The sequence below is a fragment of the Metopolophium dirhodum genome, chromosome 4 (assembly GCF_019925205.1).
Source record: "Metopolophium dirhodum isolate CAU chromosome 4, ASM1992520v1, whole genome shotgun sequence".
NCBI classification, from domain to species: Eukaryota; Metazoa; Arthropoda; class Insecta; order Hemiptera; family Aphididae; genus Metopolophium; species Metopolophium dirhodum.
The window spans coordinates 11,696,906-11,809,041 of NC_083563.1; the positions used below are offsets into that span (position 1 = coordinate 11,696,906).

At 29.0% G+C, this 112,136-nt stretch overlaps 8 protein-coding genes across 19 annotated transcripts; 6 read left to right on the top strand and 2 right to left on the bottom strand.

Annotated features, from left to right (window-relative positions):
- The first annotated feature begins 3,759 nt into the window (after positions 1-3,759).
- On the top strand, positions 3,760-15,247 carry LOC132943263 (uncharacterized). Of its 2 annotated transcripts, none has more exons than XM_061012171.1 (3): positions 3,760-5,188; positions 7,094-7,255; positions 10,771-15,247. In XM_061012171.1, exons 1-3 carry the CDS (start codon positions 4,717-4,719, stop codon positions 12,816-12,818), a joined length of 2,682 nt encoding a protein of 893 aa, XP_060868154.1. In that variant the 5' UTR covers positions 3,760-4,716; the 3' UTR covers positions 12,819-15,247. The 2 variants fall into 2 exon arrangements, with proteins under 2 accessions (XP_060868154.1, XP_060868155.1); XM_061012172.1 differs by having other exon boundaries at positions 7,097-7,255.
- Positions 15,248-19,169: 3,922 nt separating this feature from the next.
- On the top strand, positions 19,170-33,296 carry LOC132943873 (uncharacterized). The gene is made up of 3 exons (XM_061013009.1): positions 19,170-19,708; positions 32,155-32,560; positions 33,166-33,296. Exons 1-3 carry the CDS (start codon positions 19,645-19,647, stop codon positions 33,248-33,250), a joined length of 555 nt encoding a protein of 184 aa, XP_060868992.1. The 5' UTR covers positions 19,170-19,644; the 3' UTR covers positions 33,251-33,296.
- Positions 32,825-35,464, bottom strand: LOC132943874 (CDGSH iron-sulfur domain-containing protein 2 homolog A). 4 transcript variants are annotated; one of them, XM_061013011.1, is made up of 5 exons: positions 35,309-35,464; positions 34,994-35,136; positions 33,653-33,738; positions 33,385-33,589; positions 32,825-33,212 (listed from the first exon to the last, which is right to left on the bottom strand). In XM_061013011.1, exons 2-4 carry the CDS (start codon positions 35,088-35,090, stop codon positions 33,398-33,400), a joined length of 375 nt encoding a protein of 124 aa, XP_060868994.1. In that variant the 5' UTR covers positions 35,091-35,136; positions 35,309-35,464; the 3' UTR covers positions 32,825-33,212; positions 33,385-33,397. The 4 variants fall into 4 exon arrangements, with proteins under 4 accessions (XP_060868994.1, XP_060868993.1, XP_060868995.1 ...); XM_061013010.1 differs by lacking the exon at positions 32,825-33,212 and having other exon boundaries at positions 33,281-33,589; XM_061013012.1 differs by lacking the exon at positions 32,825-33,212 and having other exon boundaries at positions 33,281-33,589; positions 35,238-35,369.
- Positions 35,465-35,694: 230 nt separating this feature from the next.
- Positions 35,695-59,206, top strand: LOC132943872 (protein dopey-1 homolog). Of its 7 annotated transcripts, XR_009664377.1 has the most exons (26): positions 35,695-36,172; positions 43,058-43,148; positions 45,270-45,456; positions 45,537-45,702; positions 45,765-46,130; positions 46,196-46,337; positions 46,402-47,913; positions 47,982-48,102; positions 48,174-48,303; positions 48,683-50,899; positions 50,981-51,164; positions 51,244-51,374; positions 51,446-51,599; positions 51,827-51,952; positions 52,014-52,268; positions 52,400-52,529; positions 54,016-54,187; positions 54,267-54,478; positions 54,549-54,701; positions 54,774-54,969; positions 55,099-55,110; positions 55,410-55,556; positions 58,107-58,274; positions 58,337-58,442; positions 58,535-58,783; positions 58,939-59,206. XR_009664377.1 is itself a non-coding variant. In XM_061013003.1 (25 exons), exons 1-25 carry the CDS (start codon positions 36,117-36,119, stop codon positions 58,724-58,726), a joined length of 7,323 nt encoding a protein of 2,440 aa, XP_060868986.1. In that variant the 5' UTR covers positions 35,695-36,116; the 3' UTR covers positions 58,727-59,206. The 7 variants fall into 7 exon arrangements, 6 of the variants coding, with proteins under 6 accessions (XP_060868986.1, XP_060868990.1, XP_060868989.1 ...); XM_061013003.1 differs by having other exon boundaries at positions 55,413-55,556; positions 58,535-59,206; XM_061013002.1 differs by having other exon boundaries at positions 35,696-36,172; positions 58,535-59,206.
- Positions 59,207-62,345: 3,139 nt separating this feature from the next.
- Positions 62,346-63,440, top strand: LOC132942822 (uncharacterized). Its single transcript, XM_061011473.1, has one exon. The coding sequence runs from the start codon at positions 62,346-62,348 to the stop codon at positions 63,438-63,440; it is 1,095 nt and encodes a 364-aa protein (XP_060867456.1).
- A 2,927-nt stretch (positions 63,441-66,367) lies between these two features.
- LOC132943456 (GTP-binding protein SAR1b-like) lies at positions 66,368-72,158 on the top strand. The gene is made up of 5 exons (XM_061012465.1): positions 66,368-66,676; positions 69,491-69,549; positions 69,980-70,099; positions 70,184-70,482; positions 71,769-72,158. The coding sequence occupies exons 2-5, from the start codon at positions 69,507-69,509 to the stop codon at positions 71,883-71,885; spliced, it is 579 nt and encodes a 192-aa protein (XP_060868448.1). The 5' UTR covers positions 66,368-66,676; positions 69,491-69,506; the 3' UTR covers positions 71,886-72,158.
- A 12,341-nt stretch (positions 72,159-84,499) lies between these two features.
- Positions 84,500-91,216, top strand: LOC132943736 (GTP-binding protein SAR1b-like). The gene is made up of 5 exons (XM_061012813.1): positions 84,500-84,706; positions 88,391-88,449; positions 88,890-89,009; positions 89,094-89,392; positions 90,881-91,216. The coding sequence occupies exons 2-5, from the start codon at positions 88,407-88,409 to the stop codon at positions 90,995-90,997; spliced, it is 579 nt and encodes a 192-aa protein (XP_060868796.1). The 5' UTR covers positions 84,500-84,706; positions 88,391-88,406; the 3' UTR covers positions 90,998-91,216.
- A 45-nt stretch (positions 91,217-91,261) lies between these two features.
- Positions 91,262-99,046, bottom strand: LOC132943735 (protein dimmed-like). 2 transcript variants are annotated; one of them, XM_061012812.1, is made up of 3 exons: positions 98,669-99,046; positions 94,422-94,886; positions 91,262-91,649 (listed from the first exon to the last, which is right to left on the bottom strand). In XM_061012812.1, exons 2-3 carry the CDS (start codon positions 94,847-94,849, stop codon positions 91,388-91,390), a joined length of 690 nt encoding a protein of 229 aa, XP_060868795.1. In that variant the 5' UTR covers positions 94,850-94,886; positions 98,669-99,046; the 3' UTR covers positions 91,262-91,387. The 2 variants fall into 2 exon arrangements, with proteins under 2 accessions (XP_060868795.1, XP_060868794.1); XM_061012811.1 differs by having other exon boundaries at positions 94,422-94,889.
- Positions 99,047-112,136: the final 13,090 nt, after the last annotated feature.

Here is a 112,136-nt window from a genome sequence, read left to right on the forward strand (position 1 = left end):
AAGATCTATAGTAAAATTATGTTAATAAGTAGTTTTAAAAAATAAAATTTATCTAATTTAACCTATTTTGAGATAAGATTAAGTAATTGTGATTAATACATATTAGCCTTTAGAATTCAAATATAAATTTAATTTCCTATTACAAATCGTAAACAGTTTAAAGAATACTTTGATAAAGATGTCTGAGATGATTCTGGTTAGTCATCATTATGGCTGGGAATATATTGACCTAAAATAACAATTTTTAATGCCCTGAAAAATTAAAATATGGCACTTCTAAGTACATTTTATTTTTTTAATTTTAATAAGTTTTATATAGTAAAAAATATTTTTTATTTAATTTAAAAATTAATTATTGTAGAAATGCATGGTTTCAAGTTTTCTATATAGACTTGAATAGAAACATAGAATCTGAAAAAAAAAATTATTCTCATTTAAATTCCGTCAGCATTTGTAAATTGTAATCTTGATTTTTACGCCGTATAACTACTATTTTTACGCCGTTTACTAATCCGCTTGAAAAATTACGATGACTAATATTCGATTAGGTATAAACCTTAAAAAATAATAGCACGTTACAAAGTTATTTTTAGCATCAAAATCTCAGCCTCAGACATCATATTTTAAAACTAGCTAGTAATTTTGTTAATTTTTAATAACATCTTATTATTAATAATAATTGTCTTGAAAACTGCACAACATGGCTCATACTTCAACGTCTTACTCTTATATAAATATATATTTATAACTTTAGATGTAGGTAAGATTTGTTTGTTGCATTTTTTCGAAATCGCTGTTATTATGCCATCAATTGCTTGTGCATTGCCAAGTCGACAGCATTGATCGAGTATTATCCGCGTATGCAGGGTGGTCCGCGTACAGGCTGTCGTCATCCACCCCTCGTATAATCAAATAATACAATCTACACACATTCAACTTTTAAAGTTTTATCGATCTACACAATCTGACCAAAGATGCAGACAAATGGCTTAAAGAACTTCCACTAATCCACTCCAATTATGACAATATAACGATTAGTTACCTACTGGAACAAAATTATATCCGACCTAATTATTATACTTAATATTCTATTTAAACCGTTAGTTTTTATCCAATATTTGTTTATTAAATGTTGAGACATCATACTAGTATAATATATAAGATGTATAGGCATAAAAGAACTAAGTGTTATAATTTATAAATGATAGTGATCGAAGTTCAAAGTTTGAATTCAATATTTCAATGTTTACAGGAATAAATTAACATACCTATGTAATATGTATAAATAGAAACAACAGAATAATAAATCAAGAACACTCAAATATAACACAATCACATTAACGCAATAATAATTTTATGTATTTATTGTATATAATAAAAATAAATTATAGATTCTGGTTAAAAAGTCTACGTTTCTATAGGTAAAGGTATACTATTTATACCGATATTCTAATACTTACCTACCAAAGATGTTACAGAGAAGCCAGAACTCATAAAGTCATAACACAGGTAACAAATATGTCAAGTTTCATTTAATTTCAGTACTTTAAATACGTAGACAGTGAGTTTAGTATAAAATATATTTTCACCAAAAATACATAAATCATAAATTATAAAAATATTTTTTAAAAATTGGCATGGTGTGGTGCAGACGCGCAGTGGTTGGTGTCATTCACTAACTTGTTTTGATGTTCGCTAGTTCCCAGATGGGTGACCATCCGGGTTTATATAGTGTTCCCCTAGAGTAAAAAAATACTGACTAAAAACAAATCTCAGCCTAATGACCTCAGATGTTGAAACTTATTAATTGAATAAAAAAAAATGTATTACTCAATAATACTCAATAGTTATTTATATATTTATATATTATAGTTTATTTAAAAGATTTGTGGTACAATTTTGTGGATTATAATTTCTTATAAATAATTGAATTTCACTTATAAAATTATAATAACCATTTTTTTTTGAGATATATTATCTAATCGCGAATTACAGAATATTTGAAGGAAATAAGTGTCTTAACCTTTAAGTCAAAAATATAATTTTCTAAATATAACTGCTTTTATTTAAAACATTGTAGCTCAACAATTAAAATTAATGAATAGAAAACAGGTGCAAAGTAGATAAAAAAAAAAAAAAAATAATAATTTAAATTAGGAAACCAGCTATGGTGATAAGATAAATTAAAAATAAGATTAGGGGGGGGGGGGGGTGTAAAAAAATTGAGTAAAAGACGATATGTGATTGAGTGAACTATACCCAGGCAGAGGAAGGAAAAAAGAAGAAGTCTAGACGTCTAGTGTTGGAGAGGGAAGGGCCGTCAACAAAGGATATGCTGGAGGTTACACGGTGCTTTTTAATATGGAGTCCCACAATGGAAATTAATTGAACGAGAGTAAATACGAATGCGGAAAATAATATACAATAAAAACTTGAAATGTCGTGTAGTAAATTTAAAATGACGAAAAAGATATTGAACATTTTTACTTGCCACATTCAGTTAATTTTTGTTGATATTTTCATTTTTAGATTAGTAGGTATGTAATACAGTTTATGACTACTTGTAAATTTTAATTAATTAAGTTTAGAGAGTATAACATTCACGAAAAAAGTAGGTACCTATAGGCTATAATACATAAATTATAATTGGAGGTGTCATATATAATAATATATGAGTGAATAAATGTCGAGAAATTCATCCCATTCTACAAACTGAAAACGATCATTAGGTATAATATAGTATCCTACAATTCACATTATAATTATATTATATTATACCTATTATATTATTTTTATTTCAAAAGTATGAAATAACGATGGTTGAATAGAACTGCATGGATGTTTGTGTAACTAACATAACTCATAAGCTTGTGACAAATTACCAACTCGTCTACAAGTATCTACGGAAATATATTCACCCACACATTGAGTAAAATACTTAATATACAATTACACGGCCGCGTGCTTATTAGTGGTAAGTAAATAGTACGTGGCATTACCACAGGCCTCTTGTACGTTGTGCAGGAGGCAATAATTACGTATATCATTATAGATCATAACTCAATAATTAGAATATCTGTTCCACAAGCGGATTCAGGAGGGAGGGCATGGGTGTTTGGGCACGCACCCCCTGTCGTCTAAGCCACCAATAAAATAAATTTGTTTAATAAATTACGTAATCTAAAACAGAAAGGTAAAACCAATTTTTCTTTATTTTTTAGCACTTCCTACTATATTTTTCTGGATCAGCGTCTGATCTGTTCTATTTTAATACTTCAGACAGACGACAGAATCCACGCTTAATCCTGAGATGACGATCTAGAGCAGAAATGCACTGCAATATCATATTATGATATACCCATATAGGTTTACGTATTATATTAGGTTTTAGGTAAGTATATAATAATTATGAAAGACCCATTTAAAGCCGGTCCACTCCTGCGGCCGGGGTTAGATAATAATATTATGTTTATAATATTATATTGTTATGTCAAACGTAAACTTAACTTTTCAATCAATGGATCTGGAGTACAGATAATTTGAACAAGACACGAACACTAATGTAATACTATAATATTATCATGTAGGTAGGTAGTTATATATATTATATATGTTTTGATTTCGTAGTCGTCTCTGCGTGTACCCGACACAATCAAGAGACTCACGGTACGTATGACAAACATAATATATATATTATTGTTATCTTCGAACCTCGAGACAGGTTATAATAATAATAAATATATGGTGATTTATATATTATAATGACGTCATATGTTGTTATTACATAAACAATAAACATATAAGTACGGCGATCAGGTCGCGCGTCGTCGCGGAGCAGCCACCGTCGTGTCGGTGTGTCGCACGCGGGTATAATATATAATGATGCTAATGCGCGTAGATGATCGGCAGGTGGCGCGGAGGGTTGCTGCTGCCTTGCGTACGGTCTTACACGCGCGCGCGATCCCGCTTATAAGGGTGGGTAGCAGCCGAGGCGGGGGCGGCGTCGCGGCGCCCGTAACGAGAGTGCTCGGCATTATCGACCTGTACGCCATCTGATTTGCCGCCGCGTCGTTTCCCGACGAAACGCAGTCCGCCGCTCATTCACGTTCGCTACGATCCCGTGCCCGAAAAAACACAAAAATACTCACTTACACACACACACTGACTCATTTGCACACACACAAACACTCACTCACACAAACACACAAGCACTCACTTACACACATACGCACAAACCCTTACTTACACACACACGTCGGACTTAATATTATATTATCATAAACATAATATTATAAAGTGACCGATCATCCTTACAATCACTTCGCCGCCGTCATAAATTATTGTTGTTGACGTTGCGAATCGATATACGAGTGTCGATTTTTCTGGTTGATTTCGCTGCCGTCGCGTCCCTCGGTCCGCCGCCGCGCGTTGCATGTGCGCGGACAGTCCAATGTGGCTTTCACTGTGACCGTAGTCGCAGACTCTTCGTGGTGTACCGTCGCCGACGTGACGTTCGGGGTGCTGGAAGGACGGTAGCGAAGCCGAGAACGACGGCGACGACGACGGCAAGTTCGGGGGTGGTGCGGGCGGTGGCGGTGGTGGTGGCGACGACGACGACGACAGAGGCTGCTGCGGCGACTGTTGATCGGTTTGACAAATTCACCGTCATGGACGACGTGACGTCAAAGGCCGATTGACGACCACCGCCAGTAAGTCATGAAACAGAAGAAGAAGAAAGACGAACCACAGCGGCCGCCGTCCAGTACAGACGAACAGCAACAGCAACAGCAGCAGCAGCTATGCAACGGTGCAGGCGAGCCGAGACCCAAGAAATCGGCGCTGAAACGCACGGCGACCGTCGGCGGCTCCAAGGCGGCCAAGTCCGGCAAGCACAAGCGGCACGTGCAGTTCAACGAAAGTCTGAACGTGTTCTTCGAGTCAGACTACGTGATCGTCATCCGGGACGACGACTGCGAGTTCGACGAGGAGGACTTTGACTTTTGGTCGCAGCATCCGTGCAGCTGTGGCGATGCCACGTGTTTCCAGCCATGGCTGGACGATGACGACGGCCGTGGTATGCCGCCACTCGATCCGTACGAAGAACAACCAGCCACGCTCAGTCCACCGGATGGTTACAAGGATGGCTGTCCCAGGCACGTTCCGCCGTCTCTGGATCATCTAAAATACGGTACCTGCACTTATCAATAACCATTTACAGAAGTTTTCGGCACTTTTATAATATAGATAAAATATATAAACATTAAACATAGTATACTATATAGTGATGTACACTGTACAGACTACAGACAATATAGTGTATGTAATTAATGACCATTTAAAATTGTATTGAAGTCATAAGCATTATGTATTTAAAAATATACTTAAATATCTTACAAGTATCTCTATCAGTAGCTATGCGTTTAGGAGATAATCATAATCTTAAACGCCTCGTTAGAGTAAAAAACAACCATACACCATCTAACACAATTAAACCTTACAGCGGCAGTGATTTACATGCGGAATGTTATATGAAAAAATAATCATTTTTAAATGTAGGTACCTACTAAAAGACTTATACACTCAACAAGATACGAATCGTTGTATAGTTATTAATATTCAAACTACCATTGTTTATTATGACCCTATTAGTAACAATAGTTATATTATCAAATAATTATTTTTTAGATATTTTGCCTTCAATTATTGGAATATAAACTGGAAGGCCTGAAGACAATAGTTTTAATTTCTTTTCTCTTTAAAAAATTTACAATTGAAATATTATTTATGAAATCAAATTTGTCAAATCAAAATTAATTCTATCCTGAATACATTTACAATAATACACATTTTATTAGAATATTTTGTGTCTCAATTGGTTTTTTTTTTATCATACCAAGTACCAACATTTTTTAAACATAAATTATATTTAAAAACTGTTAAGAAGAATTTATTTTCTTATTCTCATTGTTCTTTTTGATTTTAGTCTTTCTCGATCAACTTTCTATATTAGATTATTTTAAACAAAAACCTTTCATATTTTAAATCTTTACTATTGAATATATTTAAATGTTATTTTAAATTTTTAAGTGTTTTATTTTCTGAAATCAGCTAATTTAATGAAATCTAAAAAACTGTATTTGTTATGCAAATCAGTAAACATAACTCATGTAAATATCTGTACAAATATATGTTTTAAATAATCTAGTATTAACTTATAAAAACCTACTTAAAAAGTTATCGATTCAAAATAATTTGCATTAAAAAAAAAAACTATAATATTGTTATGTAAATATGCATCAAAGGGATATTCGTTTTCCAATTTCATTAAAAAAAATGTAGTGTCATGCGTAAGACATAATATTAATATTATGTATTTTTTATGTTTGTTATTTATTTAGATATCCACCGTAAAAACTACAAGAAATATAATACATTTATGCTTATATTTTACATCATATAATGCTTTAACATTAGACATTATCACAATATATTTAACTCACCAAGTAACATTAAATAAATGGCCCCATTATTAAATTAACTAATCACATCACAACGTTAATTGTATAAAACATTTGATAAAAAAAAATCCAATAAACACACTTTGCATTTACTATTACAAGTTACAATCGTATATAAGGAGAGAAAAATAAAATATTTATAAACCTACTTGAATTAAAAATACCTACAAATATATATGGACATTGCATAACCCTAATTAATACTTTGTAACCTTGAGCACCAATTGCAGTGATAAGATGATTATAAATTATAGTATATTATATATCTAAATACATGTATTTAGATAAATCTTTAAACTGCTCAAGTAAAATATAGAAAACGATACGTAAATAAAATTGCATTATTGGGTAATATCAGTACTTATTCTATACGATTATTTGCATGTATCTAATGTAAATTGTTTAATATTCATATTTTAAGTAGAAAAAAAAAATAAATTTTATAATATATTTATAAGCTGTTATTATCTTAGTCTTAAAACAGATATAATACGATACCTTATTGTTTACATGATTGAAAACATTTAAAATCACATCGTACAAAACAAAGAACTAATATCGAAATAATATTGTAGCAGATGATGATTTGGCTACAAGATATGGTTCGGATGTGATGGACAGCTGCAGCGATACGCATGTCGCTATGCCATATAATTCCAATGTCAACTCCACGTCCTATTTCGAGGATAACAATCAAAAAGCTCGTCATGAACTTTCGTCTCTACCCCGGCCAAGTAGTAAGTATAATTTATATATTATGCTGCGTATCACAAACGGTGAACACAAATACGAGATTGCGTGCAATATTATATTACATTTTTCATTATTAGGTACCTACCACCTACCTATATTGTTCAGAATTTATTGCAAATAGCAATATAACGATACTCACACAAAATCTATTGTACAAAGTCAAATGTAAAAATACTAAAAACTGTGTAAATGTGCAAATCCATAAGACTAGTTAAAATACCTACACTTATAATTTATTAAAAATCTATACCTACTTAGCTGTATTAACCACCTCCACCCGGGTTAAAATTAATCTATCTTTGTATCGTTTTTTGTTTTCTTACAGTGGAAATATAATATATATTATTATATAATATACCTAAACACCATTACAATTATACATGTTATGATTTTCCACTTCTCAATTCTGGACATATTTTTGTTGTAAACACAAAAAAATTGGAGGCAGATTCCATTAATGCTTAAAAGTTAAAAGCTGACATAAGTTTCATATCGTTAAGATTGGTATTCGTCGTTATGTATTTACATAAAGAAAATATGTCCAAAATAAAGAAGTAAATCACGATTGCACATCATAAAACTAATCATTGTAATAATTGTGTTCATAAGTAGGTATTCGATTTTAAGATTTGATTTTTTAAATATATTTGTAAGCAATTTTATATACCACATTTCCCCTAATTACTATAGTAATATAATCTTTAATCAATGGCAACCATTTAAAATATAAACAAAAAATTATTCGATTTTCGTTAGTCAAAACTGAATTCATACGTCAGCCACCTTATAGCAACCTATATATAGGGGTTGAAAAAATAAGCTATCCTATACACTCCGAATTTCAAGGGATCTATTCATATAACTTTTATTGAAAACAGCCCAGTTGCTTTTGAATTTAAAGAGAACAAACAAAGAAGCGTTTTTTTTTTATACATAAAGATTAAATAGATAAGATAAGAGTAAGGAAATGTATCTCTAATCTTACGCATACATTATAACTGGTAAGTGATAAGATATTAAGATAAAATGTTTAATATTTAATTATTAACCCTTCAGAAACGTTTAATAATATTTAATCAATAAGTAATAATAACATTTTACTGATTTTATATTTGCTGTTTACATAAAAGTAAAAATAAAAATATTTTATTTGTTAGGGTGAGTATAGGTTAATGATTTTAACGAGGATTGACATGAATATAAATTGGTTATAATTTTAAACCTTTCAAACATAGACTATTTCAACTTTATTGTTTGCAAACAATAAACTTTGCAGAAGTTCGATGACCTTTTTTTAGATCGTTTTCTAAATAACTATTTATATTTTCTACTAGATGTATACTTTCTACTAGTGTATCATATTTTAAGATTTTTCACATGGAACAGATGTATTGTATCATTTAAAATCTAAGGAAAATAGTTGAATTCAAATAAATAGGAAAATAAATAGGTGGAACGTATAAATGCTGGAATGTGTAGTTTCGGAATTTTGCAAAACTGCGTATTTTGCATTTTTGCTGTATAGTTTGTTCGTTTTATTCCGGGAAATATTTAAGAGGACCTAAGGACCATATAAGCTTGGAAGTGGAAATACATTTATCAAGAGAAAAATATAATTATAATTTATATTTTATTCCAATGTAGAAATCCTGCATACAGGCCATACAGCACATAATTCATAGTTATTAAAATATAGGTTTACGTATGGTAAATTAATTTTAAAAATACCATGTTATGTTACGTTTAAAATATTATTAATAGGTAATGATTGTTTTAATGAGTAATGACTAATGACTAATAGATGTAATAATGATACATTGATACACTTGTATGAGTTGTATAAATAACTAAGTACAATATTGATATTAATTATTCATAATAGTATTAAAAATTAAATAAACTGTAGGTACGTATTTATTTTAAATATTAAATACGATTCTGGTTGTACAAAGAAATCTCCTCAGTGGAGAATAATATGTGAAGAGAGCATTTATGGTAACCTATCTATAGATTTTTTTGCCAACGATAAAAATAATATATGTATAATGTACATTATATTGAGTTCATCTCCTACCCCTTGGAAATTGGTGTAGGGTTTCCACAGTGGTCAGACCTGGATTAAGGGTGGATAGAGCCCTTTTACCACGGGGACCCACTAATATTCGATCTCCGTGGTAGAACGTTTCATTTTTCGGGTAAAAATTGTATTATATATTTTTTTAGAACATTATACTATTATTATAGCAGTCAGTATTACCCCATACCATATCATATTTTAATATATAATATATGATAGTATATTCTACGAACTATAATATTTTGCTACGGGTAGTCAACCAACAACATCCATTATGGCTTTATATAGTTTATAATTAAATTGGCAATGCTTCCATTTTTATTTGCGGGTATTCATCAAATTATCTTCTATTGAAATATTGAATAGTATACTTCGTATAAGTGGTCTTTTTCACTCACATCGCACTGTTTTTGTAAAAAAAATTTTCAACCCGTGACAACATTGTTGGCCATGAAAGAAAAAAAGACTTTAGCTGCTATAGTTTTTGCTATAATTTACCGTTTATAAGTGTACCCAAAACATATCCAAAGAAGTTTAAATAAACATTTATTTAAGTTTAGGATCGCAAGGAAGCTCAATTAATTGATTTTCTATGTCAGTAGACATTTTAACTGTCATTATTTCTACTGTAAATGGTTGTATTCAATCCATTCATAACTTATTCAAATTTATACATTATAATTTTAAAAATCTTAATTATTTTTATTTTTCACTAAGAAGACTTTTCGTGACCAATTGGTCAAAGCATTTGTATACCTTACGGGGCCCAATTTTGGGTCGCACCCACCGATTAAAGACCACTGCGGCACTGCGCTTTAAAATAGTATATAATATAATAGGGATTTTATTTTCATCTATTTTTAGTAAGATGGTAATGGTAAGAAAGTTGAATGCAAGATATAAGTAACATAGTTTTAGTAAAATAATATAATTTTATAATTTATACTAAAATATAACTGTGTAATATACGTTATTTTTAATGTTAACATATACTAGTCAAAGTGTCACACGTATTTTATTTGCATTGTCTTTGTCTACATACAGCCATACAGGAAAAGAATAATACATGTATCTACTAGTCAAATACCTATACTTGGTACAAATTAATCTCATTAAAAAAATGTATTAGGTATTACAATACCGGTGCCTAGTTGAATAGTGGTTTTTATTTAACCCTTCAAAAGGACCAAAAATTAAATAATATTATATGACATGTCTGATTATTATATATCTTTAGATGAAATTTTTTTTTGTGATTTTATTTGGCAATGTATTACATTGTACTTATACTGAGAAAATAAGATTTAACGAATCATAAGCGAAAATCTACCAGCTTTGTTGGATCTTGAATATAACATTATGATTACATACCTATAATATACATTTTACAATTTTAAATTGATTTATTTATTTTATCTGCAGAAGACGAACAGAAGCAGCAGCAGCAGCAGCAGCAACAACAGTCACAGCCACCGACAAACGCATCTGCTCTTCAGTTGTCGAAAACAAACACTGTCTGTGATACAAATTCAAGTACGGGCCAGCAACCACGGTGTATCGTGGAAACGATAACCATGACCACAGTTACCGAAAGGCAGATCGTGCAGGAGACCAGGCCCGTGGACGTGCCCGGTCTTGACGCCGCCTCCAAGACCGAAGATACAAAAGACGTCACCGGTGCCACTGCCGTCGCCCCCGATGAGGGGTATGTAATGATTAAATGTGGTAATAATACTATGGTGTACAACAACCGGAACCCAAACTCGGCAGTGCGACAGTTATTTCCGACCACGAAGTTCGTATGCCCGCCAACCCGAATCAAAGAGACGGACGACGCGAGGCTGCTGAACAAATACTTAATCACGGAAGAGTCACTCCGGGCGTTCGACAGTCGATCGATGAACGGTGGCTTGGGCGGCGGAGGGTTCAAGAGCGAACCACACAGCGACGACGACGACGACGACACGTCGAACAGCCTTATCAGGCGAACCATCGAACGAAGTACTTTGAGGCGGAACACCGTGAAAAAAAAGAACGACTCCAAAGAGATATCGCTTATCGAGAAGATCCGGCGGCTGACGTGCGACAGCGACGACGATGCAGACGACCCAACCAAGAAGGCGTCAGGCGTCATGCAGGAACAGGCGACTGCTTACACTGTGTTGGTGCAGTGTGATTCGGGGACGCCGTCCACGACCGCCGCTACTCCGGCGTACAAAAAACTCACAGAATTGTTGGGCAGTGGTAGTGGTGGTGGCCGGTATGACCAACCACTGCCACCACCAGTTGTTCAATCGACGGCCGACGGTGACCCAATTGGCAAAGCCGACGGACTAGACCTATGCGACGGTCACTCGGCCGCCAGCAGCAGAGCGGCCGTCCGATCAGCGACCGGTGGCAAACCTTTCCTGTCCACGTTAGCGACGGCGTGCGTCACAGGCAACGTACATCCGGCCACCGGAGGATCGGTGGCGGTAAGCACACCGCAAACATCGCACTGTCCGCAACCAGACGTGGTAGCCGGCACTCAAGCTCCAAGCTCACACAGACAGGAAGAGCTTGCGGCGTTCGTGCAACAGGACTCGGGCCGCCTGGAGAAGATCCGCAAGCGGTATATGCCACCCACGGCCACTGCGTCCGCGTCCGCGGCCGAGGACGAGGACGACGAGAACGACGATTACGGCTTCAACCGGCGACCGGAAGTGCATGGCATCCGCTCCGGGTTCTCTGCACAGATCACCATCAAGAACAATCCACAGCCTCCTCAACGTCCCCGGTCGTATTATGGTGAACCAGCCCTTCAGACGACGCCACTCGATGTCCAGCCTGACTTTGTGCCCAGATATCAGGCGGCCGCGGTGGCGTCTGTCCGCGCTCGGATCCAGGGTGACGCGCGGGCCCCTCCACCGTACCCGGCCGCGTCCCAACGGTCCATCATCAGAGTGACGCACGGCCAACAGCAGCAGACCATTCGCGTGCCGTACCAGGCGGTCGGTCCCGTCCAGGTGCACCTGTTAACCACAGCTGCAGCGGCCGCGTCCACCGCCACCGGCAACGTCACCGGACACCCGCCACCGCCGCAGGTTCAAATCCGACACCCGCCTAACGAGTACATCGTTCAACACGGCCATGCCAGAATACACCATGGCCAACAGTTTGTTATCGCCCGTGGCACCCAGACGGCCGCGATATCGACCACTCGGTACTACCAGTTACCACCGCCCCCGCCACCCAACATTCAGCAGCAGCAGTTATCGCAACCGCAGTTACCGCCGCACGCTTTCCAACCGTCTGACGAACATCCGGCGACACAATTTAAACAGACATCTCCCACCAGAGGAGTTGCAGCTAACAGTAGACTGCACATGCAACAGCAGCAGCAGCAACAAGACTATGTCGACCATAACTTACCATCGTCGGTCTCGCAGACGCCCAAAAACCCTATGCTTTTTTACGGTATGAATGTCTGAATGGTGGTGGTGTATGGGCTCAGTATAGCGCGTACATGTAGTATAAGAACCTAATATACATCATTATGTACCTATATGTATGTCTGTATGTATTAATGCATGTATGTATGTATGTATGTATATATGTATGTATGACGTATGTATAACGTTTAACGGTTCTTAAAAAAGTTTTGTCATAACAACTAGCTGCCTACATTAATAAATTGTGAATTCGTTTTCGATGCTTTAATACTGCAGTTGTCGCTGAGAGCCAAAAGATTTAACCATACAACTACAAATTAAATTTCAGTATAGTTTATGAGTATTATGTTATTATAAATTATATAATATGTACCTACCCACCTATTGTAATATACATGTCTTCCTATAATATGCAGACGATAACGCAATTATAACATCAAATTATTAAAATATAGATTCAAATCCGTCGTCAAAACACTATATCGTTTCGGTGAAATAAAATACATTAACATAATAACATGTGCCCAATTGTTAAATTGTTATTGATAAAAACTGTATGATAAAGTCCCAATAAAAAAATATTTATTATATACGTACGCTTAATGTCAGCATTTATCGAATTAAGTATGATGGTTTCAAAAAAAAAAACTCAATACATATTTTATTTTTATTATATAAAATACGTAAAAACAATTTTCCTGCTTAATGAAAGAAAATAATATGAATAATAATATTTTAAAACAAAGGGCGATTTTCGTGCCTACAATTTAAACGATAAAAAATGAAATTTTATCTGTTCTAATTTGTGTTGAAAAATATTGCTACGAACAAAAATATAAATAATATAATATCAAAGGACTTAATTTGTAACAATAAGTATATTAATATAACTACATAATATATACAATCAGGCCACAGGTCTTTTACAATATTTATTTACCTACACATTTTTTTGTTTTTTTTTTTTTTTTGTTATAGTTAATAAGGTTCAAATTGTAATAATGTATAAAATATAATTAATATAAAGTAATTCAATAACAGACTGTGACGAAAATTAAGGGTTGTGAAATTGTATTTATAATACGACTATACCACTAGAAAACACGATAATATTAATCATATCGAAGACATGACTAATAGCCAAATCCGTATCTAAAATAGAAAAATAATTTTGGAATGTTTTAAAATAAAAATGCTAAACATTAGGGAATCGTTAAAACCCGTTTATTGTGCTATTTGGTTTGCTATGATTCAATATTGTACATAGTTATCAAAATATTTAACAAAATATTAAAGAGTATAAATATATTTATTATTTACGCCATTAATATGTTACATTTCAATTTTTTTTCACTGCTAATAAATATTTACAAATTATAATAAAATATATTTATAGAGGTATGTATATGCGGTACCTATTAAATATTAAAATTATGCTTGACAAAGACGGAGTATATAATACTACACTGTTATGTTATTATTAAGATTAAAACATAAAATATTTATAATTTCGTTTTAACCAGTAAGAATTGCTTGACCCCAAAACTAAAATGTATTAAAATCTATACAAATTTGTTTGCTTATAGTCCTTTTGTTATTTAAAAAATATTTATATAAAATCACAAAATATAGGTAAATGTGTATCAAAACTACATCGTAATTTCAAGCCAATTATAAAGCCATAATATATATTTTAATAATAATCGCGATCAAATACTTTAATACTTCCATATTTTAATTAATGATTTTATATATATATATATATATATATATATATATATATATATATATATATTTAGTATGCATATTTTTACCTATCATATTTAATAGGTATCAAGAGTTTGTGGAAATCATACATTTTTTTTTAATTCAATACTTTAGTAAAACGTACATTATTAAATTTATTTATAAAAAATTAAAAAATTGGTTTACAAGCCAACATAATTAGGAAACGTTTACAATTTTTAGATTTTTAATAAATTCGATTATCCACTCATACACCGAATTTCCATCTCATAATCTATAGAACATTTAAATTTCATTAAAACTATACACAAATTTAAACTAATATAATATAAATTTATTTATTTTTATTTAAATTTAATACATATATGTACCGATATATTATTATGTATGTACTATTATGATTGGTGCCAAAGCGATGATAAACTTATAAATACCATAAAATATATTGTATTAAAAACATATATAAAATAAAATATTTTGTTGTTTAAAATCATTTTAAATGGTAGGCTGTTTATTATAATTATGTTAAACTTTAGTAAGAAATACTAGACCGTCGTTAATACTGATAACTTAGGCCTAAAGTGGAATTAATTAAAAAATATATTGTCTGTGAATTTTATTATTATTATTTTTTATTTTAAGAAAATATAATGTTGTTGTTGAAATAAATGTGTATAAATGATTAGTTTGTGTTAACTCATTTTAAATAATATATAATAAAACATGGAAATACTTGAATTCATTGACCTTGTAACCTAACCCACTTTAGTTTTTCACAACAAGTTAATTAATAATTTTATTATTTTTATTGAGCTTATGGGTTGTTGTAAGGTAATATTGTTTGCGATTATGAGTTGCGCTTGGGTTATATTTTTACTTATGGGTTAGGGTTACTCTTGTGACTAGTTACACAGTATAAAACTACAGACGACATATCCATAATTTACAATATTTACATACCAGAGTACCGACATCACCTTTTTGCTTTTGTCCAAAACTATATATATGAATAATAATATATAATATTATTCTTTATTATCATATTATTTATGTTATGATAAACTGACCAAAAACCATATTATTCTGCATAAAAATTATTAAATTTCAATTCTGGAAGGCTTAGTCCCCTCCTATACGCTCATATTCTAGAAAATCGTAAAATTAAATTAACTAGAGACAACCACTACTATCTACACTTTACAATATATTATAAGTTGGTACCTATAGTGTAGCCATATATAATGAATAATCATATGATTATACTTGTGAAGACCATCTATTTATTATAATAATACCAATGGAATGTCTGATCATCGGTGCCCACTCTCAACACCAGTGATCAATTCAGATTTTGTAAACAACATTAAGTGTTTGTTCTTTAAAATAATATTGCAATATACCTTCTATAATAATAAAAAAACAACCAATCAAATGTTCACTACTTAAATTTTTACAGAGTAGGTATGTGTTCTTAATATTCTTAGTATTATATTGTGAATCGTGGTCATTTGACCCCTATAAAGTTTTTAACAATCAGACATTTGACCCCTCAAAATAAATTCATTAGATTGTCTTATATTTGAATAATTATATGATTACTAATATTACATTAGGAATTGTAATATTTGAAGATAAGAAAATATTAACCTTAAATATAACTATGAGTACACAACAAGTGAGTTTAAAAAAAAAAAAAAAATACCTAATTAAGAATGGATTTACTTTTTAGTAAAAGAAACTAGAAACTATACTAACAGATAATAATATTAATAATAATACAATTTACGAATATCTTTGCAAAGCATAAAGATAGGTATTATAATATATTAAATATTATTCATTTAATTTATGACACCATTAGGTGTGTACCTAAGGGCTAAGACCTAAGTAAGTATTAATAACTAATAAGTATATATTTATCATTTAGACATTAAGTTGACATATTTTTAATTTATATTTTGAAAGTCTAATATTTGTAAAAAACTTGTACCTACTTCGTAAGTAGTAGCTTTTATGTTCAGGGTGGTAACATTGTGAAGTTTTGCAGTACATTTTTAAAAAGGCCATGTCTAGTTTTCGTACATTTAAAAAAATGGCAAATGATATTGTAAAATTGCAATCTGTTTGAATATAAAATTATTAATTTATCATATTCAATAAAATATTTTTATAAGTTATATACTTGCAATCAAGCAATAAACAGTATTATGCCATGTTAAAAACTTAAAATACAGTAAATTATAATAAATACAAACAAAAACTGGGAAACTCACTTTGCTGTACAGCTACTCACTTCGAGTGTAGGTACCTTGTCATTGATCTAAAAAATGAAAGAGGTAAGTATTAATGTTAAACACTAGGTACTCACTCCTTTAACAATAGGGGGAAATAAAAAAAGGCGAGAGAATTGCCCCATGAAGGACACCTAGAGTGGAGGTGAAAATAGTAAATAAAGTACCACCATGTTATTTAGTTTATTGCTTTATAGTTTATATATGTTACATAAGAAAGAAACAGAAAGGATTGGTTCATCGAATTCAGCTGCTGGTAGTATCTTCATGTAAATAGCATGGTCAATTTTATCACTTAAATCTAATTTTTGTATATAACATCAACTTTTGGTTTTGAATGACTTACATAAAAGCTCCATTATAAAACTATAAAAAATTATGTTACAACCTTATAAGTGATACTAGAACGCATGTGTTGAAAACTATACTGTTCATCAGATAAAATGTTATTAATAAAAGGTAGAAAACAGATAACTAGGGAGTAGAGACTCATATTTAGCTATATGGGAAAGATTAACAAGGTGCCAATATGTTTAAACTTAAGATGGGTCACCAGAATTTAAAAGAAGCCTAAGGAACTAATTTTGAATAAGGAACGGGAAATACCAGCATTAATAGCATTTTCGAAAAATAAACTAGAGATAATGTTAAACAAAATAAACAGGAAGTCTCCCACAATTTAATCAAAACCAACAGAAAAAACACTGTGAAGAGTAGAAAATTCATTACGTAGGTACATAAAAAAAAGTGTTAGTCTCAATATTCGTACATAATATTATATTATTATATATTATAATAAATTATGTGTATAGCTGAATGAAATAATTAATTCTAAATCAGCATCGTAATGCGTAGAACCTGTGAATAATATAGATGACTGATATAGACATCCGACGAGTAATCTTCATTCTTCGGGAGACTTTTGGTGCATTTCGCCGGACCAGATCCCGGAGGTAGTATGGAAGGCTCGTTCAAAACTTCTTTTGCCAAAATGTTATCAGATGGTGATGCCAATACGGCATATCACTATATACTATAATATAGTATATTCGTACTCGCGGACGGTGCCCAGAAAATGGTTTGATACAAAATGTCGTGAATCGTCATGAATCGACGGTACACAGTGGCGAAACAGTTGCGTGTTCACGAAAGAATGATAAGCGATGAGTGAATGACCCAGTTAAACATTTTATACATTTTTAACTACAAAGTGATTTACAAATTGTTGTCATTTTGACGGATTTCTTTAAAATATAAACTTTAGATGCTTATAAAAAAAATTGTGATTAATTATTTTTAAGATTTATTAACTACAGTAAATTGTAATAGAATTACATTTGAAAAATTTGGTATTATATTACCAAGCTTTGAAAAAAATGTTATCGGCATATACCAACAAAAAAACCAAAAAATTCAAATATCTCAATCGTCTATAAATAGCTTTAAAAGAGCCAACATATTTTGAAATTATATTTTTATGTCTAAAAAAAGCTATAATATGAAATTTTCATAATTTATTTTTTGATTACATGTAATTAATTGCAATTAGTTTTACCATACCCCTTCTTGAAAGTACCAACTAGATCCAGACTGCTAAATACTACCCTTAAATTATTTAACATTGAAGTATTTTTACTCCAAAAAAGTCCAAAATGTAATAAAAGAAAGAAAAACTATAAAAAAAAAACATGCCATTGTAAACCCAATTTATTCATCACTTCACTCAGAATCTATAAAATTTGGGCAAAGTTTACACTTCAAATTTTAACTACTTACCTGAAAAATCGACTGTATTATAATAATAAAAATTAATAATTAGTAATAGTTACATGGTTTAGACCCACCTCCTACAGTCCTACATTTCATCTGTAGTTGCTCCATTTTATATTATATGGCACCGATTGAGCGATCGATAAAATTACATTTGATGTCGATCGCAATTCGCAGCTATACATTATTATGCACATATTACACTGTATGCATGATTACAGTTTATGTGCTAATAAATATGTATACGTTATACGTATAAGATGTAATAATATATAGGTACCTAGCCACCTAGGTACATGATATTTTATTATTATTTATTAATTATTATTACTTAACGGTTTGCACGTGAATAAAAACAGTGGCAAGCAGCAACCTGCCGCGGGCCTATAACATTATAGGTACGCAAAATATTAAAATAAAATACATCGAGGAGGTTACTCGGTGAGGTTACTATTATATGCAATCGAGGAGAGGCGGTCGTTGGTGCGCGCGAATGTCGCCGTGGACCGGCCGCAGAGCTGCTGCAGCTGAGCGCGTGCCGCGCGCGCGGCTGGTGGGAGAAATTTAGCTCTCTTCCCTTCGGCCCTACTGTATATTATATTACATTTTTTTCATCTTGGCGGCAGTTTTCAAGAATTTAGTAGTGTTCCGCCGCCACCTACAATAATTATATTTTTCTTTCGGTTTTGTCGATCCTGACGAACGGTCGTGCAAATACATTCGCTGTCTAGCAGGTCTTTTGCAGCCGCGCTGCATAATATTCTGAAACCAGTTCGTCAGTTACGTACTCGCATCACAATTCCATTAACAACAACAACAACAACATCAACATAATCAACAACAACACTACAAACACCAACGGCTAAAGCAATAATATAGCACGTTATATATACGTCATCTGCGCTTCTGAATGATATAATATCCACGGAGACGGAGGTGACTAGTACGGAGGCAAAATAGGCATATTTTGGCCGTCGAGATTTATTACTACTTGACGTGACTTTACAATATTATTATAAAGCCGGGCCGCGAAGACGCATCACGGACGAGACAGCAAAATGTTGTACGATCCGCCGAAGACGACCTTGTACGTTTGCACCGTACTCTTTCTGCACACCGTCGGTACGTAATAACAATAATAATATGATATATCATACATTATGTGCTATTATATTATTATATTATTATATTATACGACACAATAACAATATTTCGTACGACGCATTCCGTATTATTATTATTATCATATTATGTTCATATGCTGCTACATAATATGATATTTATGATATAAATTAAACACAATTATAAACTACAATGGACATAACATGATATAATCACACAAATATTACACGCAACAAAAAATTTTGGAAATATGATCTATGTATAATATATTTTTTCTTTGAGATACAGGTTATAAACATGTAAACGCATTAAGTTCCGAACCTTAAATTTTAAATATTCAAATATAGATACGTACCTATATAATATCTTTATAATATAAGTTTTAGACGTGACGCGTGTGACTCAGTGCCGTATTTACAATATTATTTTAGAGGGTGATGACCAAAACGAAATATCCACAATACAATATTATGTTTTAGATTGACCTAAAATTGACTTGTCCGATTACTGTCATCTACAAAACAATCAATGAAGTAAATATCGAATCAAATACTTTTGTAAAAACCTCAATACTTTATTCAAAAATCATTAAAAATAATAAATACAAATGTATTTGTTTTGTTTTTAATTTTTGATTTTTCACCATCGATAACCGTGGATTACGAAATTTGTATTTATTATTATTTAAATTACTTAAATATAAATATAACAAATGTCCGGGGGTGATACATCTTGTTGGCCAACCCTCTTAACACGCGTCACGCAAGTCTCACTATGTCACAGTTGGACGTTTTTCATTATTACCTCTATATAATGTATCGATTACCAGCTATATACACCTATATAATATACATATAAACATGCAGAATAATATTATTATTATAAAATCGTATTTGGGTGTTACTATACATTTTTTTAAATATAATTATTTCTTTCGAGAACCGGTTTTCATGCAGTTTAATTTTTTTCTATTATCCCGTAATAATTTAACTATTAATATTATAATAAGTATACCGTATTATTACCACCTTTATGCTATATAATACTTTTTATGTCATAATATTATGTGAATTATTAACGAGTAGGTATCAATAAATAATAATGTTCTGCTATAATATAATATGTGTCAGTTCGGTATTTTTCAATTTTAATTACTAATTTATTTTATAATATTATAATATGATGCAATGTGCCTATAAATTTGTATCATAAGTCAATTTAATAGTCATACATAATAATACAATAACAATATTATTATGTACCTAAGCGACGGCGACGACGATCGCGCGTGGACCTTATAATAATGCGGGTTGACGCTACGAGTGTCCCGCCGATGCACTATATAGTGTAGTGTAGTAGTGCACTAATGCCTCAAAAAAGTTTAAATAAATAATAATATATATTAGGGTCTAGGGGTACTATTATATTATATAATATATTATTATAGTATATACTGTGTAAACTATTCGACAACATGATGAGTGTGTCAAAATTTCCCATACGATTGTATAATTGATTTACATTGCCGAGATTACCATATTATTGTAGAAAAAAACAAACCAAAAAGAACGCGTTTGTGTTTCTATATAGGCACCTACTTGTACATTATTATTGTATTTTATACGTTATTCCTATAATATATGCTGCGTGAGTGGAGATGATGTATCAGAACGACAGTACATGACGTCCCCTTTCTTATTAGATACACACCAGTAATAGTTTAATATATTATAGTTACTAATATTACTATATCAATATAATAACATAATAATCGATAGTAAACGTACAGTTAAACGATTAACAACAACAGTGTAATAATATACTATAGGATGATTCTTTTATCGAAAAACACTTAATTTTAAGAATATTATTCTTATGTTTTTAAAAAAAAATGTTAGAACAACATTTTTGAAAAAAATATCGTTCTTTTTTCATTTTAATTAGGTACCGTTTTAAATGGGATTATACTTTCGTAATTGCATATCCCTAAGCAGAATATTTTCTGAAAACTTTGATACATACAAATTAAATTTGAAACTAGATTTTATTAGTTGTAAAATAATATTGTTAAAATGCAAATCTAAATATAATAAATATTAATTACATAAAAAAATAGGTAAAAATAAAAACAATAAAAAATAGTAAAAATATTATTTTTTTCTAAAAAGTATGTCATACTTCCTTCTAATTATAATAAAAATATTTCCAAAAATGTTACTACATTTCGGGATAATGAGTGTTCGCTGTCAAAATAATCACCCAGTATATTATGTAAAAGTATATCTTTGTTGGTCGGTCAAAAATTGACTGACCTTTTTTTGACCGTTAGTTTTTCAACCGTTCGTTTATCTTTCATTTTGTATTTATATACATGATATACAAATTAAATATTATTTAATCTTTTTTTTAGAACACAATTGTGTATTAAAGTACATTCAAAAAATTATTTTCGAAGTTCTAACAGCTTATGTTTATATTATGCAATTAAAATTGAAAATAATACATTATCAAAAGAAAACATAATCTAAATCAATATACTATTGTATACATTCAATAGGTACCTAACCTAACCTAACCTAACCTAAGCTACATAATTTTGATGTATCTATATAATATTATATGCAATTAAACAATTTATACCTATTTTATTTATACCTACCTATAAATAAATAATTTTAACCAATATAGATAACTTCTATTACATTTCAGATTCTGAGTAAAGCTCAGAAACCATAAATATGCCTATTAGTTAACAATATAATGGATTTTGTTTTTTTTTTATTTGTACCTATATACTTATGTGACAAACGCGTAATGCAAAAGCAACAAAAGTTTGAAAAATACTGGATTGATTCATCAATTTTTTTAGCACATATTTTTGAAACGAGATCTTACACTTTACCTAACTAACATACCTAGTAATTTATCAACTAATTTTAAAAGGGTGTTTTTATAACAAATATTGAGTATTATAATATAATATTTAATGTTAAGTTTTCAAATAAAAAAATATGTTATAATAATTAATACTTAGTAGTTATACACTTATAAACTAATCTGAACTAATACGTCTTAGGTGCACTTAATCATGAATAGACAAATTTAAAAAAAAGGTGGATAAGTGGATGTCGCTCTGCTATACTGTAAGTTACAAGTGGGTTACTGTAATGGATGGTGTTAAATTTGAATTCAATGATATAATATCATTGTATAAGAAAAACGATTCTGAGCGAAAACGGTCAGTCAGCCTATGATATTACCAAGTATATTTGATGATATTATTGTGAATAAAGTAATTTATATATAACCTATTTACGAGGAGCCTTGTTTTAAATTTTCAATCCTTAGCCATAAAAGTTAAACATTTTATACATTTTTAACTACAAAATAATTAATAAATTATAAATTTGATAAATGTTGTCAACATTTGAACTTTAAATGCTTATAAAAAAAAATTGTGCCTATGTATTTTTAAAATTTTCAACTGCTATTAGAACGATATATCAGGAGCCTTATATTAAATTTTCAAGCTTTTTTACTCAACAAATAAAATTTTATTGATATTTATAGAAAAAAAAACTAAAAAAATTAAAAACTGACAATGTCCGTAAACAGCTCAAAAAGAGTTAAAATATTTATGGTGTATAGAAAATGCTAATATAAACATTCAGTGAAATTTTCAAGTATCTACAGTCATTCGTTTTTTAATTACAATAAAATAAGAAAATTGTTACATGAGAAATCGAGTGAATATCAAATGTTGTAAAAATATAAATTTCAGACGCTCATAAAAATTTAATTTAAGTTTCTTGTAGTCATTTTTTTTTTTTATAAAGGTAGACAAACTTATGAGTAATCTTATATTACATTTTCAAATATTAGATTTAAAAAGAAAAATTCGTCGTTGTCATTCAATATTTTTCTGGTCTCCCTGTGGCAGGTATGATTGTAATATACTAAATTGTAAATAAGTATTCTTATTCAAAAATTAATCGTGGAATCTTTATGTACCTATAAAATTCCAAAATCCCAATAGCAGTAGATATATAATACAAAGTAGATATGATAGTACAGCTGCTAATATAGTATAGTCTGTAATAGTCTAATTAGTTAGTAAACAAATAAAGATATTAAAAAACATTGTTAATCACTCTCTTTTATTTTCATTTTCAACTGGTAAACTTTGATGTACGGAATAATCTAATAGCTAGTTAATGATTTAGAATTCGTAGTTTTTTTAAGGGTTAAAGAGTAAAATATTTATTAAATTAATTACCTATTCCTTAAACAATAATAATAATTGATATTATGTTATTGTAGTGTTATTTTTTTCACACTATAACTGCAATGTTTTATAGCATTCGTAATTTTATTCTAAATTGTATACTCCCTCTCATAAAGCAATATATATTATTTATCTTTTTGGTTTTAGTTTTAATTGGTAACACATACATTGCATGCAACAATCAACATAATTAAACTTATCTTACACAAATAAAATAATTTATATCAAATTAAATACCATGTATAATCACGATCTTATAAGTTCTTTAAGTTTAATTACTTTTATGTAGTATCAAAAAATTGTATAGTTAAAGATCGTTGTCCCAGGAATTATTACGACCTCCATATCCCCGACCTCGTAGATACGCCACTGTTCCGTTCTTGTATATGTTGTGATATAATATTAACATTTCTGATAATCTAACTTGCCAACTAAAAAGACGTTAAGTAAGTGATTTTCAAAATAAATTATATAGGCGCACCAATATAGGTACCAACTAATAGTAGGTACACCTATTATAGACAAATGTTTATAATACCCAGAGATTTGAGATAACGATAGTAATTATACAGGGCGATTCACCAAGCATACAGTCCCCTTTTTTTCTTAAATAATGCAGTTATTCAAAATCTAATTTTTGAAATTTTACTATACTTAAAGTAACCATAATTTCAAATTCTTGAATTTTTTTTGTACTACTTCGGGAGTGTTTCGTGAAGATAAAAACTTCTGTTTTTCAAATGAAAATCCCCCTTTTATACAGTAAATTAAATAGCGGATGATTAACATCAAAATTTCATCAAGTAGTTTTTCAATTATATTACTTTGTGTACTTAGCATAATAGGTCCATGATAATGGCTTTGGGGAGTATGGGAATTCTGTCTTTGGTTAGGTTACAAATTTATGTTTGTCTTTGTTACTGTACTATTTACCCATTTAGGGTGTTTAAACAATAAATAAAAATAAATTAGTATATACCTAATCCATATAGAATGATAGAAATTAATAATAAAAATGCTTTACCTTAACATTACTTATTTTTATTTTCAACTATAGCAATTTTGGATTTTAGAAACGTAGGTATACCATTACTATTTTCTTGAGGAAGAATTGAGTTAAGCATGTTATGATTTAATATGAAAAGTAGATGCGTGTGTGCGTGTCTTTCTGTCTGTCATTACCTACTTTTTGGGGCATTAAAATATAAAATACTTTTTTTTTTTTATTTTAGAACATTTACAATCTGTATTACATGACACAATAATTAAATAGATGACTGACATAACACTATATACATAATAAAAATAACACATGAAGCACAAGATGAGGGAAATCATCCAGCGATGGTACCCTCCAATAAAATACTTGAATCTTTAATTTTGAGGATTCTTTCTTTTAATAAACAATAGTCTATACTCTATACAATTAAGTATTTTAATCAATCAAATTATGTTGTTTACGATATCACAAATTCACCTACATATTATTTAATAATAAAGTGTTTTTTATACAATTAAGATAATTAATAAATAATAATAATTGACCAATTGATAAAAACAATTATATTATTTTTATGATGATTTTAATACACGTATTTTAAAGGTCATGTTCTTATCATTTTAGCAATACCTAGAAAATATTAGTATCAATATAAATTCTTTGTATATTTGTATACCACTATATACCTACAAAAAATATTGAACTTATACAGTATATTATAGTTATTTTAAGTTCAAGTTTGGTTACTACTTATTAATTATGAATCAACAATTTTAAACTAATTTATATAATATTAAATTTATGTTACTTATGTACTATTGTGGTACTAATGTACTATTGTGTATTGGTGTTTGTAAAGTACAAACATATCAGTTACTTACTTAAATCTAAAATAGTATTAAAAAATAACAATCGTTCAAAAATATTATATAAAATATAGGCATAATATTTTTATAGTACTTATTTTTCAAATGTTGACAAAACTCATAAAAATCACGAAAATATCAAATTATTTTGTACCTAGTGAAAAATTTATAAAATATAAAATTTTTATAGCTAAGGCTTAAAAATGTAAAACAAAGTTCCTCATAAGTAGTTCTTAGTTTCATCAAATTTTTTGTTTTTTTGTTTTAAATTACAAACATTTAAGCACAATTGTATTATTTGTGTAGACAATAGATATATGTTGGGGTCAGTTTTTTGAAATTAAATATTTAAACGAAGATTTACAATTTTAATTGTTTTATAGTAATTTGAGAAAAAAAATCACGAGGACTGATATTTTTACGTATAGGTACCTATTATTATATTTTATACCTATTCACAATGACATTAATATTAATTTTAATATAGACATTACCTTTTTATAATAAACCTTTATTTATCACACCATTCTACGAAAAATCAGTATTGACTCAAAAGTTAATAACAGTAATATAATACATATTATTACATATAATATATATATTTATTTACGAGGTATTAAAATATTATACCTAATAAAATAAATTCAATGTTTATAGAAAAAATAAATTTAACCTACTGTATAACGAATACCTAGCAGCATTGCCAGCATTGAGTATAATAATTATATTGTAATTTGTACTCAATGCTAGCAGTGACGTATTCAAGGGGTGACGCGGGGGAGGGGGGGTCAGATCCCCTCCCATTGGCTTTGGAGTGGATAATCACCCACCATTCCACATATTGAACTTTTTTTTTTATTATAAATTACTTGATATCAGTTATCACGTAGAACTAAGGTGTATTGATATCAATACACCTTGCGTAGAACTAAACATATTAATTGTAGACACAGACTAAGATATCTTAGTCCGTGATAGTAGACTACATATTACTATATGTAGACTACCAACTACCAACAAAAAGGTTAAATTTGTTTTTAACACATAAGTTGATCATGATAAGTACTTAAGGAGCATTATTATCAACATAGCACCCAACATAAAAAAATCATAGATCCGCCACTGCAGTGACCTACCTATACCTACTCAATGATGAGATACACTCGACATATACTATCCGACAGAGCACGACTTATCTGGTTTTTTTAGTCTTAACTCATCAATAACTCGATTTCATCTGGTTAATAATTTTGTCATTCTAATGACATGCCATTTAGATCAACTTATTTTGTCTATTTTTCCAAAGGTCTTACCAATCGGCAGTCTTAGTGATACGGGTAACTCAAGCGAGAAATTTGTTTTAGACACTTTCAAATTTCAATACGCAGCTGGCCTTTGGCCAAGTAAAAGGGTTCCAAACAACCATTCCACACTCCAATATAGATTATAGATCGAACAAAATGGACGCGGAAGCAGTTGTCAGAACAAAATATTTTTGTATTTCGCTTTATGAAACCCTAAACTATGAGTCTATGAGAGCCTATATGTTCATATTTGTAATGGTTGAAAATTAAGGTAGGAGTGAGGTAAATTCTTAGGTCTTTAAAGAGAAAAACACAAGAGAAATTAAGAGAAATTGTGACTTAATAAAACCTAATACCATTAAGTAAGTAATTGTGAAGTTTACCCTATTCTAAAAGAGAACGGTCACTTTTCACGCATACAATTAACGGCTGCGGCAGTGCAAAAAGGCCAAACTTCCCCCCACCTTCCTAGCCAAAGATCGTCAACATCTTCGAGAAACGTTGGCTAGCAAGGTGGGGGAAGTTTGGCCTTTGCACTGCCGCAGCGGTTGGTTGTATGCGCGAAAAGTGACCGTTCGGAACAGAGTATAATTGTGTATAGGAGTAGGAAAACCGGGAGTCACGTTATTTAGTACAGAAGGCAGAAGCATAGTGGACCTTAACAAACTGTTACTTGTTACTTAAGTAGGATTTATCCGGGAAATTAACGGGTCACAAATACTTACTGTATTTAGCTCGCGGAATAAGATACCATAGACCATAGTCAACACTCAACAGTATCGAATCTTTTCTAAAATACGTGAATATAACGTCGACCTGGCCACCAAGCTCAATTACTTCAGATATACTTACAAGTTACAGGTTGTAAACATGTTAATACAACGCAATTGTTAATACAACACTACTACTACTACTAGTTACTTGTAGACTGTAGCGGTTAATTTATACCAGCTCTTAACCCGTACTATTCGTCAATAATTACATGGTTTAAGCTTCATGATCATTGTTCGAGACACCGGTCACCGATAAGTAAGCGATCGAACTGCCAACGTTTATCGTTTCTATTATATTTACTATTTAGCATGGTTACATTTATTTATACAAAGGCGTTTGCCACATTAGGGTTGGAGAGGACATACCCCTACTTATCCCTTACAATTATATAATCTTGTTTTCGTCGGTGTACCTACTTGTTGGCTAGCCGACTGGAGTATACCAGTGGCGCAACTAGGGCTAAAATATGGTGGGGGGGGGGGGGTTGTATCCCCCACCTTATATTACAATGAAAAGTAACCTGTCACCTACTCTCACCACATATTATATGCACTTAAAAATATAAAATAATTATAAACTTTAAATAAAAATTAAATAATTTAATTATATGGGTTGTAAACTCGCCGTCAAAGTAGCATAAATATAATATAATCAAAGCTAATCTGTCGCTATACAACACATACAGTATAAGCTTCCAATGATGAATTCTTTGTTTAGATCTCAGATGGTCACATCTATGATTATCACATGTAAACACTATGTTTTGACTGATATGTTGTGTGTATTCACGTTGACAATTGATATTGATTAATGAAAAATTAATAATCGATAGACATAAATTTAAATAAATATATAATATGAAATAGGTTACAACTTGCAAGGAACTATTTAATTTTTTTTTATTAATAAATAAATTGTGAAAATTGTTTTACCAAGCCCTATAATAAGAGTAGATACAGTGCGCTGTTTTAATATTATTGTTTGTGATTTAACAATATATTGTTTAGTTGCCGGTCTTAATACTATCTTATTATAACACTAAAGTTTAAATTAACCAATTATTATTTTTAGATTCTGAGCGGAGCGATGAATGTATTGATTTTACAATGATGTGTTTTTTTAGATTATGAGCGAAGCGATGAATGTATTGATTTTACAATGATGTGCGTTTTTTTTATTTTTTTATTTTTGTGTTTGTCATCACCTTTTAGGACAGTAAAAGTGCTTGGATTTTCTTCAACAGTAACTTTTCTGATGGGAAAGTGAATCTATTTGGTACTTTGGGGGGTCAAAAGTAAAAATTTCCCAGTAGTTTTCAAAAGCGACGTGAAAAACAAAAGAAAAATTAAGGAAAAACGGGAATTTTTACGCAAAATCTGTTTTCGAGAAAATCGATTTTGGTTTTTGGTGTAACTCTAAAACAAATGACCGTAGGGACATGAAATTTTGACTGAATGTTTATATTAGCATTTTCTATACACCATACAATTTTGAAAATATTTTGACTCTTTTTGAGCTGTTTACGGACATTATCAGTTTTCAATTTTTTTAGTTTTTTTTTCTATAAATATCAATAAAATTATCTGTTGAGTAAAAAAGCTTGAAAATTTAATAGAAGGCTCCTAGGTTATTGTTTCAAAGGCAGATGAAAAAAATTAAAAATCCTTAGTCACAATTTTTATTTATAAGCGTTTAAAGTTCAAATTTTGACAAAATACTGAAAAATCACGAAAATTAGCAAATTATTTTGAGTTGAGAATTCATAAAAATTTTTCTTTTTAAATCTAAGGTTTTAAAATGTAATATATGATTACTCATAAGTTTGTCTACCTTAATTAAAAAAAAATGTCTACAAAAAACTTAAATTAAATTTTTATGAGCGTCTGAAATTTATATTTTTACAACATTTGATATTTACTTGATTTCTTATTTTATTGTAATTGAAAAACGAATGACTGTAGATATTTGAAAATTTCACTGAATGTTTATATTATCATTTTCTATACACCATAAAATTTTGAAAATAGTTTGACTCTTTTTGAGCGGTTTACGGACATTGTCAGTTTTCAATTTTTTTAGTTTTTTTTCTATAAATATCAACAAAAATTTTTTTGTTGGGTAAAAAAGCGTGAAAATTTAATATAAGGCTCCTGATATATCGTTCTAATAGCAGTTGAAAAATTTTAAAAATACATAGGCACAATTTTTTTTTATAAGCATTTAAAGTTCAAATGTTGACAACATTTGTCAAATTTATAATTTATTAATTATTTTGTAGTTAAAAATGTATAAAATGTTATGGCTAAGGATTGAAAATTTAAAACAAGGCTCCACGTAAATAGGTTATATATAAATTACTTAATTCACAATAATATCATCAAATATACTATGGTAATATCATAGGCTGACTGACAGTTTTCGCTCAGAATCGTTTTTCTTATACAATGATATTATATCATTGAATTCAAATTTAACACCATCCATTACAGTGACCCACTTGTAACCTACTGTACAGCAGAGCGACACCCACTTATCCACCTTTTTTTTTTTGTGTCTGTTATCACCTTTTAGGACAGTAAAAATGCTTAAATTTTCTTCAACGGTATTTTTTCTGATAGGAAAGTAAATCTAGTTGGAACTTTGGGGGGGTCAAAAATAAAAATTTTCCAGTAGTTTTCAAAAACGTCTTGAAAAACAAAAGAAAAATTAAGAAAAAACGGGAATTTTTATGTGCAACTTTTAAACAAATTACTGTAGGTACCTACATGAAATTTGTAACCTACTGTACAGCAGAGCGACACCCACTTGGCCCACCTTTTTACTAATGCAATTGTTATATGACCTTGAATAAGCGATAGCCAATGGATAAAAAGGTAACTACAGATAGGGGCGTCTTCAGGTAAATTCCACGGCGAAAACATGTTAGTCTTGAATACCGCTTGACAAAATTAACAAAATTTATAAAATGTATTTATATATTAGCAAAAACAGAACATCGCATGGCTTATGGAGGCGGCGATTGCCTCTTCACCCCCCTCGGGGACGCCTATGGGTACAGGCGTAAAATATGTTAACATTATATGATGGATTACAGATATAGTAATTTTGTTTTTGTATATAAATATAAAACACTTTATATTAAGTTCAAATGACCCAAAATGTTGACAAAATTAAAGGTAGTTTATGTTGTCCAATTTTAGTTCTGAAGAAAGATTTGATTTTCAGAAAAATGTCTATGTATCGTATAGGTTTACTCACACTAATCTTATTTCATTTTGAACTGTAATTAAAAACGTACAAATATGGATTTTTTTAAACAATAATCATAATTAAACTAAAATTTTTAATGTAGTGTTCCCGTATACTATTTGTATAGAGAGTTTTATAATTTTAAATAGTTATCAAGTTATTAAAACGTGCATGTGTGTATGAGAAAGTCATTTTTGGTATCTTTATTCAATGGCGTATCCAGTTGTTAAATAATAAACATCCCCCCTCCCCACTAAAAAATTCTAGATTCTCCACTGCACTCATTGAACCCCACTTGAAACTCACACATAAGCGGAAATCTATTAAAATTTCATGGGGAAAGTTCCATTAATGATTTATGAACAATAATTATTAACAACCAACAAATAGGGCGGCGATGACGAGATTAGATTGCTTAATTGTAGATCATTGAAAAAAAAAAAAACATGTGTCCGCCGTAAAATTATATCTGTTAAATAAGGAGTTTAGTATAGGCAATTGTAATGAAATTTTGAGAAGAATTTAACGATTCAAAGAATTTTAAAAGTACCAGTATGTCAGTACCAACAATGGTTGTTGCGTAATAATGAGATTAAATAGAAAAATGGTTTCTTGCGGAATAAACTTGCGAATAACATTATCTAGCAAATAAAAAATTATGTAAAACGTTCACACTTTAGAGAAGAGAAGTCCTTATTAAGTCCATAAAGATGTTGTATTTATCTTGGAGCAAATACTTATATTTATAAACTAATAAATAATAATATATTATACCTACTATAAAGTATAAAGTATCCCCACACACTGCAGCGGTGGCGTTAAATTCTATTGTCTTGGCTTTGCCAGTGAGCGGTGAAATGTGTCCTGCAGCAATTCACCGCCACCGCTGCAGTGTGTGGGGACCTTAAATTATAAAAGATTGCTTATAAGTTTCCAATACATAATATTTGAATATTTTTGTTTTTTAGGAGTAATCATTTGTACAACAATTTTACCAGATACTAACCCTACACCTCCACTAGAATTTCCATCAGATGGACATGTAAGGATTATACAAGCACCGGAACCTTATAATTTAACTCAGCCACCAATGTTTTATTTTGGAAACAATGAAACGATAACGAATGAACCACCTAACAATTTTCAAGAAACAATCGAAAAGCGATTTAATGATGGTGTATCAAAACCGTCTTCACAACCTATCAATGTCATTGCTAAGATATCCGAAAATTATACTGAAAATTATATCGAAAATAAATATTACAATAATCACATTGATAGCTGGACATCAATTACATTAAGTTTAATTGTACTTACAGTTATTGCGGTCATGGTGCTGGCATGTTCGGCATTATGTTTGAAAAAAGTTCAAAAGTGAGTATTTTAATGTATTAGAATTTAGATGTATTGACCATGTTCTTTGGGAAGCAAAATTATTTTTCTAAATAAACGAACGAGTATATGAACAATAATTAGATTATAGGTGTATATAGGATTATTGTACTTATTTATATTTGTATAGCTTTAATTAGCTTCTCTCTTTGACTACACATCTTGAGCATAAATTTATACTATAAATTAATACATGGTTAAATTAATAAATAATTAAAAATTTAATTCAGAATTACTTTTCTGTAACTATTACATTTTTTTATAGAGCTTTTATTAAAAAAAAAACAACAATAGATTTACAGCTGAAATATTGGCATCAAATGTATGAATAAATACAAACCCAAAAAATAGCAAATTATTGGATAAATAAATTTTAAATATATAATAAATTTGTTATATTAAGAAACCAGAGTTTAACTGATATCATTTTAACATCAAATAACTTGATATTTATGAGATTTAAAAGAGAAATTAGTATAGAAATGCTTTATTTTTACAATAATATTATGATTATATAGGTAGGTTTAATATTTTTTAAAAAATAAAAGGATAATATGGACTAATAAGCTTCAACCATTATTTTTTAGCTTGAAGATATCAAAACGAGAACTGCTGATAGAAGATTGTGATGATTCTGTAATGAAAGATTTAATACACATTCAGCGTGTATAAATTATTTACCATAAATAAAGAAATATAATATATCAATAAATGCAAATATGTATTCTATTTAACTGAATGAAAACAAAAGACTAAACTAGAACAATTAACAAACATTTATATAAATGTATTCAATGATTTCATACTAGTAATAATTATTTATTTTTTCTTAATTATCAATGGTCCAACATTGTCCTTCTGTTCAATGTTGTACTTATTATGAGCACCATCACACAAAGGAAATTTAGAGCTTCTCCAACAACGACAAAATGCTGTACTTTCACCTAGCTCTTCGATGTCATAACCGTCAACCACTTTTGGAGATTCTTTTTTAATACAAGGGTTAACAGGCTAGACATACAAAAAAAAAACAACATAAATATTTATTAAAAAATAATTTAATTTAGTACTTACATGTCTTGGTTTGACAACTCTGTATGAAAGGTAACATACACCACCAATTGTAGCATAAAACGGAATTAATTTCAGTATATCTTTACCTATAAAATACAATTGGTTTAGGTAAATATATTTTAACTGTTAAGTTAATTAAGATTACTGAATAGTTACATTAAATAATTTTAAAGGTTAGATTATTTTTTATTCATTTTTTAAATTGTTAGCAGTTAGTTGTATTTAAAATGTTAAGAACATAATATTATAGTAATATAATTATAAATTTATATTAAGGGGGACTCTATTTGATGAAAAAAAGTTACTTTTAAACAAAAAAGTCAGACAAAACTGGAGGAATTTGATTTGACGAATTTTAATTTTGAAAACGGATTATGATTGATTAACAAGTTTACTAGGTTTGACCAAAGGTGATTTTTAATATTCCAATTATTGTAATGAGTAATGAATAACATAAATACAAAAATATTATATTTTTCTTCCTGGATATCACAGCTGAAAAAATAGATATTCAAAATTGCCTCAACAGAAACCTAGTAAACTTGGTAATCAATGAAAATCAGTTTTAAAAATCGAAATCTGTCAAACCAAATTCCTTCAGTTTTGTTTGGCTTTATGGCTTAGAAACCATTTTTTTAAATTGAAAAAAGTTTATCTAATTTAATATCATTGCCAATGTCTGTGCATACGTAAGTTAATTGACGGCAAATATAAATAATGACCGACCTACTGGATTGGGCTGCTTACTATTATAACTCAGGACATTTCTAGGAAATATTGACCGAAAATGATTAAGGATTTAACTCACACATACTAATGTTTGTTTACTTTGCATAACTTACAATTCATTAATTTCATTATGTTGAATTGCCTATATTAATTTCCTTAAAACATGACCCACTGGAGCCCCCTTGAGCATTTAGTTGTAGGAATAAAAAGCTGGAAATTGGTGAACGTGTTGCATAGAAGTATCTAAGACTAGTAAAAAAATAGAATCTTGTCAAAAAACACATTAAATTAAGCAAAATGGCTTTATCACATGTCATAATAAGTTACATGTTCAAATATAATTATTAAATTGCAAAATGGTAGGTGCCCATTTGGGTATTATATTTCTATACATGAATGTATAATAGAGAATTTTATAACTAAACTAATTGGTTTCATTTTAATAGCTAATCTTAGGTCCAAATCATAAGGTAAAACTTTTGTATTGTTAACAATAACACCATTTATTATAAATACTACCTATAAAGTATCAAAGATTTTAAGAATATTTATTACCAATATCAACAAACACAAAACATACATAATTATTTAATTGATTTATAAATTACTTACCACCTAATTTGAAAATACCAAGAAATGAATTTGGCAATGGTAAATTGGCTAGATAGTTGGCTAAATGAACTTTCACTAAGTTGCTACTGAATTCCATTTTATTAAAATGATGCACTTATGTTTGGTTTATAAACTAAAAGTACCTAACAAAAAAGTTATAAAAATCAATGCAAATTTAGTATAAAAGCATAAGACGATTGATTTTTTTTTTAAAACAATAATATATGTTCTGGCTCGAAGATACCTATTAGTTACTGTACACTGTACGGTACTACAGCACACATTACACACTTGACACTTCAGAAATTAATTTACCTCTCAAGTTCCAATTTTCTGACTTCTGAGTTCTGATGTTCTGAATGTTGAATGTTCTGATAATAAAAAAATTAAAATAATAATTTAATGGTTAAGAATAATGACATATATTTTTACTTCAGTGTGGCAATATGCACATTAATTTTTGTGTTTACATAACTGATAACAATTTAAAATCGAGAATCGTTATAAAAAATCGTGCAACAGATTACTGTAATAATATGAACAATTTTAAGAATTTAATATGTAATAGTACAATATGTTTTAATTTATTGATTTTAAATTTTAACAATAGATAATATTGTACAAAAATACAAAATACAACTAAAATAGATGTTTAAAATGTAAAAATGAGCAGCTATAACAAATTTCGGTATAGTTTCTGGTTGGCTACACTGAGATTTTATCTTTTTTGTCAACTTTCAGCTGATTTGTCATCAACTCAAGATGTACCACGAAAGAAGTTTACTGCTATAGTGTACAGTACTGACTATATAGTGACAAAGTGCAATAAAGAAAATTGATATTTGTATTATTTTGTTATTATATTTTTTAGAAACAATTGTTTAAAATTATATTTCAAACTGTTTTGTCTATTATCGTTTGTAAATCGCGTGACCAGCCGATGTTTTCATTGATTATGATTAATAATTATATACCGTGCATTTGAAATACGTATTTTTAAATTTGTTGAGTACAACGAAATAAATAATAGCGACGATGTAGTTATGTAATTATCTATTACAAGTTAAGAGCTTTACCAAGTCGCAGTTTTTTTTATTTACGGATTGAGATATTTGCTGTTACCATGGGGACAATAGCCACCGAAGAGTTTGATCTCATGAAGGATTCAAAATATCGAATGTAAGTAGGCTGCTTATCTATAGTTGACTAACTCTATTGGTAGGTGTTGCTTTTTTTATTGTATAATATAATCTGGAGTGTCAGTTGTATGAGTCATTTGGGTTCTTATAAATGTGTACATGTATCTACCTTAATTTGTTTGGTGTAAGCTGAGTCACTTAACATTTTCAGTAATCTATTTTATAACTGACAATTTGTAATAACTTATAAGTAGAAATAACTGAAACATAACAAAAATTTTGTTAGACCATATAATTGTTTAAAATAAAGTAGCTAGGTAGTCCATGAATTAAATACAGACTTGGGTATAATTTCCTGTCACTTGTATCATTTAAATGTATCTTTTAATCATACCTACCTATTTATTTTCCTGTTTTTAATTACTCAGAATTTAATGTTGAAACAAAGTATCTGATACCTATTTATAATTTTGTAAAGGATATATACTATTTACAAGGTTATTAACTAGAATTAACTTAAAAATATAACAATGTAATATAAGTGGATGTGTTGCCAAATATTTATATTTTTAGTCGTTGAAAAAATATTACTTATCAAGTACTTATTAATGTTAATCCATACAGGTATGCTTTATTGGATCTTACAAGACTTATATTTATTTAAAATTGTTTATTGTTAGTTAATTTTGGTATGTAGTAACTCGTAATGACTTTTTAAATCTATAATAATATTGTTAATTGCGTACAAACTTAGTATTTTTGCAACTAGCTAGGTATTACTGACTAATAAATATTAAATTCCGATTTTACTTATATTAAAGCTTTTATGATGAATAGCATTTTTGTTAGAATGTTGATTAGATTTTATTGTATTATTTATATAGCTACCTATTACATTTTTATATTATGTTATATACTAGTATATTAAAATAATATCATCTATATTATTATTTATAGTTAACATCTAAACACGTTTTTACCTTTTAAATGTATAGGTACACATTACAAAATCTAATTAAACTATTAGGTATTGTTCTGCTATATTATGTCTCCTAATTATTAAGACAAGTATTTAAAACAAAACATTTTCCTTCCCCAATGCCTGATACATAAATTTGAATTGTAGGTGGTTAAAACCCTTAAAATTGTTTCAAATGAGTCGTTATTTTAATTTTTTTGATGCCAGTACACCACATAAACTCAATCAAATAAGTATCAACAAAAGATTTTTTTCACAAAATGTAATATTTATATATTGATGTGCACAACAGTTTAGTCAAGTTTTAGTTATTCAAGATAGGACGTCAGTCATTGTAGATGTTAAACTTATAACATTCATTGTTCAAACATTGTGGCTTACAATAATGTTTGGACTGAACTTAGCAACCAAATGCGATTACTCAAATAACAATAAAACTTATCTCACTGAATATTTTTCAAGATACTAGAATACAAATCTAACAAAATAAAATTACCAAACAATATAATTTATATTATGTATAGAAATGTATATAAAGAACTGAACATGCTACCTGTTTAAAAAATGTATCTAAAAATTACTGCTATATATTTAAAAACCACAATTTATTACAACCAATATTGCATGAAGTAAACATAAGATATGCAAAATACAATTTTATCATTAATAGATCTAAAAAAAACCCACATCTGGTAGATATTTTGATATAATTGGAACCAAATTATGTAACAAAATAGTAAATACCATGTATAATAAACCTACAAATTAATTTATTCATAAAATAACATTTTGCAAGGTTTTTGGAATTTTCTGATGAATTAGAAAATTAGAAAAATAATACTGTATTCATTTACTCTAATCAATGTAAAATAATTTAATTTTAATCATGTATACAAAATAGTGTTATTTTTTTTTATAGTTTGTTTCAAAACTCCTGGGCCCCCACATAACAGTATATTAAATTAAATTAAATAAAAAAATAAAAAATAATTAGATAAATATAAATCTATACCCATTACCTATATACTAATATATTTAATGGGTATACTGGAACACATGGAAATTCTCATTTTAAATTTTAATATTTGTAGGGTGCGGTATATAACAAAACAGTACCAATTATAACTATAAATTATAACGGTATAAAATTAATAATACAAATATAAAATAATACAGGATTACATTTTGGTAACAATGTCAAAATCAGTCAAATAAAATATCAGTTACAATATTTTATGAATACACATAAGGTACAAAAACCTACCTATAACAGCATTATGTCAAAACTATTAAAAAAATGTCATAAAATTATGTTATTATAAAAAAATTGTATTTAATTTAAAAAAATGTATCTTACCTGTTAATAGATCGGTACCCGTACATAATATAGATAATCATCTTGGTAGGTCACATACTAAACAAATACCATTATAACTAATCTCAATTGTTTTACTAAAATAAATTGTAATAATTATAAAATAATAATACCTTCCACCTGCAACCTACCTATGTATATAGATTTTATTTATTTTAAATTAAGATTTTTGTTAAGTATTATACCTTGATTGATACTTATATTTATTTAAGCTAATATTTAAACAAAATATAGTTGGTACCTAGCTCTGCTTAATTGTAATAATTAGGTATCTAATTAAACAGATACATTAAGTATATCTTCTCGTTTTCCTCCTTGGATTCTATATTATTGTATATTATTTATGTACCTATGTGTGTTTTAGATTATTAATATCTAATTTTATAGATTTCCTGAATCAAATATAATTCACAATTTAAAAACTAAATTGGTGGGTCATTTTCATGTATCTGATTAATTGAACCTATTTATAATAACTAAGTTAATATAATATAATATAATATACAGAATGGGTACCAAAATCACTTTAAATAATACGACTGATTGGAATATAACTGATGATATACCTATTTATTTATTAAAGGTATTTACATTGAATTAATTATACTAAATTATAATGAAAACCAGTTTAATTGGAAACATTAAACCGCATCATAATATAACTATTATTATTATTTAACAAACATGTTATTTTAGATTCTGAGTAGAGCAATGGAATGTATTGATTTTATAATTTTTTGTGTCTGTTATCACAATTTATGAATCATTAAAAAAGGTTTTGATTTTCAACTTTAAGAGTGTTTCTGGTCGCACATGAGATCATGTTGCCTGTTGGTAGTTTGGGGGGGGGGGGGGTCAATAGTATGAAAAACAAAATACAAATTAAGGAAAAACGAAAATTTTGAAAAAATCAATTTTGTTTTTTGGTGTACTCAAAGGCCGTTGCCTAAATTGATGCTTAACGCTATTACAAAATTTTTAGGTAAGAAGATTATCTGTGCTTTAGCGTTGCCTATATTTTTAAGCAAGATATAAGTATGTATGTCATTTATCAAAAATTAAAAATGCTCATATCTCGCTTGAAAATGAAAATTTCAAAAAATTGGCAGATATTGTTTTTACCTAAAAGTTTTCTTTTAGGTCAATTCACTATAGTATCAAAACTAACAGCACACTAGTGAACGATAATTTCTTATATTGTGCGTGTGTAAGACGGAGACAATAAATGTATGGGTAGCGTCCTCTTAAGAATAAGGATTACTTAAGCTAAATTTATGACTCAAATGAGACTTAGGCTTAAGAAGAGGAAAAGTATTACTTAAATTAAGGTTGGTCAAGACCTACCTTATGTATTGCTTTTAGTTATTACTACAAATTTTATTTTTTATTTTTTAAATGATCAAAATTAGCTTTATTCTTAAGCATTGACTAAGAATACAACGCTTATTCAAAAACGAACAAGCCTATTCTCTGTTCCAATTAACAGGGTTTGGTGACCAGTTTTTGTTCCGCAATGGTGAGACGCCGTTAAATAGTTACTGGGTTCTTTAAGAGTTTTGTTATAGGCTTTAACCTATAGCTATTTAAAAATAATAATGATACATGGACACATTTTTTTTTATAATTATTTATAATTCATAAAATTACAAATTATCTTTTAACTAGTTTAAAATGTTAAATTTTTATAACTAAAGCTTACATGTACAAGGTTCATCATAAGTATTTAATACTGAAACCAAAAAATCTAAAAAGCGTATAAACACAATTCTTATTTATAGAAATTTGAAGTTCAAATTTGGACGAAATTAGATATTTAAACACAGAATAACTATTTTAGTTATTCTGTTGTAATTCAATAATATTATTTGGGTACTTGAAACTCTTGTGTGTATTATTATATTATATACTTACTATAACATTTTCAAATGCAATATTTTCCAAAAAATGTAGGTATTTAACCTAATAAAAGATTTTTAAGCTTTTTATACAATTTGATTAACACATAAACCATTTTATAAAATTGCATCATAATCCCACCCATTTAAATATGGTATTCTTGTACTTATATTTTAATAATTTTTCTATTAAAGTGCAATTTTTGTAGATTTTTATCTTAAGCCATCTATTTAATATTATCATATATTATGCAGTTATATTATTAATGTTGACACTGTATGGTTTATTTTAGCACTTTTGTTCAAATTAAATTATATTAAATAAATATAAAATTATATAATCAAATTTAGGTGGGTACCGGAGTGGGTACTTATAAGTTTTTAAACCTTTTACAGTTTTTTTTAGGAATAATATTAGTACAAACAACTTATTTGTTCCATTTATTTTTTTATATTAGAAAATTACATTGGTTTGTATTTTCAAATTGTTGATTAAATCATGATATAATTAACATGGTATGATCGCAAAAGTCCAGATTTGGTTCAAGTCTGCCCAATACGTCATTTGCTTACCCGTATTATCAAATTGTCATTTAATTATTATTACTATACACTAAGCTATGTCATGTGCTTACCGAAAGATCTGACCGTCAAAAAGTTGCGATCATACCTTGTTGTTTATATCATAGATTAAATATTACTTATGTTTTTACATTTTTCAATAGGTTATAAAAAAAAATATTGAAAATGATTTATTTGTTGTCCTTCTATGTTTTATTTCAATCTATATGTTCCTACAATGTTATTGTTAGGTGATTTATGTTTTATCTAGTTTAATTAATATCGATCAATGGTCAATAAACTAATACGAAAGTAATGTTTTTTATTCCATTGGTCAGTAGGTATATTATTTTATTTTTGTATTATGTAGCCCCTGAAACAAAAATATTAAAATTAATTAAACTAACCTAACTAATTTTGTATTGAACATTAATTTTAATTCTAGAATAATCATAAAACATTTTTATTTTGCATGTTATAATATTAGATTTTGTGTGAAATGAGGAAGGTATTAATTTTTGAATCTCTTATGTTGTTTTTACACTTAGTATTAAATAACACTATTTAAGACAATTAAAAAATCCTAAATAATATTTATCATCAATCAATTAGTAATTTCATAAGTATTATCTTTATGAGAGACCAGTCTGTTAATTCCTCAGTTGTTTTATTATGCCAAACTCTGAAAAGTAAGAGAGCCTTACACGTGCATAAATAGTTATAAACTATAGAGTTTTGTTCAAATTTTATAATTATCCTCCTCCAATGTAAACTTAATTAATATTTTATAAAAAAATGGTATTTGGTACAAAAATAAAATATATTACTTAGGATGTTGGTTGTACCGACATGTATTGTTTCAAAATACTATCAATATGATATATCTAACAGCAAATTTTACGTTCAGAAGAATCCATTTAACAATTTTATTTTTAATATTAAAGTGAATTAATTTATAATACAATTTAAGGGTAAGTGTGCTATCTAGGGCCCTACTTAGCTGAGTATGATAATTCATTTTTAAACTTCCAAGTTTGAGTAATTGGAAATTGTTGTGTTTTGTAAATTTTAGAATACTATTAACTTTCTTCAAAATTAAAATCCTATGTGGGACCTTAGATAATAATCTTACTTTTAAGTTTGTTAGTTATACCTAGAACTGTTAAAACACAGTATTTATTTATTTTTTTTTGTAGAATTAAATAATACTGTAAAAAACCTTGCAGTAGGTACCTTAAATTATCGGAAATTGAACACAGGTTATAAAAACACAGTTTTATAAACTATAAATATATTATGAGCGATTTTAAAATGGCTTAATAATTTTAGAAAACACTTTAAAAACCACAATAATACGAGAATTATTTTAGAATAAATTAATATTTAAAATCATACTACCAAACTGATATATCTAACATAGAGTCTAGAAATAATTTTAGTTTAAATAAATGTAGTTGTAATTCATAGTAAATTTTGCACAAATTAAAATTCTTAAATATAAAATTAATTTTCTAATAATATTAACTAACATTTATTTTTTTTATGCAACCTATGTAAAATAAATATGTATATACATGTATAATACAAATTCACATCTCTAGAACTTAGACCCATTCCACTCTAACATTAAACATTTTAGTAAAATGGATCCTTCTAAATGTCAAGTTTGCTATATTACGCATAAATAAGAATTTGAAGTAATATGTCTTCTTAACTACTAATATTTGTCATTTTAGCATGATAAATTTTCTTATGACCAGAAAAATATTTAATTCAATACTTTTGTAAACACAATATAGCAATAATTCAGCCTTGAATCTTATTTTTCCTATATAATTACTGGATCTTGTCAATCCAATTGAACGGCCCTATAATATTGTTATTCATAGTTTTTCACTTAGTATTATTATGTTTTGAATAATATTTCAGTAAAATTGTTTAAGCGTTGTTGTCTGAAATATTCCATCATTTCCAAGGCTGAACTAATAATTATTTTCATTATTGCAATTGTTCTTAAACTGAAACTAATAACATTAATAAAATAGTTTAAAATGTTGTTATATTATTTAGTGATCTTTTATATACTCATATATATAGGTTTGTTTTATTTTTCAGGTATGTTAATGCTGTTGATAAAGCATTGAAGAGTTTTGAATACACTAGTGAATGGGCAGATTTAATATCTGCCTTAGGAAAATTAAATAAGGTAAAATTATTGAATTACTAAATACATCTAAACATATCTTATAATAATATGTATGTTGGCTTGCATTGATATATATAATATTATATTGCCAGTTATTCATAAATATATTTCTACATAGATCTTAATATCTATATTATATACAGGTCACGCAGTGCCTTATAGTATTTGTCTTTGTGGATATTTTTTTTACCAACTTTAATTTACAAAACTTTTATAGTCCAGATGAATTTAAATCAAGTGTTGTCTGAAATACTGAAAAAATATTATTTTATTATTAAATAGTCTCAACTCTCAAGTACAGAAAATAAGTTTTTAATTTTTAATATATTACATTTGGATAATTATTTCAAATAAGTATTACTCTAGAGCAGTGGTTCCCAACCCTTGGGCCAGGGTCCACTTACTGGGCTGCGGACTCTGGTCGAGAGTCTAAGCAAAGGTTCAGCAAATTTTAATTGGCATCAACATCAAAATTTTATAATTTTATATGATTTTTTACACATCTAAATTTTTTTTCATCGTCTTATTTGTTTGTGTTTATATTTTATACCAGTATATTAGGTAAGTAGTCTCAAAGTCTGTTTTACATAATTGGTGGTCCGTATAACTAAAATGGTTGGTAACCACTACTCTAAGGAAATATTTGTGTAGTTAAATTTGAATAAAAAATAAATAAATTTGTATGTATTTAAAAAAAATATTAATTTATATCTATTATACATGTTTAAATAGGTACTCATGTACCCAGTATACTATCGAAAATATTACTTAGTATCCACATGACTAGGTATCAATTGGGTTAGGTTACCTATGTAACTAATATATGCCGAGTCTATCCTTCACGATTTTCATTATAATGGTGATTGGGAACTGCTTGTTTTTTTGATTTTGTCATTGTTAAAATTAGATATTTTTTTTCACTATTACTTTTTGTGTTTAGTATAGCTATTTTACTAGTATTTATAGTTAAGTCCTAAACTATTATTATAGAATTAATATTTGAACATAATATTGCATTTATTATGCAATAATATTATATTATATTGTACAGTATTTTATTCAACATAACTTATTGTTAATACTTAATTTAATTTATATATTATACTCTGTGACCTGTGTAAAGAAACAATAAAACTAGCATTATTCGTAAACTGGGATTTTCCTTATTTTTTTGTTAATTATTTTAACTTTTTTATTTAATATTCAGGCTTATACTATAAGTTTTTTAAATAAATTAAATTAAATTTTATATTTTTCAGTAGTCTTATTCCAATTCATAACATATTTTTACTTAATAATATTCTCTTTTTATATTACACTTATATTTTGTATTTGGTAAAAAAAAAACTCCTGCCAAAGATACAATCAAACCTACTAACTCCTAATTTGATGTGGATATTTTTAGATATTACATTTGGTGCCACGCCTAACCAGAAATCAATAATAATATTGTTTATTTAAAGGAATTAGGCTATAGCTACATATTACTTTAGTGACTATTGACATTAAAATAGTAAAATAGTGTTACATATGTTTGAACTTCTGGGTAAATATTTACATGCCACAAATAATAAAATCATATTTTAATTTGATTAGTTATTTTTGAAGGGACCTTACAGTAGTAAGAAAGTTAAAGGTCAATATATGAAATATAATTTTTTTGAACTATAAAAAATCAGTTAAATAATTTGAATAGCTGTATTGATGCCAACAATTTTAAATGCCATTTTTTATTATTATTACACAACATAATAGTGGTGGACATATCGAATATATACAAATTATCAGAACAATCCTGATTTTTGAAATCCGAATATGCTGATTAATGACTAATTTTTATATTCTAATAAATTTAATTCCATAACATATTTTCATTACAATAAAATAAAATAATTTATTTTATGATGTATTAAAAATAGTTATAAGTCACATAAAAACTAAATCCATAAATCTGGATGATTTGGGAAATCCGGATAAGAATTTGATTCAAATCCGGATTTAGATATCCGGATGTTTGGGTAATTCAGATATTCAGATTTCACACCCATCCCTAAAACATAATATATTATATATATTTACTTTTTATGAATTATTAATGTTCTATATTTTATTATAATACAGGTGCTACTAAGTTATACAAGATATCCTGTAATACCACGAGGCATAAAAATTAGTAAACGTCTAGCACAATGTATGCACCATGCTCTTCCTTCTGGTGTTCACTTGAAAGCTCTTGAAACATATGACATTATATTCAAATGTATGGGAACTAATCGTTTAAGCCAAGACCTCTTTATTTATAGTGCAGGTTTGTCAAAAAAAAACTACGAATAAGTAAATAAAATATTAAGTTATCATAATTAATTACATTTTTAAAATTGTCATTAGGTTTATTTCCTGTAATGGGTTATGCTGCTATGAATGTTAGACCGGATCTCTTAAATATTTATGAAAATCATTTTGTACCCTTGGGAGAGAGATTAATACCAGGGTTAAATGGTTTTCTAAGCGGAGTATTACTTGGCTTGGAAGAAGGTTCTGATTTTTTTGACAGGTAAATCTTATAATTAAAATCGAATATTAAAATTTGTAACCTTACAATGTATTTTATTTCAGGACAAATCGTTTATTAGACAATGTATGTGCTGGTGTTGGTGCTCCAATATTTTTTAGTCACCTATGGGAATGCTTAGCTAATAATTTAGCAGTTCGACTTCCTGCTATTTTGTATATACTGTCTCGGTTTGATCGAAAATTATTAATAGAAAATCAGAGTCATATAATGGGTACTAACGTTGATACAATGGTTACTGCCATATGTGCGTGTGTACAAGATTCTATGGTTTTGGTTCAAAGAAGTGGTTTAGATTTATTACAAGTTGGATTCCCAATGCATAGCACACAACTATCCAAAAGCGATATGATTCGTCTTATTACAGCATCTTTAGTAACTATACTCCGTAGAGATATGTCATTGAATAGGTATTACATTTTGGTACATATATAATTTAGAATATATGACCTATATGGATTTAATTTATTTTTAGGCGTTTGTATGCTTGGCTCCTTGGTAATGAAGTTAATTTAACTTTATTAAGTTCAGACCATCCTTTAGTAAAATTAAGAAAAGCAAGAGAATTAACTACAGTAAAATATTTTGAAATATATTCCAGAGACTTACTTGTACAGGTATTACTTTTTAAAATGGTATTAATTATTATTTTAATTTAATAATTATTCAATGTTTTTTTAGGCTATAAAAATTAAACTTCATGAAGCAACTGGTTGTAAGCCACATGACTTACGCCCATATAGACTTCTTGTGTCTTTATTAGATAAAACTGAAATTGGTCCTGTAATTCTAGATGATATTTTGTATGAAGTTTTTAGACTTCTTTATTTATGTTGTCAAAAAGACAACAAAATTGATAAATCATCTGAATTGATAAAATCAGCAAATTTATTATTTAGTTCCTTGGAGCCTAAATATTTATGGGAATATACAGGTATTATGTTTTCAAATGCGTGTCAATCACTAACCAGGATAGATCCATGCGAAGAAACATCTAGCGTTGTTAAATCTGTTGGTAGTGGTGACTTAAGCCTTGTTGAAATATGCTCTCTGACAGATTTCCTATTGGATGCTATATCATTTGAAACTTTTACTGAAACTCCTAGTGAACATTTACTTGAATTATTCATCCACATTGCAAGTACATTAACAGATAATTGTGATATGTTGACTTCAGATCAAGCAAGCACATCTTTAATGTTGTTCTTAAAAATACTGTCTAAAGTTCAACCAACATTAATACCACAGACAGATTTAGGATATAGCTCATTGGATCAAACTACTGAGCTGCCAAAAAAAGCCACTGAGCCCGGAAAAATTGTCCAATTAAATGTGGATACGCCTAAAATAAGTGGTGTGAAAAGAGCTCAGTCCCCAAAACTCAGAACTATATCTGACACTTCAAGTGTTCAATCTGATTCAACAATTGTAGCAGATAACCCGTCAATTGATTTACATTCAGATACAACTAGTGGAGTATTTGATGGCGATTCTTTGAATTCTGCTATTTTGATGCAAAATTGCAACCAAAAAGAACAACAAAGCATTTATAAATCTTGTATTAAACAATATGAAAAATTTTTTGTAACCTTTGTTTATGGTGTACGAGCAAACATTGGTGAAACCAAAGGATTAACAGTTTTGATGGATGCCTTAAAAGTAAAATCACCGCAAGCAACTGCTGAGGATCGAGCAAGAAATTTAGAAGAACTTTTAAAAACTGTGCTTAATTTACAAAAACAAACATTTGATGAAAATTATGAATATGAAGGTACTGATGAAATATCCCCTATGACTATCCTCAATAATAAACGCAGTGCTGGGCTTGAGTGGACAAAACCTGTTATGTTAGCTTGTAGAGTATTAGTAGACATATCAACATTTCAAGCAATTCCATTGTCTGATTCAATGGCATCATTAGTATCATCAATTGATATAAAAGATTTAAATAATGATGTTCTACCAGAATGGTTAAAGTTAATTATTGTATGTTGTTGTTGGTTGGGAAATACTGCCCCTTCTCTACAACTTGTTACTATTGGAACTTTAGTGGATATAGTTGCACTCTGTCGAAGCTCACAATTGCATAGCAAATCTAACGAATCAAGAAATGGTGTTGTGTCACTAGTCCTGTTACCACTATTGAAACCTTTTCAATTATATTATATTGAATACCATACAAATGTTTTTCATGTGAGTTTTCTTTAATTTATTATTATTTCTAAGAACATTATTATAATGATCTATTATATTTTTTTTAGGTTATTGCACATTGGCTTTGGTTTCATTTGGCTAATCCATTATATCAAGTGCGCTGTGTTGAACTACTTTATTTATTGCAGAGCTCTTTGCATTCAAGTGATATTGTAGAAAATTGTATTGGTATGCAGAATATTTTTAAATTTCAAAAGTATCCATATTTATAATTTATTTTCATTAATATTGTGATATAGGAGAAGAATTAACATCAAGAAAAGCATCTGAATTTCATAAATTAAATGCTTTCAGAAAATTTTCACTCTTATGGCATGTAGGCCGAGAACTTGCCGCAAATTCTCAAAATGTTGGAGACATGTTTTACAAGTAAGCCAATAATTTTTTATTCTTATTATTTCTATATTTAAATTATCTATAGGTCTTCTGTTCAAAATGAGATCAGTACCGGACGGCAACCAGTTTTCGTTCTTCAAAGGTCAGACACCACTACAGCGGCCTGTAAAGTTGTGTCATGTGACGTTGCCACGCCCATGCGCACAACTTGGCCGCCTGGTAATGATCTCATTTTGAACATAGTATAGTTTCTAATAGAATAAATTTATTTTTTATGCTTTAGAAATCTTTTGTTGGCACAATTCAAAACTTTAAATCATAAACAAAATATTATGTGAATCATCTTTTAAAATATCTAAAATCTTTTAAATTGTCTGATTTAGTAAATAACTTTTTTTTTTATTATTCATAGGTCAATGTTGAAAACATTAGATAATTTAGAACTTGGAGAAAGAAATGCAATAAAAGTAGAAGCAGAAGGATGGCTTCTACACTCTTTATTAAGAGGTGATATTAGCAGATTAATAGATCCTCTTATACTATTACTACTTGATCCATGTACATCAAGATTAAGTGTTCTCCATGCCAAAGTTAGTCCGACACAAAATAATGACGCACATGATTATTCTGAAACTTCTTTAAATGATCCATCTGCCAAAATTTATGCTATTAGTTCAGTTGATGGAAATGTAATGTATCATGTAGCAGATAAGTGTAAGCAAGCACCAAAAATTGCCCCTAGCCGCAGTAAACGTGTGTTTGCTATTACAACATTAGCTGAACAAGATTCTTCAAACCTTTTTAGCCGTTATGTTACTGTAAAAAAATGTCAAATGATGACTCGATATGAACCATCTTTAGCAGAAATGTCTGAATCTCATCATAAAAACATGTCTTTACTCCAAAATATTTCTGTTTTTGTCAATCCATTTTCTGTTGATCCTAACGTTACTAACAATAATGAATTTGATGAAGATTATTCTGAAGAAAAGAAAGAAAGTTCTCAATACTCCATGGATATGTTGAATAAAATTAAACGATTTAAATCAAATGTACAAAACACGGTACGTCGTTCTCCTAAGAGAAAACCAGAAAGTAAACATATTCAAAAATCTGTACAAAGAACTGGATCCTATTCATCCCTTGATTCTATAAAAACTAACCCAGTTATGAATTCTACAACAATGATGTCATCAATTGATTTGTTACACTTATCATCCATATCAGACACAATATTTGCTCGAGTTACTGATGGCGAGACATACCGTAACAATATACGAACATCTGCTTCTGCAACTGATATGAATGGCCATTTTACAGAAAATGAGACTGATTTAGTTCGGAGCTATTCATTTTGTGGAAATGAACAAATCAAAATTGATACAGATGAGTCAACACCTGCTGATGAATATTTCGACCCTTCGAAGTCTGAAGAAACGTCTGTTGTACGAGAAGTTCTTAATAGTGTGCTAGATGCTGTAGTAGATGAAACACTTGTGCCTTTAAATGATGAAGAAGATGATGATGATTTGACTGAAGTATCTGAATCAATCAAAGAAGATATTTCTATGGCTCCACCTGAGTATAACATGGATGGTAATGTAAGAAATATACACTCTCATCTTCTGTTATATTGTGGAGTTTATGATGTCCAACGAACATTGTATGCTTTCTGTACATTAACAAACATGTTAAAAACAAATGCCCGTGCACTTTTATGCGCTGCTGCTACTACTTCTGTTCCTGTAAAATCTCAGATACTAAAGTTACTTTCTAGACACAGAAAATCAATGTTTGGTAGAGGATTTCATGGAGAAATTGATATGACTGGAATACCATATAATCGAGGCAGTAGCATGTATTTAGAATTACTCATATCCATTTGTCTTTATTATATCCGAAGTTACTATCCCAATTTAGGACAATCTAAAATCACACAAGAGGATATTGCTGGTAATCGTCAAGTACAAATGTCCAGTGTAGAACTGCTAAGTCTTATTTGTTGGGAATTAAGCGGTATCGTAAGAGATAGTGGACGAGGTTTAGCATGTTATTTAGCTGAATTACTTGCGAGATGTAAAGCACAAAAAGTTGCATTGCACTGTTTGTTAAGTAGTGTACTTGAAAATTCTGGTCCTGAATGTAAAGCTACCAGTTTCACTGCAGAAATATTGTCTTTTAATAATCATGATCCTACAGATCAGGGATCTGTTGAAGGTAGAATGAATCGTGAATCTGAAGCATTCCAAGCTCTATTATTAAGACTATTGCTATCACTAATCATATTAGAACATGAAGTTGATAATAGCCGTCATCGTGGTAACAATGTGGTAAATGATTCCTATGCAGATTTAGCTGCTGATAACGTAGAAGGCACTGACGTTCGTTACTTATCCGGCAGACCAATTCCTTTGCAACCAATGTTTGTTACTGCCTTAGTTGCAGCCTTACATCCATCTGCTCGAATGAGACATTCCCATATTAACTGGACATCACTTGTAACATCTTCATTACCATATCTTGGACCAGCCTTGGTGAATGTTGTCTCTGTGACTGTACGACAACTATGTGCAAATATTGAAACATTAGCAGAAGTTTATGCTGATAACACAAAAAATGTTAATTTGAGGTAATAATATTTATGTAAATAAATTGACTAGTTCATTTTTGTATTATTCTTAATTAATAACCATTAATTTGTGTATTTTAGATTACCAGCAGATTATGCAATAACACAATTGGAAGCTCTTACTGTCCTATGTCATTTTTGCCTTCTTGATACTGGTCAACCATTTAACCATCCTTTAGATCATAATTCTACGGCAAATTCAAATACTCCAGCTCAGCTATTCAATAATCTTGTTCATGTCTTTATTCCATCTCCTCTTTTAGCTGTGAGTAATACATCATTAAATTTTCTTTTTTAGTATTTAATATTAATAAATGTTATTTTCATTTTTATAATTCTCAAAGCTCCAAGATCAATCATCTAATGATGAAACTGAACCTCAGTTAGGAGCAAGAAGATCTTTATTGGCAATTTTGCCAAGAATTGTAGCAAGTGTTTCATTATTATGGAAAGCACTTTGTACTGGAAAACAAAGGTATACCTACCATGTTTAAGTAAAATTATTACTTATTAGTTATATAATAACTTCAAATCAATTTATTTTAGTGAAAATAATGTGGCTGGATGTCCAAGGTTAGTTAAAGGCCAACTTTTAGATTTATTAAGTCCAATAGCAGAACATCATGGCAATAGCTTTCTAACCGCGTTTTCAATTGTATGGAAAGAGAGACGATCGCGCGCATCTGTATTATCATCAACTGTAAGTCAATTAATTTATTTAGAAAAATACTACAAATTATTATTTTGCATTATTTAATGTTCTCGAAACAATATTTATGTAACTAAATTTAAGTTTGATTATTTAATGTTCTCGAAACAATATTTATGTAACTAAATTTAAGTTTGATTATTTATTTAATCAGTTATCACAAGTATATATTGTGATTAATGTCCTAGCAACATAATAAAATATTCTTTTTCTCTTAGATTGTACCTGAAGCTACAGAAATGCAACAAGTTTTAGTACAATTATTAAGTTCCATAAAGTCAATGCCATTGGATTCATTAATACAAACTATTCACCAAGTTGTCAAACAACCATCATTAAGTCAAGTAATAACAATTTTTACTAACTTATGTATGGTTATTATTAATATTTGTATTATGTTTTCAGGCTGGCCAACAAGATACACAAATTAGTATTGAAGTGAGCGTATTGGAATTATTTGTTCATTACGTCCAGCTCGCTCCTGGTCATTACTTAGCAGAAACATGGCAATCACTTCTTGGATTACTCAAAGAAGGAATAACATTATCACCTCCTTCACAGTTTATGTTATTATCAGTATTAAGTCAGTTTGTACATAGAGCTCCTGCACCATTAGCTGATCGTAAAGATCAAAAAGATCTCCAAGATATTACAGCTAAGGTAAATATAAAAGTACAGTTAACCTGTTTGATAAGTACTTTGTTCTTATCACTATAATTAAAACATTTGCAATACAAATTTAATTTGAGAACACTTGATGATGAAATGTCTTCTTTTATCAATGTTTTTAGATGGTTGAAAGCTGTTCTCAAATAGCTGGAGCTTGTTTGGAACAGAGTTCATGGCTAAGAAGAAATGTGTCTGTAAGAGAAGATGAATTATCTGCAGCTAATTCTATTACCGAAAAAGATATAGAAAAGGGTAAAAATTAATCATTTATTATTTACAGGTTTTTGATTCTGATGTTTGATGAACCTCCTATTGATCTCGTAATGATGTGTTTTTTTTTTGTATTTGTGTAAACAATATATGGTTTAAAAAATAGTCTTAAGATTTTCAACTTTGTGAGTGGTTCCCGATAACAAATTGGGTGTAATTGGTACTTTTGAAAGGTCAAATTTGAAAATCCCCAGTAGTTTTCATAAAACGTTAGGATAAACAAGAGAAAAATTAAGAAAAAACAGGAATTTTCATGCAAAACCGGTTTTGAACAAAATCGATTTTGTCATTTTGTATTAACTCAAAATCAAGATACTTGAATTTTTATTTTTATTTTTTTTAATGTCACCAAAAAAAATTTGCCTGGTCAGAGAATTTAAAAATTTTATAAAACGCTCCTTTTAAGTTTTTAGGGGAAATTAAAAATAAATGCAATTCCACAATATTATGAAGTTAAAATGTTTACAAAATTTGTCAAAATAAATTTGCAATTTATCATATGAAAATAAATAAAAAAATATATTTTTTCTATTCATATTGGGGAAGCAGATTAACAAAACGCGCTATGGTGGAAACAATTTGTACCTTCCGATTCGGGATGTATAGATATAGTTTTATATTGGTTATTTTACTTTTTATAATAAATGAATTTCGGTATCGAAACTTTATACGATTTTATAGTTAACTGTATACGTTGGTAAGTATAATTTCTACTTTTATTATCAAATACATTTCACTTAAAGCAAAATATATGCAAAATGTCGGGAAAATACATACAATCTCCCGACTCCATGTAGGGGGGAACCCGCCTAACCATCAGTACGATAGGCATCGACAGCGCTCTCAGTGTTAATTTGTCTTCCCAATAAGATTTTTAAATTTAATACAAGATTCCCCATAAGTTTTCCTACCTTTAACAAAAAAAAAGTCTAAGGCATGTCAAATTAATTTTTTATTTACGTTTGAAGATCAAATTTTTATGACGTTGGGTATTTACCCTTAAATTAATGATTTTCTCATTTTGTTGTAATTTAAAAATGATTAACCATGGATACTTTAAATGTTTGCCAAATGTTTATATTTACAGTTTCTATACGTGGTATAATTTGAAAAAATATTTTTACTCTAGATATTTATGGACTTTTAGTTTTTTTTAAATATTGATAAAAAAAAATTTCACTGGATTAAAAAGCTTGAAAATGTAGTACAAGGTTCCTCATAAGTTGTTATATTAGCCAAAATAATAAAGGCATATGTACAAATTTATTTTTATAAATATTTATAGACGTCTTCACTTAGAATAGTTTTTTGTGTACAATGATTATATTATATCATTGAATTCAAACTTAACACATCCATTATAGTGATCTACTAAAAACCAACTTGCTCTCCTTTTTTTTCATTGTAACTAAATTATTTATAAAGTTTTTAAAATGTATAATTAAATATATTATATAATATTTTTTAGTTGGAAGTGGCAGTGGAAGCAATGCTCAGTACAGTATACCAGCCCAAAATGTGCTAGCCCAACTTCTTGCACCCTTGTTAGATATAACATTTGGTAATCAAGAAAAAGAAAGAGTATGTACAATACTCACAATGATCATGTATAATGTAACGCCTTATTTGAAAAACCATACGTAAGTGCCTATTAAATTTAAAATAACTATTTAAACAATATATTTAATTTCTTATTTATATTCTGTTTATAAAATGTAGTAATAAAAATATGCCAAGTTTTCATGCGTGTTCTCAAATCTTGGCCAGCATCAGTACGTATCAATATACACGAAAGGCTTGGAAGAAAGATGCAATGGAACTTTTACTTGATCCAACGCTATTCCAAATGGACGATCGCAGTATTCAATATTGGAAAATTATAATTGATAATTTAATGTCTCAAGACACAACAACTTTTAGAGATTTTATGGGTATATTTTTATTTTTTGTGATAAGTTATCAATTGTTATTGTTATTTTTTATATGTGTTTATATTTTTAGGTCGAATTAATATGAACCAAGCAAACACCTTAAATTTATTTTCAAATAGAGAACAAGAATGCGAGCAAAGAGCCCAATTATTAAAAAGACTTGCATTTGTTTTATTATGTAGTGAGAAAGACCAGTTTCATAAACACGTTCCTGAAATTCAAGGTTAAATTTAAAAAAAAATGCTTCTATTCAAAAGATTTTTTTTTTAAATTACTGTTATTGTTTATTAAATAGAAAGACTAGTTGACACTCTTCGTATGCCTCAATCAGGACCCGGTATTCACGCGCAAGTGTTCCTATGCTTCAGGGTTTTACTTTTACGTATGTCTGGTCATCACATAACTTCTATGTGGCCAATTATAGTTAGTGAAATGGTTCAAGTTATGATTCATATTGAACATAATTTAAGTGCAGATTCAGAAGAATTCAGGTATGTAGTAAAATCATTAGTATTAAGTATTATTTGATGGTACAAACTATAATCTTTACTTTTCCAACTAAACAAATATATTGTTTTTCTGGGGTATATGGCTGATCTTCCATTTTTGGCTTATGGCAGGCGAAATACCAGGTATGTTTTATGTATGCTTATTGCCAGTTTGTTGTGTGCTTTTAACATTTTTGTATATTAACATAGTTCTAATAATGATTTTGAAATCTATTACCAAGGTTAAGTCAATGTCGCTGCTTGAAGGTGTCTTGGGTTAAATCTTTAACTGATATTCTTCTTTATTTCTCATTTTTAGTAAAAGTATTGAAAATAAAATAAAAACTAATAATGCTAATGATTAAAAAAAATTAATCAGTGTTTCTTTTTTTCCATTCTTCCAAAATATTTCCAATTCTTCATTTCCTTGCTCATTATTATAGTAGTGAAGAAATTAATATGGCTGATACCACTCTTAAATCAAATTCATCTTCAAGACGAAGAAAAAAATGGAATCACCGAAACAAGTATACCTTGCAACCTGAGAAACAGAGTTCATCAAACTCTAGAAAATCTACTGTTATTGAAAAGTAAGTTCTTCTAATGGTGAACAAAACATCAATTGGGGAAAAAGAACACTTTTTAGTTTTTATGTGCATACTCAACAATGTTCACAGGTTATATTTTAAAGAAAAAAGAAAACCTTATAAAAAATTACATTTTTTTTTTAATTGCCTTTAACAATATCCAATATTGACTTGACCTTGATCAATAATTATAGTTTGGTGTGTGGAAGTATGCAATTTTTTTAGCTGTATTAATTGCCTGTAGAATTACTTAATATGTTGGAATTTATTTTTAAAATAATTTGAGTTAAAACTAAAAAATTTTAATACTGAATTGTAGAATAGTTTATAGGTTAGAAAATATATCTTATAATTTAAAATATAATACTTTAATTTGGTAAATACTAATGAGTATTTACACATATTACTCATATTAGTGATTATGTTTGTAGTTTTATATTTTATAAATAAATACCTAACACAGTTGATTTAAATTTCATATCTTCAATAAACATAATTATTTAATTTTTAATTATGAAAGATATAATTTAAAAAGGATGATTTAAATTGAGAGATATGTATGATATATGATAATAAATTAAATAGGCAACTTTTTAATTTTATTTATTTGCCAATAAATGAGTGAATTATTTTTAGATTTTAACTTATACCAGTGGTTTCCAACCTTTTATGAGCATGGCCTTAAAATTGCAAATTCAACTTTTCTTGACCCTTGGAAAAAATCATAATAATCGTAAACATAATTCTTATTTATCAATACTAAATTATAGTATAAAATATTAAAAAATAGAAATTACACTTCCTCAATCATTTTTGTTATTCAATTATTTGAGGAATACATATATATATATATATATATATATATTTAATATTTATCATAAATCTTGCTGAAATTCCGGGGAGCTGTAATGCAAATCGCGGTTCTCTCCCCGGTCCTCGATAACACGGAAAAAAAAAATCATACTGAAATAATATATGAATTATGCACTTGTGAGTCACTATAAAAAATCTCTGCATCCTGACATTGGGAACTGCTGAATCAAACAATAGAAAACCTTAAAAGTAATAAATTAATTCTCCAAAAACAATAATCTATTAATGTTATTTCTTGTTATTGGCTTATAATTATATTTATTGTTTACATTTATAAAAATCTTATAAAAAATATTTAATAATTTAAAATTAAATACAGTTAGAAAAGTATAACAACATTAGTTATTATTTAATTGAAAATAAAATATAAGTGTTTTCAATAATATAATAATTATCATATAAAAAAGTGCTTACACTTGTTGCAAAAATTATAAATTTTATTACTAGCTAATAAATAATACTGTATGGATTTATGCTTTTGGTTATAGCAGTTAGCATAATGCATGATTTAAACCATTTCATAGAGCTTAATTGATTTTTGTTGATCGAAAGTAGAAGCATGAATATAAATATTACTAATTAAAGTTGCTAATACTTAAGTTCATACATCATACATATTGTATTATAAATATTAATTTAGCACGAAAAGCATACCTTGGGAAGAGAACAGCATTTTACCTTGGTATCTATTGATACACAAATTGTTCCGAAATTAAAATCATTAATTATATACTATATACATATTAAATATAAGAATACTCACGGTGTTTTAAATTTAGTTTGATTATCATTTTATCAATTTTGGATACCTACTAACAAATTAATTTTTAAGTATCAAGAATTGATTTTTGCTTATAGAAACTGGTATAACAGAATACATTCTTCAAAAAACATTCTGATTCTTTAAACATAAAAAACAACCTAATAAATAAATATTTAGTTCTAATTTTACAATTTAAAATAAAAATATCTCTTAAATATCTTCATTTCAGCTTATGAAATTTATGTTATGTTTGTAGATTCATTATTAAATGTATGTATGTGTACGCATAATTTAATACTGTTTTTGGGGAGTTTTAAAATTAATTTTTGAAAAATTTTATCTTAAAATTATTTATTAAATAAAATGTTATTATTTTAAAAAAAAATTAGAGAGGAGGGTGACAACCTTCTAATCCCACCACTGATAATAGGTACATACTCTATATTATGTACTGATAAATTTTAAGTTTGATTAATAATAAACTGAATACATCAGTATCTCAATATTTGTATGTCAATAAGTCATTAAAAAATTTAATTGGTATTTTAAGTTAATTAAATAAATAAACTATTGCTGTATTATATTATTTTTTGGTCAGTTTAAACAGAAAATTAAAACTGTTGTTTCTTAGTTTCCAATGAATTTATAAAATAGGAATTAATAATGGCTAATTTTCAGCGCTCAAACTTTAATGCATGTTTTAAAATTAACGCAGGAGCCGTAGGTATTATAATATAATTGATGGATTTATATTTAATTTATTAATTTACGTATTATATTATAGTTAAAATTATACACCTATTCAGTTGGTTAGGTATTTTAGGATTTTGAGTTTTAAAGAGATTAATTAATATTTTTTTATTCATCTCTGAAATATTGTAACAATTAATTTAAATACCGTGTTTTATGAATTTCAGTTCACATATACGACTGCTTTCGGGACTTGATTGGACATGGGTAGTTAACAGCAACAACGGTCTTAATGCCAGCAGTAATCCACAGTGGTTGCAACTTCAACTAGCCGCAGTTAAACTTCTTAGTGTTGCCATTCAACTTCCTGCTGATATTCTACCTCAATTTCAAATGTAAATTGAGTTCATGTTATTTGATTACAAATTGGGTGCCTAACATATAATCATTTTTGTAGGTACAAGTGGGCTTTTGTTGGACGACCTGAACTATCACAAAATGAACAGAACCCAGTAGAATTTGTCCCCCATGTTTTAAGGATAGCAAAGATAATGGATTCAAAAGTAATTTTATTATGATATAACATCAACATGAATATAGTGCTCTCTTATAAAAATAAACATATTTAATAATTTTATTTAATTGTGTTTTTAAGTATGGGAGTCCAATAGAAGCATACCCAGATACCTTGTTGCCAACTGGTTCAACAGCTCGCTCATTGCAAGACCTCCATCCTTTTTTTTCTGCTCTAAGCACTGGCGAGCCACACCCATCCCTAGACAGTTCCATTAGTCAACTAGAGCAAGAGCTTGAGTTGGATTTCCTAGAGCCGATACCGTCCAGATAGGCTGATGTTAGTCTGCCTGAATTCACCGTACCTACGACAAGCTGTGATGTTGTACATGTAAATAAAATTAAATTATTATAAAAAAAATTAATATTGTTATTTTTGCAATGATCGTTTTAATGTGAAAAAATATTATTATTATTATTATTATTATTATTATTATTATTATGGTTTTTCTGATTGTTAAAGTTTTGTTTCTTTTTTTATTTAAGTTGGTGATACGATCATTCCGTTCTAATTAGTAAGAGAACACACATTTTAAAACTGCAAACTCCTAACATTGTAATTTTCTTTTTGCAACTACTTAAGTAAATTTATTGTAGCAAAAAAAAAAAAAACACTTGCTTTGAGCACATAAAACATTAACTTATTAAATTCTATGTTACCTGTTATCGTTGTTAAGTTTGTCGTATAATAGGACCTCGAGCAATATTGTATGTATAATGATGCAATATAATATAATTAAGTTGATATAATTAATTTATATTCTAATTTAATATCATTCAATAGTCATATTCTTCATAAATAGGCTTAATTATTTTATTTGTCATGTACATTGTAAAAGTAATTTTATTTTTTAACTAAAAATCCATGAATGTATTCCTTAAGACACCTTAGGTATTTTAACATTAATCAGTTGAATTTGATTATGAAAATTGTGAAATGGTGATTTTCTAGTACAATTTCATTCATCATTTTCTTTTTCCTATCTTTTAGAAAAATTGATGATTTTTTTTATAGTGTTAAAAAAATCGACGCATTAAAAAGTATATAAATATTTTTTTATTTTTATTTTATTTATTTTATGTTTTACATAATCAATATTATCCTCTATCTTAAATATTGTCTTATGTTATTATCTAGAATCTAGATTGCTATTGCCACAGATTAAATGAAAATCTGTGCTATTACCATGTGAACTCGACCTGATTATTGCTTATGTAATTATGTGTTAATTTTTAGAGTTGGCCAAACTACCAACTTTGGTAACTTAATGAATATTGTGTTAAATTTGAATTCAATGATATTAAATCATTGTATCTGAAAATTGTCTGTCAGGCTATATTAGTGGTTCCCGACAACCGCATACTTTGGATTTCAACCCCACAAGGTCGATCGACCAACATATTGATCATATAACTAAACTTTAAAACTACACACTGTTTTTAGTGCTAAATAACGGATAAGATAATAAGATACTATACAATAACCAGACTAACACACTAACACGTTTCAAGTCTTAAGTCTTTAGTCAGTCGCACGAATATAGATACTATATACAGTGGCGTAATTTGGTCGTGTGTGTGTGTGTGGGGAGGGGGGATTAAAACATTAACCCCCGCCACCCATCAAAAAAAAATATTTTGGTTTATATCATAAACCTTTTAGTCCAACCATTGTGACATGTAATCTGTATAATGTAAGTAGGTACATGTATAAATGCATGTATACATAAAAATAAATAATTATAGGTACATACTATTTGATAAAGTTGTATGTACCTTTTTCGAGTAGATTTATGGAAATATAGAATCATATGTGTAAATGTAAAATACTCAAAATTGCAAATTTCAAAAGGTTATAACTTATAACCCTGGAACTAAGTCCGATCGACAAATTCTGATTACACCATTGTGCTTAACTTGTTTAAATATAACTAAAAGAATTTCCAAAAATCGAGCTAAACTGCTTTATATAAATATATTTGTGCAATATTGCAATAGTAATTAGTGTTTATTACCAAGTAATATTACTTATCTTAGTTACAGGCTTACAGTTAGTACTAAGATAATTTGGGTTTTTATTTGTTGTTTCTATATTATAACAGTACTCGGTAGGTATGACAAAATATATGGTTCGCCAGTTTAAAAAAAAAATCATGGTGGTGTACGACACCCAAATACCCTCCCCGTAATTACGCCACTGTAGTATTGTATCTATATCCGTGATGGTCAGTAGTTACGTCTTAAGTCGCCGATCGTTATTAGTCGGCCTTGTATACCTACCTAAAATATAGTGATTAATAAAGCTCCATACGGATGTGTTTTTTTTTTTGTGTCTGTCATCCCCTTTTAGGACAGTAAAAATGCTTGGATTTTCTTCAACAGTAACTTTTCTGATAGAAAAGTGAATCTAGTTGGTACGTTGGAGGGTCAAAAGTAAAAATTTCCCAGTAGTTTTCAAAAGCGACGTGAAAAACAAAAGAAAAATTAAGGAAAAACGTTTTCGAGAAAATCGATTTTGGTTTTTGGTGTAACTCTAAAACAAATGAATGTATATACATTCATATTAATTTTATTTTGTAGTTAAAAATTTATAAAATGTTCAACTTTTATAGCTAAGGATTGAAAATTTAAAATAAGGCTTCACGTAAATAGGTTAGGTATATAAATGACTTATTCACAATAATTTCATCAAATATACTTGGTAATATCATAGGCTGACTGACCGTTTTCGCTCAGAATCGTTTTTCTTATACAATAAAATTATATCATTGAATTCAAATTTAACACCATCCATTACAGTGACCCACTTGTAACCTACTGTACAGCAGAGCGACATCCACGATCCACTTACCCGCCTTTTTTTTTCTATAAATATCAAAAAAAATGTATTTGTTTTCGAAGTTTGAATCATTATTTAAATTTATTTTACTACTAGTAAATAGTAATACACTAATACAGTAGGTTGAATTGATTTTTTTCCAAAATCTGTAATTGAAAATATCTTTGTGTCTATAAAATATAATAATATATACTTTAATAGTTTCAAGTAGGTACCTATTCTCGAATGAAATTTTTGAATTACAACAAAATAACTTTTTTACATAATTGCGATATAATAATTAAATATTAACATAATAGGTTTAAATTAAGATAATTATCTGGACATGTTGTATCATTCTTAGGCAGTGACTGGTGATAGATGTTCCTCTCTCCGGTCGTGAGGTCTTCCTCTCTTGAGTCTGCGAGGTTTTGGAAGACTTACATTTAAGTTGTAATGAGTGCAGTGCCTAAAACTAACATCGGGAAATATGGGGGATAGATCCTCACGAACCTTTTAGATTTTGAGCAAAGAAAAGAATATTTGTTTTACAATATTATGTATGCTTTTTTTAAAAATATTGTTTAATAATTTCATTAACCCTCCTTCCACCCGCAAAGATACAATTGAGGTTATGCCACTTGAGTCCTGCGTAGGTATTGTTCATCATATAAGCTGTTTTCTTTTTTATACATATTTAAACACCTACTTAGTTACTTCATGAGTCATAAATATTAATATATTACTAGTATGAATAAAATAAAAATAAATTTAATAAAACTAATAAACTATGCAAATTAATGTTATATTTTTTGGTAAATCGACATTTCACCACCCCCCCCCCATTTTTTAAAAGTTTATTTTTGACTAATAATAATGAATTTAAAATTTGAATACTATATTATTTAACATGAAATTATTTTTTTAATGAAATATAAAATATAGGTATAAACATTTTTTTATTTTCATAAATATAATAGATTATCAGGGGCGGACTGGGCCGGTCGGCTGGTCAGCGATCGCGGACTGGCCTGTCGGCCGTATTATATATTTTGGCCCTACATTATTTATAAGAATGCCCCTGCATATTAAACGCCAGGAAAACGTCATGATGCTGGCCATACAACTTGCTAGAAACAATATGGTATCATCTGTACAATCATGCCCGTCCATACAAGCAATTGTAGACGAAAATAATCTGAACCTCAAAGACATTATTATCTCCCAAACGCCCTTCTTTCCTCCATGGACCTCGATCTCTAATATGATAGACACAAGTCTTACCAGTCTGCCCAAAAACACAACCAGCTCACAAATTTATGTTCAAGAATTCAAAAACATCTTAGATCAGTACTCCAATTTTATAAAAATTTACACCGACGCATCCAAAACTGAAAGCAACGTGGGAATCGCTATCATATACAATGACTTAGAAGAAATAACATACAAACTTTCAGTAGAATGCTCCATATACACCGCTGAAGCAATTGCTATTCTTAAAGCCCTTGAATATTCACTAGAAAAACAGAATAATAACTTTGTCATCCTAAGCGACTCCCTAAGCTCTATAATAAGTATTGCCAACACTCACAAACCTAATGATATATCAAAGAAGATTCAGCTTGCTATCTCTGCCCACCACGTCAAAGGAAATATAGTAAAATTAATGTGGGTTCCAGGACACTCATCAATAAAAGGCAACGAAAAAGCTGACATGCTCGCTAAAAAAATAGCATTAACAACCCCCAACGGCATTATCACAAACATCTCTGCTCACGATGCTAAACGCACAATAAAACTCATATCAGCAAAATCCTGGCAAAACCTATGGTCCACACAGAGAACTAAACTTAATGAGATAAAGCAATCAACCCTACATTGGCCAAACAACCACCCAAATCGGAAAATAGAATCCAGCATCAATAGACTCCGAATAGGCCACACCAAACTCACTCATGGTTACCTAATGTCTCGTGAGGAACCCCCTATATGCTCATCCTGTGGCGTCAAGTTAACGATCAAACACATCATGACCGAGTGTAACACATACCGCGATGCAAGGGAACACAACCAACTTCCGGAAGACATATTTGAAAGCCTCGGACCTAACCTACCAGTCTCCAATATAATAGCCTTCCTTCAACAATCTGGTTTGCTCAAACTAATCTAATAATCTATACATATTAAATCATATTTATATTATTTTTTATCGTTCTGTATTTTTTTTTCTCTCTTTTTAACACATAACATGTTGTAACAATATTATACATTATATATCCCAATGGCCTTGCTGCCGAGGGTTTTGTTTTCTTAATAAAAAAAAAAAAAAAATATTTATAAGAATAAAATATGAAATCAGACAAAAATGTATCTTTTGATAATATAATATGGACGGTGCGCGGGTAAAAGGGTAATTTCATGAAATATTTAATTTCCATGAAAAATAAAAATAAAATGTTTATTACATCTAAAAGTTTATAGTCGTTGAATCCTAAGTGAACATTTTTGAAAGATTGTTTGTTGTATGAAACAAAGAAAATATGTAACATATTTACATACAATTTATAAGTTGTTCAACAAATTTAAATATTGCCTTTTAACTCTTAAGTTACAAACTCATAAAGCAAATCAACATCATAACATATTGTTGAGAGTATGGGCTCTGCGAATACATATTATACTATATTATATTATATTCACAATGTATATAGACATAAACCACTTTTATAATAGTCGTGAATCGTGACCTTTTACAATATACAAAATATGATCTAATAGTATTAAATAAAGTCCAGAGCACCTTCACATAATCACATCACTAATACAGTACATACACACACATACACGACTTTTGTACACTTAATAATTACTGAAAAATATACACTGTTATTTCATTTACCGGTTGAAATTGACTTCAACTTTATTTCAAACTATTATCTTTTGGATCGCTGACGGTCCTCATACAACAATGTTTTAAGACTCGTAAAAATAATGTTTTTACTGTCAACATTTCTGAGCGTAAATTTGGTATGTTACGCGTTTGTAGACGTAGACAACACATGCGGGCGTCTCTTAAGATACTTAAGATTAAGAGGACACCACAGTGCTACAGAGTAGCTACACCGACATTATTGTTGTCTCCGTTTTACAAGTGCGTAACATGGTAATAATTTCACACTGAGCAGATCACGTTTGTCTCCGTTAGTTTAAAAATTATAGTGAATTTATACCTTATACAATTTAAAGGTAAGATTATTCTCTAGGGTATCTCAATATCTCGTAGATAACCCACTTTAAGATTAAAATATAATAAAATGCCATAGATCTCACCCTAAAATTTTATAAGAGGTCAATTCACTGTAGTTTTAAAACGAACGGAGCTAAACGTGATCTACTGAGCGTAAAATGTTGATATGTTACGCGCTTGTAAGACTGAGACGACAAATTTCTGTGTATAGCATTCTCTTAAGAGGACGCTACACCCGCATGTGTTGTCTCCGTCTTACAAACGTACAACATAACAAAAACTGTTTTGCGCGGGAAAGAACCGAGAATGCTATAGTTATAACTAAGAAACGAAATTTTTATTGAATATATTCAACGGGCAATAGCCCTTTACAAAGTATATAATATAACAATATGACAACAATCAAAATACATATAAATTAAGTAGGTAATAAAAATACAAAAATTTAAATAATGTTTTAAAATTAAAATAAATGACTAATAATAAATGTATACGACAAGTAACAATATTAAGTAATAATAATAATTAGATAAAATGTGGTTTTTTTAGAAGCAATACAGTATTTAGTTTAAAATTAACACGAGTAGAATTAAAAAAATCAAGATGGTGGGAGATTAAATTGGCTAACCTAAGAGCTCTTGGTAGAAAAGAGAAGGCTCCACTATTAGTTCTATAATGTGGAATAACAAATAAATCTAGATTGCGCGTATAAAGACGAGGAATTCGGAAACCAATCATTGCTAATAATTCAGGACAAAGAACAAAACCATTAATAATGTCAAAAATAAACATTATATCTGTAAGATTCCGTCTCAGAGAAAGACTATCAAGATCCAATGATACCTGAATTAGTATAATTGAGTCTCTGGAGAAAGGAAGATTTAGTTTATATGAAATATTTTTGAGAAACTTGTTTTGAACATTATCAAGTTCAGAGTAAAATGTTGTTAGATTTTGCGACCAAACAAGGGAGCCAAATTCAAGGTTAGATCTAACTAAAGAAGTATAAAGTAATTTTAAGCATCTAGGATTTTTAAATTCTTTAGTATTTCTATTTAAGAAACCTAACATCTTATATGATTTGTTGAGGATTGATTTATGATTCAATTTGAATTCAATTCACACTGTAAAGATGAAAACATTTACTGTGCAACATCGTTTTTATTTTTCCGATATCACAAACACCAAAAAAGTTATTATTGTTTAAAAATGCATTATTTCAACCTTGAATAACTTTTTTTGTATTTGTGATATCGGAAAAATAAAAACGATGTTGCACGGTAAATGTTCTCATCTTTACAGTGTGAAAATTTCGTTTCTTAGTTATAACTATAGCCTTCTCGGTTCTTTCCCGCGCAAAACAGTTTTTGTTATGTTGTACATTTGTAAGACAGAGACAACACATGCGGGTGTAGCGTCCTCTTAAAACGACGCCGCACCCGCTTGCAATTAATCCGTACCATGGCAAATTTTACGCTCGGCAGAAGATCATGTTTAGATCTGTTGGTTTAAAAATTAGAGTGAATTGACTTATGATCAAATTTAGAAGGAAGAATATTATCTAGGCAATGACAGAGGCCTTTTTATAATATTTTAATTTTAAAGCAAGTTAAATGAGTATTTTAAGATGACGTACAAACAATTTACAATTTAAAAATAATTATATAGTCTTGCCATCTGGTTTAATACCCGTTGGAGTAGTAGGCCGAAGCGACAGTAGACCGCCTCGTCTAAACGGTTATTTCAAAGAGGTTCGTTATTTTGACAATCGTTGCCAGTCACCGATGGCTCTGTGACACATTGGAACCCCTTCTCCTACTTCCACACCCTATCAATGTTTTAATCACTTTATTTTGCACGTCAAGTCATCGTTTATATTTTTATTTTGCTCATAGACCAAGACTATAGATTTTATTTATCATTAATTTAGTTTAGGTATATTGTGTACATAATATAAATATCTGTTGACTGTTTTTCTGTCACGACACTAAATTAGTGACTTGGTAACGTCGCTCTCTTCACTTTTTGCAAAACAGACGCTCAGTGAGAATCTAATCGCGGCCAATAATAATTGTTACGACATCAAAAATAGGTATCAATGAACGACACAAAGTTGTGACACTGATTTAGATTTACTGTACATTTAACTACAATTTAAGGTATGTAAACCCTATTTATTATATTTAAAGTGAAACCGAGTTTACTCATCATTTGATTGGTTATTTTACGAGTAGTTTATAGTTTGGGTTGATCCAAACGTATTATTTAGCGTCTGCATTAAATTGGACGAATTGGTACTCATACATTTTATTTATATTACGTTTCAATTTAACTGTCTTTGTAATGAGTTATTGCGCAAAAGTCAATAATATTTTTTAATGACGTCATTACATTATTGGAACTTGCATTTTATAGTTCTTGCTCAGATAATTTTAGGTAGGTAGGTACCCAACATTTCTTAAAAAAAAATTAAGTAACTAAAACTAGGTTAGTACATCCAATGAAATTAATTTAAAAGAAAAATTATGGACATCTCACAGGGACTATGTTTTAATATATAATATATAATTCTATATCTATAGAACTACTTTCTTTGCTCGGTGTACCTCAACTACCTCTGGAGTTTTCTATTATTATTGGTATCAATTTTAAAACAACGGCAAATCATAATCATGGTTTTTTTAAATCTAAAATCTAAATAAAATATTTTTTTAAGTTTTTTTAAAAAAGTACCTCAAAGATTTTCAAAATTCATGAAATAAATTTAAAAAATACTTAGGTAGGTAGGTACCTTATATAAAATATGATATAGGTAATTATCATATTCACCTGACATTCAAATATCAAACCTTAATAGGTACTCAATACTACACATATTTACCATTGAAATAAATTATAAAAATATACTTATTATATTATCTATGTCATAATTTATGATCTCACAGAATTAAATCTAATATGGTTGTTAAAATCATTACATTTAAACATTGGTACATTATTAATAAGTTTAGGGTTTTCATATTAAAATTTTAATTTTTGAAACATAATATTATATTAATTAAAAGTTATACCTATTATATAATGAATAAATATGTTAATACCTAGCTTGTAGTACCAATAAATTGAATAGTAAATAATTTTAATTTTAAATGCTTGATATAAGAATATTGTTGGCTCTGGTGTGTGTGCAATTTTAAAATCAATACAGAATAGCATAATTACTTATACCTAATTATTAAATTTAAGCATTAGATTTTTAAAATATTGTAGTCTTAAAATACTAAAAATGATTAGGTAAATGTATACCTATTATGTATACGGAATAATCAGAAAAATGTCCTATTATAACTAAATATAATTCAAATAATACAATACAATAAAATTAAGAAAACTAATTATACCAATAATTTAAAATGTCTACTCAGTAAACTTTATATAAAGCATATTATGATGGTAGTAATTTCATTTAAATTTAATTTAGGTTTTAAAAATTGTCATCAGAATTTTAGTACTAGTATTAATAGGTTTTTATATTCTGAAATTATCAAAATATAACAGTTACCTAAATGTAAAATTTAATTTGAATGTATAAGTAGGCATTGTCTTAGTTAAGTAGGTGATACACTAGTCAATTAATGCAAGATACAATATACCTAATATAGCACGCGGATTTTTATGAACCACTCATCAATTAAAAGTACTTTGTTGTCATCAGTCATAGTTAAAATTGTATTTGCATAGGTATACAATATTTAATAATAATTGATAGAAGTGTAGTTGCAGCCTTGTAGGTGCTTAAATATGCTTTAACTTAATCTTTTTGTTATAGTTATTTATAGAAATTACCATTGAATTTACTCCCTTTTTTCTTTATTTCTAGGAGCTAATAATAGTGTGTAGCTTGCTCATATCCAACAACAAAAAAATGTTTGCAGTCTATTACTATCTTTTAATTACATTTTGGGTGGAATTTTAATATTATAAATACAAATTATGAATTTAGGATCATTACATTTTATTTTATTTTTTTCAAATTATTATCCATACAATTACAATAAGACCATACTTAATGATTGTTTTTTTTGATGCATCTTATGAGGTAGATATACTAATATGTCATTTATATTTTACAATAAATCTCCTACCTCTGGCATAGTGGTATTGTATATTACCAGTTTCTACGCTAACCTACCTAATGACTATAATAGTGTACTTGTCCTTGATGAACACTGTATTATTTTGTATATGATAAAAACATGAATAACTTTTTTATTTTTTAATTCACCAACTCTTTAACAGGTTAATAAATATTACAAGCATCAAACCTGGCCATGAAGATTTTTTAAAAATAGATAACAATTTATACTAGTTATTTTTCATTGATATGTCTACCAATTTATTTGTTAAAATTATATATTGAAAACTTAATTCATACATTTTTATTTTAATGTATAGGTCTTTTATTTTTATTATATAATACATTATACATCATTATTATCTTTGATATGTAATTGATAGTAAAAAATAATATGATAATAAAAAATAAAATACCATACATAATTAAGCCTATCTAACTGTAGAGATTGAACATCAGTTTAAAATATAATACATTTTTCCATAACATTTCCTTATACACCTTATGTACATACAGTATTATATGTTTGCAAATATAAAATTAGTTATTTTAATATACCTTGTTTGAAGTACTTTATCTGATTTTATACATTTGTATTTGTATAGACACATTATACCTACCTATTATTTTTATTTTGTTAAAAAGACATTATATATTTTATGTATTTAGTCTATAAAGTAACAGTTAATATTAATTGATTAGGAGTTCACATAGTTATCTATTTTTAAAACTGCGTATTAATATAAGTTATAAGTTCTAACATAATATTATTAATTACTCATCTTATCTTATAAAAAATATTTACATACCTAACATGATTATCTTTTTTATGTTACAGATAATTTCATTAGAAAATGTTTCTTTGGGATTGGGTTACCGGCGTCCTGGGATATTTAGGTGAGTAATTTTTCATTACCTATTATTCATTGTTTGTTATGTGATTATTGATTAGGTAATGAAAATGTATTAATATTTTAAATTGACTCAAATATAGGTATTTAATTTATATCCATGTGTACCTATATGATTTCAATAGTTCATTCATTTATTATATAATATATATTAAACAATCAAATTTTGTTATTTTTCTATTATCATTAAATAATATTATTACAAAATAAATCGCATAAATTATCCACAAATTCGCTAAACTAGACGGGTTTAAAATTATCCTACACCAGAATAATGAACCATGTAAACAATAACGTCCAAACAACCCTGTGCATTTTTTTATCACACAAGTTTAATTTAGCGAATTTGTAGTATGTGTGTTAATATTATTTTTACATTAGAAGATTGAATCAATTATAATGCCATGATCTTATAGGGTTGTGGAAAAAATCAGGAAAGTTACTATTCCTTGGTTTAGATAATGCTGGAAAAACTACTCTATTACATATGTTGAAAGATGATCGTTTGGCACAGCACACTCCAACATTGCATCCAAGTATGAAACTGTTGCAAATATATAATTTATAAGTTTAATATTTTTGCACTTTGGTAATTTAAAATTTGATTATTTATTTTATAGCATCTGAAGAATTATCTGTTGGAAACATAAAATTCACAACATTTGATTTGGGTGGCCATTCTCAAGCAAGAAAAGTATGGAAAGATTATTTCCCTGCCGTAGATGCAATTGTATTTTTGGTAGATGCTTGTGACAAATCTAGAATTATGGAAAGTAAAAATGAATTAGATTCATTATTGCTTGATGAGTCTTTATCTAACTGCCCCGTACTCGTCCTTGGTAACAAAATTGATAGACAAGGTGCATTGAATGAAACAGAATTAAGAACTTATTTTGCATTGAACCAAACAACTGGAAAAGTATGTAAAACATGATATTATATAATATGTACCACAAACCCATTAATACGTTCACGACCCTGCGGTATATTGGAGTGGCTTACAGTAGACCACTGAAAATATTATAGTAATTGAAAGAGTAGCAATACTAACGGTATCTGATGGCCAATATTTGAACCTACTATTAAAATCAATACCTCAGAAATCACTTAAAATAAACAAGTCTATAAATCCCATTTGAAATACATATTGGACATGTCTCATATATTATTCGACAACGGTCTAAGCAAAGACTCACCCTTGTCACTTGAACTAATGAAGGCGTGAACGTGTTAATATTTTGTAACCTTTTATTATTGTATTTATGGATATGAATTATTTTCAAAAATCTAACTATCAGTAATTGTATCATGTTATTTGTATATAAGAATATGTTTAATGTGTAAATGATTTATAAGCTAAACCACTTTTATTTACTTCTCAAAATCTATATTTTGGAACCTATATAATTTTAATCACCCTCGACCCTTGTAAATTATAAAGAACTGTAGATATAAACTAATCACTAACAATTAAGAGGATGTCAGCGCACTATTTGTTTTCTCTCTCTGGCCCACGCGTAACATGTCAACAATTAAATTTGCTATGTTACGCACTTGTAAGACGGAGACAACACATGCGGGTATCACGTCCTCTTAAGAATATTATCTGTGTTTATATGTTAGTTTTTTTACTGAATTCATATTTTTCTGTGATACATGAGCATTTTTAATTTGTTGTATTTCATGTAATCAAAGTTGCATAAAAATTTAAATATTGTAAAAATCCAATGAATGCAAACTGTTAGAAAGAGTGTGCTGACATCCTTGTAATATTAATAAGATTAACGAGATTTCAACTAATAGATATTTAATATAAATTACATAATATATAATTATTAACTCAAAAATATGATTTTTTTCGTGCTTTTATAATGTGTACTCATAAAATAGTGTTTTTGTACTCCTAAATACACAATGACATGAAAAGTTACAATTTAGATATAACATCAAAAACTAATTGATTTAAAAGTTTTGCCAGTATATTATTTAGGAAGCTAGAAAATTAACTTGTATAAGTAGTAGAATAATATAGTGAAAGACGTTTTACTCAATATTTATTATAAAATAATTAAAGCAGTACTATATGCAAAGGCTATACATTAATAGCAGGTTGTTACTTTGTTTTTTTACTGATTACTGTTTAATACTATTTAGTATAAAAATTTTTTAGTTTCATATTTACTAATATTGATTATTTAATTTTAGGCTAGAGTACCCAGAACAGATCTTCCAGGTCGTCCTTTAGAAGTATTCATGTGTTCTGTATTGAAACGTCATGGTTATGGAGAAGGGTTCAGATGGCTGGCACAATATATTGATTAATGTTTATAATATATATATATATATATTTATATATATTAAAAAAAATATATATTTTAATTTTTAAATTCATTCTTTTTTTACTGTTCTCTCTACCAGTAAGGTATACAATTTAATGTAACATGGCTAAACTTCCAATCAAATAATTTTGTATAAACAAAATTTCAGTTTTTATGTTGATAATTTTACTGAAGTAACACTTTTTTGTCTTGTACCACATATTATTTTTTATTTAGGTGTGCAGTAATGAAAAAAATAAAAGTTAATTGTATTTAATTGCTTTTTTGTTATTATTTTTTATTATATAGACAAAATAAAGAAATATTTGTTTTTGTGACTAGAAAACATTTTATGTGTAAAAATAATTGACACTTGAGTAATAAATTATATTTTATTTATGAGCTTGATCCAGTAAGTTGCATAATGCTGATATATAACTTTGAGCCATTTGTAACATTTCATATTTGTACGTCTTCTATAGACGTTGTTATAGCTTCACGGAGTCTATCAAATGCTTCATTCAAGCCATTCATGCGTCGACATTCCCTCGCATTAGCCGCTAAACGTTTCTTTCTTGCCACTGTAGGAGATATGGACTCTTTGCTATTAGGCTTTGTTGATATATAGTCATTTGATGATTGTCTATTATTAAAAAAAAAGGTACAGTGAATAAGTATAGACAAAACTAATATTTTATGTTTGTTAGTTGTGTAGTGCCCATGTAGGAATATACAATATCGTTATAAATTATTATATACCTAATTAATTTTAATTACGTAAACCACATCAAAACTAAAGACATTTTTATTAAACTTTTAAAAAAATAGTAACCTTGTTGGCTTCAAGAATTGAAGAATTTGGTTCAGAATTTAAAATGTCCAACGTTACTTTCTATGAGTAATCTGGTTATAAGTGTTGTAAATATTTTATAAATATCCTGTTTTCTGTCACAATGACTAATGAGCCCATTGTAATTAGCGTTGTATGATACTTGGTACTATGGTAAGAGGTTAAGGCTATTTATTGTTATTAGGAAACATATTGTAGAATACATAATTACGAGCAGCAAATGTTTAACAATAGAAAAAAAATCGCGAAGATTCTAATTTCTGAAGTCTTTTGTGATTTATTGTAAAGAGTAAACTTGATTTTTTGGAAGAGTAACAATTTTAAGGGTGGTGTCTGGGAGCAAATTGGATACAATTTTTAATTTTAGTGAAGTAAAAAATATCATGCAGGACGTAGGTAGGTACTACTCGAAATAATTAGGAGAACGGAATATATACGCTGGACTAGATTTTGTTGCTTTGTTGTAGGTACCTAATTCAAAAATATTAATCATAGAAGCTTAAAATATTCTACCATTACTTAAATTATCATTGGCTATACACAATTACATTTTCAAAATATTTAAACTAATTTTTAGCAATTTTCAGGCATTTTAATTTTTTTAACTTTATAATATTTTTTAGATTCTAAGTGGAAAGATGAATGTATTGATTTTACAATGATGTGTGTTTTTTTATTTTATTTTTATTTTTAATTTTTGTGTAAAAATGCTTAGATTTTCTTCAACAGTATCTTTTCTGATAGGAAAGTAAATCTAGTTGGTACTTAGAGGGGTCAAAAGTAAAAATTTCCCAGTAGTTTTCAAAAACGCAGTGAAAAACAAAAGAAAAACGTGAATTTTTACGCAAAATCTGTTTTTGAGATAATCAATTTTTGTTTTTGGTGCAACTCTAAAACAAATGAACGTATATACATGAAATTTTCACTGGTTGTTTATATTTGCAATTTTTATACACGATAAAATTTTCCAATTATTTTGACTTATTTTGAGCTCTTAAAGCGTGAAAATTTAATGCAAGGCTCCTGATATATTGTTACAATAGCAATTAAAAAATACTAATAATAAACAAGCACAATTTTTACTCTCTTGATTTTTAATCAAATAAGTATGATAATTGAAATGAAAAAAGTCTGAATTTTGAAAACTTCAAGAATTTGTGTTAAATAGGAAAATAATAAAAATGTAACTCAGTAATGATGAGTAGGAGGGTAATTTAGCTAGCTTTAAGGGGATTCCATATCGTGATTTTCTGTTTTTGTCTAACACACGCGTGACATAGGATTTTTAACGGATTCTATGCCAAACATATCAATTTATCTAATAAAGTGATGAGAATTCTGAAAACAGATTTGAATTCATAGTCAAGTCTACTTGAAATCGACTTTCCCACAATTTTGATTTTTGATTTTAGCTTCTCCAAAAATTGAAATACAAAAATGTTTAAATACTCTTTTTTAATATGACGTTTTCTGGAATTTGGGAGATAATATCAAAAATCTGGGAAAGTCGATTTCAAGTAGACTTGACGACGAATTCAAATTTGTTTTCAGAATTCTTATCGCTTCAATAGATCAATTGGAATGTTTGGCAAAAAAAAAAAATAACATGTCGCGCGTGTGTTGGACAAAAACAGAAAATCACGGTATCGAATCCCCTTAATATGAAATATTAATGAGAGAGATCTGATATCACACCCAGGTGGTATAACCACTTGAATCCATAAAAACGTCGGCGTGAACAGTCCCAAAAGTTCAATTTTTTAACTTTTTTCCTAAACTATGATAGCTAGAAAGTTGGTTGATAACTCATTAAAAAAGCATTATCAAGTAGATGGTAAATGTGGAATAAAAATTTTTTTAAAAAAACTATTTAATTTTTTACAGATAAACAAAGAGTTTTTTTTTGCTAGATTTTCTTTTAGCGAGGTAGATTTCCGAAACTGGAGACCGGATTTTGTTGTTTGGGGTCTTGTTAGATTCACATTGGCTAGGAGAAGTGCAGTGAAGATTTTCAGAACTTTATCTCCAATCGTTAATTCACTACAAAGCTGTAAAGCTGAAAAACATCAAAAAACGCCCAATAAAATTTGTTTTTAATGTTCTGTAGTGAATTAACTATTAAATATAAAGTTCTGAAAATCTTCACTTCACTTCTCCTCTCCTAACCGATGTGAATGTAACTAGAGTACAAGACCCCATACAACGAATGAACGAAATCCTTTATCCAGTTTCGGAGATCTATCTCTCTAAATGAAAATGAAAAAGATTTTTTGTGGGGCTGTTCATACCGACATTTTTCTGGATTCAAATTGTTATACCGCCTGGGTGTGATATAGCAGTGTTGGGTAGTAACGTAACGAAAGTAACACGTTACTTTGCTTGTAACGTGTTACGGTAATTCATTAGAATTATTTCCAAGTAACGAAAATGTAATTTCTATAGAATAACGCGTTACAGTTTCGAATTATTAAGTACCTACCTGCCTATTTCGAATCGAAAAAAAATCTATGTTTATAATGCGGGTATTATTATGTTTACCAATCGAATATGTATGTATAGTTAATTTTAACTCGCCACAATTCAGTTTTCAATGGTTTTGATATTTGACATGTCGAATTGCACCGTAAATCACGAGAACAATTTGTTATTTAATTTGATTCCTCTAAATAGGCCTTTAAATACCTTCGCAGAACGTTTCCTATGAATATCTATATAGCGTGAACTATTAAGTTTTATACGCCTCTAACTATACAGGTTTTATAAAGAACTAGCTGAATAAACCCGGAAAAAAATGTTGATTAATTAACTCCTTTTAGGTGTAATTTGCTGTGGCCGCTTTGCATATCGAAGCAAAATCATATTATATTTTAATTTTTAACCATCTCGCGTGGAGTTGCCCGTGAGTCTCGCTTATGGTTATGTGAACAGTATATTATCAGGTAAGCAATCTACCAGCGTTAGATTACAGACACAGTGAAGTTAGTGATAAAGCAAATGAATCAGTCAGGGCATCAGTCTATAAATGTTTTCTATGTTCGCCCCTTTTAACCCCCATAAGGTTGAATTTTAAAAATCATTTTTTAGTGGGTGTCTACATCACAAAACAAAACTACTGTCCAAATTTCATGCTCATAGCTTCAGTGGATCCGGCTAGGCGATGATGAATCACTCAGGACAAGTCATATTATATATAGAAATTTAGTGTTGTACAAAAACTGTTAAATTTGAAAAAAAATTTTATTCATTACTATATTTAGAATTTACATTAGGATATATAACATTATTTTTCTAAAAATTAAATAATATCAAAAGGTGGATAAGTGGATGTCGCTCTGCTGTACGGTAAGTTACAAGTGGGTCACTGTAATGGATGGTGTTAAATTTGAATTCAATGATATAATATCATTGTATAAGAAAAACGATTCTGAGCGAAAACGGTCAGTCAGCCTATGATTTTACCAAGTATATTTGATGATATTATTGTGAATAAAGTAATTTATATATAACCTATTTACGTGGAGCCTTGTTTTAAATTTTCAATCCTTAGCCATAAAAGTTAAAAATTTATAAATTTTTAACTACAAAATAATTAATAAATTATAAATTTGATAAATGTTGTCAAAATTTGAACTTTAAATGCTTATAAAAAAAAATTGTGCCTATGTATTTTTAATATTTTTCAACTGCTATTAGAACGATATATCAGGAGCCTTATATTAAATTTTCACGCTTTTTTACCCAACAAATGAAAATTTATTGATATTTATAGAAAAAAAAACTAAAAAAATTGAAAACTGACAATGTCCGTAAACCGCTCAAAAAGAGTCAAAATATTTTCAACATTTTATGGTGTATAGAAAATGCTAATATAAACATTCAGTGAAATTTTCAAGTATCTACAGTCATTCGTTTTTTAATTACAATAAAATAAGAAAATTGTTACATGAGAAATCGAGTAAATATCAAATGTTGTAAAAATATAAATTTCAGACGCTCATAAAAATTTAATTTAAGTTTCTTCTAGACATTTTTTTTTTTGATAAAGGTAGACAAACTTATGAGTAATCTTATATTACATTTTCAAATCTTAGATTTAAAAAGAAAAATTTTTATGAATTCTCATCAAAATAATTTGCTATTTTTCGTGATTTTTCCGTATTTTGTCAAAATTTGAACTTTAAATGCTTATAATTAAAAACTGTGACTAAGGATTTTTAATTTTTTTCATCTGCCTTTGAAACAATAACCTAGGAGCCTTCTATTAAATTTTCAAGCTTTTTTACTCAACAGATAAAATGTTATTGATATTTATAGAAAAAAAAAACTAAAAAAATTGAAAACTGACAATGGCCGTAAACAGCTCAAAAAGAGTCAAAATATTTTCAAAATTTTATGGTGTATAGAAAATGCTAATATAAACATTCAGTCAAAATTTCATGTCCCTACGGTCATTTGTTTTAGAGTTACACCAAAAACCAAAATCGATTTTCTCGAAAACAGATTTTGCGTAAAAATTCCCGTTTTTCCTTAATTTTTCTTTTGTTTTTCACGTCGCTTGTGAAAACTACTGGGAAATTTTTACTTTTGACCCCCCAAAGTACCAACTAGATTCACTTTCCTATCAGAAAAGTTACTATTGAAGAAAATCCAAGCACTTTTACTGTCCTAAAAGGTGATGACAGACACAAAAATAAAAAAAAAAATAAAAAAAAAAATAAAAAAAAAAACACACATCATTGTAGAATCAATACATTCATCGCTTCGCTCAGAATCTAAAATAATATATACATTATAGGTACTGTTATAAATCATTATAGCCATATTTTGGCATTTATAAATGGTTTATTTTTATAATTTTATAAGTTCTTATTGTGTTCTATTAGTATTATTTTTTTTTGTAACGAGAAAGCAATGACTTACTTTTCTATTTGAAAAGTAAAGTAATTTCATTACAATTTTATTTGAGTAACGAGTAAAGTAACTTAATTACTTTTTAAAAGTAACTTACCCAACACTGGATATTAGTTAATACATTTCTAAATATAAAAATCAAGAAAGTTTACATACCGATCCCTGACTTGGCAAGCGTTTTTTTTATAAGCGTTAAAAGTTCAAATCTTGACAAAATACGAAAAAATCACGAAAATTAGCAAATTATTTTGAGTTGAGAATTCATTAAAATTTTTCTTTATAAATCGAAGATTTGAAAATGTAATACAAGATTATCCATAAGTTTGTCTGCCTTTATCAAAAAAAAAAAATGTCTACAAGATAGTTAAATTAAATTGTTATGAGCGTTTGAAATTCATATTTTTACAACATTTGATATTCATTCGATATCTCATGTAACGATTTTCTTATTTTGTTGTAATTAAAAAACATTTGACTGTAGATACTTGAAAATTTCACCGAATATTTATATTAGCATTTTCTATACACGATAACATTTTGAAAATAATTTGACTCGTTTTGAGCTGTATACACTTTACGGACATCAAATTTTATTGAATGTTTATACTAGCATTTTCTATACACCACACAATTTTGAAAATAATTTGAATCTTTTTGAACTGTTTACGGACATTATCAGTTTTCAACTTTTTTAGTTTTTTTTCCTATAAATATCAATTAGATTTTATTTGTTGGGTGAAATATAGCGTGAAAATTTAATGCAAGGATCCTGATAAATTGTTACAATAGCAGTTGAAAAATATTAAAAATACATATTATGCACAATTATTTTTTATAAGCATTTTAAGTTCGAATTTTGACAACAGTTATCAAATTTAAAGTTCCGTTGGAACAAAAAAAATGTGTAACTATAAAGTAAAATGTGGATATTTATATAGTTAGAACAAATATAAAATGGAGCAAAAGGTAGCGATCCTTTTTCTGTCACGACACTAATTTTGTGACTTGGTAACGTATTCTCTTCATTTTTGCATACACGGACGCTCGGCGAGATTCGAATCGCAGCTAATAACCATTGGTTACAATATCAAATATACCAATGAACGACACAAATTTGTGACACTGATAGTAAGTAAGTAAGTACATTTAACTATATGTAGTTTAATCAAATTGTGGATATAGCCTTGTGGCTACTGGCAATTGCGGTGTCCGTCAGGACAATCAGCTGGCTGTTCGGGCACCATTATATATCTAGTCGATATGTCGATAACGTAACTGGGTAGAAGATGACGAAGCAGTTCGCGGTTTAGTCGTCGATACCCGAAACAATAGGCCAACAACCAGAGGGCGCATACTTAAAAGTTAGAAATTAATTAAAGAAGTAATGTCATAGATATAATATTATAAACTTAGTTTATATAGGTAGCACGGACTAAGATATACATCATATATTCATATTATACATCAGATATATTACAGGAATTCATCCTAATGAACATTTTTATCGACTAATATTTGTTGCCATTTAAAATTCTTTTCCAAAGAACTGTAACAAGTCATCTGAGGACACTTTTGATCATGATAAAAGAACATGGTATGATCACACTATCACAGAATAACGTATGATGACATATTTGATGTCATGTGACTGTAGCATCGCGCGCGCGCCGTTCAGTTACGTTATCATCACGATTTAAGGAATCCCCTAACAAAATAAAGTCCGGCAAAATAAAGTCCGACGAAAAAAAGTCCGGTAAAAAAAGTTTGATGGAATAAAAGTCCGAGAATAAAAGTCCCAAATTTAATAATTATTAAGTTAAGTCACTTAATATTTGCTTAGATCTAAGGACTAAGGTCTAACCATATTATATTATATTATGTTATAGATTATCACTTTATTTGGAAAGTCATAAATTACAAATTTATTACACCTAATTTTTACTTAGGTTTAAGGTCTAACCATGTTATATATTATATGTTATAGATTATCACTTTAATTCGAAAGTCGTAAATTACAAGTTTATTACACACATTATTTATCTTTACTTATCTTTCTTTAATTTTAAAAGTGAATTTCTCTGGATAATAGTTTGGTTATTTTGGCAAACGCTCAGTCTGTGTCATCGGTCATCTGTGTCTGTGAAATCCTTAGTGTTTTTAAATCCAATAATTTTTTTTTAGTGAAAATGTATGAAATCTTTAAATTTAAAACAAAAGGTAATACTATAAATAAAATAGTGTACGTTGGATTCTCGTATACGATTCAACATGAAATGTAGCTTGAAGAAGAAATACAAGTGTCCTGCAGTATTATGTACACCGAAAGACATTTCTAAAGCAAAATTAGTAATATAACATAATCATGCTGGCAATCATACTACATTGGAAGTAGAAAAATTTAAACACAAGATAAAAAATCGTGCTAAAATTTCTAGCAATAAACCTAGTCAAATTTTTGCTGAGGCGGTTAGTGATCTTCCGAATGAAGTTTTAATGAATATTCCAAACGAAAGTTCTGTTAAACGCGTTATACAAAAGCAACGTAGCAATTTAAATCCTTCTAAAACCCACTATCTTAGAAGATTTGAAAATTGAAGGTAAATATAGTAGATTAATTGTATAATATTAAAATATTGTAGATTTATGTGAGTGATTCCCAACCTTTTTTTACTCAACGCCCCTTTTAGATTTTCAAAAATCTCACACCTCCTCCCCCGGACAAATAAAAAAAAATTATTTTTATTATGTACTAAATTCTATAGTGAATGCTGGTATACGACTATTATATATACCAAATTATTACACCGTATTCAAAACTAATCGAAGTTTATCGATATCAACAATTATGGATAAGATAAAAGCTTGTTTATTACCATTTGGCTGTTATTTAATGATGATATTGTAGTGTGTATACATTTTATGTATATACCTGCATAATTCTGTATATTACTTTTGGTACATTATTATTTTTGATTATACGCAGTTAGTTCCCTATATATTTTATTGCAACAAGTTATGAACAATAAAAATGAAAGCCACAGTAGAATCACTGTTGGGTATCACGTTGGGAATCACTGCTTTAAATAATAATCGTAAATTATTGAACAATTTATCACGTGCAAATGTGCAATACAAATTTAATTTAATTTGTAATCTAGGTGATTGGTCACTAAATGAAGGAAAACGGTTTTTGTTATCCGATAACTTGGATTTAAACCATGAACGAGTTATAATATTCGCTGTGATGAAGGACTTTGTATATTGACAGAAGCAAGCACTTGGTATTGTGATGGAAATTTTAACCTCAGTCCTGATTATTTTATGCAGTTATATGTAATACAAGTCCCTAAAAATGAATTTTTTATTAATTTTCTTATTGTTTATTAGAACGTAAGACGACTTCAATTTATGAAACTATGTTTAAAACCATTATTGAAAAATGTGAGCAACAAAATTTGTTCCCCGACCCCAGGATTTTACACGTAGATTTTAAAAAGGCAGTAATTACAGCGGCTACTATAATGTTTTTGGTTCAGAATTAGTTATACTTATTAGCAGACAGCAGTGCCATATTTATGCAAGGACAAATGGGACATTTGCACTGGGCCCACTCAAAATAGGGGCCTACCGACTTCAAACTTACAAAATTAATCTTTAGTGTACCTTTTTATCATACTTTGGAAAAATAAAATAGATTTGGATTTTACTTGGATGTTTTTGTGGGGTATGAAGTATAATGAGTTTTGCCTGAAAACGACTGTCTTAATCAACTTTGCTGACAACAAAATCTAATTGCTGTTATTATCGTCGTATTTATTGTGTATCTATTTGTCATGTGTTTATTATTATACTTAAAATGTCAAAAAAAAAAATACTTAAGTGGTTCAATGAAGAGAAAATTAAAGGATAGACGATATGAAGAAACAAAAAAACTACATGGTAGTTTGGATAAATTTACGTTTAGAAGTATTTCATCTACTAACGCATAATCGAAATGTTGGTGAAAGCTGATTAGCTGAAATCAAATTTAACTTATAACATTAAACTTAAAAACATATACTTTGATATACAAATGTAATTATCAATTATACTAATAAAAAAAAAAAATAAGTTTGGTTTTTAATTTGTATACTTACTTGAATAAATATTAAACGCATTAAGTGTGTAAATTGTACTTGTATCTATATTAAATAATCAAATTTTTAACAATACAATTTTATTCTATGGTTCAACTACTTATATATACGCAACTAATTTAAATTAGTACATAATACAATATACATACATTTTATTTTAGCATTGAAGAAAGTAGGGATGGACAATTTGGGGCCCAAAATTGAAAATTGTACTGGGCCCATAAATTGGTTAATCAGGCCCTGCTTATTAGAGGGTACTTTTACCATCTTTGTCAATTGTCAGAGTTACATACTTATTGCAATAACAGTATTTCACCTAATGTTAGAATAATCCAGGGGTTAGCGTTATTGTAGAATGCATAGAATAGATAAAAGATACCTATCCTGGTTCTGTATCGCAATAACAATTATATAGTATTGGGTCGTAGAATCGTAGATCTTTATTGGTTAAATACTTAACAAATAACTTTTAAGTATTCACAAATAACGCGAACCATTTATTTTAAAAGCATATTTTTTTCAAACAAGCATTACACTTCAGACAAATTGCATACCTATAGTCATTAAATAATTGCAACAAAAGAATTATAAAATTCGTATGTGGTAGTGTTTTGGTAAGGGGTCCGGTATATTATAGGTACGTATTTTTAACAATCGTAAGAAGCCCGATTTTCGATATTTTTATTAATTATTTAAATAATAATTCGTTAAAAAGTTAAAAACCGTGTTAAGTTACAATATGATGTTAGACAATAGGAATACGATATCAAAAATCAGATTCCTTACGATTGTTAAAAAAGTTCTCCTCTCAAATTTTTATTATAGGTATTTTTTATTGTAACACGTTGTAATAAGCCGTGAATTTTCTACTTTTTCCTATGCGAAAGAATTAAATGCTATTTGTATGAATTTTTATTATAACCATTTTTGGAATTTGTATGCGACCCCCTCCCGAGTAATAATCGTAATACCTATTTTCCCGTGTCCCCTGTGACCCCTGCCACCCCTCCTATTTGGAATTTTCTACTTTTTCCTATGCGAAACAATTAAACGCCATTTGTATGAATTTGTATGACCATTTTCGGAAATTGAATGCAACCCCCTCCCGAGTTATAATCGAAAACCCAATTTTCCCGGTTCATTTAAAATGTAATTTAAGTGTAAAAGGTGCTTTCTGTATGTCTGTATTTATAATTATTCTTAATTAAAAAAATAAATTACCCAAATATTAAAAATTATAAAAAAACTACTATATTTCTATATGTACGTGGTGAATATAATAATATATACATTATACATATATATATTAAGATTTATATTTTAAAACATTATTATCATATAAAACAATTAAAATATCAATAAACAACAATCAAAGAATTAGATACAAACAGGAACACGGAAATCAAAATCAATTTTGAGATTTCGATTTTGGTTATTAAAACCAGGTTTTCTATATCAACGGTTTTTCTAACCAGTTTTATTATAAGTCTTAGGTTTTGGGTAACCACTCATTAACAGGTGTCCGATATATATAAAAAAAGTAAAATTGTATTACATAATACTTTTTTAAAGGGGTTCATAGATATTCTTCCACTATTACGAGAGGGAAAGTCGCATACAAATTCCAGAAATGGTCATACAAATTCATAAAAATAGCGTTTAATTGTTTCGCGTAAGAAAAAGTAGACAATTCCGAATAAGGGATGCGACGGACACGGGAAAATTGATTTTTCGATTATAACTCGGGAGTGGGTTGCATACAAATTCCAGTAATGGTCATACAAATTCATACAAATGGCGTTTAATTGTGTTTCGCATAGAAAAGTAGAAAATTCCAAAACGGTGAGAGGGGGTCACAGGGGACACAGGAAAATTGGTTTTTCGATTATAACTCGGGAGTGGGTTGCATACAAATTCCAGTAATGGTCATACAAATTCATACAAATAGCGTTCAATTGTTTCGCGTAAGAAAAAGTAGAAAATTCCGAATAAGGGGTGCGGGGGTCACAGGGGACACGGGAAAATAGGTATTTCGATTATTACTCGGGAGGGAGTCGCATACGAATTCCGAAAATAGTCATAGAAATTACACTTAAGTAAACGTGGTCTGTGGAGAAAATTATTATTGAATTAACCAATAGCGTTATACAGTTTATTATCCATTGTTAATTATTCAAATAATGAATTGTTATATATAAGATCGTTTATTTAAGTTCGATAAGTTGACCTGTAGACTGTTGAGTCCAGGAGAATAATAATGAATAAAAATTAACTATTTTATATTATGCTTACCTGCAACTACCTAAACACATAAATAATACATAAGTATATTATATAGTTTAATGTTATTACTTTGTGTCTTACTAGTTACTATGTTAAGACTCATAATCTAAATATCACTGCCTAATAAATATACTAAGTACACAATATGGTTGGAAATTGATGTCATTATATTATACATTTTACATTTTTTTATACTCAGTAGTCAGTTGTGAAATTGTATTTGTATCTAATAATATAATATTAAAAATTTAAATATTTTTAAATTCAGCGGCCATGGCCAGTGATTAAGTGATTTGTTGTTTATTCCGAGCTAAACTGATATGATATTTTTCATCCATGATAGTATAGGGATATAAATCGTTTTTATTTTACTGTCTGGTCATGTAACAACATCCATGTTTATTATATCTGTTATACTATCACAGAATAATTGATACTATCTATTTATACACTTGCGTCTAGCTGCAGTAATTTCTTGAACTATATTAAATCGTGGTTATCATCAATAAACATTATCGTTAATATTTATTAGATATTTGTATTAAGTCATTTTCTTTATTGCTTGTAATCTTGTCGTTTCGTTTAGCCTTCTAGAAAAAATTTCCTCGGACGTGAAAATAGCCACTGCGTAAACTATAATTTAAGGTATGTAAACCCTATTTATTATATTCAAAGGGAAACCAAGTTTTCTCATTATTTTATTGGTTATTTTACGAGTAGTTTTTAGTTTGGGTTGATCCAAACGTATTATTTAGCGTCTGCATTAAATTGGACGAATGAGTACCACATACATTTTATTAATATTACGTTTCAATTTAACTGTCTTTGTAATGAGTTATTGCGCAAAAGTCAATAATATTTTTTAATGACGTCATTACATTATTGGAACTTGCATTTTATAGTTCTTGCTCAAATAATGTTAAGAAGGTATCTAACGTTTCTCAAAAAAAAATTAAGTTACTAAAACTAGGTAGGTACATCACATGAAATTAATTTAAAAGAAAAATTATAGACATCTCACAGGGACTATAACATAACAATATATATATTTAAAGAGTTACTTTCTTTTCTCGGTGTACCCCACTACCTCTGGAGTTTTGTATTATTATTGGTATCAATTGTAAAATAACAGCAATCATAACCATGGTTTTTAAAATCTAAAATCTAAATTAAATATTTTTTTTAAGTGTTTTTAAAAAAAATTACCTTTAAGGTTTTCAAAATTCATTAAATAAATTTAAAAATTCCTTACCTTGTAAATAATATGATATAGGCAATCATCATATTCACCTTACATTCAAATATCAAACCTACAGGTACCTACTCAATACTACACATTTTAACCATTGAAATAAACTATAAAAAATATATTTATTATATTATCGATGTCATAATTTATGATCTTGCAGAATTAAATCTAATATGGTTGATAAATTCAATAAATTTAAACATTGGTTGGTACATTATTAATAAGTTTAGGGTTTTTTATATTAAAATTTTAATTTTTGAAACATAATATTATATTAATTAAAAGATATACCGATTATAAAACAATGAATAAATATGTTAATACCTAGTTTCTGGTACCAATAAATTTAATAGTAAATAATTTTAATTTTAAATGCTTAATATAAGAATATTGTTGGCTCTGGTATATGTACTATGTGCAATTTTAAAATCAATACAGAATAACATAATTACTTATTATGATTAACTTAAAATTTAAGTATTAGATTTTTAAAATATTGTAGTCTTAAAATACTAAAAGTACTTAGGTAAACGTATATTATGTCTACGGAATAATCAGAAAAATGTCCAATTATAACTAAATATAATTCAAATACCTAATACAATACAATAAAATTAAGAAAACTAATTATATCAATAATTTAAAATGTCTAATATCTATACAGTAAACTTTATATAAAGCATATGATGGTAGTAATTTCATTTAAATTTAATTTATGTTTTAAAAATTATTGTCATCAGAATTTTAGTACTAGTATTAGGTACCTAATAGGTTTTTATATTCTGAAATTAGTTTTTCTTATTATACAATGATATTATATCGTTGAATTCGAATTTAACACCATCCATTAAAGACTACAGTGATCCAATTGTAACCTACTGTACAGCAGAGCGACACCACTGCCCAACTTTTTTTTTTTGAGCACCCCTATAATCTTCTAGATCCGCGCCTGGCGCATACTGCTCTTGAATATGCATGTCCAGTCATCATTTTACCAATTGAACTGGCTGCATATATAGTGTTCCATAATTCTCTCAAACCACTACCAGCCATAGTGTAACCAATTGAACCCATAAATGAAATGAGAAGATGGAACCCGCCAAGTCTCACTACTATTTGTGGATTTAATTTAGAGAATTCAACAATATTTCGTCCTTATATGTATAAGGGTTGGTCAAAAGTTACAAAACACGTTTTTTGGTTTAATTGTTTTCATTCTTAAGCTGCGAAAATCAAAACTGATTAAATACAATCGGGTAAGCTTGGTGGTAAGTTTACAAATGACAAAAAACTTATCTGTGTTTCTCGATATTCCCGAGAGTCAGTTGTAGTTTCCATAAATCCATTCCAACCAGGACATTTTATAACACCAAGCCACTGTACACACATCCAGTGCAATTCGCTGGGAGACACATTTCATATCATAAACAGTAGGCCTAATGTTATTAAAATCTTGTATTATTATTTTGTTATTCATATTACCCGTTTTTTCAAATGAAATAATTGGAATTGATGCAATATTGCCCATAGTTTCTGCAGTCACAACTGTTTTTAATTTTTGTCTACGTTCATTCCACTGTATAGAATTTTTGGGCACTTCACATTGAATTCCACCCATTGTATGAAAACTGCAAAGCATTATAACCATCAAGCGTGTTACTATTGAAATTGGCATTATCAAAAACAAATTGTGAAAATCTATTTCGGTTAACTTTGGGTTGTGGGTATAGTAAAGATGATGTCTCAAAAACATAAACATCGGTATATGAAACACAAAATCCAAAGTTTGAAAAAATATCTATAGCACGCGTTTTGTACCAAAATGTCTGTGCAAATAAAGACCAGTAAAATCGGTGAAATGAACGAGCGAGGCCCACAACAATTTATTATGCCATGCACCAAAGCCACAAATTTATTATCATATTTTTGAGATTTTGTTTTTTTATTTTTACCACAAACTTCAGATAAAAAAAAAATAAGCTCTTTGGTATGTCTTGTTTCACATTATCCATAAATTGATTTGGTGGAGGGAATGAATCAGTCTCATAAACAAATAACCTTATATCCTCTCGTATTATAGTAGCAGCTGCTTTGACTATTCTTAACCGTTCTTCTTCTTCAATTGCTTTTTTTGAATCATACCACGCATTTGACAATACTTTTGAAATTCATTTTCAGATTCCAAACAATCACATAAATTGAAAAACACGTTTGCTAAATCTTCATCTTGTGGTCTCCCTCTTTTCTTATTTCCATCGACTGGATTTGTAGAGCAAAATTTACGTTCACACAATTTATGATACTTCCAACTCTTCAGATACCAAACACATCACACTATTCAACCATTTGAGCAACTCTTTACCCCATTCATCATTTCTTTTGTTCACTACGTCAATAATTGAGTGTCTAAAATGAAGGGTAGATACTTGTATAATACTATCTTGACGTTCATTACTCAAATTTTTTTCTAACTTGAACATTCGTTGTCGCAGAATAAACAATTTTCTTTAAATTTAAATATATAACTCGAACGTAGCTTACCTTTAACAGGTGATATATTACTCGTACCTTCTTTTTCATTAACACATTTCCTTATGGTGTCAGGTCTTGTGTAATTCTTTCGGCAATCCTTATGAACAAGTACATTTTCTAAATTCACTAATGACTTCGATTTATTATCGAATCGTGATTTACCTGAATAAATAAGATTTGCTATTCCCTTAGCCTTTACAGAAACACATTCACTTTCAACACTTAGTTAAGCATATTATGTTTGCCAATTTAAAATTAGTTATTTTAACATACCTTGTTTGAAGTACTTACCTATATCTGATTTTATACATTTGTATAGACACATTATACTTATTATTTTTATTTTGTTAAAAAGACATTATATATTTTATGTATTTAGTCTATAAAGTAACAGTTAATATTAAATGATTAGGAGTTCACATACTTATCTATTTTTAAAACTGCGTATTAATATAAGTTATAAGTTCTAACATAATATTATTAATTACTCATCTTATCTTATAAAAAATATTTACATACCTAACATGATTATCTTTTTTATGTTACAGATAATTTCATTAGAAAATGTTTCTTTGGGATTGGGTTACCGGCGTCCTGGGATATTTAGGTGAGTAATAATTCATTACCTATTATTCATTGTTTGTTATGTGATTATTGATTAGGTAATGAAAATGTATTAATATTTTAAATTGACTCAAATACAGGTATTTCATTTATATCCATGTGTACCTATATGATTTCAATAGTTCATTCATTTATTATATAATATATATTATACAATCAAATTTTGTTATTTTTCTATTATCACTGAATAATATGATTACAAAATAAATCGCATAAATTATCCACAAATTCGCTAAACTAGACCGGTTTAAAATTATCCTACATTATCCCACACCAGAATAATGAACCATATAAACAATATCGTCCAATCAACCTGGTGCATTTTTTTTTCACACAAGTTTAATCTAGCGAATTTGTAGTATGTGTGTTCATATTATTTTTACATTAGAAGATTGAATCAATTATAATGTCATGATTTTATAGGGTTGTGGAAAAAATCAGGAAAGTTACTATTCCTTGGTTTAGATAATGCTGGAAAAACTACTCTATTACATATGTTGAAAGATGATCGTTTGGCACAGCACACTCCAACATTGCATCCAAGTATGAAACTGTTGTAAATAAATAATTTATAAGTTTAATATTTTTGTACTTTGGTAATTTAAAATTTGATTATTTATTTTATAGCATCTGAAGAATTATCTATTGGAAACATAAAATTCACAACATTTGATTTGGGTGGCCATTCTCAAGCAAGAAAAGTATGGAAAGATTATTTCCCTGCCGTAGATGCAATTGTATTTTTGGTAGATGCTTGTGACAAATCTAGAATTATGGAAAGTAAAAATGAATTAGATTCATTATTGCTTGATGAGTCTTTATCTAACTGCCCCGTACTCGTCCTTGGTAACAAAATTGATAGACAAGGTGCATTGAATGAAACAGAATTAAGAACTTATTTTGCATTGAACCAAACAACTGGAAAAGTATGTAAAACATGATATTATATAATATGTACAACAAACCCATTAACACGTTCACGACCCTGCGGTATATTGGAGTGGCTTACAGTATACCACTGAAAATATTATAATAATGAAAGAGTAGCAATACTAACGGTATCTGATGGCCAATATTTGAACCAACTATTAAAATCAATACCTCAGAAATCACTTAAAATAAACAAGTCTATAAATCCCATTTGAAATACATATTGGACATGTCTCATATATTATTCGACAACGGTCTAAGCAAAGACTCACCCTTGTCACTTGAACTAATGAAGGCGTGAACGTGTTAATATTTTGTAACCTTTTATTATTGTATTTATGGATATGAATTATTTTCAAAAACCTAACTATCAGTAATTGTATCATGTTATTTGTATATAAGAATATGTTTAATGTGTAAATGATTTATAAGCTAAACCACTTTTATTTACTTCTCAAAATCTATATTTTGGAACCTATATAATTTTAATCACCCTCGACCCTTGTAAATTATAAAGAACCGTAGATATAAACTTATCACTAACAATTAAGAGGATGTCAGCGCACTATTTGTTTTCTCTCTGGCCCACGCGTAACATAGACAAAATGCATTTACGTAGAATCGTTTTTTATGTTTTTAAGTAATCTTAGAGTAATATCACCCATTACAAAAAAGATAGAGAATAATATTTTTGAGGGAATAACATATTGATTTCTCTAAATATTGTTTCAAAACAATTTAAACATCATTTAAATTTAAAACATATTTTTGTTTACTTTGAAAGTCGAATTCAAAGTCAAATAACAATAAAATATAAAATTGTTATGTCATTCCCTCTAAAATAATATTCTCTATCTTTGTGATGAGTGATTTTACTCTAAGATTACTTAAAAACATAGAAAAAACGATTCTGCGCAAATGTGATTTGTCCATGTTGCGCATGGGTTAAAGAGAGAAAACAAATAGTGCGCTGACATCCTCTTAATAGTATGTCAATGCATAATTCATTTTCTCTGTCCGTCCCACGCACAATATAGCAAATTGTCTAAGAGAATTCAACTAATAGATATTTAATAAAAATTACATAATATATAATTATTAACTCAGAAATATGATTTTTTTTTTTTTGTATACTCATAAAATAGTGTTTTTGTACTCCTAAATACACAATGACATGAAAAGTTATAATTTAGATGTAATATAAAAAACTAAATGATTTAAAAGTTTTGCCGGTACATTATTTAGGAAGCTAGAAAATTAACTTGTATAAGTAGTAGAATAATATAGTAAAAGACGTTTCACTCAATATCTAAAATTAAATCTATTTTAGGTTGTTTATTTATTATGAAATAATTAATGTAGTACTATATGCAAAGGCTATATATTAATAGCAGGTTGTGTTACTTTACTGATCACGGTTTAATACTATTTAGTATAAAAATTGTTTAATTTCATATTAACTAATATTGATTATTTAATTTTAGGCGAGAGTACCCAGAACAGATCTTCCAGGTCGTCCTTTAGAAGTATTCATGTGTTCTGTATTGAAACGTCAAGGTTATGGAGAAGGGTTCAGATGGCTGGCGCAATATATTGATTAATGTTTATAATATATATACATATATATATTTTTATATATTAAAAAAATATATATTTTAATTTTAAATTCATTATTTTTTTACTGTTCTCTCTACCAGAGTAATGTATACAATTTAATGTAATATGGCTAAACTTCCAATCGAATAATTTTGTATAAATACAATTTCAGTTATTATGTTGATGATTTTACTGAAGTAACACTTTTTGTCTTGTACCACATATTATTTTTTATTTAGGTGTGCAGTAATGAAAAAAATAAAAGTTAGTTGTATTTATTTGCTTTTTTGTTATTATTTTTTATTATATAGACAAAATAAAGAAATATTTGTTTTTGTGACTAGAAAACATTTTATGTGTAAAAAAATTGACAGTTGAGTAATAAAAATTATATTTTATTTATGAGCTTGATCCAGTAAGTTGCATAATGCTGATATATAACTTTGAGCCATTTGTAACGTTTCATATTTTGATAATTTGTGTTCGTCTTCTATGGACGTTGGTATAGCTTCACGGAGTCTATCAAATGCTTCATTCAAGCCATTCATGCGTCGACGTTCCCTCGCATTAGCCGCCAAACGTCTTTTTCTTGCCACTGTAGGAGATATGGACTCTTTGCTGTTAGGCTTTGTTGATATATAGTCATTTGATGATTGTCTATTATTAAAAAAAAAGGTACAGTGATGAATAAGTATAGACAAAACTGATATTTTATGTTTGTTAGTTGTGTAGTGCCCATGTAGGAATATACAATATGGTTATAAATTATTATACACCTAATTTATTTTAATTACATAAACCACATCAAAACTAAAGACATTTTTATTAAACTTTTAAAAAAATAGTAACCTTGTTGGCTTGTTCAGAATTTAAAATGTCCAACAGTGTTGACAGTGTTGTAAATAATTCATAAATATTATCCTGTTTTCTGTCACAATGCCCATTGTAATTAGCGTTGTATGACACTTGGTACTATGGTAAGAGGTAAAGTCTGTTAATTGTCGTTAGGAAACATATTGTAGAATCTGAGTGTACGGCAGTGCGCCAGGCCAAGTTCCAGCAATGCCAGTGTATCTTTACACGAACCAATTCGCACAGTTTTTCTAACAGTTTTTTGAAATTTAAAATACAGATTAATCTCGAGAAGGTAGCTTAGGACTCTGTAAGAAAATGAGCCCTTAATATTGTGCCATTTCAAAATTTGCAATATTGTTACTGACTGACTCACTTACTCACTCACTGAATTATACACAAATTATACGACACTTCTAGTATAGGTAGAAACGTGAAATTTGGCACAAAGATAGGCTTTACAGTGCAACTAAAGGGAAAAATCTAAAAATTGAATTTTTTTCAAAATTAATGCCGCTTTAGAGACTGTATTTCTAAACGTATGAAGTGGCGCGCTTAGCACGAATAAACGTTTTCTTTTAACAGCGTTACAATATGATAATAAGAAATTGTTAATAGTTAACTTATATATATTTATAAAACATAATAATGTTTTTTATAAATTTATTTTATTCAAATTCAAAATATAATATAATTTATTATTCAAATACAGAATATTTGAATAATATTCGTCGGTTTACGGACGATAATTTTACGTGATAACGTCATAAGAAAACATTGATGAAAAATTGCATAGGTATTCTTATGAATTGAATGGAATTATTATCACTAAATTATCATTATTTTGTATAATACAAAGAAGGAGTTACCGAAATTGCCATTGGTGAATATAATCGTCTAAGAACTTTGTACAGGCCAGACTTAACAACTATTCTATCTAAAAAGTCTCGACGACGAAAAATAAAAGATCGTGCTTGGCTATCTTTGCCTGGTATTGACAACGCTCAAGAGTCCAATCTCTCAGCTTCTCAGCGGAGACCCAAATAGTCTAAAAAAGCTTACAAGTGAAAATCTACGACATAAAAAAAAATTAAGAAACTAAAAAATTAAAAATTAAAATAAATCAACACGTCGTTCACGATGCTAAAGCCCGCAAAAATAAATGATATCCCGACAAAAACCTAACGGTGAAAAAAGGCCAAGTTCCAAACTCCCTCCCAAAAAAGTCGGCCTATCAAAGTAGTGAAATCTACATTGTGGCCAAGTCTGCTATTTTTTAATTCATAACCTCACTGCACTCCTATATTAAAAAGTAACACTCCTCTTTTGTTTGTATTGTTTAACACTTGGCCAGCATAAAACATCATTATCGAATGTTCTCACTTATGACTTACGTGCAGGGTGACGGGAAGAAGAGAACTCAGAAAAAATAAAAAAATTTAGATTTCTTCTCAAAAAAAATACAGCGAATCATAGTAATGGTATCTACTAATTATCATTGGCTATACATAATTAAATTTTCAAAATATTTAAATTAATTTTTAGCAATTTTTGGGCATTTGAATTTTTTAACTTTAAAAACTTTTTTTACTTTTTTTTCAAGAATTGTTGATAGAAAAAAGTTTCTTAGATTAAAAAGCATGAAAATGTAAAACACATTTTTCTGTTGTATTGCTCTTATGGCAATTTAAAAATATTTATGCATAATTTTTTTATTTACCTACCTATCTTTGAAATTCTAGTTTTGATAAATTTGATACGAAAAATACCAATTTTTCATTAAACCATTTTAGTTTTTAATGTTTCTATGTTGGAATTCAAAAAAATATTCACTGTAAGAACTTTCACCATCATTACGTATACCTACATATAGGTATATACCTACATATATTAGAATATTACTATTTTCTATATACAATGAAAATTTCAAAATGTTCAGAATAATTTTAAGCTGTTTATTATGTTTATGTTCATGGTACCATGAACCTATTCATATTTCACACCTTCCCCGTGATACCTATATCGGTATGACTAACTTTATAAGTAAATAATAATGGGTACCTATATAAATGATTTATCATTATACAATGTACCTATGCGATGTTTTTGTCAAAAATTCGTTCAATCTATAGGTTACTTACTCAGGGTAGGGATAGGAGAATTACAACAAAATAAATTAAATTGTTATTCTTGATTATTTAATATTTAATTTCGTCCAATTTTCAACATAAAATAACTGTATAAAAAAACTGTGTTTTCATATTTCTTAGATTTTTTGGTTACACAATAACCCATATGGACATATATAGACATAATATAATTATTGTATATTATAATGCCTATTATCTATGCGATAACCTACTTAATTGGAATAGGAATTGATAAAATAAACATATAAGGTGTAAAGTTCAAGTGTCTACAGTTATTCGTTTTTGAATTATATAAGAAAATAAGAGAATCGCTACGTGAGAATTCGCGTGAACATCCAAAATTGTAAAAATTTAAACTTCAAACGCGTTTGCACTAAAAAATTTTTTTTTTGATATATTGTTATAGTTGTATATAATACGTATATACCTGAAATAGGAACGATTCCATCGGTCGCTGTGCCGGGATGTCAGTGGCTGCAGTAACTGCAGATGACCGGTGAAAGAGCATTCGTCGTCCAGCGGCGCAGGTAGTCGATGGGTCGATGGAGGTGGCGGGCTACCACAGCTCGCAGTCGCGTCCCAGCAGCCGCGGTCCGCGGAATCGTCGAGGAACGCTCGCTGCCCGTGATTGAACCCCTCGGACGACGAACCGTCCGACGAGTGTTGCCACTGCCAGTACGCGCCGTGCCGCGACGGCGATTCGATCCGCTTTCCGTCGGGATTTCCCAGCCCGACGCACCCGTAGTCGGCCGACCCAACAGCGAGATGCCCCTGGTGCGCGTCGAACGTCTGCAGGTAGTGCTGCTGGTGCTGCTGCTGCTCATGCTGGTGATGACGATACTGAACTATATCCATCGTTACAGCCGGTCTATTCGACGACCACCATTCGTCACTGCTGTACATACATATAAATTATAATTTAAGATTTAATTTTTTTTAATGCGCGGTCCGTTATAATTGTGCTGTCCTGCTGCTGCTGGGTGTTATTAATTTGATTAAAGTTAAAAACAAATATACATATGTATGCATGGGCCACAGACACACAGCAGCCAATGAGAGAGTATGAAGCATTTCGCGGGAGAAATATGCAAATTATACTATAATAATACATAAACACGCGCCCAACACATTCTGCAGAAGTTGCAATTAGACTGAATTAGACCACTTTTTATCGTAATATCCTATTTTAGAATGTTTTATCTTAAAGTCGGTAATATTAAGAGTTAAAGTTTTAGAAGATAAGAAATGTATTTGTATAGAAATTAGTTGCTTTTACAATGTTTAATTTCTGTTAAAAGAAATTGTTTAAATTATGCATTATATTCGAGAGACGAGAGTAACTTAATAATGGAATTCGGATAAGCCACTTCGGCCACCTCCTATAAAAAGAAAATTACATTTCTGAATATTTTTTTTGTCAGTATCAATCACACCATTACCAAAATTTGAAAGCTAGTTTCGAAATTTTAACTAAAATCCATTCCTTTTAAAAATCTAAAATCAATATCAAACTTTAGTCACTGTTTATAATAGTAAAACTACAGTCAATACTTAGAATTTTGGATATTTTTGTTTTGCAAAATGTAATTTACCGCTACCCAAAACTTTCTACTTTCCTGTATAGACTAGTTTTGAAATTAGCTCAACAATCTATCTACCACAAAAATCAGGAACAAGTAGGCTGTTGGGTGTAAGTGTGTAACAGGAAGACTTGACTAAAAAAAAAAATTTGCTACTTAAACGTATGACAAAAATTGTGAAAATGACATGGTCACTAAATAATTTTAGAAATATACTCATTTCAGGAAATTCCCAAAAATAATATTTTGAAAAAAGTTATTAGGTACGTTCTAAATTAATTGATTCAAAAAAATATAAAAATTCTAAAAAATAAACTACTAGACTTAGATAAAAGATTTTACCATAAGACTTGTTTCTATCACTAAAATAACAAAATTACATAAAAGGCACATGTAACACGAATTTCCGTCACTTTGGCAGTAAAACTTGGAATTTTGAATAGTTTTGTTTCGCAAAAATGTAATTTACCGCTCCCTTAAACTTTCTAGAGTAGTTTTGAAATTCACATGACAATTCATCCACCAAGAAAACCATGAACGAGTAAACTACACATCAAAATGGCCAGCAACAGGTCTATAGAAAAAAATTAATATTTTAGAAAAATTGTTTTTGTCAATATCTATAGCACTTCATTTACATTAATTTTCAAGGCCTATCTGGAAACTTGCATGACACTCCTTCCTCTTAGATAGTGGTGGATTAAATTAAACGGTCGTTTGGTCGACAATTGCCGACGAGGCACCTCTCCTAATTTGGCCTATCTAAATCATATAAGTAGTATATATTTTTTTTTAATTTTGACTACCAAAAAATAAATACGTCATTCAGTCATTGCAAACTGCATTACTGCAATATCATTTTCCATTGTTGGGTTAGGTTAGGTTAATAAAAACAATAATTTCGTAAGTATATTATATACTGATACATCATGTATACGAGGCCCTTTTTTTGGAATTTCCTACTTTATTTGAACCCTTCAATCCGTCACTGCGTCTATACATTCGTATAATAGTGTGTAATAGAGTAAGTTTATCAAAAAATATAGATAAGAAATATAAAATATTAATATACCTATTATCTACCGGCTACTCCTCTTAGTTTATATAGATAGCAATTAGCTACTCTTATAGTCTTATTCTCATATTATATCATATTAATTAATGGTAGGTACCTATATTCATAAATTGAACAATACCGTAAGTCAATTTAATAACCGTATAATGCAGCTTATAGCTTACTGGCTTACTAACAAGTAACAATATCAATAAATAAGAATAAACAATAGGTAGGTATTCTATATCAATTATCACAGTATTAATATACTTATCGTTTAGCCGTTAAGATTATGTAATTTTTTGAGTGTTAACAAGTTGTATTCAGGTAGGTATTCTATATAGTACATTAGTACCTATATATACATATTTATAGGATTTCACGCATTTCTTTTCAAATATTCACCTAATTAAATAATAAATAATACATAGTATATACTATATAGCATATATACTTATATATTTATTTAAGTTATTAAAATGTTTATACTTTATACTAATAGGATAATGGATTTGGAAGATTTGGGGATTATGGTGATTTGAAAATTTTAGTAATTAATATTAATCCATCAAAATGTAAAGTTTGTAAATGTAGTCGAAGTATTATAAACACTAGACCTAATTAATAAATTATATTACATATATTTTATATTGCTGTAAAATCATTTTTAAGGACTATTGTCCATGGCATAAACACATTAATTAATAACCTATTAATTAATGCAGTAGCGGCGCTACACTGGGGCAAGGGTGGGCAAGTGCCCCCCCCCCCAACATTTGATTTTGCCCCTCCATTGCCCCCTCCCCCCCTATAATTTAATGTTGGCATTTTTAATCTAGTCTGAAAATACATTTAAATGCATTTTAAATTGAGCATTTGAGCATTTTATTAATTTGTCAACAATCAATGATTAAATTAGATAAATCATTAAATTTTATGTACAAAATAGTAATAATTATTTCAAACTTCAAAGAGTTTATAGACCTGAATTATATTATATTAAGGTTGATTGTTATTTTCAAATTAAATATGCGTTTATTGCACATTTATAAATAAAAATACTCAATAAAGTTAATGCTAACTACACACTTTCTAAAATCTCGTGGATTAAAAAATAAAAAGTTATGTATTGTTACTTAGGTACAAATAAAAGAAAATGGAGGATATTTTAAGTCTTACTGTATTGCATTTGTGATAATAATAAAGTAGGTATATTTTTGATTATTTATTTAGAAATATAGCATATAACCAAAACCATTTTAGCAATACTTTCCTGAAAATATAGTATAAAGTATAAACTAATTAATGGGTGACCGAGTAACTTCAAAAAAATTATCCACTTAATAATTTGCAGTAAAAAAAGTGGGGTTCTCATTTATAATTCAGGAGTTTTTATCCTTTAATTAGTACAAAATATCTCAAAATTTGAAAATATTATGGTCTTTAAGTATGTATTTAAAAAATATTCTAAAAATCAAAATTTGAATAAATTTATCATTAAATCAAAAATAGAGATGAGTGTGCTTGGTGAATAATCCTATACAAAACAAAATACACGCAAATTGGTATGCCTAACTGCCTAAGTAATCAGCTAAGTTATTAAATAATCAATTTAAATAAGTCGATTTTTATTTCATCTTACACATAATCTATAGACATTTTGACGTTTGGAACATGTAATTTAAAATATCTGCATTTCACACATCAATCGTCACAAAACATAATCACATACAAATCAATACCTATAATATGGCTAAAAATAATATATTACCTACATATTTTGTACTTAATAGCTGGTTAATAACTAATCGATTTAAATCCAAAGTTGACGGTTGTAGAAAAAGTCAGCGTAATACAGATTTACATTTGAGATTAGTATATAGAGTCGTAAAAATCGATCATAAAAAAAGAAACAATAAGACGTGTATTTATTAATGATTCAATTGACTATATTATATTGAAGTAAAAAATGTTCGAATGTTATTGTGCATTATGGGTATAGGTAACAAAAATATATCACTATATATAGGTCGTATTTACCTGTTGACAAAGTCGCGGGCGGTGTGTGTTTAACTCGTACGTATGTGTTACTATATCATGCAAGTCGGCGGTATAATATATTTATTATTCATGTAAACAATGTACAATCACGGCAGTAGAGCGCGTGGGTACGTGCACGATAAATCCACAGGTAGGTATATAAGCAAAAGTAAATGATTTAATAAAAGTGTGGAAAAAACGCTCGGGCGAAATACGATCGCAGACGGACACCGACGGCACTGTGTATCGTTATTACTATTATTATTATTATTAGGCACTTAGGCAGACGGCACGGCAGTTGACGGCACGAGCCCCAAACACTCATTGACGCGGAAGCGCGTGCCGGCAGACGGCATATGGTCATCAGCTACGCGCGTGTATAGGTAACGATGATAATAATAATAATAATAATGGTATCGTATAATAGATAGATCTTCTATCTTGTAACAACGCGCGCGCGGTCATTATATTATATTATTCGTTATACGATTCCATTCGCTGGTTTCGTTTCGAGTTTTTTATTCCCTCCCCACGTCACAACCCCCCCCCCCCCCCCCAATCACGGTGGAACAATGCGCCTGCACCTATCCGCACGCGCGACTTGCAGCTCGACTCCGACATCATCCCCCGGAACAATAATTTTCAACGGTCTTATAACAACGTAAGTAATATATACGTGGGTAATTTAATTAATATCTCTGCATAATATCAATTTGTAAATAATAAATATATTATGTAACTTATTTACTCATCCTAGTTACAATAAACTTGCGTCTTTTCTTCTAATGCTCAAAATTTTATGATTATTGTCTTGACCAAGAACCAAGATGCGGTGTAACTAATGATATAATATTTTTATTATTATTATTATTTATTATATTCTTCTATTATAATATGAATTCGTAAAAAGTTTTACTTTTATCGTACAACTCGTATACTCACATATATGTAATCAGGGATCAGGGTGGGGGGGGGGGGTCACAATGATATCGTTTTGGTTAACGGCTACGCGTCCGAGTGGTCCGACCCATTACCCAAGTGGGGAAAAGGGAAAGTTCACGGTGGAGGATGAGGGTGTCATACCCTTTCACCATCCGGTTTATATTTTTCGTATAAATGTTTATTTACTGTTAAATGACGTGATCGGAGAATAGTCAAAAAGCTGAGCACGCCACTGGGCGATAATATGTATTGTAACATATTAAGTACCCACACGGTCACACCGCGCACCACAGCGAAAATTGTCGGCGGTTAAACGTTAAAAAGACTGAAATTAGTAATATTATATTTATATAATTTATGCGCCACAGTATGCTAATACATAATAATGTATAAAATACCAATAATCAATTCCTCTCAATACTAATTTCATGTGACTAACTAATCATTAATCAAAACCATTTTTATTATTTATTTATTATTCAAATATTATTACCTATACTATAGCCTATAGGCAATCCTCACAGAATTAGCATTTATATATTGTATAACATTTTGTTGTATGTGGACATGAGATAAATCGTACATGTATATTATATTATAAAGAATGTATTGTGTGTTTGTGTGTAATATATGGTACCTACACAGTACACGGGCTATATTTATATCACAAATTTATCTAATATAGTAATTAGTAAAATATAAACATAATATCTATTGTAACTTGTAAGTGTATATTGTTATAAATTACAATTTTATAGTAGGTGTGTTTCTAAGAACATTTACTTATTAGATAATCTATACTAATATTATAAAGAAGAAAAATTGTTTCTTTGTCTATTTGTATGAGGTACTGAGGTACCTAATATATGGAACTATATCTACTTAAACAATTAAAATAAATTTTACCATCAGAAAGCTACACTATTGACTATTCCAAAGATCTATACTCTATAATAGTCTATGGTCTATATTTTTAATTTTATCTCGATAAGTGATCCTTATTTTTTTATATAATAAATAATATATTTTTGTTTATTATAGGGTTGCTATAGTGGTTACAAAAAATAAAGTAGTGCTTGCACGAGTATTTTGTGATTAAAGATGATCGATGAAAATGTTTACGTTTTGACAGTGTTCAGATTAGATAAGTAGTTTTTTATCTAAATAAAGGTAAAGATAATGCAACTCTAATGTATCTAGATAGAGATAAAAGATAACTTAACTCATATTTATCTAGATAAAGATAAAGACAAATACTTTTTTATCTAGATAAAAAAAAGATAAAATTTTTTTTTAAATGGGTTTTAAATTTAGGTATATTTTAGTTGGGCACTAGGAACATAATAATAATTATCGCCGTCCACGTGTTATATGTATCTATAGATAATATTAATAGAGTATTAATAGAGTATAGTGTAATAATTTCGATAAAAATAATTTAGGTCTGAATTTTTTTACGGTCTACGTGCCTCGTGTACCTACCACGTCGTTCGCGGTATGTTGTAATAGTGATGCGCAGGAGCAGTACAGACTACGTTTGAGTCAGCCGCTTTTGGTTACGGGGCTGCAAATTATTTGAAATAAACGGTCAGTATATAGGTACCAAATCAGCTTATTGTATGTTTGTATCGAACCTATAGGTAAAAAATGTTTTATTCTATTTGAAATAAATTCTCATTTTTTTTGCTGAAGACATTTTTGATATCTGAACATCATAGTATTTTACCACGGACATTTAAACATTTTTAACATTGGATAATTTCACCACAAATATATTTGGTTTTGCAAATTTTCACCACGGACTTTCTTATTGTTTCGGACATTTTTCCGTGATCATTTGTACCTCAGACATTTTTGTAGACTAGATACCGTTTGTATGATTGTATCACATCGGGTATCGTATGTGTCCAGTATTTTTATTATACATATATTTACTGGAATCATTAAATTATTATTTAATATTAAATGGAAGTTGAATAATTAATTTCCAAGTAATGTATATACATATATATATATATATATATTATCAAATACTTATTTGTAAGTTTAAGAGTAAAAGTAGAAGGCGTATATTATAATATATTAGTTATTAGTTATTACTTATTAATTACTATGCACTCAAATATAGTGCATAAATGTGTATTTTAGAGCAGCTTTTTGTTACATTTTTGTATTATAGTAGGTATACCTATATACTGGTTTTTCTTATATAGTAGATTCGATGTCACTTACCTATATTGTAGGTGCCGTTTTAAATACAACTTATATGCTAGAAAAGCCCCGTGGATATGAGTGCATACTGGCATACTGCATATATTATTATGTATTAGGTATTTATAATATGTACCATCACCATGTCATGGCTGTATACAATTATCATACTTTTGCATTCATCTACGGGCTACGGCTTGTTCTCTCGAATGGGTTGTAGGTTTTATATTATAAGCATACCTAACATTATGCAATACACGGGTATCTGCCTGTCTGCCCAACTATAAAGTATTATATAATAATTAATATTATCAACCCTTACCGCCGCAATCCAATTAGAAGATGATTGTTTGAAAATTATATGAACGTCTTTATTAATAAAATATCTTATTATAACGGAGGTCGTTAACATATTTCATACACCAGTCACCAATACCTTACACAGTTCACACACACACACACACACACACACACACACACACACACACACATTACGAGTGTATTATTAATATACATATGTATGTATGATATATCTATGGTTATTATTGATGTTTAATTATTATGTACTGGAAAACGATACAGAATTTCAATAGCCTTAATATTATACGAATGTTTAAGATATATACTATATTATGTTACAGTTCAACGTAGGTACCTGGTACCTGTACATAATATTATATCTTATCGATGTATATAATATATAAAATAGGTAGTAGATATTTTATGCACATAAATACGTATATATAACCTAGTATATTATTAAAATTACCTATATAATATACCTAACGGGTTGATGCGAAGTATACAATTATAAAGTAGGTATAATTGCAGTGTGCAGTGCAATGTGTCATGTGCGTATATGTATATTATATTTTATAAAATTAAATAGGTATAATTTCTCTATTAAGTTCTTTATAGAGCCGCAAAGTCCCAATATATTTAATATTGGTTCCGAATAATATCGGTCAAACCGTAATCAATGCGATCATTTTAATTACATTGTTAAAACAATATAATAACCATGTATTGTTATTTCGTGTCGACAGTAAACGGAATACCCAAAATTTAATTTTGAACGGAGTAAAACTATTATACGAACGTGTTATATACTTAAATACTTAATCACTAGGTACTTATGTTATATAATATTATATATGCATTTATAGTATATTACGTACATTGTACGAATGGAATATTGATTATTAATGTATACCTGGTTACTAGTTATAGTGGTTAATCAAATCTGTCTGCGCGGTGCAAACATATAACCACACATCAATAATTTATAATAATTTAAGCGTTACCGGCTTACGGCTTACCTTTTAGGTTTCTGATACATGCACGCATGGTAGTAAATACAGTAAATTGTATAAAGCCATAATTATTATGTCATACAGACATACACCTAGGTACGAGTGTACGAAATCTTTGGTTACAAACTACAACATTATTGTGACATGTACAAATTACAATAAATATAATAAATATTACTGCTAAACATTTTCCACTGAGTCCTGGTACTATTGGTAGGTAGTTGGTCTAGACTCTCGAACAATCGGAACACAACAAACATTTTTTTTTTTTAATACCTACTCTATATTAGGTTTAAACTTTAAACACATATCAGCGTTTTCGTTTTATTTTTGGTAGTCTAAAGGCGTTTTACAAAAAATAGTAAGAATTCACACCATGCCACTCCTTCTGTAAAATTACGCTCCTGTGTTTAATATACTTAATATTATAGTAGGTACCTAGAAATACTATTTTTTTAGAGTATGTATGACAGGTAAATAATGTTTTACCATACCTAATTATCTCAATGACAAAACACATGCATTTATAATCTGTATATAGGCACGTCATTATAATAGTTGATATAAAATAGGTAAGTAAACGTTAGCGTTTTCATCAATTTAATTTAAGTAATATTAATATAGAAGATTGTGTATAACATAATTTATAATAAGTTAGCATTGATAACTTCAAAATGATTTATTATTATATTATATAACAATATATACCTATTACCTACCTACAATATAAAATAGCGTATAGGAATATCAGCCCTCTGCGTACTTACTGTTCGCCATAGTTGATTATAAACTATAAATCATTAACATAGACTATGGCTGAAGATGGGTACCTTCTTTTTACTTATATACAGTAGAACCTTGGTAAGTCGAAATAAATTCCGTCCCCTTGCCTAAGCTACAATTACCTTAGTAAGTCGAAAACCTCGACAAGTCGAAAAAATTTAATTTCCCTTGAATTTTGACTTATCGAAGTTCCATTGTATATGATAATATATTTTGACAGGAAAGTATGATATAGAACTGTAGGAGGATATAGTTGTTGTCGATGGTTCAATAGTTGTTTCGCTTCGCTGTGATGGTGCCAATATGCTCCGAGCCCCCGGTTTCACATTTTTAGATCTGTGCATGACTGTATTTATGAATTTAATATATTAAATATCTATTGTTATATATATTATGTATAGTGTATTGTGTATACGATAACGGTTGCACGAAATATTTCGAACACATGACCCTGAATTGGCTGAATTTCATTTGGGGTTTTCTTACTGCATAGTGCATAAAGGAATTAATATTACGCTTATTTTTTAAAAAGTAAATTATTTATAATATCTATACTAATATTATACAGCTGAAGAGTTTGTTTGTTTCATTGTTTGAACGCGCTAATCTCAGGAACTACTGGTTCGAATTGAAAAATTGTTTTTGTGTTGGATAGTTCATTTATTGAGGAAAGCTATAGGCTATATAACATCACGCTACGACCAATAGGAGCGGAGCATCAATGATAAAACTATACTAATCTCTACTTGATATTATAAAGCTGAAGAGTTTGCAATTTCGTTGAACTCGCTAATCTCTGAACTACTGGTTCGAACAAGCATGCATCAAATCGAATTTTCGCACATTGCCTATCAAGGTGGCTGAGTTGCACTTATAGCCGCTCGATATTTAAAAGTGTTGGTGTTATACTTGACTGTTTAAACGTATTGCTACTTACCAAATTCTCATCACTCCATGTATCCATTAAGTTTACCTACTTCATAATATTATTATTATTAGATAATAAATACCTACTCGAGTTTCGACACAAATAACAATACGAATATACCTAACCTATTATATATATTTATATTTTATGTAGATAATAGATAACCATGTACTATGGAGAATATTACCTAACCTAGTAGGTACCTACTCGTACAGTTAAACTTAGTTTATATTTCCGATAAAACCCAATTTTAATTCTGGAGAGCCAACCAAATGAGTACGACGCAGTTACCCAACGGATACTATATGTCTTATCGACTCCAGAGTCCAGACATTTGTTTGAAATTTAGTAGTATTTTAATAAGTAATTGCAACCGAGTAACGAGTACGCCAAACAAGTAGGTAGGTACCTAAGTATGGTTTGGTCGTTTGGTGTATCTATATTGTAAGTGTATATGTATACACTACAGCGATATACATAATATATTATAATGTATAATACGGTTTGGACAAATAATAATTATTATTGTACGTCATGTCATTAAATTCGGTGGTGCTTCACCCGATCTGTGGTATAGATAAGACGAAACTGTCTCTAATTTTTTATTTTTTATGGCGGGAACACGCGCTCTTTTTATTTATATATTATGTTTAATTCATGTGCTTAATTATGATAATATCGGTGCGGCGGGGGCGGCAGCTGCCGTCTTTATAATACGCATGTATAGACGTGCGCCGCGCGCGTGCCCCCGAGGTAGAAACCGGTTCGGCCGTCGCATTTGTATTTTGCGGTATATAAATTAAATGTTTTAACTGAAATGTTACGGGGATCCTGTAACGATAAAAAATATAAAACACGACCCAGTGCCCAGTCGCCCAGAGGACCCGGTGGAAAATAACGGCCGCGTATTTATTGCATTTTTTTACACTCGCAGCACGGATGATATTATTATGATAGGCGTAGATATAGGTATACTATAGACTACCTATAATATATAGTTATAACGTATAAGTATATAATTGTATCAGGGACACATTTACTTTTTGAGTGCAATACAAACGTCAATTTTTGCAAAATAATATAGATATATTATATATATTATATATCATACATCGTATACCTACCTAAATACATTACAGTTTTGAGTATTGTCAAAAATATAAATAAAAAAATTTAAATCTCCAGTTATTTTGGAAATCTTCAATTTCATTTCATCATCAAATTTGTTAAAAATAAAAGTTTTTGGAAATGTTTTAATATAGTGTTCAGTGTTAATTGTATACAGAATCACACAGGTGATAGATAGGCACATGGTCTAACGATAATTACAATGAAGAGTGAAAATGTGATACATTTTCTTAGAACTTATACCATATGTGAATATAGCGTCTACCGTTTACGTTATGTGTCAATAATAATAATATGATTTTATGTGCATAAGTATAATATAGTTTTTGATAAAAATTACGAATATGATTATATACCTACTATTTTACTTGAAAAGTGAAAATTATTCATATTTGCAATTTTCACATAAGGTACGTTACTCACTAGTCACCCGCCGGCCACCGACTATAAAAGTGTGCAACTGCCAGAAAGTGGAAAACGCGACTATATAATATATACTATTTATACTAAATATAAATGTACATATATATATATATTGTTATTTACAATAGGTATACATAATTTGTTACTTGAGACTTGATATTGATTTGAATCAAACATTCAATATAGGCGTAGGTAATTTTTTGAATTTTTGAATATATTCAATATAAAAATTATAGTTTTGAATAATAATTATTGGGACCAACTAAAATATCATCGCTAAAACTTAATCTGGAATTTAATTTATATCGCTGAATTTCGCTAAATCCAGACAAAACTTATCTGCCATCTTTGTCCGGAATAGATTATATTATAAATTTTAATATTTAGATGAGTATCTCTTATAAACGTGCATTACATTATGTGTAGGTTATAAGTTGTATTCAACAGTATAACAGAATTTTTTTATTATTCAATTAAACGCCTTCAACGCACTAACCATACCTATTTAATTTTCAACATATCGTCTGTCGACTGTCAACGTCAATGACGTATTATATTATAGGTATATCATATTGTTCGCAAGACCCAATCGTAAATATAGTGAGGCGTAGCAAATAGGTATAATACACACACACATACACACACATATATATATATATACAATTTTAAGGGCGTATACAGTACCCATGCGCGAATAGTTGACTTGTTATTTATGTGGTATTATTATTATTATTATTATTATTATTTGTACGCACGAGTGGATTCAGAAAGGGATGTTAACGTTATAATTGCCATATGGCCAGACAAAATATACATCTATGTATAATAATATGTATGTATCGGTAATATACATGCTTATTAAATAATAATACATTAACCACCATACAGTTCATCTCCGTATAGGAGTACCTATATATTTCACAAAAAAGTATAATACAATCATCCTATTATATCGTTACGTTTATTGGACTAGTTATAATATCCAATTTCAACACGTCATCGTCCAACTGACACAGCAGTGAAATCAATTATTTATCGAACTCGTAAAATATGTTTACCCCCTGACACATTAAATACCTAGTATATATAGGTATAGTCTAAAATATTATAGAATGTAGCCCTAAATAGGTAGATATTATAAGTAATTTATAATAACCCAAAGTACGTAGCCCGCATCCCTGAATACCGAGGTACCTATATGGCTATATAATAGGTAAGTATGTTGCGTATAATATAATAGTATGTACTTTTTATTAATACTTGGTACGTATCATGTATGTACTTTAAACGATTTAATAGTCTCTAATAACTTGGCAATAGATAATATAATACAATATTTTTATTATAAATGTAAAGTATAACAATATTATACTGATATGTAAAATACACTGTGTGATTTTAACGTTATGATGCAATAAACATTCAACAAGCATTATCTTGCAGTCTTTAGGTCAATTTTAGCGTTCCTAAATCGTTTGAAGTAGATTCTTGACTCAAACCCAGCGGAGACATTGTTTTTAGTTGATAAACATTAATCTCAATATATACCTAAATATAGTGACTGTAGATTTTGATGTATTTTGTAAAAAACGTAACTTATAACTTTTAACGCCTATATTAAGATGTATTGTAGTTATATATTTTTGTTATTGTTTAATTGTGTTAATAATAGCACAAAAAAAGTCACAGTATTTGGTGATGGATATCTTATACTTATGAGTGTTTAACTCACTTGAGTACCAACAATGAACTAGTACAAACCTTACTACGAGAAACCTCTCAAAGTTGGAGATTGAATGGTTTTTAAATTTCAATGCTCCAAAATGTGCAGAACGCAATGAGCAGCAAAAAAAAAAATTAAAAACACAGAATTCTAAAACCAATACGTCATTCAATATTCATCGCTCCGTTCAGAATCTAAAAGCTAATATGAAATATAATGTACAGGAAGAATACAAATGACCACATACACATACAGGTATGGAATTTTATTATTTTAATGTCACATAACATAATTTCACATTTTCACGAACGATTCTTCGATGAGTGTGATAGGTAATTGATGATGGTTATGAATTATGATAAAAATCAAATTATCATATTTTTATATAGGTTCATAATAATAAAATACAAATTGCATACCGCAATATAATCTAGCGGCCAGAGTTAGTGACAGTCGCAGTTGGCTCAAAACGTCTTCTAGAGATAAAGTAATTCACGGACTGATTGAAAAGTCAAACCAACGGCGGTAGATGACGCTGCGTTGATCGAATTATGAATAATATTATTATACATTTTCGTCAATAGCACTGGCCTAGGACAAAAATTATTATAAGGAATTCAGGAGGGCTAGAAAATTGGATACCGTGGGCTAATATTAAGACCCAGTCAAGTTAATGTTAGTCTGTTTTGGTCAGTAAAGCTGCCAAATTCACGCACGTGTCCAAACCGCACAGTGTATTTATTATTTTATTTAGTAGGAAATTCAGCCAGCACAGGACAGGGTATGATTTGGTTCGCAGTTAACGAGTTTTGTCCAGACGAAAAAAGGGGCTCACGCATTGGCAGAAATCCAACCCCCCCCCCCCCTCAAAGTCCGTCAAGCCCCCTCATTTTTTTAGTTATGTGGGATCGAATTCCCTCGCTCACATTGATGTTAATAATATTAGCCCCCTGAAATTATAATGGATTTCCACCTATGAGCTCACGAGTTGTGTCTTAAAGGGCTGAAGAAAAGTCAATTTTTAAAAAGGTGGTCAAGTGGGTGTCGCTCTGGTGTATAGTGTACAGTAGGTTACAAGCGGGTCCCTCTAATGGACGGTGTTAAATTTGAATTCAATATAAATAATATCATTGTAGGTATACGAAAAACGATTTTGAGCGAACACAGTCAGTCAACCTATGATATTAGGCAGGTACTAAGTATGTCTGGTAATATTATTGTCAATAAAGTAATTTATTTACCTATTTATGTGGAACCTAGTTTCAAATTTTTCTTAGCTATGAAAGTTGAACATTTTATACATTTTTAACTACAAAATCATTTTTCAATTTTAAATTTGATACATTTTGTCAAAATTGTGCCTATGTAATTTTATTATTTTTCAACCGACATTTTAATAATATATCAAGAGCCTTGTATTAAATTCTTACGCTTTTTGACCCAAATTAAATACAATTTCATTGACATTTATAGAAAAAAAATTTGATGTCCGTAAAGTGTACACAGCTCAAAACGAGTCAAATTATTTTCAAAATGTTATCGTGTATAGAAAATGCTAATATAAATATTCGGTGAAATTTTCAAGTATCTACAGTCATACGTTTTTTAATTACAACAAAATAAGAAAATCGTTACATGAGAAATCGAGTGAATATCCAATGTTGTAATAATTTGAACTTCAAACGATCATAAAAATATAATTTGACTTTCCGGCAAACATTTTTTATTTGATAAACGTAGACAAACTTATAAGGAATATTGTATTAAATTTTTAATTCATAGATTTAAAAATAACAGTCTCTATAAATTTCTAACTCAAAATAATTTGCACATTTTCGTGATTTTTACGTATTTTGTCAAAATTTAAACTTTAAACGTTTATAAATAAAAACTGTGACTATATCTTCAGGAGTAAAAAGATGTATAGACACAACAAATACACCGCTGCCCAAACTACTCCCCCTTGCTCCCTACATATACCTGGAAAATGAATCTTAACATCAACACCTCAATGATCCAAGAAATCCAAAACATAGAGCTAGTAGAAATCCCCAAACATTTTAATGACATCATACTTAAGGATTTCCGTAAACACAAAATTATCTACACCGATGGATCAAAATCCAACGACAAAACAGGACTAGCTATAATTACAGATGAAGAAATTTTCAAGTTCTCCTCACTGGAGCTAAATTCTATTTTCGCCATTGAAGCTCTAGCGATCCTGAAAGTCATAGAACTAGCTGAAAAAAATTAGAAAAATACAAAGTATTTTTTAATAGCTAGTGATTCCTTTAGTTCTATCCTAGCTATACAAAACCAAGGGACAACAAATGAAATAATAAAAAAAAAATAAAGAAAAGCTTCTTTCCTAGCCCCCCGTTTGGTATCCTTCGTATGGATACCCGCCCACAAAAACATACCAGGAAATGAAAAAGCTTATGTAGCAGCTAAAGAAGCCTTCACCAACAACAATACCCCCAAAATAGAACTCTCATATTTTAAGGACACTGCTCGAACCGCCTTAGAACGTAGCAATAAGGCTCACCAACGACTCTGGGACCAGGAACAGAATAACAAGTTATACCAAATAAAACCTTTTTTGGCACCAAACCCGACTCCTCCGTTAAGTACAACTGTACAAGACGACAACAAGTGATATAGACACGAATAAAAATTGGCCATACAAATATAACCCACGTTCACTTATAATGGGAAGAGAACCGAGACCAACCTGCGAACTCTGCAACAACTCACTTATATCCATAAAACACCTCCTTCTAGAATGCCCAAATCTTACCGAAGAAAGAAAAATGTTTCCACATCTAACATTAAAAGATATTTTAAGAATAGACAATTTTAACTATTTAATAACATTCCTTAAAATAACCAATCTATACAATAGAATTTAAATAGTTACTAAAAATATGTTTTATTATTACTTAAACTATTATTACCATTCCCGTTGTACTGTATTACCTTTATTTAAATATTATGATGATTGTAAATAACATATAAATAAGTTTTTGTTCCCGGCTAATAAGTAATGACTATAATAATGTTGAAGCCGTAATAAATGAACTAAAAAAAAAAATGTTGACTATTATTTTTAATATTTTTGGACAACTATTGTAACAATATATTAGGACCTTCAATAAATTTTCAAGCTTTCTGACCCAACGAATAACATTTTATTGAAACTTATAGACAAGAAAACTAAAAAAATTGGAAACTGAAAATGTCCTTAATCAGTTCAAAACAAGTGAAAATATTTTGAAATTGTTATGGTGTATAGAAAACGCTAATGTAAACATTCAGTGACAATTTCATGTATCTGCGATCATTAGTTTTAGAATTACACTAAAAACTAAAATTGATTTTATCGAATACCAATTTTGAATAAAAATTGCTGTTTTTTTTTTGTATTTCTCGCGTCTCGGTACTTTTGAAAATAACTTGGAATTTTAAATGTTTACCTCCCAAATAGACCAACTAGATCGCTCCGCCCAGAGTCTAAAATATTTATTTTCCTTTACATATTTGCCTGATACGTAATTTTTTTTGTTTTAAATTAAAATTAATATTTATTATAAATGAGCCACCTATTGAAGAGACGACGTATGTCCAAAAAAGGCATTAGAGGAGAACAATAAAAAATCCGGCCAAGTACGAGTCGGACTCGCGCACGAAGGGTTCCGTATACCATCACTGTTAATATTATATATTCTAGGATTTTTAGTATTTGTTCTTAAAACGGCAACAAAAATACAAAATCTGTGAAAATTTCAATTTTTTAACTCTCATGGTTCATGAAATACAGCCTGGTGACAAACGGACGGACATCGGAGCCTTAGTAATAGAGCTCCGTTTTCCCGTACAGAACCCTAAAAAACTATTCACACGGAACCAGTGATAAATGGCAGTTTTGAAAAATTTCTGGATTTACGTCGCTACATGATCTTCCGCGGTGTCAATGCTCGGCTGAATACATAAGTTCACACTGGACTTGTGTATTTA

Bases quoted from the DNA above. Each gene is read 5' to 3' on its own strand.
- LOC132943263 (XM_061012171.1), top strand. From the start codon at position 4,717: ATGAAACAGAAGAAGAAGAAAGACGAACCACAGCGGCCGCCGTCCAGT. The intron at 5,189-7,093 runs GTACCTGCACTT...ATAATATTGTAG, and splicing joins TCTGGATCATCTAAAATACG to CAGATGATGATTTGGCTACA. The intron at 7,256-10,770 runs GTAAGTATAATT...TTTTATCTGCAG, and splicing joins GTCTCTACCCCGGCCAAGTA to AAGACGAACAGAAGCAGCAG.
- LOC132943873 (XM_061013009.1), top strand. From the start codon at position 19,645: ATGTTGTACGATCCGCCGAAGACGACCTTGTACGTTTGCACCGTACTC. The intron at 19,709-32,154 runs GTACGTAATAAC...TTTGTTTTTTAG, and splicing joins ACTCTTTCTGCACACCGTCG to GAGTAATCATTTGTACAACA. The intron at 32,561-33,165 runs GTGAGTATTTTA...ATTATTTTTTAG, and splicing joins TGTTTGAAAAAAGTTCAAAA to CTTGAAGATATCAAAACGAG.
- LOC132943874 (XM_061013011.1), bottom strand. From the start codon at position 35,090: ATGGAATTCAGTAGCAACTTAGTGAAAGTTCATTTAGCCAACTATCTA. The intron at 33,739-34,993 runs GTAAGTAATTTA...TGTATTTTATAG, and splicing joins TGGTATTTTCAAATTAGGTG to GTAAAGATATACTGAAATTA. The intron at 33,590-33,652 runs GTAAGTACTAAA...TTGTATGTCTAG, and splicing joins GAGTTGTCAAACCAAGACAT to CCTGTTAACCCTTGTATTAA.
- LOC132943872 (XM_061013002.1), top strand. From the start codon at position 36,117: ATGGGGACAATAGCCACCGAAGAGTTTGATCTCATGAAGGATTCAAAA. The intron at 54,188-54,266 runs GTAAGTGCCTAT...TATAAAATGTAG, and splicing joins CCTTATTTGAAAAACCATAC to TAATAAAAATATGCCAAGTT. The intron at 58,275-58,336 runs GTAAATTGAGTT...TCATTTTTGTAG, and splicing joins ATTCTACCTCAATTTCAAAT to GTACAAGTGGGCTTTTGTTG.
- LOC132942822 (XM_061011473.1), top strand. From the start codon at position 62,346: ATGCCCCTGCATATTAAACGCCAGGAAAACGTCATGATGCTGGCCATA.
- LOC132943456 (XM_061012465.1), top strand. From the start codon at position 69,507: ATGTTTCTTTGGGATTGGGTTACCGGCGTCCTGGGATATTTAG. The intron at 70,100-70,183 runs GTATGAAACTGT...TTTATTTTATAG, and splicing joins CACTCCAACATTGCATCCAA to CATCTGAAGAATTATCTGTT. The intron at 70,483-71,768 runs GTATGTAAAACA...ATTTAATTTTAG, and splicing joins TGAACCAAACAACTGGAAAA to GCTAGAGTACCCAGAACAGA.
- LOC132943736 (XM_061012813.1), top strand. From the start codon at position 88,407: ATGTTTCTTTGGGATTGGGTTACCGGCGTCCTGGGATATTTAG. The intron at 88,450-88,889 runs GTGAGTAATAAT...ATGATTTTATAG, and splicing joins CGGCGTCCTGGGATATTTAG to GGTTGTGGAAAAAATCAGGA. The intron at 89,010-89,093 runs GTATGAAACTGT...TTTATTTTATAG, and splicing joins CACTCCAACATTGCATCCAA to CATCTGAAGAATTATCTATT.
- LOC132943735 (XM_061012812.1), bottom strand. From the start codon at position 94,849: ATGGATATAGTTCAGTATCGTCATCACCAGCATGAGCAGCAGCAGCAC. The intron at 91,650-94,421 runs GTATATACGTAT...TTTTAATAATAG, and splicing joins TGGAATCGTTCCTATTTCAG to ACAATCATCAAATGACTATA.